The sequence below is a fragment of the Physella acuta genome, unplaced genomic scaffold, assembly GCF_028476545.2.
Source record: "Physella acuta isolate Inbredline_101_S28 unplaced genomic scaffold, ASM2847654v3 ptg001031l, whole genome shotgun sequence".
NCBI lineage: Eukaryota > Metazoa > Mollusca > Gastropoda > Physidae > Physella > Physella acuta.
Window position 1 is genome coordinate 62,501 of NW_026732548.1, and position 131,960 is coordinate 194,460.

Here is a 131,960-nt window from a genome sequence, read left to right on the forward strand (position 1 = left end):
ATATATATATATATATAGTACATGTGCGTAATCCTTAAGAATTTCTTGCAGATGCTTTTTTAGACACTACGACGACCTTCACATCGTTCATTACATTCAAGTTGGGGTAATTAATTTACAAGATTTTCATTTTTAATTTAAATAATACATTAAAGTCGCTCTGCACAAATATGGCCAGTCCCGTTCAGGTGATAAGGTGTTGAGAGGGAGGGGGGTATAACCAACTCACAATGAACATTGCGTCAATTTTTATATGGCTGTAACAATATCTAAACATACATATACATATATACCATTGAGAAATAGATTTAAGTAGTTACAGTAGTTCTAACCCCTGCTTGAACGTTAGTGACAGCCACGCTTCTAGGAGAGACAACTCCAAAATCAAACAACTGCTGCCTTGTAGTTTGTTCTTAGGTCGCAAAGGCTATGGAAACAAATAAAAAAGAAAAGCAGGCTGAAATCGGAGTCAACTGCCTGTATGGCGATTACCACGTTGACATATAACATTTGAAACAACAATTACACCAACAGAGAAAAACAGAGAAAACGTTTAGGAACTAAGAAACAAACTACTTATTTGAAAGGACAATTAATTTTTGAATTTACACCAACAGAGAAGACATTTGGTCTACACTGCTGTGTGTCTTGTTGGTGTTTTTTGGACAAAAACTCTGCGGCAGTAAGTCTTCTTAGTGGCGTCACTAGGTAGGGTGTCACCCGGTGCGGCACCTCACGGTGTCACCCTCCCCACCAAAGGAAAAAAAATAGGATATATATATATATATATATATATATATATATATATATATATATATATATATATTTATATATGTCTACATAGGCCTATATATAATTTTAATTGGTGTCACGTCACCCCGCCCCCCCCCCCCCCCTACCATCTTTACCAAAGGGCGTGAATTTATGCACTTATAATTCGAGAGGAAAAGAGCAACAATTTCATAGTTAATTATTAGATACGGTGTCAGATATTTTAAAACTCTAATTAATCATTCATTGAACTTGCAAAAAGCAAGTTTCTTCTATATATTTTGCAATTTTTTTGTCTTGGTGTCTCCCCCCCCCCCCTCCCCACTTAAACTGTGTTCCCCGTTGCGGTCCGCTCCCTCCGCCACCACCTCGCGACGCCTCTGAGTATTCTTTTTGTTAAGAAAATGTGTTTTAATATAGTTTTCTAATGTTCATTAAATTATTCAAAACCAGCCAGCTGACTTTATTAGTGTTAGTAAAATAAGGATCGATTCTTATATGGTCAATATATATATATATATATATATATATATATATATATATATATATATATATATATATATATATATATATATATATATATAAATGATTTTGGACCTTTAGAAATCCACAAAAAGGTGGGTTTTTTTTCAAGATGGCTGCCGTTGCCATGGTCGGCTACATGACCTGTGTGTGGTCTAAGCGGTAGAGCCCACAGCTGCTTACCCTAAGGTCTCGAGTTCAAATGTGGGTTCAAGTCAGTAGAACGTCCCTGAGTCCACCCAACTCTGATGGTACCTAACTCACGTTAGGGAAAGTAAACGGCTGGGCAAAGTGCTGACTACATTTATCCCTTTATATGTTGAGGTCAAGAAACATTTACCTTACATTGCATTTAAAACTATTTAAAAATTGTATGCTGCAGTATATTTTTTTTCCATCGTTGAAACAGAAGTCTGGGATTTGTTGTTCGCCAAAAAGAAGCCTATTGTAGATCAACAGGACACGGTGATTGTATCCAAAAGGACTCTGCTGGAATTATTGGAAAACAATACCAAACGTAAGGTTTTCACGTATAGATATGCATGTAGTTACATTGTTATATATTAGCGGTAGTATAAATAACTGTTATCATTATTTTTTTTTTGCAGTGGTTGGCTTCATTCTGGAGCATCATTTCTGTGACGAAATCCAGGCTGTTAAAAAAAGGAGAGACCAATCGCACAAGCTCGACATTGCTGTAAAGCCTTAATGGTCAGTGATTGTTGTGGTCAATTTGATAGTCATAGTCGTATGGTAGAGTTTACGACTGATAATCCAAAAATCTGGAGTTCGCATACTAAGATCAAGTGTAGGGTGTCCGTGACTCCACCCAGCTATGTGGGTACCTGACTCCACCCAGGTAGGTGGGTACCTGACTCCACCCAACTAGGTGGGTACCTGACTCCACTAGCTAGGTGGGTACCTGACTCCACTAGCTAGGTGGGTACCTGACTCCACCCAGCTAGGTGGGTACCTGACTCCACCCAACTAGGTGGGTACCTGACTCCACCCAACTAGGTGGGTACCTGACTCCACTAGCTAGGTGGGTACCTGACTCCACTCAGCTAAGTGGGTACCTGACTCCACTAGCTAGGTGGGTACCTGACTCCACTAGCTAGGTGGGAACTGACTCCACTAGCTAGGTAGGTACCTGACTCCACTAGCTAGGTGGGAACTGACTCCACTAGCTAGGTAGGTACCTTACTCCAACCAGCTAGGTGGGTACCTGACTCCACCCAGCTAAGTGGTACCTGACTCCACCCAGCTAAGTGGTACCTGACTCCACTAGCTAGGTGGGTACCTGACTCCACTAGCTAGGTGGGTACCTGACTCCACTCAGCTAAGTGGGTACCTGACTCCACCCAGCTAAATGGTACCTGACTCCACTAGCTAGGTGGGTACCTGACTCCACTAGCTAGGTGGGTACCTGACTCCACTAGCTAGGTGGGTACCTGACTCCACTAGCTAGGTGGGTACCTGACTGCACTAGCTAGGTGGGTACCTGACTCCACTAGCTAGGTGGGTACCTGACTCCACTCAGCTAAGTGGGTACCTGACTCCACCCAGCTAAGTGGTACCTGACTCCACTAGCTAGGTGGGTACCTGACTCCACTAGCTAGGTGGGTACCTGACTCCACTAGCTAGGTGGGTACCTGACTCCACTAGCTAGGTGGGTACCTGACTCCACTAGCTAGGTGGGTACCTGACTCCACTCAGCTAAGTGGGTACCTGACTCCACCCAGCTTAGTGGTACCTGACTCCACTAGCTAGGTGGGTACCTGACTCCACTAGCTAGGTGGGTACCTGACTCCACTAGCTAAGTGGGTACCTGACTCCACTAGCTAGGTGGGTACCTGACTCCACCCAGCTAGGTGGGTACCTGACTCCACTAGCTAGGTGGGTACCTGACTCCACTAGCTAGGTGGGTACCTGACTCCACTAGCTAGGTAGGTACCTTACTCCAACCAGCAAGGTGGGTACCTGACTCCACCCAGCTAGGTGGGTACCTGACTCCACCAGACTAGGTGGGTACCTCTCCACCCAGCTAGGTGGGTACCTGACTCTAGTCCACCCAGCTATGTATTTACCTGACTCCACTAGCTAGGTGGGTTCCTGACTCCACCCAACTAGGTGGGTACATCTCCACCCAGCTATGTAGGTACCTGACTCCACTAGCTAGGTGGGTACCTGACTCCACTCAGCTAAGTGGGTACCTGAATCCACTAGCTAGGTGGGTACCTGACTCCACTAGCTAGGTGGGTACCTGACTCCACTAGCTAGGTGGGTACCTGACTCCACTAGCTAGGTGGGTACCTGACTCCACTAGCTAGGTGGGTACCTGACTCCACTAGCTAGGTGGGTGCCTGCCTCCACTAGCTAGGTGGGTACCTGACTCCACTAGCTAGGTGGGTCCAGGTGCTAGCTTTCGTCTGATCCATTCCCTCGCAAATCTTTCCAGCTTGGTTTAACCTGCCAAGAGTTTATACTCCCGCTGGTATAGCTCTGGGGGTCATGCCAGGAGTTTACACTCCCGCTGGTATAGCTCTGGGGGTCATGCCAGGAGTTTACACTCCCGCTGGTATAGCTCTGGGGGTCATTTAGTTTACACTCCCGCTGGTATAGCTCTGGGGGTCATGCCAGGAGTTTACACTCCCGCTGGTATAGCTCTGGGGGTCATGCCAGGAGTTTACACTCCCGCTGGTTTAGCTCTGGGTGTCATGCCAAGAGTTTACACTCCCGCTGGTATAGCTCTGGGGGTCATGCCAAGAGTTTACACTCCCGCTGGTATAGCTCTGGGGGTCATTTAGTTTACACTCCCGCTGGTATAGCTCTGGGGGTCATGCCAGGAGTTTACACTCCCGCTGGTATAGCTCTGGGGGTCATGCCAGGAGTTTACACTCCAGCTGGTATAGCTCTGGGGGTCATGGAGTTTACACTCCCGCTGGTATAGCTCTGGGGGTCATGCCAAGAGTTTACACTCCCGCTGGTTTAGCTCTGGGGGTCATGCCAAGAGTTTACAGTCCCGCTGGTATAGCTCTGGGGGTCATGCCAAGAGTTTACACTCCCGCTGGTATAGCTCTGGGGGTCATGGAGTTTATACTCCCGCTGGTATAGCTCTGGGGGTCATGCCAAGAGTTTACACTCCCGCTGGTATAGCTCTGGGGGTCATGCCAGGAGTTTACACTCCCGCTGGTATAGCTCTGGGGGTCATGGAGTTTATACTCCCGCTGGTATAGCTCTGGGGGTCATGGAGTTTATACTCCCGCTGGTATAGCTCTGGGGGTCATGCCAGGAGTTGACACTCCCGCTGGTATAGCTCTGGGGGTCATGCCAAGAGTTTACACTCCCGCTGGTATAGCTCTGGGGGTCATGTCAGGAGTTTACACCCCCCCCCTGGTATAGCTCTGGGGGTCATGCCAGGAGTTTACACTCCCGCTGGTATAGCTCTGGGGGTCATGCCAAGAGTTTACACTCCCGCTGGTTTAGCTCTGGGGGTCATGCCAAGAGTTTACAGTCCCGCTGGTATAGCTCTGGGAGTCATGGAGTTTACACTCCCGCTGGTATAGCTCTGGGGGTCATGGAGTTTATACTCCCGCTGGTATAGCTCTGGGGGTCATGCCAAGAGTTTACACTCCCGCTGGTATAGCTCTGGGGGTCATGTCAGGAGTTTACACCACCCTGGTATAGCTCTGGGGGTCATGCCAGGAGTTTACACTCCCCCTGGTATAGCTCTGGGGGTCATGCCAGGAGTTTACACTCCCCCTGGTATAGCTCTGGGGGTCATGCCAAGAGTTTACACTCCCTCTGGTATAGCTCTGGGGGTCATGTCAGGAGTTTACACCCCCCCCTGGCATAGCTCTGGGGGTCATGCCAAGAGTTTACACTCCCGCTGGTATAGCTCTGGGGGTCATGTCAGGAGTTTACACCCCCCCCTGGCATAGCTCTGGGGGTCATGCCAAGAGTTGACACTCCCGCTGGTATTGCCCTGGGGGTCATGTCAGGAGTTTACACTCCCGCTGGTATAGCTCTGGGGGTCATTTAGTTTATACTCCCGCTGGTATAGCTCTGGGGGTCATGCCAAGAGTTTACACTCCCTCTGGTATAGCTCTGGGGGTCATGGAGTTTACACTCCCGCTGGTATAGCTCTGGGGGTCATGCCAGGAGTTTACACTCCCGCTGGTATAGCTCTGGGAGTCATGCCAAGAGTTTACAGTACCGCTGGTATAGCTCTGGGGGTCATGGAGTTTATACTCCCGCTGGTATAGCTCTGGGGGTCATGCCAAGAGTTTACAGTCCCGCTGGTATAGCTCTGGGGGTCATGCCAAGAGTTTACACTGCCGCTGGTATAGCTCTGGGGGTCATGCCAGGAGTTTACACTCCAGCTGGTATAGCTCTGGGGGTCATGGAGTTTACACTCCCGCTGGTATAGCTCTGAGGGTCATTTAGTTTACACTCCCGCTGGTATAGCTCTGGGGGTCATTTAGTTTATACTCCCGCTGGTATAGCTCTGGGGGTCATGCCAAGAGTTTACACTCCCGCTGGTATAGCTCTGATGGTCATGCCAAGAGTTTATACTCCCGCTGGTATAGCTCTGGGGGTCATGCCAAGAGTTTACACTGCCGCTGGTATAGCTCTGGGGGTCATGCCAGGAGTTTACACTCCAGCTGGTATAGCTCTGGGGGTCATGGAGTTTACACTCCCGCTGGTATAGCTCTGAGGGTCATTTAGTTTACACTCCCGCTGGTATAGCTCTGGGGGTCATTTAGTTTATACTCCCGCTGGTATAGCTCTGGGGGTCATGCCAAGAGTTTACACTCCCGCTGGTATAGCTCTGGGGGTCATGCCAAGAGTTTACACAGCCGCTGGTATAGCTCTGGGGGTCATGCCAAGAGTTTACACTCCCGCTGGTATAGCTCTGGGGGTCATGCCAAGAGTTTACACTCCCTCTGGTATAGCTCTGGGGGTCATGGAGTTTACACTCCCGCTGGTATAGCTCTGGGGGTCATGCCAGGAGTTTACACTCCCGCTGGTATAGCTCTGGGAGTCATGCCAAGAGTTTACAGTACCGCTGGTATAGCTCTGGGGGTCATGGAGTTTATACTCCCGCTGGTATAGCTCTGGGGGTCATGCCAAGAGTTTACAGTCCCGCTGGTATAGCTCTGGGGGTCATGCCAAGAGTTTACACTGCCGCTGGTATAGCTCTGGGGGTCATGCCAGGAGTTTACACTCCAGCTGGTATAGCTCTGGGGGTCATGGAGTTTACACTCCCGCTGGTATAGCTCTGAGGGTCATTTAGTTTACACTCCCGCTGGTATAGCTCTGGGGGTCATTTAGTTTATACTCCCGCTGGTATAGCTCTGGGGGTCATGCCAAGAGTTTACACTCCCGCTGGTATAGCTCTGATGGTCATGCCAAGAGTTTATACTCCCGCTGGTATAGCTCTGGGGGTCATGCCAAGAGTTTACACTGCCGCTGGTATAGCTCTGGGGGTCATGCCAGGAGTTTACACTCCAGCTGGTATAGCTCTGGGGGTCATGGAGTTTACACTCCCGCTGGTATAGCTCTGAGGGTCATTTAGTTTACACTCCCGCTGGTATAGCTCTGGGGGTCATTTAGTTTATACTCCCGCTGGTATAGCTCTGGGGGTCATGCCAAGAGTTTACACTCCCGCTGGTATAGCTCTGGGGGTCATGCCAAGAGTTTACACAGCCGCTGGTATAGCTCTGGGGGTCATGCCAAGAGTTTACACTCCCGCTGGTATAGCTCTGGGGGTCATGCCAAGAGTTTACAGTCCCGCTGGTATAGCTCTGGGGGTCATGGAGTTTATACTCCCGCTGGTATAGCTCTGGGGGTCATGCCAAGAGTTTACACTCCCGCTGGTATAGCTCTGGGGGTCATGCCAGGAGTTTACACTCCCCCTGGTATAGCTCTGGGGGTCATGCCAAGAGTTTACACTCCCGCCGGTATAGCTCTGGGGGTCATGCCAAGAGTTTACACTCCCGCTGGTATAGCTCTGGGGGTCATTTAGTTTATACTCCCGCTGGTATAGCTCTGGGGGTCATGACAAGAGTTTACACTCCCGCTGGTATAGCTCTGAGGGTCATTTAGTTTACACTCCCACTGGTTTAGCTCTGGGGGTCATGGAGTTTATACTCCCGCTGGTTTAGCTCTGGGGGTCATGGAGTTTATACTCCCGCTGGTATAGCTCTGGGGGTCATGCCAAGAGTTTACACTCCCGCTGGTATAGCTCTGGGGGTCATTCCAAGAGTTTACACTCCCGCTGGTATAGCTCTGGGGGTCATGTCAGGAGTTTACACTCCCGCTGGTATAGCTCTAGGGGTCATGACAAGAGTTTACAGTCCCGCTGGTATAGCTCTAGGGGTCATGCCAAGAGTTTACACTCCCGCTGGTATAGCTCTGGGGGTCATGTCACGAGTTTACACTCCCGCTGGTATAGCTCTGGGGGTCATGCCAGGAGTTTACACTCCCGCTGGTATAGCTCTGGGAGTCATGGAGTTTACACTCCCCCTGGTATAGCTCTGGGGGTCATGCCAGGAGTTTACACTCCCGCTGGTATAGCTCTGGGGGTCATGCCAAGAGTTTACACTCCCGCTGGTATAGCTCTGGGGGTCATGACAAGAGTTTACACTCCCGCTGGTATAGCTCTGGGGGTTATGTCAGGAGTTTACACCCCCCCCCTGGCATAGCTCTGGGGGTCATGTCAGGAGTTGACACTCCCGCTGGTATAGCTCTGGGGGTCATGTCAGGAGTTTACACACCCGCTGGTATAGCTCTGGGGGTCATTTAGTTTATACTCCCGCTGGTATAGCTCTGGGGGTCATGACAAGAGTTTACACTCCCGCTGGTATAGCTCTGGGGGTCATGCCAAGAGTTTACACTCCCGCTGGTATAGCTCTGGGGGTCATGCCAGGAGTTTACACTCCCGCTGGTTTAGCTCTGGGGGTCATGGAGTTTATACTCCCGCTGGTATAGCTCTGGGGGTCATGCCAAGAGTTTACACTGCCGCTGGTATAGCTCTGGGGGTCATGCCAAGAGTTTACACTGCCGCTGGTATAGCTCTGGGGGTCATTGAGTTTACACTCCCGCTGGTATAGCTCTGGGGGTCATGGAGTTTACACTCCCGCTGGTATAGCTCTGGGGGTCATGGAGTTTACACTCCCGCTGGTATAGCTCTGGGGGTCATGGAGTTTACACTCCCGCTGGTATAGCTCTGGGGGTCATGGAGTTTACACTCCCGCTGGTATAGCTCTGGGGGTCATGGAGTTTACACTCCCGCTGGTATAGCTCTGGGGGTCATGGAGTTTACACTCCCGCTGGTATAGCTCTGGGGGTCACGCCAAGAGTTTACACTCCCTCTGGTATAGCTCTGGGGGGGCGGACACTAGTAAAAGTGTATGTTTAATATATAAAATCCATCTGGTTCGAAGAGATGTCTGGAAGAAACTCTGCCCCCCCCCCCCGAAAATATAAAGTGCCTCTCCCCCCCCCCCCCCCCGAGAAAAAAGTCTGGTAGAAACACTGCATCCAACCCATCTCAACTTACGGGTTTTGATATTAGCAAATGCCCAGTTGAAAAAATAAACCGGGAGTGATCTCCCCTAAACTTTCTCGAATATTCTTATATAACTTGGAATGTAGACATGATTTTTAATTACTTAAACTTTTAAAAATAGAATAGAATCTCATAGAAAAAAACATTGCGCACCAAACAAACGCCGAAACAAAATGTGCATAATAGTGCGCAATATTATTAGTACTTAAAAAAATTACATTAGTTTTTTGAGAAATCGGAAGTAGCGTAAATTACTACTTCCGGTCAACGGAAATTACTCAAAATTTAACAGAAGGTAGAGAATTAGATCTTTTACTTACATGTGAAATTTCATTTATCTATCTTAAATAGTACTCAAGTTATAGGCTTTTGAAAAATTCAAAGTAGAAAAAGTACCACTTCCGGTTGTCGGAAATCGCTCAAAAGTTGATAAGGATCTACGATTTTGATATAATACTTATATATGAAATTTCATCAACCTAGCTGTAACGGTACTCAAGTTATCGTGTTTACACACAGACACACAGACACACACACACACACACACACAGACATACGGACAAGATTGCAAAATTATGTTTTTCCGTATCAGTGAGGTGTAAAACGTCGAGATTTGTAAAAATCTCGATTTTTTTTTTTGCACGATTACAATACTTTCTCTATACTACGTAGGCCTATATACGAGAAAGTAAAAAAGAAGGGGAAAAAAATTCTAGTGATAAAAGTTTGTTAAAAGTTTGTAATAAAAGTTTGTAATAAACGTTTGTAACAAATGCTTGTAACAAAGTTTGTAATAAAAGTTTGTAATAAAGCTGTTAATAAAAACAATGTAACCATGTAATAAAACTTTAAAACCGTGTATTACATGAGTTTTAAATTCCCTCTTGTGTGGGCTATCGAATTCTAAAGATGCGCATTTTACTGCCAAGGGAAATTCCCAAAATTACCGCAACAAAACTCAGAACTGTTTGTCCGTTCAGCAAAATCAGTAGCTCTATAATCCACATACGATTGTTTCTATAACATACATCTGGTAACATTTTCAAAATTATCTGCACATAATTACAAGATAAATTTAGGACATTTTTAAAATTAACACGGTAAAAACTATAAGAACTTTAGAGATCTAGAGCTTAGAATTTTTATCTAGTTAAATGACAATTAAAGATGATAGATTCTAGGTATAGGCTGCGTGTGTATAGTGTATACAGTTCAGTTTGGGCTTGCACTGTTTTTTAGATAAATCTAGTCTAAATAAATATAGTTACATACTATCTCAAAAAAGAGCACTAGACATTTTTTTTTTTTAATTTTACACAATTTATTTACAATTCATTGATTATGATTGAGATGATTTATGAAAAGTGAAACACGACAAACATCTTTTACTCAGCCCATCATTGCATGCACTGGGCATATGTACAGACGTAATACAGTCGCATTCCTTCCTCAGCTTTTGTGCTGTGAGATTGGAAGAAAAAATGCTTCTCTGTTAACACATTTAGGACATGGATGATCCTCTGTTCTATGTAAAGTTGTGTCAGCTGTAACATCTCCAACAATCTGAGTTAATTCATCAACTTCATGCATAATTTTATTAACATAAATACATCTGTTGTCAGTTCCTGCAAGCATATAGTTCTAGTTTCTTTGTCTTCTTTTGGATATAACATGTTGTTGCATTCCTTGCAGAAACGAATACCAACAAAGCCAGGTCCTTCTGTGTGTTCCTCAAAAATATCCATAGCAATAGATTTATATCTAACGATTATCTAGATCTAGAGTCTACAACTTTATTCGATAAAAATAATCTAGGGCATCCAGATGTAGAATCTAAATTATTCTACATTTAGATCTACTACGAAGTTTTGTTGAATAAGCGGGCTGGATATCGTATAATGTTTTCAGCTGGTTTCAATTTTAGAGTTATGGTCAGGTATTAAATAATACGAGCCGGCCCGCGGCATAACATACGCCGCTATTTGGTTGTTGTTTTTTCTACTTTTCAGTCATTCACAATTTGTGAATTCGACAGTACCAACGCTGACACTGAAAATATTTCTTTAAAACACTATAAGTAGCTCGTTAAGGACCATACCCCCCCTTCCTCCCCCCCCCCCCCCCCCCAACGTTTAAAATCGTTTCAAACTAAATTATCTGCCCCTAATAGCCTTCACTAAACCCGACTCCACGAAGGTAAACATAGCGTGAACCACAGCTCACTAAGACCATGTAGGGGTGGGGATGGTAGGTAGCGCGTTTACAGCTTGTTCTCCAGCGTCTCCCAGAAGAGAATTATATATATAGATCGATAGATAAAGACTAAACTTGAAATCATGAATAGTTCTGGGTTTTTCATGGCGGCCTATACAAAATGTTTTATTTCTTATTTAGAGTAAACTTTTAATTTGTATTACTATTTACAGCATTACATATTGTATAATACTTCTTGAATAATACATCTTGAATGATACATCTTCTATAATACATCTTGTATAATACACTTGCTTCTTTAGATAAATACTACAATGTTAGTTCTGTCATTTTTAAGCACGAATATCTTTGAATGTGATTATTTGAATCGTATTTTTAAATTACTTCGTTTTACATACAGCAGAATGTAGAATTTGTAGTCATGGGCAGTTTTTCTTCCAGACTTTTTTCTCCGGGGGGGGGGGCACTTGAAATTTTCGGGGGGGGGGGGGGCAGATACTGTTAAAAGTATATATTTTCTATATACATTCCATTTCGTTTAGTGGGGGGCTCTGTCCCCCGAAGAGATGCCTGAAAGAAACTCTGGTCATGGGAGAGGAAATTCAAGCAGTTCACCATCGTTATCTATTCTTGTTATGCCCAGACACATGCGGCAGATGAAGTAGAGTTTAACAGAGTAGGTTAAGATGTTTTTTTGCTGTGTGTTTTGTGCCTATAACTATTTATGTATATTTGGTTTCATCCACAGAGGCACTGCGTTCATTCTCAAGCTGTCGTTTATTTATTCTGTTCATCATGCAACCTGTTATGTACGTGATTTGGTTTTTGGTTGGTGTTCTGTTGTCCTTTCTAATGGATAGACGGAAAAAGAAAACTGGCCGTAACAGAGCATGTAAGCAAATGTTTGTACATCCTTGCACGTTGTATTACAGACAGGGCGTAGGCAAGGGGAGGGGGGTTGGGGGGAGGGGGTTAAACCCCTCCCATGGACCACTACCCTATATATGATTTTATACATAAGGAAAATGTTTGAACCACACTTTCTGGCTGCGCCACTGATTACAGCCCATGCATATAGTAAAGTAGCAAAGTGTAGCGTGAATTAGCGTTGGTTTACAAAGGCTTGTGTGATGTTTCCGGTACCCGGAGCGAACTATCAACTTGCTTCCCCCCCCCCCCCCTCTCCCTTCCCCCAATTTATAAACAATTCTTTCCGTTTGCTCAAAGCCCCCTTTCCCCCTTCTACCCCGCTCGTTTTAGGAAGGTCGTGGGAGTTTGTTACCAGTCACTGTTCCTTAAGTTTTTTTTTAGTTTGGTGGCACACGATTGATATAGAAAACTTCAATTTTTAAAGCTAAGTAAGAGTATATTTTCCAACTTCGAATGTGTACACTCCCGTAAAGCAGTTCTTAATCTTAATTTTTTTCTAACCTGTTTTGTGACCCCTAGGGTCTGCACCAGGGGTGGGGTGGGGGTGGGGTTGCCATCCCAACCGCCCTTCCCTAGCTACGCCTCTAGTAAGTTATTTCCTAGCCTAACCTATATATTTTGGTTCTATCTTCTAGCTAAGTTTCAAACGAATAGGTCTGTTAGAAATCTAAACACGTATACTGATTCGATTTATTTTTGAGGATTATAACAAAAGGAAGGTAGACGCGCACATTCTGGCTAAATACAATAAAAATTCAAATTGTTTTTAATTTTTTTTCAATAATTTGTATAGACCATATAGCCGACCTCAGTTTCTCTAGTTAGATCTTTGTAATTTTAAATCTAAGCAACGTTCGTCGCCGATGCAGTTTCGTCTCTTCTGTATTTCTGTATTTAGCTTTATTCTGTTTTTATGTGTCTTTCTGAAATAGAAACGGGGGAATAAGACTTAATGAAACAAACTAGATGCTTTCAAAGGGACGGCGTGACCTAGCGGTAGAGAGTCTCGCGTTCGAATCCGGGTTCAAATCAGTAGAACGTCTCTGAGTCAACCCAGTTCTGAAGGGTACCTAACATACGTTCGTGAAACAAAGGCGGCTGGGCATAGTGCTGACCACACCTATCCCGAGGTCTTTGAATCAGATAAACTCTACCTCATGTCCACATGTGTCTTGAGGATTAACCAGATTAAGAAGAGAATTTTTATAATTTAAAATGCTGCTATAATTTTAAATTACATGTTTTTATTTTAAAGACCAACACACTTGTATTGTTTACTATGATTTATTTTATCACTATTTAAGACCCCATTTGCGCCATTATAGTTCTTCACATAAGCGTGTTGCGAGGTCCTCAGTGCCTATTTAGTGTTTGTTTTATTTAATAGTGTTATAAATTTTATTTATCCCTTTGAAATAAAAACAAGGTTGAAAATATTAGATAATTTTATAATTTTAAAGTTTGCTATAATAATAAATCGGGTTTTACTTTTAATTTGTTATTTAAAAGCCCAACAGAGCTGCATTGTTTTCTAATTATGTATTTTATCACAACTATTGGTCAGCAGCAAAAGAAAATTAAAAATATTTAATAAAGTAAATTTAATTGGGTTAGATTTACAATACGTTACAGTTGGATTATTTTAATTCTTAAAGCAGAGTTAGGTCAGTTTAAATGGGTATGGTACTAAGTTTAGATTGAGATTGGTTAAGTGTTTTTACATTTCGAAAGGATTACAAATATTCTTAGCTAATAATGTTCCGTAAAGTATGTAAGGAATTATTTTTATTTCTAACAAGTAGGTCTTTACTATTTTGTGTATTTTGCAATATGCGTTAGCTATTTACGTAAATGTGGGTATTAGTTTAGGTTACGGTAGATTAGCTTAAGCGCTGGATTAAGTGTTAGAGTAGATCAAACAAACTATTAGTAAAGTGATATAAATTAATTAACGCATTTAGCTTAGGTTAAATGAAAAGTTTGCATTTGGTGATTTGTATCAGCTGTGTGAGGTGCGTGACAGGACAGTGGGATAAGAACGGTTCTAAGGTTAACCTTAATAATCTGTTACTTACTCGCGGTTTCTCTACCCCCCCCTCCAAGTACATGCATATGCTCACGAACGTGTATGCGTATACCTGGACGTGTACGTGTACGTGTACGTGTACGTGTACGTGTACGTGTACGTGTACGTGTACGTGTACGTGTACGTGTACGTGTACGTGTACGTGTACGTGTACGTGTACGTGTACGTGTACGTGTACGTGTACGTGTACGTGTACGTGTACGTGTACGGAGACGCAGACGCAGACGCAGACGCAGACGTAGACGTAGACGTAGACGTAGACGTAGACGTAGACGTAGACGTAGACGTAGACGTAGACGTAGACGTAGACGTAGACGTAGACGTAGACCTAGACCTAGACGTAGACCTAGACGTAGACCTAGACGTAGACCTAGACGTAGACGTAAACACAGACACAGACACAGACATCAAAGACAGACAATATATATATAATTTACATATATATAAATATATCATTTACAATTACATTACAATATATAACTCCACCCTTTTTTCTTTGCCAGTTAGGGGTTTCATGAGACGTCTGGGGCTTGTACCTAATCAGCCCCCTGTCCCACCACAGCCCGTACGTCGTAGATCTTTTCAGCGACAGCTGTTTGTTAATGGTTAACTTGTAACCATGAAACTGTTTTTAAAAAACCCTGACAGTTTTGATAAGTAGTTTTCTTTATTTGCACTGTGGGTTATTTGTTATATAAGTTAGCCTATTTGGTGTAAAAATAGTTCAAATAATTCAGCATGTTTTTATTATAGTGTTTTGTTATTTTAAAATATTTTTAAATCATAGGCTAATACATGATTAATTTTTTTTATATACTAACGTACTGGATCCTGTATTTTCGAGGAACTTTGACTGTGGTATATTAATATTCATATTTTTCTTCCATTATTCAAACTAATCAATTTTTTTACAAATTAGTTATTTTCTTTTAGAAGATGTTCTATTAAAAAAAGAGTTTATATATTTTGACCACAGTGTTTTCAGCTTTATTCTTTATTTGTCAGTTGTTGTTTTTATCACTGGTGTAAAACAAGGAAGACAGCAGGAACGAGAAAAGTTCCATCTTAGCAAGGGATTCCCCAAGACAAATTCTGCGACCAATAGAAAACGGCATGAGCTCTTCTCTCTTCACCAAATTTCCTTGCTCGTCTGGAAATCTCTCAGGATATAAATTCCCAAGATCTCCCCAGAATGAAGTCGAGGTCAGTGTTTCTTCCAGACTTTTTTCTATGGAGGGGGGGGGGCACTTGCTATTTTCGGGGGGGGGGGTCAACATTTTCCGGGGGGGGGGGGGGGGCAATGGTAAAAGTATATATTTTCTATATAAATCTATATTAAGCCCCCCCCCCCCACCCCCCCGAAGAGATGTCTGGAAGAAGCTTTGGTCAAGATTATCTGGGTTCCTTATGAAATATTAAAGGCCACGAGAACTGTGCCTTTGCTACACAAATGTGGGACAGGGCTAGCCATTTCCTGAGTCTCCACAGTGTTCTAGTGATTTAGCTAGCCTACTGAAAGTGATACAGCTAGCCTACTGAAAGTGATACAGCTAGCCTACTGAAAGTGATTAAGCTAGCCTACTGAAAGTTATTTTAGCTAGCCTACTGAAAGTGATTTAGCTAGCCTACTGAAAGTGATTAAGCTAGCCTACTGAAAGTTATTTTAGCTAGCCTACTGAAAATGATTAAGCTAGCCTACTGAAAGTTATTTTAGCTAGCCTACTGAAAGTGATTAAGCTAGCCTACTGAAAGTTATTTTAGCTAGCCTAATGAAAGTGATTTAGCTAGCCTACTGAAAGTTATTTTAGCTAGCCTACTGAAAGTGATTTTAGCTAGCCTACTGAAAGTGATTTAGCTAGCCAACTGAAAGTTATTTTAGCTAGCCTACTGAAAGTTATTTTAGCTAGCCTACTGAAAGTTATTTTAGCTAGCCTACTGAAAGTTATTTTAGCTAGTCTACTGAAAGTTATTTTAGCTAGCCTACTGAAAGTTATTTTAGCTAGCCTACTGAAAGTGAATTAGCTAGGAAACTGAAAGTGAATTAGCTAGGAAACTGAAAGTGAATTAGCTAGGAAACTAAATGTTATTTTAGCTAGCCTACTGAAAGTTATTTTAGCTAGACTACTGAAAGTTATTTTAGCTAGCCTACTGAAAGTGATACAGCTAGCTTACTGAATGTGATTTAGCTAGCCTACTGAAAGTGATTAAGCTAGCCTACTGAAAGTTATTTTAGCTAGCCAACTGAAAGTTATTTTAGCTAGCCTACTGAAAGTTATTTTAGCTAGACTACTGAAAGTTATTTTAGCTAGTGCACTGAAAGTTATTTTAGCTAGCCAACTGAAAGTTATTTTAGCTAGCCTACTGAAAGTTATTTTAGCTAGACTACTGAAAGTTATTTTAGCTAGCCTACTGAAAGTTATTTAGCTAGCCTACTGAAAGTGATTTAGCTAGCCTACTGAAAGTGATTTAGCTAGCCTACTGAAAGTTATTTTAGCTAGCTTACTGAAAGTGATTAAGCTAGCCTACTGAAAGTGATTTTAGCTAGCCTACTGAAAGTAATTTAGCAAGCCTACTGAAAGTTTTTTTAGCTAGCCTACTGAAAGTGATTTAGCTAGCCTACTGAAAGTGATTTAGCTAGCCTACTGAAAGTTATTTTAGCTAGCCTACTGAAAGTTATTTTAGCTAGACTACTGAAAGTTATTTTAGCTAGCCTACTGAAAGTTATTTAACTAGCCTACTGAAAGTGATTTAGCTAGCCTACTGAAAGTGATTTAGCTAGCCTACTGAAAGTTATTTTAGCTAGCCTACTGAAAGTGATTAAGCTAGCCTACTGAAAGTGATTTTAGCTAGCCTACTGAAAGTAATTTAGCAAGCCTACTGAAAGTTATTTTAGCTAGCCTACTGAAAGTGATTTAGCTAGCCTACTGAAAGTGATTAAGCTAGCCTACTGAAAGTTATTTTAGCTAGCCTACTGAAAGTGATTAAGCTAGCCTACTGAAAGTTATTTTAGCTAGCCTACTGAAAGTGATTAAGCTAGCCTACTGAAAGTTATTTTAGCTAGCCTACTGAAAGTGATTTAGCTAGCCTACTGAAAGTTATTTTAGCTAGCCTACTGAAAGTTATTTTAGCTAGCCTACTGAAAGTTATTTTAGCTAGCCTACTGAAAGTTATTTTAGCTAGTCTACTGAAAGTTATTTTAGCTAGCCTACTGAAAGTTATTTTAGCTAGCCTACTGAAAGTGATTTAGCTAGCCTACTGAAAGTGATTAAGCTAGCCTACTGAAAGTTATTTTAGCTAGCCTACTGAAAGTTAATTAGCATGGAAACTGAAAGTGAATTAGCTAGGAAACTAAAAGTTATTTTAGCTAGCCTACTGAAAGTTATTTTAGCTAGACTACTGAAAGTTATTTTAGCTAGCCTACTGAAAGTGATACAGCTAGCTTACTGAATGTGATTTAGCTAGCCTACTGAAAGTGATTAAGCTAGCCTACTGAAAGTTATTTTAGCTAGCCAACTGAAAGTTATTTTAGCTAGCCTACTGAAAGTTATTTTATCTAGACTACTGAAAGTTATTTTAGCTAGCCCACTGAAAGTTATTTTAGCTAGCCAACTGAAAGTTATTTTAGCTAGCCTACTGAAAGTTATTTTAGCTAGACTACTGAAAGTTATTTTAGCTAGCCTACTGAAAGTTATTTAGCTAGCCTACTGAAAGTGATTTAGCTAGCCTACTGAAAGTGATTTAGCTAGCCTACTGAAAGTTATTTTAGCTAGCCTACTGAAAGTGATTAAGCTAGCCTACTGAAAGTGATTTTAGCTAGCCTACTGAAAGTAATTTAGCAAGCCTACTAAAAGTTATTTTAGCTAGCCTACTGAAAGTGATTTAGCTAGCCTACTGAAAGTGATTTAGCTAGCCTACTGAAAGTGATTTTAGCTAGCCTACTGAAAGTGATTTAGCTAGCCTACTGAAAGTTATTTTAGCTAGCCTACTGAAAGTGATTAAGCTAGCCTACTGAAAGTGATTTTAGCTAGCCTACTGAAAGTAATTTAGCAAGCCTACTGAAAGTTATTTTAGCTAGCCTACTGAAAGTGATTTAGCTAGCCTACTGAAAGTGATTTAGCTAGCCTACTGAAAGTGATTTTAGCTAGCCTACTGAAAGTGATTTAGCTAGCCTACTGAAAGTGATTTAGCTAGCCTACTGAAAGTGATTTAGCTAGCCTACTGAAAGTGATTTAGCTAGCCTACTGAAAGTGATTTAGCTAGCCTACTGAAAGTGATTTAGCTAAAATTATCTTTAAAATTGATCTTAATACCTAATTTTAGCGAAGTTTTAAGATTTTGGAAAGATCTTATTTTTTTAAAGCAAAATTTTAATTGTGTGGGGTGTGGTTTAAGGTTTAAGTGATTTTAAAATGATCTTATTTTAGTGTTACTTATGAGGGTGGGTTGGAACATTTTAGGGAAAGAAGATGGACATCAAATTTGGACGACATGTATATGATGTATGTCTTTGTCTACTTCTACGTCATATAAATTATATCACTATATATATAATAACTACAGCCCTTTTTGTATAAATCAGATGGATAAATAAGTCAGGTTGTATAAATCAGGTTGTATAAATCAGATTGTATAAATCAGGTTGTATAAATCAGGTTGTATAAATCAGCCAGGTTGTAAAAATAAGTCAGGTTGTATAAATACGTCAGGTTGTTGTTTTATTTTCTGCTTATCAGCAATTCATAATTTGTGAATCCAACACTACACCCTCCAGCCCCCCCCCCCCCTCTCTTCCTCTATATCGCTACCATCCCCCATCCCCCACCCCCTTACATGGTCTGGTGAGCTGTGGTTCACGCTGTTTACATTTTACAATCATAGAGACGGGTTTGGTGACGGCTATTAGGGGCAGATAATTTAGTTTAAAACGATTTTAAACTTAGAGGAGGTAACTAAGAGAAGGCTGCTTTCACGTGGGGGGGGGGGGGGGAGGAGGGGGGTTTAGTGTTTTTAAGCAAATATTTTCAGTGGTAGCATTGGTACTGTCGAATTCACAAATTATGAATTACTGAAAAGTAGAAAATAAAACAACTAAATAGCGGCGTATGATACGCAGCGGGTCGGCTCGTTATTATTATTAGTAATAGTAGTAGTTGTAGTAGTAGTAGTAGTAGTAGTAGATGTAGTAGTAGTAGTAGTAGTAATAGTAGTAGTAGTAGTAGTAGTAGTAGTAGTAGTAGTAGTAGTAGTAGTAGTAGTCAAACAAGATTTAATACACACTTTAAAGCTAGAAGATAAAATAATTTGTCTTAAGTTATAAAAGAAGCACACCAGACATCTATATATGTAAAGTAAAGTGGTCAGGTGCCCGATAGGGCACTTCCCGACGCCGCAGGTGCGTCAAATTTGGCACGATGGTGCCTGGGGCAATAGAACACGAGGGCCGGCGACGGTTAGTCGAAAAGTCCACGGATAGGGGGTCAAAACTGACCTCGACTGACCGGCGCCTAATATGAGCTATATTACGAAAAAAACTTTTGCCTTGAAATTTTGTGAGGTGGTAGGAGAACGACTTGGGGTGTCACAAAAAACTCGCTATGTCCGGGAAAAATCGGGAAACGGGTCAAAACTGACAAGTCGTATTTCCCTATATAATCTTTGTATTTTATGGGAAAAACACAGGGTCATTTCAACGCAGATTTTAGGATACTTAAACTCAGTATATCCGGCTAATTTTTTGCATGCTCCTAGGTAAATGGCTTGACCATTAGGGAAAACTGTCGGTTTGACTCAAAGCCTTCGACGAGGGCTAAAACGTTACCGTGACTGAAAATCTCCTTATTTGAGCTATATAACGAAAGAATTTCTTGCCGAACGACTCCCCTTGATATTTTGTGAAGTGGTAGGAGAACACCTAGGGGTGTCACAAAAAACTTGCCATGTCCGGGAAAAATCTGGAAATGGGTCAAAACTGACCAGTCGTATTTCCCTAAAAAAATCTTTGTATTTTATGGGAAAAACAGGGTAATTTCAACATAAATTTTAGGATACTCAACCTCTATTTATCTGGCCATTTTTTTTGCATGCACCTCTATAGATGACTAGGCCGTATGGAAAAACTGTTGGTCAGACTCAAAGCACTCGACGAGGGCTAAAAAGTGACCGCGAGTGAAATTCTCAATATATAAGATATCTATAAATAAATTGAAGAACGATCTCCCTAATATTTTGTGAGGTCGTAGACCGACCCCCGGAGGATAACAAAAAAAAATATTCCTGTCGAAAAAAACCCTTAGGGTCGTTAGATTTGTCCACATGACGTATTTTCTTATAAACAATTGTTTGTGAAAAAGTAAACAAAGACATACTTTATTCGTTCAATTTTCAAGGGAAGTAACTTTTTAAAAATAATTATTTTTCAAACAATTGTATACTACAGGGGTCGGCAACCTTCTGAAGCGGAAGAGCCAAAAGTTACAATTTTCAAAATTTCCCTGGTTTTAAAGAGCCACTAACATTTTTTTATTTCAAATATTTTTTTTTATTAAGATTATTAGTATTTGTTCAAGGAGCTGGAGAGCCACATCTTGATATCAAAAGAGCCGCATGCGGCTCGCGAGCCGCAGGTTGCCGACCCCTGGTATACTATTTTAAACATAAACAGAAAATGACAAAGTATAGCATTTGTATCAGTAAAAAAATAAGTTGTTAATTAAGGAACGTATCCTAATTTTAAAAGTCAATGTAATATAAATTATGAGATATACTGTTCATGGAACCTCAGTAGTTCTAATTTATTTTTAATCATAGATTGCGAACTTATCATTATTTTCTCTGAAAACGGACTTTAAACAACAAACAACAACAACATTTCTATAAAATCAGCATTACTGTTTAAATTTAAGCACTCCACACCTCAGCCGTCACTAAATAATTAAGTTTTCAAATTCTCAACTGTTATTGAAAACCTAAGCGAAGCTAGACATTATGCCTAGTTTCAAATATATTTGTCCGCACGATATTTATATCCTTGTATTTGCATCTTTAAGCAACAACAAAAGAATTAACCCAAGGGAAACAATTTACAACAAAATCGCTAAATTTATATATGGAAATATATTTCAAATTTTTACTATTGATTATAATATTTTTTATATGTTTTTAAAATAAATTTTAGTTCACATTAGGATAATAAAAGTATTTATTTATTGTGTTTAGTTTAAATATTTAGTTGCAGGTTTAAATAATACTAGAAACACATTAGCTTAATTTCAGGTGTATATTGTTTAGAATCTGTAACTTGTCTTTTAAAACTGTGCTGTGCTTTTGGTTTTTTGGAAAAATTTTGGATCCTTCAACTTAAAGGACAATTAACTAGTAACGTGATTAGGCAGGGAATAGTAAAGAATATAGCAAACATAAAAAATGTACATAAGGCTATTCTTGTTTACGTCCCTGAACGCAAGGATTACCTCCCCGAAAAACACCGAACGCCTCTACAGTCAGTAGTCTCCCGTCCGTGACGTAGTACTGGCATTCTGGTGAGGACATGGTGAGGACACGGCGAGGACTTGGTGAGGACATGGTGAGGACATGGGGAGGACATGGTGAGGATATGGGGAGGACATGGTGAGGATATGGATAGGACATGGTGAGGACATGGTGAGGATATGGTGAGGACATGGCAAGGACATGGGGAGGACATGGTGAGGACATGGGGAGGACATGGTGAGGATATGGGGAGGACATGGGGAGGACATGGGGAGGACATGGTGAGGATATGGATAGGACATGGAAAGGACATGCATAGGACATGAATAGGACATGGTGAGGACATGGCATGGACATGGGGAGGACACGGGGAGGACATGGGAAGGACATGGGAAGGACATGGGGAGGACATGGGAGGACAGATCAATACAATCAAAAATGTTGTCCTTCCTATGTTGTCACGTGATAACCACAATCGTAGTCGCCACATTCAAGTCCCTCTTGACTAGTCCAGAAGTCTGACTCCAGCTGCCGAAGTCCTTTGGTCGAAACACGCCGCCGGCAGGATCAAAGGACTACAACCCCACTCTAGTGTTTTCTAATTAGATCACAATGGCTCTTGTGTCGTGTTTGCAGACGTCATTGACACCTCGAGCAGACAGACCAACTTCCGGTGACGAGAACATAAGATGTCGGCGTCCACTTGATGTCTGAACCTCTGGACAATGCCACGCCCACTACTACGGTCAACCTTGGGTTGTTCGACCATGTTCAAAGCTTAGGATTTACGAAATCTATTTTTAGTTCAAGTTTTACTACAGGATATAAATAAACTACGCCAATGATACAGTCGTACAGGGGCGGCGCTAGGGTGTGACAGGGGGCGGCACAGCTTGGGGCGGTATTTAAAATAAACCTAAAACAATCAAGTTACCAGCCCCATTATATTTGATCCCATAAGTCGCGTCAGCTGTTGTCGCTAAGAGATGTGTTGCTGATCAATTGATCGAATGTCTCTTGTGATCAGTCAAGTTTAATGTGAGGGCAGCGTGGGAGACACTGTGTGGGAGACATTGTGTGGAGAGCCATTGTGTGGGAGCCACGATGTAGGAGCCACTGTGTGGGAGTCACTGTGTGGGAGCCATTGTGTGGGAGAAACTATGTGGGAGCCACTATGTGGGAGCCTCTATGTGGGAGCCATTGTGTGGGAGTCACTATGTGGGAGCCATTGTGTGTGAGCTACTGTGTGGGAGCCTCTATTTTGGAGCCACTGTGTGGGAGACACTGTGTGTGTGTGTGTCGAACCACACAATTTGGGAGGGAGGAAGGGGGTTGGGGGTTGGATGCTGAGAATCTTTAGGGATCATAAAATCCAATAATGAATAGAATAAAAACGTGTTTTCGAAGCATAATTTCCTAGTACTTTGCTATGATAGTGTTTCACGTACCGTTTTTTTCTATAGTTATAGTCCTACATAATACATACAATGGGCACTCTTAAGTATTTTTGAAAGGCCTTTTAAAGCGACTTTATTCAGCCATACATAATTGGTTTCTAAAAATAAATCTGAAACTTTATTTGCTAAAGTCTTATTGACATCTAAAGCAGAAATTGTTGATAGGGTTTGAAAATAATTATCACAGAAGTGACAGATATCCAATCCAAGGGAGCTCAGGTGATGCTGCTGATTTATTTTTTAAATCTTGAGTTAATTCCCTTCAACAACAAAATATTAGTTGTGGAAATAGGTAGTTCGATACTGCTGTGTGTTGGGATAGAGTGTAAGGCCACTAAGGTTGTGTAAGAGAAAAATGGAGAGGGTGGTGTTTGGGTGTGTGTGGGACAGATGTGTGTGGAGACAGATGTGTGTGGGGTAGCCACAAATATTTATTCTGGCGGGTCTGTGACGATGGAAGAATGAAAAACCCAACAAAATCATCATAATTTCTTTAATTATATCATAATGTTTTGAGATTTTATTAATTTACCTGAAACATACAAAAAAAAGCTCTTACTCTTAGAAATCTACACTGGTATATTAAAAAAAACAACTTTAAAGAATGTTTCGCCCGTGGTACTATATATATATATATATATATATATATATATATATACATATATATATATATATATATATATATATATATATATATATATATATATATATATATATATATATATATATATATATAATCATTAGGAAACATTTGTTAGTTTTAAAGAATAAATATTTTAGTTTCTTTAATTATTTATATAATCATAAACAATTTTGAAATATGGATGCAAAGCATTCGTGTCAATTTGAGCAGATAAGTATTGTTTCTGATAGTGCAAAAAAAAATATTTTAATTTATAGAAAAATAAAAAAAAAGGTAAAGAAAGAGGGAGACGAATATGTAAATATGGTGAGGGCAATGAGGAATACAGGTGACGTAATCACATGCAGATGACGCCACTGAATGACGTCAGTACATTACAACATCAATGACGTAGACACAGAGATTATTTTAACACCGAGTGACGTATAAAAATGCAAATATTATAAAAAAGGTCACTCTTTTGTACAAAGTAAACAAAGTATTCAAAAAGAAAACATCCTTGATTTTTCGTACAGAAAAATAGAATGTAACACAGAAAGAAACATATTTGGTAATGATGGGTACATAACACATACAATAACGTGTGACATTATACATACACACACATATTAATATATATATATATATATATATATATATATATATATATATATATATATATATATATATATATATGTATATATATGTATACATATATATATATATATATATATATATATATATATATATATATATATATATATATATATATATATATATATATATATATATATATATATATATATATATATATATATATATATATATATATATACGTATATAATAGACATAAACTGAGCGCTAGCTGGGGTAACACCCCTCCAGTTTATTAACTTTGTATCAAGGCAACACCCTTCCCTCGTGTTACGCCATTCCTTTGACAGAATCCCTCCCCTTCTCCCCCCCCCCCCCCCGCCCCGAAGTAGCAAGACGTCACTATGACGACCGTACATTACGCGAGGTCTGTTTGGGTTACCTTTACCAAGTAACACGTCTATCGATACCCTCTATCTATCTTTACATACCCTAACAAATTCACCCTTTCGAAACTTGGTTTAGATACATATTTTTTTTTTAGATTAGAAATGTGTTTTTAATTTTCTTCATTACTAACTCGTTACTTTTCTTTACAATTAAGTATAAAAAATTTTTTTAAATACAATTTTTTTGACTTACACCCTTTTTTCGACCAAAGCATGTTATCAAGATTAAGAAAGTCAATTTGTCAATGAATCAGAACGAAATTATCAATGAAGAATACAAAAAATGTAATCATCTTAACAAAAGCATGCGTCACAACTGTTATTAAATAACACATCTTTCAACAAATACAATAGCTACTCTCATTGTGACGTCATCTATATGAAAATAATCCCCAAAATATGACGTCATTTTTACCATATCCGATCACAGTTGTAACTTAATCTCGAACAATATGACACCCGACAAACATCTTACATTACGTCATATTCGTTATGTCATAGTTTTTGTTAAAATTACAGACCGTTTGTGACGTCATACCTTCATACATAACATATATAGTTATTTAAAAACACTGTACATAAAAAAGACATCGATATTTTGACATTATACATGCACGTATTGAATTCAACAGAACGGACACATTGTTTCATTTTAAAACACAAACTTCACGCATTGTTTATTTAAAACACATTTAACCATTTTTTCAAACAAAAACACCAACTCCAAAAAAAAAAAAAAAAAACAACGAAAGAATTGAAAAACGTAGAGTTATATAGCATTTTAGGTTCAAACATATTCGAAAAACACCATCATGTAACACCATCTGGTAACACCATCTGGTAACACCATCTGGTAACACCATCTGGTAACATCATCTGGTAACACCACCTGGTAACACCACTTGGTATCACCATCTATTGAAGTTCTTGTCTTATCCATTTGATAGTTTTATATGGAGAAAATGGTTGATGCCATATGCTCCATAAGGCGTAACCAGGACTAAGCAAAGTCCGAAAGTTCTGGAAACTTAACCACTTAACCGGACTTTCTTAACCTTTCCCAAGATACGCAATCCAGTTTCTTAACATCTCAAAAAATCAGCCAGCAAGATTATCCTTCCATGTTTTTAAAATAATTAGAAATAATTGTTGAGGCTAAATTCTCCTCATGAAGTAATGAGTAATCTGTCAAGTCTGAAAGTTTTAGAAATTAGTCCACTTGACCAGATTTTAACTTTTCCAAGTTAGGTAATCCAGTATTTTAATCACGCCAAATCTAAACCAACACGTTTATTTCCACCAATTTTTAAAACTATTAGATCTATTTATAGTTTCTTTGCTTCTCATTTACAATGTTATCTCGCTTGCAATAGTCTTTTTTTCTTACATTTCAACAGTAGGTTTGAACCTCTCAGTACGAAATAGATATCATTACGTATGTTTATGTATGTAGGTCTATGAATGGATGATTCCAAATTTTCAAGCATTCACTTTTTACTAGAAAAAAAAAAGTTTTTTTTCCTAATCTTTTTATTTACTTTCCACACAAAAATGAATTCCACAAGCCTCGTTTTGGTTCACACAAGATAAAACAAAATAGAAGGCAGAACTTTATAGACTCTTTGTTTATCAATCACAACGCTCATCCAATCACAGTCGCCGTAACAGATTTTTCAAATTTGAATCAACCAATCACCAAAGAGAACACTTGTGTACTGGGTTCATTTTGGATCCTAGCGGGCACCCGTAGGCTTGAGAAAATTCTTTAGAGTTTGAAAGTGGCCCGAACACACGGATGGGGCCCAGGCTGTGGGCCGAGGTTCGAATCTTTCTCAGAGCCTCCTCGTCCCTCATCAGACCGCACCATATCTGTGGGAGGAATCAACACATTGTAAACACGCATTCAAATATAATGGTTGAATGTATGGAGTAGTTATAAACACATTGTAACCACGCATCCTAATATATAAATCCCCACGTTCGCACATCTCTCTCTCTCTCTCTCTCTCTCTGTCTGTCCGCAAAAAATTTTCGCCGGACATCACGTCAGAATCGGCAGCGATATATCGAGAACTTTTTACGGACTTTTGTTGAAAATAATATGTTAGATGTTTTAAATGTATAACCACAATTTTATTTAAAGAAGAAAAATAAAAAATAAAGGCGTATTCGAATGTAGAGAAACAGTATTATTTATGCAACCGGAAAAGCATTAATACATGTGAAAAAGAACGCATAAAACTGTGACGTCACTATTGCTTATACATAACTAATGACGTCATCTGCCGTGTTTCGAATAAAAAGAAATGAACTATTTCATTCAAATTTGATTTTGATCTACGTACACTATGAAATGTATACAATACAATTTATCCGGCCTAAACTCATAAAATTTAGTTTATGTATTTGGATTCTAGATCTAGATATTCTAGATCTAGACTAAATCTAAATCTAAATCTACGCAATAACTAGATCTAGACGTAGACGCTAAGATCTAGATTTAGACTCTAACCTCTCTAAAATCAATTCCAAAAATAAATTTCTATATTAGGACTAAACTATTTCAAGACTTATTTATTTTATACAAAATCTTTGTTTGGAACTGGCTAATTTGGGATAAAAAAATTAATTTGAAAGAATATGCATATTCGTGTAAGTTAAGATTTTAAAATACGTATTTCATTCTCCGTATTTTATAAGGTGCCTAAATAGCGGAGATGTTAGTGTACATTAAACCACGCAGGTGGTGCGGGTTCGAGACACACCAAGTCAACTTGGTTAATGAATTTTTTTTATTATGCTCGGGCTAAACTTAAAAAAAAAATTCTTTTAGGAATCTAGATCTAGATTGTCGGGTGTCCGATAGGGCACTTCCCGGAGCCGCAGGCGCTTCAAATTTGGCAGGATCTTGCCTTGGGGCGACAGAACACGGGGGCCGGTTGGCCGAAAAGTCTCCGACGAGGGGGTCAAAACTGACCTCGACTGACCGGTACCTTATATGAGCTATAAATCGAAAAAAAATGTCCACGGAGGAACCTCTTCATAACTCTTGAGGTCGTAGACCGACCAGCGGGCGAATTAATTAAGCATTCAAATTCTCAATGTTTTCGAAAGCCTAAGCGAAGCTGGGCAGCATGCCTAGTACAAATATAATGGTTGAATGTGTGGAGTAGTTATCAACACATTGTAAACACGCATACAAATATAATGGTTGAATGTATGGGGTAGTTATCAATACATTGTAAACACGCTTACAAATATAATGGTTGAATGTATGGAGTAGTTATCAACTAATTGTAAACATGCATACAAATATAATTGTTGAATGTATGGAGTAGTTATCAACAAATTGTAAACACGCATACAAGTACAATGTATGGAGTAGTTATCAACAAATTGTAAACATGCTCACAAATATAATGGTTGAATGTATGGAGTAGTTATCAATACATTGAAAACACGCATACAAATATAATTGTTGAATGTATGGAGTATCTATCAACACATTGTAAACACGCATACAAATATAATGGTTGAATGTATGTAGTAGCTATCAAAACATTGTAAACACGCATACAAATATAATGGTTGAATGTATGGGGTAGTTATCAACTAATTATAAACACGCATACAAATATAATGGTTGAATGTGTGGAGTAGTTATCAACACATTGTAAACACGCATACAAATATAATGGTTGAATGTATGGAGTAGTTATCAATACATTGTAAACACGCATACAAATATAATGGTTGAATGTATGGAGTAGTTATCAACACATTGTAAACACGCATACAAATATAATGGTTGAATGTGTGGAGTAGTTATCAACACATTGTAAACACGCATACAAATATAATGGTTGAATGTATGGAGTAGATATCAACACATTGTAAACACGCATACAAATATAATGGTTGAATGTATGGAGTAGTTATCAACAAATTGTAAACACGCATACAAATATAATGGTTGAATGTATGGAGTAGTTATCAACAAATTGTAAACACGCATTCAAAAATAATGGTTGAATGTATGGAGTAGTTATCAACAAATTGTAAACACGCATACAAATATAATGGTTGAATGTATGGAGTAGCTATCAACAAATTGTAAACACGCATACAAATATAATGGTTGAATATATGGAGTAGTTATCAACAAATTGCAAACACGCATACAAATATAATGGTTGAATGTATGGAGTAGTTATCAACAAATTGTAAACACGCATATAAATATAATGGTTGAATGTATGGAGTAGTTATCAACTAATTGTAAACATGCATACAAATATAATTGTTGAATGTATGGAGTAGTTAACAAATTGTAAACACGCATACAAGTACAATGTATGGAGTAGTTATCAACAAATTGTAAACATGCTCACAAATATAATGGTTGAATGTATGGAGTAGTTATCAATACATTGAAAACACGCATACAAATATAATTGTTGAATGTATGGAGTATCTATCAACACATTGTAAACACGCATACAAATATAATGGTTGAATGTATGTAGTAGCTATCAAAACATTGTAAACACGCATACAAATATAATGGTTGAATGTATGGGGTAGTTATCAACTAATTATAAACACGCATACAAATATAATGGTTGAATGTGTGGAGTAGTTATCAACACATTGTAAACACGCATACAAATATAATGGTTGAATGTATGGAGTAGTTATCAATACATTGTAAACACGCATACAAATATAATGGTTGAATGTATGGAGTAGTTATCAACACATTGTAAACACGCATACAAATATAATGGTTGAATGTGTGGAGTAGTTATCAACACATTGTAAACACGCATACAAATATAATGGTTGAATGTATGGAGTAGATATCAACACATTGTAAACACGCATACAAATATAATGGTTGAATGTATGGAGTAGTTATCAACAAATTGTAAACACGCATACAAATATAATGGTTGAATGTATGGAGTAGTTATCAACAAATTGTAAACACGCATTCAAAAATAATGGTTGAATGTATGGAGTAGTTATCAACAAATTGTAAACACGCATACAAATATAATGGTTGAATGTATGGAGTAGCTATCAACAAATTGTAAACACGCATACAAATATAATGGTTGAATATATGGAGTAGTTATCAACAAATTGCAAACACGCATACAAATATAATGGTTGAATGTATGGAGTAGTTATCAACAAATTGTAAACACGCATATAAATATAATGGTTGAATGTATGGAGTAGTTATCAACAAATTGTAAACACGCATTCAAAAATAATGGTTGAATGTATGGAGTAGTTATCAACAAATTGTAAACACGCATACAAATATAATGGTTGAATGTATGGAGTAGCTATCAACAAATTGTAAACACGCATACAAATATAATGGTTGAATGTATGGAGTAGTTATCAACAAATTGTAAACACACATTCAAAAATAATGGTTGAATGTATGGAGTAGTTATCAACAAATTGTAAACACGCATACAAGTACAATGTATGGAGTAGTTATCAACAAATTGTAAACATGCTCACAAATACAATATTTGGAGTAGTTATCAACAAACTGTAAACACGCATACAAATACAATGTATGTAGTAGTTATCAAACAAAGTGTTTCTTCCAGACTCCACGGGCGGGGGGGGGGGGCACTTGAAATTTTCGGGGGTGGGGGTGGGAGGGCGGTAGCATTTCTTCGGGAGGGGGGGGGCATACAAATACAATGTATGGATTAGTTATCAACAAAGTTGTAAAACTGCTTACAAATACAATGTATGGATTAGTTATCGACAAATTGTAAACACGCATACAAATATAATGGTTGAATATTAAATATAGAGGTTATCACAATACAATTGTTTAATACACGTTGTACTTATCACAAATGTATAAGCATACATACACATATTATGGTTTAATATGTGGACTACTTGTTTAATATGCGTAGTAGTTATCACCAATTATGTATAAACGGATATAGAAAAATAAAGGTGTGACATTATCAACCAGTTGAGTTTAATCCCCTATCGTTACATATCTGACAACACTCCAGGTTAAAACAAACTCTTCAACTATCCCCCTCCACCCCACCCATCAATTGCACGTGTTAAAATACCCATGCCAGTTACTCCCATCAATTACCCCCCCCCCCCAACCTCGGCAGTTACTAACTGTCAATACTTCACCCACGTCACCTAACCACGTCAACTATGCCCCTACAACTACAACTACCCCCCATCCCCCCGCCGTCAATTCAACCCCCCCCCCTCCTCATCCCAATTCAAATTATTGTCAGTTTATTCAATGTGGATATGTGAAAAAGGGGCTGTAACGTTCAATCCAATCATCAACTTCATTTAAAGGAAATATAATCTCGTAAACAGTGCCAGAATGATTCAAAGACTGCCGTAAACAGTGCCAGACTGATTCAAAGACTGCCGCAAACAGTGCCACACTGATTCAAAGACTCTCGCAAGCAGTGCCAGAATGATTCAAAGACTCTCGCTAACAGTGCCAGAGTGATTCAAAGACTCCAGCAAACAGTGCCAGACTGATTCAAAGACTTCCGCAAACAGTGCCAGAGTGATTCAAAGACTCCCGCAAACAGTGCCAGAGTGATTCAAAGAGTGAGCTCTCACCTGAGCAAAGTTCAGGAAAAATAACTGGTTGTGGCTCAAACCGATGCCAGGTAGCGCTGGTTCCTCTCCATTTTTCTCCACCCATTTCCTGTACGCCTGGAGAAATCAGACATATGTGGTACTAGTATGGGGTGCAAGTAATGGATAGGTATATGTATTAATTGTATGCGATATTTATATAAAGTGCTTGTGTGTGGTACTTGTATAGGGTACTTATATGGGTACTTGTATGAAGTACCTATACGTGGTACTTGTATGGGCACTTGTAATTGTACTTGTAAGGAAAATTTGTATGTAGTACTGTATGGTGTACTTCTATGGGTTATGTGTATAGGCTGCATGTAGGCCTATGGGAACAAGGTACGTATATGTGGTACTTGCATTGTGTATCTGTATTGTTTACTAGTCAGTGGCGTCGCTAGGTCGAGTGTCACCCGGTGCGGCACTTCGTGGTGTCGCCCCCCCCCCCCCCAAGAACCAAAGTATATATATATATATATATATATATATATATATATATATATATATATATATATATATATATATATATATATATATATATATATATATATATATATATATATATATATATATATATCTGTGTGTGTGTATATCGGCCTACATAAGCCTATAATTTAAATATATGCTTACGTGTTTGCTTATAAGCTTTAATCACTGCAAACTTAATAGTAACGATGTTTTTGGATATTATTTTAATGATATGGTAAGATATAGTCACAATATAGTGGTTTCACCCGGTGCGGCCCGAACCACCCGCCCCGCCCTCGCTACGCCTCTGTTACTAGTGTGGATACGTCTATGTGGTATTTGTATGGGGTACTTGTATGGGTTTTTTGCATGTAGTAGCTTACTTGTATGGGGTACAGTATAGGATACTTGTTAGGGGGTTATTTTTTGGGCACTTGTAATTGGAGGGGACATCTGTAGGTAGTACTTGTATGGGGTACTTTTATGTACATCAAAAGGCGACTCCATAATGCTATTAAGTATATCTTTTTTGTTCGTATAGGTGTCAGGGTTTGCAAAAGGATTAAAGGCTGCCTAAATAATAATGAATAAATGTAACAAATCGATCTAAGATAAACTAACTTAAACTTCAATAATGCACCACAAGTTAAGGTAAGAACTTAATGTAATAAGTTAAATATTTTTAAAAATAAAGAATTCACTGGACAAATAGTAGTCTTTCTAGAATGTAGTAAAATTCAGAAAAAGAAACTGAAAAAAGGGAACTAACCCTATATGACTGTTTCAATCCTCCATTATCTGCGATATTCTCCCCTTGACTGATCTTTCCGCTCATCTGTAAGCAAGAAGCAACAAACATAACGACTCATCAACAATGATAATTAAATGATTTTTGATAAGACTAATAATAATAAAGAGCTGACCCGCGACGTAGTATACGCCGCCATCTTGTTGTTTAATTTTCTGCTTATCAGCAAGTCATAAATTGTGAATCCAACACTACACCCTCCAGCCCCCCCTCCCGCACCCCTCCCCCCCCCCTCCTGCCCAGTGAAAACAGTCGTTTCCAAAAAATTGTTACCTCCCCTTCGTTTTAAATGGTTTAATACTAAACTATCTGCCCCTAATAGCCGTCACTAACCCGGCTCTACGATTGTAAACATTCGGGGTGAACCACAGCTCACCAGACCATGTGGGGGTGGTGGCTACGCTGCGTGATGTTTTCTATCGTCTCCATGAAGAGAATTATATAGATAATAATAATAATAATAATAATAATAATAATAATAATAATAATAATAATAATAATAATAATAATAATTATTATTATTATTATTATTATTATTATTATTATTATTACTATTATTATTATTGTTATTATTATTATTAATAGTAGTAGTAGTAGTAGTAGTAGTAGTAGTAGTAGTAGTAGTAGTAGTAGTAGTAGTAGTAGTAGTAGTAGATTTAGTAGTATTAAAACACAAGCTTTAATACACACTTCATAGCAAGAAGATAAAATAATTTGTCTTAAGTTATAATAGAAGCACACCAGACATTTTCATTTGTCAGCACGACATTATTATATCCTTTTATTTGCATCATTAAGCAACAACAAAATAATTAACCCAAGGGAAATAATTTACAAGAAAATTGCTAAATTTATATATGGACATATATTTCAAATCTTGACTGATGATTATAATATTTTTTATACGCTTTCAAAATAAATTGTAGCTCTAATTACGAAAATAAACTTATTTATTTATTGTGTTTCGGTTAAATATTTAGTTGCAGGTTTAAATAATACTAAAACATGTTAGCTTAATTTCAAGTGTATATCGCTTAAAATCTGTAACTTGTCTTTCCTAACTATTCTATATTTAACGATCCTTTTACAAAAATTTTGGATCCTTCAACTTGAAGGACAATTAATTAGTAACAAGATTATGCAGGAAAGGGTAAACAATATAGCAAACATAAAACTGCACATAAGCCTATTCTTATTTTCGTCTCTGAACGCAAGGATTACCTCCCCGAAAAACACATCACACCTCTACAGCCAGTAGTCTTCCGCCCGTGACGTAGCACACTACGTTAGTACTACGTAACAGCTCGCTATACGGTATACGGCCGCATTGTATATGTCACACTAAACGTGACCATGCGGCCATAATAAGTACACTAATTAGTCGCTAGAAATAAGGAGGGTTCGGCGAATGCGCGTATGAAGCTGGGGGGGGGGGGGGGGTTCGGTACCCACAAAACAGGTTAAGAACCACGGCACTGGAGAAAACGTGAGAGCGTGTGATAGTAATGATTAAGTAAGAGAAAAGTGATTCTGTAAAGAAATATGTGATTCTTTTTAGAGAAACGTGATTCTGTAGAGAAAAAAATGTGATTCTTTGGAGGGAATTGTGATTTTTTTAAATAAAAGAAAAACATTATTCTTAGAAAATAGACGTAATTTTTTTAGAAAGAAATGTGATTTTGTAGAACAAATATATTTTCCTTTACTCTCTCTATTGTGTCACTTTTATAAGACGTCAAAGAGAGCGAAAATTGAGGAAGAATTTTGAGCAAATAGACGTGACAGAGAAACGTGATACAGAGGAGAGAGAAACGTGATCATGCATACAGGGATAAGTGAAACAGTATAGAGAGAAACGTGAGAGAATACAGAGAGCTACGTGACACTGCACATAGAGCTACATGACACTGTACAGAGAGCCACGTTAACAGTGTACATAGAGCAAAGAGGCAGTGTACAGAGAGCAACGTTAACAGTGTACATAGAGCAAAGAGGCAGTGTACAGAGAGCAACGTTAGCAGTGTACATAGAGTAACGTGACAGTGCACAAGAGAGCAACGTGACAGTGTACAGAGAGCAACGTGACACTGTACAGAGAGCAACGTCACAGTCTACAGAGAGAACGTGACAGTTTACAGAGTGCAACGTAGCAGCGTACATAGAACAACGTGACACTGTACAGAGAGCTTTGAGATACTATACAGAGAGCTTCGAGACACTGTTCAGAGAGCCATGTGACAGTGTACATAGAGCGACGTGACACTATACAGAGAGTCACGTGACAGTGAATAAAGATGACCGTGTAACTCACGTATTCATTGATCTGCTCCAGCTTAAAGTTGGAGTACTGGTCTATGAAACACTGGGCCCGTTGTCTAAAGGCATCGATAGTTCTGTTGTCCCACCATTGTTTGATGTTGCCGTTTTTGTCGTACTGGCGTCCTGAGGACATAGTGAGGACATGGAGAGGATATGGGGAGGACATGGAGAGGACATGGTGAGGACATGGTGAGGACATTGTGAGGACATAGTGAGGACATAGTGAGGACATGGGGAGGACATGGTGAGGACATGGTGAGGATACGGGGAGGACATGGGGAGGACATATGGAGGACATGGGGATTACATGGTGACAATACGGGGAAGACATGGGGAGGACATATGGAGGACATGGGGAGGACATGTTGAGGACATGGTGAGGACCTGGTAAGAACTTAGTAAGGACAATAAGGATAGAGTGGGGGGGGCGTTGTGAGGACATATTAAGGACACAGTTAGGACTCAGTGAGGACGTAATAAGGACATAGGACAGTGACTTCAGTCCCTTCTAGGACACAAGTTTAAGACACATTTCATGAATATATTGGGTCTTCGTGAATATAATACGATTTATATATAGGTAGGACATATATTGAGCATATATTGACACATAAACAGCACACACAATTTAAAAAACCGCATTGATGACACTTTAAGAGCACAGCGTTGACACGTTAAAGACACACGATTAACATATGAATAAGCTCCGTACATTCGCATTACTAGAGGGACATAATTACACAACCACTGACACAAATTGTAACCTTCAACTGAATGTCAAAGGTCCATAACCCACTAGCCTTCTAGTTCTTTTACTTACGACAATTAACACGCACACACATACACACAGGCGCGCACACACTCTCACATACAATAATTGGCTCCTTTAAGGTTTTTTGTGATCTTGTCTCTGTGTTAAAAAACTAATGTTGATGGGCTAATTATCGTATTGTATAGTATCTAAAGGTCTAGAGTTACCCTACTTTATGTGGTAGTATAGTAAACAACAGGGAAGGGAGGGAACTACCGTTTTTATATAGCAAAAACAAAAACAAAATGAGTTGTCTCATCCTGTAACACAGTTGTAAACTTAAGAAGTAGAACTTGCGGTTTTGTCCCTTGTTTAGTTTATACTTAAACAAGGGAGACTAGTCTTACCCTTGTCATCAAATCCGTGAGTGATTTCATGCCCAATCACAACGCCAATACCCCCGTAGTTCAGAGATCTGCAGAAGTTAGGTGGTTATAATAATAATTTTTTTTTTAATAAATTATGTAACTATTTCAAACAAAAACTATTTAGAAACCGCATATTAATTTATTTGTAAAATCATAGTTGTCAATTCTTCAAAATCTACCCTGAAAAAATTACAAAAAGATTCTTTGAAATTAAAATTACTAACCCTTGAAATAAAACAAAATTCACTCTTGTAGATATATAAAAATGCACTCTTGTATAAACAAAATAAATATATCTAAAATTTTAAAAACTTAATCTCTACAATTCAAGAGTCGCATCCCTTGAATGATAAAATTAAGTCCCCTGAAGGAATTGTAAACTTACTTTGGAAAGGTCGCACTGTAGAAGGAAGGCTGAAGAATCCCCGCTGGGAAAACTATTGTAGAAATTAAACATTAAAAATATTAATTCGATGTAATTTTAGTTATGTAAGAGAAAAAAACAGGTGTAAAAAGAATAACCTGTTATCCATAAAATATGTTTCTTTAGAAAAACGTACACTTATAATCTGAACAAATGCTGGGTACTTATATTAGCTGAGTTGACTCAGGGACATCATTCGGTGTAAAAAAAATTGGGACGCCAGTCAATAAAGTTAGGTACAAGATTAAAAAATCAGTATTGTTTATGCCACCATAACCTATTGTTTGGTGCCCGCTAACCCAAATCTAAACCATTGAAAACTAAATTTTTAACACAACCTAAACAAATGCTATGTGTTAACCTTAATCTTAACATGGCTTGAACACCAGCCGCTAAGTGCCCTTAACACTTATCTAAACATGATATAACCAGCTAGTTATGTGCCAGCTCTTTACCCTAATCTTAACACGAAATAACCAACCCTAAAACCAGAGGCGTAGCGAGGGGGGGGGGGGTGCGGACCGCACCGGGTGACACCATTTAGGGGGGTGACACCAAGGCAAATTATAAAATATATAGAGGAAAAAATTGAGGGGGGGTGCAAATCGAAAATTCGAAAGTTTGTCCCCGGGACTGGTCGCTACACCTCTGTGGGGGTGACACCATTAAGTGCCGCACCGGGTGACACCCGACCTCGCTACGCCACTGCCTAAAACAACCCTAATCTTAACACGAAATAACCAACCCTAAAACAACCCTAATCTTAACACGAAATAACCAACCCTAAAACAACCCTAATGTTCATACAATCTGACCAGTAGCTATGTGCCCACTTAAGCTAATCTTAACATGATATGAAATGTTATTGTGGAGCCACTAACGCTAATCTTCATGATATAATCAGCAATCTATGTACCGACTGCTTACCCTAACCCTAACACGACACACCCAGTTGTTTGGTGCCCACTTACCGTAACCCTAACATGACCCAACAATCAGTTATGTGCCCACTTCTAACCCTAATCCAAACATGGTATAACCATTAGTTATGTGCCCACTTCTAACCCTAATCTAAACATGGTATAACCATAAGTTATGTGCCTAATTTTAACCCTAATCTAAACATGGTATAACCATTAGTTATGTGCCCACTTCTAACCCTAATCTAAACATGGTATAACCATTAGTTATGTGCCCACTTCTAACCCTAATCTGAACATGGTATAACCATTAGTTATGTGCCCACTTCTAACCCTAATCCAAACATGGTATAACCATTAGTTATGTGCCTTATTTTAACCCTAATCCAAACATGGTATAACCATTAGTTATGTGCCCACTTCTAACCCTAATCCAAACATGGTATAACCATTAGTTATGTGCCCACTTCTAACCCTAATCCAAACATGGTATAACCATTAGTTATGTGCCTTATTTTAACCCTAATCCAAACATGGTATAACCATTAGTTATGTGCCCACTTCTAACCCTAATCTAAACATGGTATAACCATTAGTTATGTGCCCACTTCTAACCCTAATCTGAACATGGTATAACCATTAGTTATGTGCCCACTTCTAACCCTAATCCAAACATGGTATAACCATTAGTTATGTGCCTTATTTTAACCCTAATCTAAACATGGTATAACCATTAGTTATGTGCCTAATTTTAACCCTAATCTAAACATGGTATAACCATTAGTTATGTGCCCAATTTTAACCCTAATCTAAACATGGTATAACAATTAGTTATGTGCACACTTCTAACCCTAATCTAAACATGTTATAACCATTAGTTATGTGCCCAATTTTAACCCTAATCTAAACATGGTATAACAAGTTGTTGAGTGACCCCTAACACTAATCTAAACATGGTATAACAAGTTGTTGAGTGACCCCTAACACTAATCTAAACATGGTATAACAAGTTGTTGAGTGACCCCTAAAACTAATCTAAACATGTCATAACAAGTAGGTGAATGCCCACTAACCCTAATCTAAACAATAACATGACTTAACCAGTAGTCCCGTACACGCTTAGCCTACTCTAAACTACACAACAAACTGTCGCCTGTACACTTACGTATATCGTTAGCACCCTAATCTAAACTACACAACAAACTGTCGCATGTACACTTACTTATGTCGTTAGCACCCTAATCTAAACTATACAACAAACTGTCGCCTGTACACTTACTTATGTCGTTAGCACCCTAATCTAAACTACACAACAAACTGTCGCCTGTACACTTACGTATATCGTTAGCACCCTAATCTAAACTACACAACAGTCGCCTGTACACTTACGTATATCGTTAGCACCCTAATCTAAACTACACAACAAACAGTCGCCTGTACACTTACGTATATCGTTAGCACCCTAATCTAAACTACACAACAAACTGTCGCCTGTACACTTACGTATATCGTTAGCACCCTAATCTAAACTACACAACAAACTGTCGCATGTACACTTACTTATGTCGTTAGCACCCTAATCTAAACTACACAACAAACAGTCGCCTGTACACTTACTTATGTCGTTAGCACCCTAATCTAAACTACACAACAAACTGTCGCCTGTACACTTACGTATATCGTTAGCACCCTAATCTAAACTACACAACAGTCGCCTGTACACTTACGAAAATCGTTAGCACCCTAATCTAAACTACACAACAAACTGTCGCCTGTACACTTACGTATGTCGTAAGCACCCTAATCTAAACTACACAACAAACAGTCGCCTGTACACTTACGTATGTCGTTAGCACCCTAATCTAAACTACACAACAGTCGCCTGTACACTTACGTAAATCGTTAGCACCCTAATCTAAACTACACAACAAACAGTCGCCTGTACACTTACGTAAATCGTTAGCACCCTAATCTAAACTACACAACAAACAGTCGCCTGTACACTTACCTATATCGTTAGCACCCTAATCTAAACTACACAACAAACTGTCGCCTGTACACTTACGTATGTCGTTAGCACCCTAATCTAAACTACACAACAAACTGTCGCCTGAACACATACGTATATCGTTAGCACCCTAATCTAAACTACACAACAAACAGTCGCCTGTACACTTACGTAAATCGTTAGCACCCTAATCTAAACTACACAACAAACAGTCGCCTGTACACTTACGTAAATCGTTAGCACCCTAATCTAAACTACACAACAAACAGTCGCCTGTACACTTACGTAAATCGTTAGCACCCTAATCTAAACTACACAACAAACAGTCGCCTGTACACTTACATAAATCGTTAGCACCCTAATCTAAACTACACAACAAACAGTCGCCTGTACACTTACGTAAATCGTTAGCACCCTAATCTAAACTACACAACAAACAGTCGCCTGTACACTTACGTATATCGTTAGCACCCTAATCTAAACTACACAACAAACAGTCGCCTGTACACTTACGTATATCGTTAGCACCCTAATCTAAACTACACAACAAACTGTCGCCTGTACACTTACGTATGTCGTTAGCACCCTAATCTAAACTACACAACAAACTGTCGCCTGAACACATACGTATATCGTTAGCACCCTAATCTAAACTACACAACAAACAGTCGCCTGTACACTTACGTAAATCGTTAGCACCCTAATCTAAACTACACAACAAACAGTCGCCTGTACACTTACGTAAATCGTTAGCACCCTAATCTAAACTACACAACAAACAGTCGCCTGTACACTTACGTAAATCGTTAGCACCCTAATCTAAACTACACAACAAACAGTCGCCTGTACACTTACGTATATCGTTAGCACCCTAATCTAAACTACACAACAAACTGTCGCCTGTACACTTACGTATGTCGTTAGCACCCTAATCTAAACTACACAACAAACTGTCGCCTGAACACATACGTATATCGTTAGCACCCTAATCTAAACTACACAACAAACAGTCGCCTGTACACTTACGTAAATCGTTAGCACCCTAATCTAAACTACACAACAAACAGTCGCCTGTACACTTACGTAAATCGTTAGCACCCTAATCTAAACTACACAACAAACAGTCGCCTGTACACTTACGTAAATCGTTAGCATCCTAATCTAAACTACACAACAAACAGTCGCCTGTACACTTACGTAAATCGTTAGCACCCTAATCTAAACTACACAACAAACAGTCGCCTGTACACTTACGTAAATCGTTAGCACCCTAATCTAAACTACACAACAAACAGTCGCCTGTACACTTACGTAAATCGTTAGCACCCTAATCTAAACTACACAACAAACAGTCGCCTATACACTTACGTAAATCGTTAGCACCCTAATCTAAACTACACAACAAACAGTCGCCTGTACACTTACGTATATCGTTAGCACCCTAATCTAAACTACACAACAAACAGTCGCCTGTACACTTACGTATATCGTTAGCACCCTACTCTAAACTACACAACAAACAGTCGCCTGTACACTTACGTATATCGTTAGCACCCTACTCTAAACTACACAACAAACAGTCGCCTATACACTTACGTATATCGTTAGCACCCTAATCTAAACTACACAACAAACAGTCGCCTGTACACTTACGTATATCGTTAGCACCCTACTCTAAACTACACAACAAACAGTCGCCTGTACACTTACGTATATCGTTAGCACCTTACTCTAAACTACACAACAAACAGTCGCCTGTACACTTACGTATATCGTTAGCACCTTACTCTAAACTACACAACAAACAGTCGCCTATACACTTACGTATATCGTTAGCACCCTACTCTAAACTACACAACAAACAGTCGCCTATACACTTACGTATATCGTTAGCACCCTAATCTAAACTACACAACAAACAGTCGCCTGTACACTTACGTATATCGTTAGCACCCTACTCTAAACTACACAACAAACAGTCGCCTGTACACTTACGTATATCGTTAGCACCCTACTCTAAACTACACAACAAACAGTCGCCTGTACACTTACGTATATCGTTAGCACCCTACTCTAAACTACACAACAAACAGTCGCCTATACACTTACGTATATCGTTAGCATTTGGGCTGTAGAAGGCATTGACCACCACTGGATCCTGCTCCCAGCTAAAGAAAGAAAAATTTTAAAAAAATACATTAAATACCTCCACAACTTCAGTGTTTCTTTCAGGCATCAGTAATATAGGTCACTTCCCCCCCCCCCCCTCCAAGATCACGACTTCCGCCCCTCCCAACGAACGAAATAGAATTTATGTAGAAAATATATACTTTTAACAAGTGTCCTCACCCCCCCCCCCTGCCTCTCGGAATATTAGTCCGCCCTTCCCCACCGCATTTTTAAAGTGCCCCCCTCCCCCGGATAAAAAAAAGTCTGAAACAAACACTTCACATCTTAACATATCACAACAGTTGTGGTATCATATTAGTATCATATTAGTAAATAACAGTGACTGACGTAACATCTTTGTTCGGGCTTGAGTTCAGAGGAAATCCATGAGGGGTACCTCAACACAACACTGACCACACAATACCTTACCTCCTCCTTCAACTGTTTCCCCCCTGTTTCCCCCCCCCCCCTGTTTCTATGACCTCGGCATATGAAGGGATAACATAATCAGTACTATGCCAGGACGCTTTTACTTTCCTTTACAAGAATAAGGTACCCATCAGAGCTGGGTGGACTCATTAACGTACTACGGCTTTGAGCCGAGTATCCGAACTCGAGCCTTTGGGTTTAGCAGGCAAACACTCTACAACTCCACCACACCGTCCCAAATATAGAAATGATAAATTTGTAATTGGAAGACATTTTAACACTTCTATCTACTATTTTATTCACTAAGCAGCCATGAAATGTAGCCTTCCCCCCCCCCCTCCCCCCCCCCCCCAAAAAAAAAAACACAACTTTCCTACAACTGTAATTTAGACACGAGAATCGGTTCCAAACGCATGCGCAAAGACACTAGTGTCGACTTCCGGTACAGACCACTCACCAAGGTTACCCCAGCGGTTGTTAACACTGTACTCTCCCCCCTTCCCTCCCCCCAGACACAAAACAAACACTCCACTGCCCCATGATCACGTGATACCCGTCTAGACAAACGCGTGCTCAATCAATAGCCTCCAAACCAGCGAGAACTATATTTTTTGTTGTCACAAACTTTCGGGAAAATCAATGAGGTATTTTTAGAATAGGATTTACCCGTTCATACTCCATAGTTAAATTGACCTACTGGATTAGTATTTTGTTTTGTTGTATCCACATCAAGATCAGCGTTCAAACCTACCCGGGAAGAGTGTGGATTGTTTCCCCTTATGCAGTTACAGCTGCTTAAACCTTTAGTCTAAACTCGATCCTTTAACCTTACTATATCCCAAATCCAGATTTTAAACTTTTATCGAACCCTATTCGGGGCTTTTGGCTGTCGGCCTTTTGTCTTGTCGGCCTTTAGGATGTTGGCCTTTTGTCCTACACCACAAAACCCCAGCGTTTCTTTCAGGGATGTCTCGGAGAGACGGGGGGGGGGGGCGCTCAAGGCAGCGCTACTTCCACCCCCGAAATATTTTTTTTTAAATATAGAAAATGTATTTTAACCCGTTTCCGCTGCCTCCCCCGAAAATCTAGTGCGACTTCACCCACTTCCCCCCCCCCCCCCCTAGCCTGGATTAATTCTCCCCCACCTTGAAAAAAATGTCTAAATCAAACCCAGCATAAATACTCATAACTAGATTTTTTTTGGAACTCATTTCATCTATTCATGTTGAACTCACCCAGCTTAATTAACTTAACTTTAGTCAAGGATCCGCTTCAGTATCACGCCTAGAGGCCAACCAAATTTAAGAGGTACCTGAATTGGGGAAAGAAAAGGCGGTGGGCTTAATACTGACCACACTATCGCTGAGGCCGAAGAAACATCTCTCCTACCAACCGCTTCGCCGGAAAGGGTAACTTACTTATACTAATCATATCCTAATGTTTAACAAGAGATATATTTACTCAGATACATTGTTTTTTATATAGAAAACATTTACAACTGATTGGCTTCTAAAAGAAGACTATCATAACCAACTATATTCACCAACACACTGGAAATATCAGCCAGAAAAAAGTATCGTTCCCACCCTGAGGTGATGGAACACTACCAGACCCCAAAAGACCGTCCATTTCGACCAAACACCCCACCCTCCCCACCTAAGAAAATGACCGTCCATTACAACACCCCCCCCCCCCCCCCACCACCACCTCAAAAAGAAAAGACCGTCCATACTACCACTAATGATACAAAAACTAAGGGAGAGTATAACATTTTTTTTTTACAATGTAACGAACCAAGGCTGAGATCGCTGTCTCGAATATCCACGCCATCTTATGATATTTTGAGTACTAATTACATCATTATATCCCCTTTTTTATCCAGAATTACCGCCCTTGACAGAAATATAGTTCACGTAATAGAATTTTTTTGTGGGACGTGTTTTGGTTTTGTGTACTGTCCTGGCGATAGACAGTTCAGTATAAGACTCTATAGATGAATCAATATGAGTCTTATCTTATGGATATTACATTTTTTAGCGCAATTTCCATTCTGGAGAATTGCGTTTATTAACCCGTCATTTCTGGATGTATGAATGGATGGATGTGTGTCCGCAGCTTTAAGTCGTATCTCCTCCTCAACGAAGCAATATCGAGGACTAGTTCCAAAAGCAATTATGTTAAGCAAGTTACGGGGATGAACATAGGCCATAAAAATTCCGGGTTTCTTTCATGGATTTCCCGGAAAAGCCAAAACACTTCGAAAAAAGCAGTTTTTGGCCCATATCTCGGCAACCAGACCACTTAGCGACTTGAAACATGTACCAGTCGATTTCTGCCATAATTTAGAACAATATTGCCGAAGAAAGTTTTCAAAAATATCCTTTCGTTCGGTCACAAAAAAATTTTTGAATTAATTAAAATTTGGACCGAATTAGTAGGCATGTTTATCCAACCACACCACACGCGTCATCACGTTCAATAGCTGCGCCATCACGTCCAATGGCTGCGTCATCACGTTCAGTAGCTAGGCGCGCAATGGTTTTTAGTCATGTAACTCTATTGTAAATAAAACTTGTAAAATACTGAATTTTTTTTTAATAAAAAACGTTTTAATAACTAACCAATGGTTTTACTAACCCTGCTCTTGATTTACGCTACGACAGAGCTATTTTTAGATAACATAAGGAAATTGCGCTAAAATTGTCACTAGACTTTTTAATTACCTTGTTTTTATCAGAGGGGACAGTACACTATCTTGGTTCACAGAAAACTGCACAACTAAAAACTGCGCAAACAGATAAATGCGCAAACAAAAAAATGCGCAAATATACAAACTAATTATATTAATACACTTTAATTTTGTTTTATTTTTTGTGTAAAAGTGTTTTATTGTGCTACATTGTACATGTGGCTATTCTTTGTTAATGTCTAAATATGCTGGATTTCAGAAAACAAAAAAAAATGTCCTTGCGCACTATTACTGCACCTCACATGTTATAAAAATAGACAGGGATACTAAAGCCCGCAAATGGGATGGATAGGGCAAATCCTGAGAAGAATAGAGGATAACATCGCAAGCAAAGCAATAGATTTGAATCCCTAGAGGAAGAAGGAAGAAGGCCGGCCAAGGAAATCCTGGAGGAACAGTAGAAGATGAGGCAAAGGCTGCCGGGCTTACATGGGAGCACATATAGAGAGCCGCTCAAAACCGAGTCCAATGGAAAAGTAAGGCTGCAGCCTATTGCTCTTCAATGGCCTCAAAGGAATAAATGAAGTATCACTATATTGAGATTAGGATCATCAATATTAACCTATTATATAAATACATTAAAAACAAATTTTTTCGTTTTTCCGCAACTCCTTTTAAACTCTCCTATTACTACTATTCTTAATTCTGACGAGTAGCCTACTTGTAGCCGAAACTTTAAAAGCGGCGCCAAACCAAACACTGATGACACAGAACCTTCTTCCATCTCAGCCGCACCACCTGACGTGTACCAGCCAATCACCGGCGGCGCCCCCTGACGGCGTTAAATGGAACTCACCAAGCAGACACCAGAGTGAAAAGTTCAAAGGTCAATCAACACATTCAGTCCATGACCTAGTTACCATAGTTACGGCGCTCTCGTAAGTTGGACATTAATAAGGCCACATTTTTTTCCCAGTTGGACATTAACAAGGCCGAAATTCTTAGTATATATATATATATATATATATATATATATATATATATATATATATATATATATATATATATATATATATATATATATATAAGTTCTTGCGATCTCAACATTTAGAAAAAAAAATATTTCTTTTTCAAACCAGCTCCACCACATTCTCCAATCTTCAATTCTAAATTCGCTATTTGTCAGTAAGACATTTTAACAAGGTCTAACCTAACCTTGACCACTAATCTGAACCTAACCACCAACCTAACCCTAACCACCTACCTAACCCTAACCATCCAACTAACCACCCACCTAACCCTAAGCACCCACCTAACCCTAACCACTCACCTAATACAACCAGAACCACCCACCCACCCAACCGTAATCACCCACCTACTTAAGCAACCACCTAACCCTAAGCAACTACCTAACTCTAACCACCTAACCACCTACCTAACCCTAACCACCCACCTAACCCTAACCATCTACCTAACCCTAACCACCTAACCACCCACCTAACCCTAACCCTAACCACCAACCTAACCCTAACCACCCACCTAACCAGTACTCACTTGGTTTTGTTAACCGGTTCACGTAACTTAGACATCAACTTCCGGGCCGAGAATTCTATAATGTGCTTGACGTTGTGGACGTAATCTTCTGTTAACTTCAGCTGGTGATAAAATTAGTGGAATCGATTACTGCTTGATTCTTGGTCAGTATCGTCACATGGTGACAAAATAAGTGGAATCGATTACTGTCTGTGTCTTGGTCAGTATCGTCACGTGGTGACAAAATAAGTGGAATCGATTACTGTCTGTGTCTTGGTCAGTATCGCCACGTGGTAATAGAATAAGTAGTATCGATAACAGGTTTTGTTTTAGTCAGTATCGTCACGTGATGAAAAATAGTAGTATCGATTACTGGTTGTATATTTGCCAGTATCGTGACATGGTGATAAAATAAGTGGAATCGATTACTGGTTGTGTCTTGGTCAGTATCGTCACGTGGTAATAGAATTAGTAGTACCGATAACTGGTTTTGTTTTAGTCAGTATCGTAACGTGGTGAAAAATTAGTAGTATCGATTACTGGTTGTATCTTGGTCAGTATCGTGACATGGTGATAAAATAAGTGGAATCGATTACTGGTTGTGTCTTGGACAGTATCGTCACATGGTGATAAAATAAGTTGTACCGATTACTGGTTTTGTTTTAGTCAGAATCGATGACTTCGTCAAAAACAGTAGTATAGATTACTGGTTGTCATTGTCAGTATCGTCAAGTGGTGATAAATAAAGTAGTATCGATTACTGGATGTGTCTTTGTAAAAGTGAGTAACTTGGTGAACAGCTCATATATAAACTAGTATTAACAGTAACCTTCACTCTATATATAAGCTTATATCTAACCTTTTTATATACTTGTATATTCAGATATTGAATATAACTAATAACATAATTCATTTAAAATTAAAACAGGATAAAAATAAGCTTTATAATGAAGTGTTACTAATTACCACAATTACAAATGAATATGTGTGCATGACAAGGATGTAATGACCACCCCCCCCCCCTTGCATACCTTTTACTTCACCCTCCCGACTCTCATTTTATCTCGCCATACCCTCCCCACCCCCCCCCCCCCCACCCCCTTCCCCACTACCAACTTACCGATTCGTATTTCGAGTCCAATTGCTTGCTGTCCGTCAAAATATCCGGATATCCAATCCTCTCCTTCATGGCATTTGCCTGTAATATTTAAAGAATATTTCACGTTATTTTTTTAATTCAACCTAGCTCAAAAGATTCTAAAAGCTAATTATAAAAAACCGTATGTATGTATGGGTTTGTTTCACAATGAGTAGCTAGTTAGACACTGAATTATATTATTGAATGTGTTCTTAAATCAGTTCTTGAAAGTGTTCTTGCATGTGTTCTTAAATGTGTTCTTGAATATGTTCTTGAAAATGTTCTTGAATGTGTTCTTAAATGTGTTCTTGAATGCTTTGTTAAATGTGTTCTTCAATGTGTTCTTAAATGTGTTCTTGAATGTGTTCTTAAATGTATTCTTGAATATGTTCTTGAAAGTGTTCTTTCACGCACATTAATGTAATGTGTCTAATAAATATAAACAGAAAAGCAAGACATATTTGAAATGACAGTTTTAAAAATAAGTAATTTGTGTTAGAATTCTTGTTAAGATTAGAGTAAAAGTGTGTTAAGTCTGTAGGTTTAATCCTACCTAAGTACACCAAGAATGTCAAAGAGTGTCTTAAGAAGGCTATGGCGGGCCTTATATAAACACGCAGAAAACAAAAACAAAGCCATTTAGGGATTGTTACGAAAAGCGTGAGCTAAAATTACACGCCGGCCAAACAACAACATGACACCGTAAATGGCTGAAACGAGATGACGTCATCAGCTGACCCACTAATTATTCCATAATGCTCGGTGCTTTGATAAAAAAAAATCTTTAAAAAAGCCCGTCATCCTATAATTTATCTAACCCGGAAACAGTGAAGTCTAGACGGCCTAATTAGGAGTGATGGAACATCTTAGTTTGAGAAGTTCATGCCATACCCTGCTATGTTGATGCTCAGGGGTTTGGTATTTAATGTGTAGTTCACAGCAGATTAACCCAACATAAGTGTATGACAAGGAAAAAATAAAATCACTATTTGTGTACTTTAGTTTTTTGTTTCTTTCTAGCATAAAGAGTATGTTTGGAACTTTTAAAAACGTGCAAAAATTCGAAATCTATATTTTAACAAATATCGATATTTTACTCCTCCATGAGTTCAAAATAATTCTAAAACGAAATCCTTTAAAATAATCATCCTTTAAATACACTGAAAAAAACCTTGCTGTCTTTACTGAAAGCTTAGGCCTGAAATTATTTAGCCGTGAAAATAAAGTTCATCAAGATGGTAAGCTGATCTGCTAATTATCTCAAGCATATCAATAGTTATCGAAAACAGATTGATCATGTTAATAATTATTTTTTTTTAAGTTTAGGGGAGATCACTCCCGCTTTACTTATCAAGTTCTTTCTGCTCATACATTCAATGATTTGTTCTATTGTAGAGGCCATACTCATACATTCAATGATTTGTTCTATTGTATTGGCCATGCTCAGGTTCTTGAAGGCAAACCTGCGTTGTCATGCATAAATTTTGACAGGCTTATCCATAAAATTCACAAGAAGGCGATCTATAGACTTGGATACATCTATCACAGTAGTGGAAAAGATGTGGCTTTTCTGCTTTTTTTTTTTTTTTTTTTTTTTTTTTTTTTACAGAAATCCACACTCCAAATTTAAACTATTTTTTCATCTTTAAAGAACTTTTATATAAACGTTTTTTTCCCCCGCCTCAGACATGTAATTAACAGCGTCAGTTTGCCGTGTCATGTTCGCTTTGGTATTACAGTTTTCAGCATCGGCTTGTGAGGACTGATACAGATTTACAATAGTAATATTTCTTTCTTGCTTGTAGCCTACTTTCATTTATTTAAGATGGTTTACGTATACATAGATCTAATACAAAACGTCTAAATAAAAAAAAATTTAAAAAATTAAAAATTAAAAAATAAAAAAAAAACCAACCAGAAAATGCAAATGTGTAATTAAATGATGATTCAAAGGATTTTTTTCCTCGGCGTGGTTAGTGAGTGGAATTTTTTTTTTTAAATGATTAAATTATTGTCAATTACTCGTTTCTTTTAAAAATAGATTAGAATTTCATTTACGCTTTTTATATTTTAAATACATCAAAAATACAAACTCATTTATTTATTGTTATGAGTAATTTGGTTTTTTTTAATGTTACTGTTTAATCTTTTACCAAATGTTAACTTTACTAGAGATATTTTATTTTCAAACAAAAAGTTATGTACTATTTTGGAAATTTTAATAAATTTTATATATGTTATCGCCCTTCACTAAAAATTACAAATGGGACGTAATAAACGCATATTTATACACTCGGGCTGTCTATGTACTGTGTGGAATACTTCTCATTGAGGAGTTACGAGACTTGCCACATTTTACAAATTAACAAACAAAAAAAAACCCATTAATTATAAATTAAATAAATGCATATATAAAGCTCTCAGTGTTGCACTCTGTTCTGTGTATGTAGGCTATATGAGTGTGCGCGCGTGCAGAGTTTCTTCCAGGCATCTCTCTTTTTACCGCCCCCATCCCCTTCGAACGAAATGAAATTTATATAATTTATATAGAAAATATATACTTTTAACAGTGTCCGCCTCCCGAAGAAAGTCTACCGCCCCCCCCCCCCCCCCCCCGAAAATTTCAAGTGCCCCCCCCCCCCCCGGAAAAAAAAGTCTGGAAAAAACACTGCGCGCGTGTGTGTATGCGTGTGCGTGTATGTGTGTGAGAAAGCAGGCTAAAATCGGTCCATATAGCATTAAACATGCTAATACATAATACTCAATTGTGTTGAAGGAAATCCCGCACATCATCTACTAGTAAGAGCGAAGAAGAAGAAGAGAAGAAAAAGAGAAGAAGCCTCAATTCATCAGCTGCACACCTTCTTATCACATCCACCAGTCCACCTCTGTTTTTATTATTATTCATGACCGTCCAGAGGCGTAGCGACCCTTCCCGGCGCCCGGGGACAAACTATTCGATTTGCACCCCCCCCCCTCAAACGTTTGATTTGCACCCCCCTCAACCTTTCAATTTATTTCTCCAACCCATTTTGGCGTCCCCTAAGGTCGGCACCCGGGGACATATGTCCCCGTCACCCCTTTAGAGGGGTTACTATGTAAAAACCTCTCTCACACACACGCACGCAAACACAAACACAAAGTCAGCATGTTAGTTCTAATTATAGAAATGACCTCTGACCTTTTCTTTGGCGAACTCTTTGGTCTTCTCGTCCATCCAATCGTTTTCTTCCAGTAGGTCGTTGAAAGCTTCGCGGATGTTGTGGATCATCTCTAGGGCCTGTGGGTTTAAATATACGGCTTTAGCTGGGTTAGAGGGGAGGGTGGGGTGGGAGTGGGAGATGGGTGGGAGTGGTGGGGTGGTAGTGGATGGGTAGTAGTGGATGGGTGGTAGTGGATGGGTGGTAGTGGAGGGGTGGTAGTGGAGGGGTGGTAGTTGATGGGTGGTAGTGGAGGGGTGGTAGTGGATGGGTGGTAGTGGAGGGGTGGTAGTGGGAGATGGGTGGTAGTGAGATATGGGTGGTAGTGGCTAAGTGGTAGGGAATGTGGTAAGAATCATATTAATTTTTCCCGTTGGTACCCAAGACACACGGGGCAGACGAAGGGGATTGTGTGGTCAGCCCTATGCCCAGCCGCCTTGTTTTCCGCAAGTGCCCATCAGAGCAAGCAAGAACTGACCCTGACCTTGCTACTAGACACAAACAAGAACTGACCCTGACCTTGCTACTAGAACTGACCCTGACCTTGCTACTAGACACAAACAAGAACTGACCCTGACCTTGCTACTAGAACTGACCCTGACCTTGCTACTAGACACAAACAAGAACTGACCCTGACCTTGCTACTAGAACTGACCCTGACCTTGCTACTAGACACAAACAAGAACTGACCCTGACCTTGCTACTAGACACAAACAAGAACTGACCCTAACCTTGCTACTAGAACTGACACTGACCTTGCTACTAGACACAAACAAGAACTGACCCTGACCTTGCTACTGTACACAAACAAGCACTGACCGTGTCTTTGCTCTCCTTCTTGAAGTTGTCCCTGATAAACATGGCACCAACAATCATCCCAAGTTTCTCATTGGCTGACTCGACACATTTCTTCCACCTCACCTGGTCCTTCTTCACGCCCTGAGAACATTTGGTCGACAAAATATCATCATAATGGCAAAAAATCATCAGCAAGGCAAAATATCATTCATTCGACAAAATATCATCATATTGACAAAATATCATTAGTAAGACAAAATATCATCATAATGACAAAATAGCATAAGTACGACTAAATATCATCATAATGGAAAAAATATCATCAGTACGACAAAATATCAGTACGACAAAATGTCATCAGTACGACAAAATGTCATCAGTACGACAAAATAAGTACGACAAAATATCATTCGTACTACACAATAGCATGAATGCGACAAAAAATATTGCCACTACCAAAGAATATCATCAATACTGCAAAATCAGCACAACAGAATATCATCAATCCGACAAAGTAACATCATTACGGCAAAATACGACACATTTCCATCCGTACAACGAAATATCAATACGACAATAAATTTTTAACACCCCACCTGTATAACAAGCTTATAACTGACCTGTATAACAAGCTAATACCTGACCTGTATAACAAACTTATAACTCACCTGTATAACAAGCTTATAACTCACCTGTATAACAAGCTTATAACTCACCTGTATAACAAGCTTATAACTCACCTGTATAACAAGCTTATAACTCACCTGTATAACAAGCTTATAACTCACCTGTATAACAAGCTAATAACTGACCTGTATAACAAGCTTATACTCACCTGTATAACAAGCTTATAACTCACCTGTATAACAAGCTAATAACTGACCTGTATAACAAGCTTATAACTCACCTGTATAACAAGCTTATAACTCACCTGTATAACAAGCTTATATCTCACCTGTATAACAAGCTTATAACTCACCTGTATAGCAAGCTTATAACTCACCTGTATAACAAGCTTATAACTCACCTGTATAACAAGCTTATATCTCACCTGTATAACAAGCTTATAACTCACCTGTATAACAAGCTTATAACTCACCTGTATAACAAGCTTATAACTCACCTGTATAACAAGCTAATAACTGACCTGTATAACAAGCTTATACTCACCTGTGTAACAAGCTTATAACTCACCTGTATAACAAGCTTATAACTCACCTGTATAACAAGCTTATATCTCACCTGTATAACTAGCAATAACTCACCTGTATAACAAGCTTATAACTCACCTGTATAACAAGCTTATAACTCACCTGTATAACTAGCTATAACTCACCTGTATAACAAGCTTATAACTCACCTGTATAACAAGCTTATAACTCACCTGTATAACAAGCTTATAACTCACCTGTATAACAAGCTTATATCTCACCTGTATAACAAGCTTATAACTCACCTGTATAGCAAGCTTATAACTCACCTGTATAACAAGCTTATAACTCACCTGTATAACTAGCAATAACTCACCTGTATAAAAATCTTAAAACTCACCTGTATAACAAGCTTATAACTCACCTGTATAACAAGCTTATAACTCACCTGTATAACAAGCTAATAACTGACCTGTATAACAAGCTTATACTCACCTGTATAACAAGCTTATAACTCACCTGTATAACTAGCAATAACTCACCTGTATAAAAATCTTAAAACTCACCTGTATAACAAGCTTATAACTCACCTGTATAACAAGCTAATAACTCACCTGTATAACAAGCTTATAACTCACCTGTATAACAAGCTTATAATCGTTGCTGGCTTTTAGAATTGGCTCCGAGAACTCAGGCGCTAAGTTCATGATGACGCGCCATACCAGGTAATTAGCGACAGTCCTGGGAGATCGAATACACGTCATTATTTATTACGTCACTTTGGTTTATCATCATGGTGGGGTTTAGTATTAGTCGTGACGGGGTTTAGGTATGATCGTGTCAGGGTTTTGTCATGGCTTATGAGGGGTTTTACAATACTACGAGCTGACCCGCGACGTAGCATACGCCGCTATCTAGTTGTTTTATTTTCTACTTATCAACAATTCATAATTTGTGAATTCGACACTACCCCGACCCCCTGTCTTCCCCCCACCCCCACCCTTATCAGTAAAAGCAGCCGTTTACAGACGACAATGAAAATATCAAGCAGAACTTATTATCTCCCCTAGTTTCAAATCGTTTAAATACTAAATTATCTGCACCTAATAGCCGTCACTTATTCGAACCGGCTCTACTATAGTAAACATTCGGGGTAAACCATAGCTCACCTGAAATGTGGGGGTAAGAGTGGTGGCTAAACTGCGTAGTGTTTTCTATGGTCCCCATGAAGATAATTATATAATTATATAGATTGTGGGGGTTTAGTTGAGGTCGTGTCGGGGTTAATCATCGTCGTGTAGGGGTTTTAGTACTGTCGTGTCGGGGTTTTAGTACTATCGTGTCGGGGTTTTAGTACTGTCGTGTCGGGGTTTTGTCATTGTCGTGTCGGGGTTTTAGTACTGTCGTTTCGGGGTTTTGTCATTGTCGTGTCGGGGTTTTAGTACTGTCGTGTCGGGGTTTTGTCATTGTCGTGTCGGGGTTTTAGTACTGTCGTGTCGGGGTTTCAGTACTGTCGTGTCGGGGTTTTAGTACTGTCGTGTCGGGGTTTTGTCATTGTCGTGTCGGGGTTTTAGTACTGTCGTTTCGGGGTTTTAGTACTGACGTGTCCGGGTTTTAGTACTGTCGTGTCGAGGTTTTAGTACTGTCGTGTCGGGGTTTTAGTACTGTCGTGTCGGGGTTTTAGTTCTGTCGTGTCGGGGTTTTAGTAATGTCGTGTCGGGGTTTTGTCATCGTCGTGTCGGGGTTTTAGTACTGTCGTGTCGGAGTTTTGTCATCGTCGTGTCGGGGTTTTTAGTACTGTCGAGGTTTTGTCATCGTCGTGTCGGGGTTTTAGTATTGTCGTGTCGGGGTTTTGTCATGATCAAGGTGGGGTTTTGTTACGGTCGTGTCGGGGTTCTGTTATGGTGACGTGAGTGGTTTAATTATGGTCGTGGAGGGTTTTTGTCACCTATACCAGGGGTCGGCAACCTTTTGAAGCGGAAGAGCCAAAAGTTACAATTTTCAAAATTTCCCTGGTTTTAAAGAGCCACTTACATTTTTTATTTCAAATATTTTATTTTTTATTAAGATTATTAGTATTTGTTCAAGGAACTGGAGAGCCGCGTCTTGTTATCAAAAGAGCCGCTTGCGGCTCGCGAGCCGCAGGTTCCCGACCACTGACCTATACCCATGTCTGAACACAGTGGCACAATGCGGATAGACGTACCTGACATCCGTCTCCTGTACGACCTTGAGAGCGTCCTGGAAGTAGGTGGTGGCGAATACGACCAGCGGTTCCTCCTCTGTGATGGGGTCAGGGATCAGGTGGGTCAGGTAGGTCATCAGGTCAAACTGTAAAGTTACGCGTAAGTTACGGGTCAATTTGTGGTAATATTTTTTTTAATGCCAATTAAAAGAATTTTTTTCTTTAAACAGAAATTATTCAATGGAAAACGGGGGGAAAAGGGAATTTGATCGCGCTATTTTTACGAGGGCCTAATGTCGAAACATTTTGTTTTCCCCTCATCTGTGTTTGTTTTAGTAAGACTTAAGCGTTGCCTACGTTTCATAATATTGACTACTCCACATCTTAATCAAGGCTATCTACAATATTTAGACAATCACTCAAATGATTAAAAACATATGTACGTAAATTCGCAAATACGAAACTTCACGGTAATAATTATCCTTCTTCTTTTTCATTCTTAATTCTAGTGTTGGAAGGGATTCCCTATAGCACAGTTAAGTATTATGTGCCAACTTGTTATGCGTTATATAGCCCGTTGGCTCAGATTTCAGGCTACTTTTCCTTTTTAGATTTGCTTCCACAGCCCTTGTCCAACCAAGATCAAACTACAAGGCAGCAGTTGTTTGATTTTAGAGTTGTCTCTCCTAAAAGAGTTGCTGTCGCCTTCAAGGTTAACTGTAGGGTTGTGTTTTTTTTTCTAACAAGTACTTCAAAGTGTAAAAAAATTGATACCCCCCCAGTGGCGTAGCGAGGTCGGGTGTCACCCGGTGCGGCACTTAATGGTGTCACCCCCCCCCCCCCAGAGGCATAGAGACCCTTCCCAGGGACAAACTTTCAAATTTTCGATTTGCACCCCCCCCCCCCCCTCAAACTTTCGATTTGCACCCCCCCCTCGAGTTTTTCTCTATATATTTTGCTATTTTTTGCCTTGGTGTCACCCCCCTAAATGGTGTCACCCGGTGCGGTCCGCACCCCCCGCCCCCCCCCCCCCTCGCTACGCCCCGGTCCCCCCCCCCCTACCACCCAAAGGATGCGAGACTTGTAAATCTACGTCACTATCTTACCATTTATTTTCACACCGCGTTCAAGAACTGTCCTAACTCCACCTACTATTAGGCGTTAACTTCCCCCCACCCCCAGGCTCAATATAATGAAGCGGCCCGCCTCACCCTACCATTAGGCGTCAACTGCCCCTCCCCCTCCCTCCTAACGACTCCCTGCCTTGGTATAATGAAGCGAGCCGCCTCACCCCACGGGGTCAGTCACGTGATCAAGGGGCCAGTAACTCGCGGGGTTTATTTATCTAGCCGCGTCTTTAAGTACCCGGCGAGACCGGCGCTTTGACCACGCTATCCGGCACTCCATAACCTACGCCGTCCCGGCATGCCGTCTACTACTTCCGTTTCTCGTCCTCACTCTTTCAACTAAACGCTTACACGCCTCCATTATCGATCCACTAATACTACCCCTCCCCCCTCCCTCCTTCCTACATAACGTACACAATGCCGACACAATCATTCATTACGTCGCTGATCTAGTATGTAATTTCATTTTTAACGTGACAAAGACATAATATTGAAAAAAAAATGTAATGATTTTTTTTTAGGTTTTAAATTTTTTTTGGATCGGACAGTTTGGAAATTGAGGTAGATTACGGCGCTGCTTTGATGTGTATATATTATATATTTATATATATATATATATATATATATATATATATATATATATATATATATATATATATATATATATATATATATATATATATATATATATATATGGCGGACGTTTTCCTGAAAGACACTTGCCCGAATGCCGTTTGCCCGAAGGCCGATTTCCCGAATGGACACTTGCCCGAATGCGACACTTGCCCTAATGGGACAAATGCCCGAATGCGACAAATGCCCGAATGGACACTTGCCCGAATGCGACAAATGCCCGAAAGCTGTTTGCCCGAAAAATGTTAATATTAGATAAGAAATAATTTCACCAAATAGACATTCTTAAATAATTCAAGCTTGAAATTTCGATAATAAACATATATATATATATATATATATATATATATATATATATATATATATATATATATATATATATATATATATATATATGTGTGTGTGTGTGTGTTTGTGTGTGTGTGTGTGTGTGTGGAGAGAGAGAGAAGCACACCCACACCATGACAAATGTCAGCAGACAAAATCATCACACAACATCCAACACACTATACACATAAATCTTACACATCAACAAACACACACGTTATCATACACACTTGCTAGCAACAACACACACCACACACACACACCACACAAACAAACAGGTAAAAGTAGATCTAAAACCCACATACACCAGGCATTAGTTTCTGGAAGTCCCTTATGGTCTTCTTGTCGTAGAGAGCTCCAGTGTCGTGTCGCTCCTCATTGGGTCGTGACGCCTTCAAACACAAACAACACATACTTTAACATTTAAACTTTAAAACTTAAACCATCTAGGATTTTAATGGGATCAAAATTTGCAATGTTAAAACAGAATTACAGCAACTTTTTTGTTTCAAAGCGTACATGTTTTTCCTAAAGTTTATGATAGTTTAAATGTATGTATGTGCTAATGGAACAGAGCTAGAAGAGGTCGAAGACTTTAAGTACCTCGCCAGCTATATATCAGCAAATGGCAGCATCAAGAAAGAAATAGCCACTCGAATAGCAATGGCAGTACAAGCTTTCAACAGACTCGCTAAGACCTTGAAATCATCCTCACTGCAGCAGAGAACTAAAATAAGGATCTACAAGTCTATTGTACGCTCTGTACTCCTCTATGCTGCAGAATCATAGAAACTAAACAAGAAAGGAGAGAGCCGCCTAAGAGGCTTTGAAAGAAGATTCATCCAACTATTCTCAGGATGAAGTAGGACGACAAAATCTCGAACAAGGAAATACGACGAAGGACAGCCTTTAACAACATTGTCTTAGAAGTACGAATGCGGAGATGGCGATGACTAAAGGTAGACGATTTAAAACTATTGGTCTAACTAAACCTAGAGGCACACGTTGAAAAACAATTGGTCTGTTAGTCCTCAGTGTAGCACAAGATCACATAATTTAAAAAAAAAAAAACTAACGTTTGCTAGTTTAGTCTCAAACTCCAGAATAGCCTCCACCTTTTGTGTCAAGTCTGGTCCTTTCCCGCCTAGAAACTCAATCACTTTTTTCATAAAACGGCTGGGGAAAAAAAGAAGAAATTTACAACATAAGATCACACATTTACGAACTTTAAAACTTCTTTATAATTTAAGTATAAACGATTAACTACTGAACAGCTTATTGTGTTCCAGGTATGACTTTCACCGAAATATTACATAATAAAGAATGTCCGTTCTTGAAAATGTTTATGTCATATCTCATTTACTACCTATGCTTCTATGAAACTTCGTCACGTAAGAGAGACTCTCGTAAATATAAGACGTTTGTTTTTAGGGGAGTTAGCGAGAAAGGCTGTTGTCTCACTAGGCTAAATCGAAAGCTAATTATTTTTAATTCAAAAGATAGTCTACTCGTTTAAAATATGCGATTGACTCCACCCCGCAACCACCCCCCCCCCCCCCGCGCCCCCCACACACACCATTTTTACGAACTAAACCGAAACAATGAACCAACCAAAATATTGTTTAGTTTATTAGTTTAGACCAGTGGTTCTTAACCTGGATTCAACAGAACCCCAGGGGTTTCGGTGAGTCAGTCTCAGGGGTTAGGCAGCAATCGAGACCGACACCCGACTCCTGTGACTCACGATCTCATTTTGTCAGTGCGGACGATAGAACTATTAACAAGTGTTCGGTCAATGCGCATATAAAACTGTTGGGGTTCGGTACCTCCAAAAAGGTTAAAGATCATTGGTTTAGAGGTTATTTCCGCTTTGAGACCAGAACATTAACTATATTTGATCAGTGTTAGGCATTTTACAGATTGTTAAAAATAAACTGTTAAAATAATTAGTTAAAACGTGCTAAAATAATTTGCTAAAAATATTACAAATAATTCGCTTAAATAATTCAATAAAATAATCAGTTAAAATAATTAGTTTTAAAAATTTGTTTTAGTAATATATTAGATAATTTGACAAAAAATAGTTCTTTATAATATTTTGCTAAACCTTTAACACCACAACTTTAAAATTAAGCTTTAGAACTATAGAAATAGTTTAAGAAACAAAATATATACATTTAACCTCCCTAACTTTTTAAGTTAAAATAAAAAATCTAAAAAAATAATTCCAGGTAGATATTTGAAAAACAAAGGTACAAAGGCTAATCATATCAAACTTTAAACATTGTCAAAAATTTTATTCTATACACATTCTTTGATCAAGAAATATTATTTCTTTGATTTGGCGAACAACATCTTAAAATGTGTTACGTTGCTTTGACGGTGCAGTCATCAAAGAGATGGATTGGAATTTTTTTTTTTAATCTGAAGGATTTTCTCGCTTTGAGCACTGAGATTATTTATAAAAAGAAAACTTTAAAACGCGCACTCGTAAGAAAACACAAACATTTGACAAAAAGAAACAAAATACGATCACCCCAACTTATCTAAAATGAATTTTTTTTTAAATATAGTTTTTTTTTCAGAAAAAAATAAAAAACCTAAACAAGAAATAAAATCCAATTTCACACAATTTTTTTTTTTATTATTTAGTGGGTTTTTTTTATAACTAAACAAAAATTTAAATAAAGGTAGATAACAGAACCCTACCTGTAGGCTAGTTTATGCTCACTGTGGTTAGGTAATAGATAATATTCTTTGCTAGGCATTCCGAAGTTTCCCTGATCAAGCTGAAAAAATTCAAACAAAAGATTCATGCTCTAAACCACTAGTTGATGTACAAATATATATTGGCTTCTTAGTTCTTATTTCTAGTGGTAGAAGGGATTTCCTCCAGCACAATTACGTTTCAAGTTTCATCTAGTTATGCACCATATAGACCGTTGGCTCAGATTTCAGCCTGCTTTTCTACCTGGATTTGCTTCCATAGTCTTTGACACTTTGTTTAACCAAGGCAGCATATTTTTTTTATTTTAGAGAGTTCTCTCCTAGATGAGTTGCTGCCCCTAGCTAATGTGTCTTGTCTGTTCGGGGTCTGAACTCGGGACTATTGAAGTATACTTTGAGTAATTTAAGTGTAATCACATATATATGACCAATCTATCTTATACTATCTATACTTGACCAATCTATCTTATACACCAACCTGTTTTATATTGACCTATAAACCAACCTGTATTATATTGACCTATATAGCAACGTGTATTATATTGAACTATATACCAACCTGTATTATATTGAACTATATACCAACCTGTATTATATTGACCTATATAGCAACGTGTATTATATTGAACTATATACCCACCTGTATTATATTGACCTATATACCAACCTGTATTATATTGAACTATATACCAACCTGTATTATATTGACCTATACACCAACCTGTATTATATTGACCTATATAGCAATGTGTATTATATTGACCTATATACCCACCTGTATTTTATTGACCTATATACCAACATGTATTATATTGACCTATATACCAACCTGTATTATATTGACCTATATACCAACCTGTATTATATTGACCTATATACCAACATGTATTATATTGACCTATATACCAACCTGTATTATATTGACCTATATACCAACCTGTATTGTATTGACCTATATACCAACATGTATTATATTGACCTATATACCAACATGTATTATATTGACCTATATACCAACCTGTATTATATTGATCTATATACCAACCTGTAATATGTTGACCTATATACCAACCTGTATTATATTGACCTATATACCAACCTGTATTATATTGACCTATATACCAACCTGTATTATATTGACCAATATACCAACCTGTATTATATTGACCTATATACCAACCTATCTTATATTGACCTATATACCTACCTGTATTATATTGACCTATATACCCACCTGTATTATATTGACCTATATACCCACCTGTATTATATTGACCTATATACCAACCTGTATTATATTGACCTATATACCAACCTGTATTATATTGACCTATATACCAACCTGTATTATATTGACCGACGAGTTCTTGTCATCTGCCCCTACGGCACTCAACAAAAAGGCCGCCATACTTCCGGTATCCATCAGTCGGACTTTGGCCAACGTTCTGGCCAGGTTGAAACCCTCGCTTGACCAGCGGTCATCCAGAATCGGCCAGCCACCAAGTTCGTTAATTAGGTCGTCCACAATTTTCCTGCCGTCCACTGCGCTAATTGCTGAATAACAGATTTAAAGTTTTTAAAAGTTAAGTTCAGAAAATATAAACAGAAACAAATTTGAGTAAGTAAATACCCTTTCAAGGTCCATTGGGTAGGTGGAGTAGAGTTCACCTGTTTCAGTGACCTGGGCATATGAAGGGATAGCGTGGTCAGCACTATGCCCAGCCGCCTTTACTTTCCCTAACGTGAGTTAGGTACCCATCAAAGTTCAGTGGACTCAGGGACATCGTACACTATCAAACCCGGGATCCGAACTCAAGATATTCGGGTCAGAAGTCAAATGCTCTATTGTTCGACCACACCATTCTGGTTAACGGGACAGAACAAAAGTTTTAAGAATAATTTTTTTATAGACCTTGAGCAGAACGAGGGAAAAAAACGATTTCTGAATTTAAAAAGTATTTTGGGTAAATCGAAAAAAATTAAACACAAAAGCTGGACAAGAATAAGTGAAACAAACTTTAAAAATAAATATCTATTAAAAAAAATTAATTCATTTTTATCATATTTAAAAATTAGCAGAAAAAACTGTCAACATAAGGATATGCAAAAGGAAACCAACACAAAGATGAAATACTGACCTACTAGCTAGCCAAAACAAAGATGACCTACAGGCTATAAGCTAACCAATACCAAGATGACCTACTGACCTACTAACTACTAGCTAACGAAGACAAAGATGACCTAATGACCTACTGGCTACTAGCTAGCGAAGACAAAGATGACCTACTGCCTACAAGCTAGCCAACACAAAGATGACCTACCCTACTAGCTACAAGCTAACCAATACAAAGATGACCTACGGACTTACTGAAGTTGATGCAGGACCTATAGAAGAGTTTAGCCTTCATCGTGGCGTCGCTGTCCTCGGGTCTCTTATGGTCCTCTAGCAGAGCTGAAACAAATCAAATAAATAAAGAGCAATATTTTTTTTACATATATGAGGTAGAACAAAATCTGTTTCACCCTCCTAGATAGAGGGGAGAGGGGGATAGAAAGAAGAGATATGTGGGGTGGGGGGAGCTGTCTTTGCTGGGGGAAAACACATACAAACACTCAACTACCGATTTGAACCTTTAACCCAAATAAAAACTGACTTGCTAATTCACGCAAATGTTTTCTCATGGATTTATTCAAACACTACCCGAAACATTTATACCATAAGCATGCTTTTGAACCAGACGGTGGTGCAGGTGAAGTAGCGCGCACCTGTTTCTATGGCCTCGGCTTGTGAAAAGACAGTGTGGCCAGCATCTATGCCGAGCATCTTTTACTTTCTCTAAGATAAATCAGGCGCTAATCAGAGCTTAGAGGTGTTATATGGACAAGAACCAGGGATTCGAACTCGAGACTCTTGGGTTAGCAGTCGTATGCTCTACTAACCGATCACGCCGTTCAAAAACTTATACAAACAATGCCACAAAAAAAAAACAACAACTGGACGTCTCACGTCTCACATATAAATATCCATGTATATGTATTTATACACACACACACACACACACACATATATATATATATATATATATATATATATATATATATATATATATATATATATATATATATATATATATGTGAGTATATTATATATATATATGAGTATATTATATATATATGAGTATATTATATATATATGAGTATATTATATATATTATATATATATAGGCCTATACATCAGGTATATTCCCACACGTTTTAATAGCCTTCAACTTTAAATTAAGCGACCACGCCCTCCCCGACCCCCACCAGAACAAAGACATCGGACGGCTCGTGTTAACGAGAGCGCAGGTGGGCGGGGTCTAAGTAGTGATAGGCTCATTTATAACAGTGATGAATTATCTCGCACTGTATCATCAATAAATGCTTAATCAAGGGAGGTAATTAAATGAAAGGTTCTTAAATGAATATAAAACAAAGTACATTTTGTAAAAAGTATAAATTGATGTTCATTTTCCTTCAAAAAGTTTTTTAATTTAAACCAAACAGATATTAATTTGTTCATTAATATTGTTTGAGGTTAACAATTTTCAAAGTTATAAATTAAAATTATGATAAGTGTTGACTTTCATAACTGTTAGATTATTTCATTAATATTTTAAAACTCAAATACGACTGGTAGCTTGATGTTTTACTAGCAGTAAACTTCTCCGTTACTTTTGATTTTGTTAACGAGGATCTAAATTTATTTTGTCAAATTAGCTGGTTGTTAAAAGAAATAAACGCATGCCTGAAAGTGGAATTTACAAATATAATATAGAGATCTATTAAAAAATCAGTTGTATAAAGTTAAAAAATGCAGAAATTGTAAAAAAAAATTAATAAATTTGAGAATACCTTTAAGTTACTTAATACATTTCTATAGTAAACTTTACAATATTTTAATTATTTTTTGCATTAAATATATATACCGTGTCATTACTTTTTAAAAGAATTGCGTCTGTTACTGCTAACATTAATACTATTAAAAATATTACTTTACTGTGCATGTGCACACATTTTTGGCACTAAATAGACCACCAAATACACCATCACTTACAATACACTGCTAAGATACCACCACATATAACACAGCACTAAACACACCACTTTCAACAAACTTCTAAACACAACACCAAACACACAATCAAACACAACATCTAACACACCACCTAACACACCACCAAACACACCACTTTTAAAAAACTACTAAACACAAAACCAAACAGAACACCAAACACACCACCAAACTCATCACCAATTTCAACACACCACAAAAGACCACCACTTTCTACAAGTCACCAACACACTACCAACACACAACTAACACACTACCACATTCAACTCACCACCTCTATCAACACACCAACAACATTTCACCACTATCAACACACCACCAACACACCAACAATACACCACCACATCCACCAGACTACCACCTACCCCTCATGATAATCAGTAGCTCGTCATACAACTTCTCGAAAGTTCCAAACGTCGCCTTGTCCTCGGGAATGACGTATTTCTTATTCCACATCCCGCAGGCATACTGGTAAAAGTCCTCACACGGCTGGGCAGTGAAGTCCATCCCGGACATAATCTGGGCAGCTGGGGGCAGATGGGCACTTGCGTTAAGTGAGGGCATAAATGACGTCAAAATTGTAAGGGAGAGGGTGTATGATATTTTCTACACGATGTTCACATAATGTGTAGTTACTTCTGTTATGGTTGGATAATGAGCGAGGCATATTGCAAAACTTCTTCTCCTTCTTCTTCGTTCTTAATTTTAGTGTTGGAAGGTATCCGCCTCCAACACAATTAAGGATACGTGTCAACTGGAGGCAGAGGCGTAGCGACTCTTCCTGGCGCCCGGGGCCAACCTTTCGATTTGCACCCCCCTTAAACTTTCGATTACATTTTCCAACTCATTTTGGCGCCCCCTAAGATCGGCGCCCGGGGACATATGTCCCCCCTGCTCCCCCCATCTATTTTGCTCTACTTTACGTGTGTTAGGTACTCATTAGAGCTGGGTGGATTCAGAGACTCAGAGACGTCCTTTCGACACTCAAGTCCCGGATTCGAACTCGTGACTTTCAATCACGCCCGTCTCAAACAAAAAAAATAAAAACTTGCAAAATATTCGCTATTACAACAATGATTTGAATCACTTGATTCGTTTGTTTCAAGGGAGGGGGGCATGCTAGTCTAGAAAATTGTGACGGTTGTCAATGGTTACTGTACCTGTAGTGACACACTCCTTTGTCATACACACGTTACTTGTTGAGTTTCCTGAAGAAATAGAATCGAAAAAATTGTTTACAGTAATGTTTGTTTTAAATTGTAATTTTGCTGGATGCAAAATGTGTTAAGATACCTGCAACCAGTGGGGGAGGGGCTGTTGGGGGGAGGAACCACCCACCACAGGTGCGAGTATTTGCAAATATATATATATATATATATATATATATATATATATATATATATATATATATATATATATATATATATATATATATATAATTGATTGTGTGTGACTGTGAGAGAAAGAGAGAGAGAGTGTCTAAAAACGGAGTCCCATCATCAGTAATACCATTTTTTACGATGACGTAAGTTTGGCTAATCAATACGACACACGTCGTGAACTCTCCTTCACCTAGCCATAAATAAAGATCAAACACATCGTGGTGTAGATAATGATATAACAGCGAGAGTCACAACTCCGCAGATATCCCATGGAGCCAATATCTTAGCTGTTCCATCAACTGAACCTCCCTAACTAAAGTTACGACAACAAAGACAATCCATGGTATAAAAGAAGCCTCAGTAAAATGTGGTGAGGGGGGGGGGGAGTGTTGGGACTTACGTCTAAGCATTTCCATCAAATGAACATACCTAGCGAAACCCACCACAACGAAGACGACCCATGATACAAAACAAGCCTCAGTAAATGGTGGGAGGGTGGCACTTACATCTAAGCTGTTCCATCAAATGAACGTCCCAATGAAACCCACCACAAAGAAGACAACCCATGATACAAAAGAAGCCTCAGTAAAAGATGGGAGGGTGGCACTTACGTCTAAGCTGTTCCATCAAATGAACGTAGAAGGCGACGGGGGGGGGGGGGCTGTTGGAACTTACGTCTAAGCTGTTCCATTAAATGATGAACGTAGAAGGTGACGGGGGGGGGGGGAACTGTTGGCACTTACGTCTAAGCTGTTCCATCAAATGATGAACGTAGAAGGTGACGGGGGGGGGGGGGGGGAACTGTTGGCACTTACGTCTAAGCTGTTCCATCAAATGATGAACGTAGAAGGTGACGGGGGGGGGGGGAACTGTTGGCACTTACGTCTAAGCTGTTCCATCAAATGAACGTCCCTGGCAAAAGCCACGACGACGAAGACGACACAGAGGACGAACAAGAAGCCACTGAGGAGCAGAAGATACAATTCTTTTCTCGACCAGCGCCGTAGACAATTTCTCTTGGACTTTTGGTTCTCATTTTTTGGGAAAAACATCACCTGCAAACAGAGATGTTAAAAACATCATTTGAAAACATAGATTTAAAAAACAACCCCTGAAAAAAGAGATTTAAAAACATTACCTTAAACTTTAAAAGAAAAAAAACATCACCTAAAAAGTGAATTTAAAAATATCCCCTAAAAAAGTGGATTATAAATATATCACCTGAAAAAAAACGAAATAAATAATATCACCTGGAAGAGAAAAATAAATAAATAACAAAACCCGAAGACAGAAAATAAAATAAACATCACTTAAAACTTCACCTACAAATAAAAGAAATCAGAAACAGATAAATCAAAAAGATTACCTAATCTTAACCCTAATCATGACAGCATTAGGAGCTATTAAAAATTGCACACCAAATAGTACTTCTCTTTGGTAGAAACTGGCCTACTTTAATACTTTACATCACTGTACATCTATATAGGGGAATATTTACGTTAAAAATCTTCTAGATCTAGATTTAGGAATCTGTTTGATTGACGTGGCTCTACTGACGTATCACAGACCTATTTTAGTGTGTCAGTGTTATGTGGCACATGCCCTGATATCTGATCCACGCAGGTTGGTGTCGCTCATTTGATGGTGTCACACATTTGATGGTGTCACACATTTGATGGTGTCACACAGTTAAAGGCCACACATTCAAGGTCACACATTCAAGCTGTCATTCGTTCAAGGTCACACTTTAAGGTATCACTCATTCAAGGTCACATGCAGATCTTTTCCTCAGGGTCCACCGAGATATTTTCATGGGGGCCCACCGATATATTTTCATGGGGGCCCACCGAGATATTTTCATGGGGGCGCACCGAGATATTTTCCTGGGGTCCCACCGAGATATTTTCATTGGGGCCCACCGATATATTTTCATGGGGGCCCACCGAGATATTTTCATGGGGGCCCACCGAGGTATTTACCTGAGGGCCCACCGAGATATTTCCTGAGAGGCCCACCGAGATATTTTCATTGGGGCCCACCGAGATATTTTCATGGGGGCCCACCGAGGTATTTACCTGAGGGCCCACCGAGATATTTCCTGAGAGGCCCACCGAGATATTTTCATTGGGGCCCACCGAGATATTTTCATTGGGGCCCACCGAGATATTTTCATTGGGGCCCACCGAGATATTTTCATGGGGGCCCACCGAGATATTTTCATTGGGGCCCACCGAGATATTTTCATTGGGGCCCACCGAGATATTTTCATTGGGGCCCACCGAGATATTTTCATTGGGGCCCACCGAGATATTTTCATTGGGGCCCACCGAGATATTTTCATGGGGGCCCACCGAGATATTTTCATTGGGGCCCACCGAGATATTTTCCTGGGGGGCCCACCGAGATATTTTTCTGGGGGCCCATTGAGATATTTCCTGAGAGAACCACTGAGATATTTTTTTATTGGGGCCCACCGAGATATTTTCTTGGGGGCCCACCGACATATCTTCCAGGAGCCAACCTAACCCAACACACCAAACAAACAAAAAATAGTCAAACCATTATTCAACACAAATCAAGCAACTTAAATAGCCTACTCTCCGCTTAAGTGGAATCCCCTGGGAAAGCGGAAGAGAGGGCAGTCCTGGAGGCGGAGTCTTCTTGAAGAACTAAAACCAACAGGGATGTCTTATAAGACAGCAAAATTAATAGCCGGAGATCGGATTAAATGGAAGGAAATGGTGGAGCCCCTATGTTCCTTAAGGAGCGAAAAGGACTAAGTCAAGTAATAATCTCCCCTGTTAAATATAATACTACATTTATTCAGATCTATAAATAGCACAATTGAATTCCCGAAATGGTACAAACTCAATTCCACCATTCAAGAATTCTACCCGAGCGTACTGTTCAATGAAAGCTACATAAAGCCCGTCAAGCTATGAAAGGGTGGCGCTTTAAACATGTTTAAATATTTTTTACGCTGCTCTTCGCTGTACGATCTCATAAAAATACGTCAATAAACGATGATTACCTTTTTTATTGTCACCCCCCCCCCCCTCTCAATTTTAAGGGCGTCGCCGGCTCAAGTAATGCCCATTTGCACAGACTAAAGCAAGATTTCTCACATCTTTGCTGCACCACCAGTGGATATCCACAAGGTTGGTTTTTCACCTTATCCGCCGATGCGCAGCACCACCATGTTATTAATGTGGGGGGGGGGGGGGTGTAACCGTTCTCATACCTGGGTACCGAACTTTTAACTTAGGGGGTGAGGCGCTAGACTACGTTATCCCTTAATACAGCCATTATCAGCAATTAAAAAATTTAAACCGTTAGACTATGCCAGCCACCTGTGCTATGCAATGAGAGTTGTTTATTTTCGACACTGACAACCTTGAGGTTCAATCATCGCCTCCAATAGCACCAACATTCTATCGACTACTACAATACTAATATATTTTCATGTAAAGTAACTACTTATGTAGTGGATACTATTACATATGTAGTAGATAATACTACATATGTAGTAGTATCTACTACATATGTAGTAGATACTACTACATATGTAGTAGATAATACTACATATGTGGTAGTTACTACTACGCACCATAGATACAACAACATCCGCTACTCCGCATTCCGTCCTCGGCGATTACAAAACACTAACAACTACCGCAATGATTACAACAACTAAAGTGACACCTACAAGAACAAAAAACAACAGCCAACTACCACATATATATTTACAACGACAGTAGTTATATCTACACGAACGCCAACAACAAAACAACAGCATCCACTACCAAAGCTACATCTACAAAAACTGCTGTAACGCCTATACCAGCAACAACAACAACAAAACAACAGCATCAACTACCACAGCAACACTTACACAAACAGCAGTTATACCTACTACACCACCGTCGACAACAACAACAAAAAAAACAACATCAACAATTACAGCTACACCTACACAGCCTGCAGTTACACCAATACCTCCACCACCACCACCACCACCACAGACAACAACAACAACAACAACGACAAAACAACAACAAATGCTACCCTACAACGTTTGCAGACACATATACAATGACAATAACAAAAAAAAACAATAACAACTACTACAATCATGCTAACAACACCTCACATCAACTGCATCAACATCAACATCAACACCCACAACAGAAACAACAACAGCAACATCTACCACACAAACAACGATTTCAAATAAACCTACAACAGCTACAACTATCTCAACTACGCTTACAACAATTAACACCACTGCATCAACGCCCGCAACAATAAAAACCAACAACAAACAACAGCAACACCTGTCCACCTACGCATACAACAACTTCTTCAACCAACAAAATTTTCATTCATTGCACACATTCCTACACTCGTCCAAAACGAAATCAATGCGATTCAAACGAATGCCTCGCCTATTAAAAGATTTAAAATCCTACTCGATATTATGTCAAAGTTCAGGTATACGATTCAAAGCAAATATCTAGCCTATAAAAAGATTTAAAATCCTACTCGATATTATGTCAAAGTTCAGGTATGGGACCGCTAAACAGCAGGTGGAATCCATTTCTCTAAACAGACGTCTGCGTCTGATTTAAATGGCACTCTATCTGCTGGTGAAACAGGTCTTCGGACACGTGACCTTAATGAGAATTTAATGCCAGATTATAAATAAATGCTTGGAGCAATTTTTTAAACTCGTATCTGGTTTACAAATATGCATGGAATTCAAAACGTTAAAAATAACAGCACTGCGAACATAGTTGTTCCGTTTTTAAAGTTCTGAATTTGTATCAACTGTTTCGGTTTTTTTGTTTATATATTGTCAAATCAGTTTCTTTTTTGTATCAATGTCTAGGTAGATTTAAATATTTCTAGTGGCATGATTAAAAATTAAATAACTATGTTAGCTAGATTTAATGCTTTTTTTTTGTAGTCACTGTTATTTTTTTGTTTTTAAATTAAACGTGTGGTTCAGCAATTTCTATCGACAGTATTTGGATTGCGAGGGGGACGAGCAGGCAGCATTGTGCCCAAATTTTGATGAGCAGCATAATGATGTACTCTAGGCAAAACAAAGAGGAGATTCATTGTTCTGTCATTGTCACTAAAGACCTAATTATTTTCAGATTTTAGGCGAATAAAAGAATTTACAGATGATGTCCCTAAATAGCTTCCACACAGCGGCCCAGCGTAATGTTCATTAAATTAATATCCTCATTAAAACTTTATCTGGCCCTATTTACTTTTCATTTTAAAACTAAAAAAGCATTAATAAATAAAAGTTTCATATTTTGTAAATGTACATGCAAGAATTTAAGAACAGCTGATTGTACCAAAACATCGTTCATCACTTGATCTGAAGGAATAATTTTATAGCACGGTCTTAATCTTGAAGAGAGAAGACGCTGCCAGCATTACAAGAGTATGATTATTGTTGTTAATGGTATCATTGACTGGCCGGTGGGGGGGGGGGGGGCGGGGCGGGGAGAAGGGGGTAGGGGTTCTTGTTAGTGCCAGAGAATGGGATAGTGGGGCGGGCAACCAGAAATTTGAGGGTGGGTAATGAATACGTATCCAGTTAATCGGCGGAAACTTCTAGAAGCGGGAGGTTCTTCAAATCAAAGTAGATCATGACACACACACGTGAACACACACACACACACACACACATATATACATATATATATATATATATATATATATATATATATATATATATATATATATATATATATATATATATATATATATATATATATATATATATATATATAAATTTAGGCTATCAAAGAGAGGATATCAGTAAGTGTAAATAGGTCAATCAATCGTCCTTTAACCATTATGGGGGTTGTTGGGCACCGACCGCAGTTGATAATACACTTTCCACACAACAATAACGTTCACCAGCATTCAATACAATATAGCTTGTGAGATCATTTTTATTCAGCAATTGTCAATGTTTCTTTTCGACTTTTTTTTTCTATGGGGTGAGGGGGGGGGGAAGACTTGAATCTAAACTTTCGCGGGAGGGGGAGGGAGGTTTTAGAGAGCTCAAGGTTATAGAACAAAATTCCAATTTGCATTTTTACAGATATTTTATTTCCAATTAAATCCTGCAACTCATTTTTAATGCAGCGATTTATTTCAAATCTTAAAAAAAAAACAAAAAAAAAAACGTGATAGCGAAATGTATTAAAAATATTCGAATCAGAGCAAAACTTTTATTTAGCTACAAACATTGGAGATAGCTTGATCTAATAGTAGACCTCTCTTTTGCTAGCCTGAAAGTACAGTGCCGAGCTCGAGACTTTCCGGTTACTTGTACGCTCTACCACCCGACCACACTGTCACATGAGCAGCCACTTGACCGCATAGAAAAGAGACAGAGAGAATAAGAGAAAGTAGAGAAAGAAAATGTTTACACTCATTTTCTTCTTTCCAATACACTAAAAATCATCCTACTCTTGAAATCCTACTAACAAACTTATAATCTCCAAACAAATAATTTAATCATCACTCGTGGCTTTAAATAAATATCACGTGACCAGTACTCACCTCCGCGGGGTCAGATGGCGTTTCCGGTTCATCCAAGCTTGACGCCGTCGTCGTGTTGGTAGCCGTCGAGCCCTTGTGCGAGGGCGCCATTTTGTTTTTCGCACCGTGGTGAGCTCCGCCGTTCATGATGAAGGTATCCGTCTGGTGTTGTCGTGGTAGGTACTTGGCCAGGACGTTCCCTGGCATGTTTTACCCGCCGGCTTGCCAGGTAGGATTTATCTGGCCAAACCAAGCCGCGTCAACCAAATTTAAATTTATTTATTTTTTTATTTTTTTTTAAATCGTCCCACGCAAAATCAATGAATAAAAAAATAAATTCCTGAACTATATAAAATGTAAATTAGTTAAGACGCGTCTTGAATAGAAGCTACGCGCTTTACAAACTTGTAAAAAAAAATCTGGAACTATTTGTAAAAAAAAAACAGATTCAGCGATGGCCCGTGTGTGTACACCTCACGTCTGCGACAGTCGTCTGATTTAATGGCACGGCATACCTGGTCATGACGCCGTTACGGTGCCAAGCTATTCCGCTGGTTGTGTGTGTGTGTGTGTGTTTGTCACACGGAATTCACATTCAAGCGAGATTTATAAACAGCTGGATAATCCGCAGGGGAGATAATCCAAAAAAGGGCAGTAAATCCGAAATAAAGGAATAATTTCACAGTGGAGGTAATCCAAGCTTCACGTAATTTTAAAGGGGAGATAATCCAGTACGTGTTGGTACAGATCTTTACCCTGTGTGAAAAAAACAAAATAAAAATAAATTATTATTTACATTTTTAAATTTAGTAGCTTTTTTTTTCACGCGGTCTGCAACTTATATTTGAAAATTTAAAATGGTGTGATAGGCTAATTCAGTTGTCAAATATTTTCAAAATATTTTCGAAATATTTCCAAAATATTTTCTAAATAGTTATTTCAAATTAAATCAATATCATCTTCAACATTTAGCATTGCTTAAAACGGTTTAAAAAAGAACTACACTACGTAATCATAGTATCTCATACAAATGTCTTTGCAAAACAATCTAGCCCCATCAACATGTCTTTACATAAATTGTCTGCCACATACACATACAATGGATGGTAGAGCTCACGGCTGCTAACCCGAGATTCTCGAGTTCGGATCCCGGGCTCAAATCTACACAACGTCCCCGAGTCCACCCAGCTCTAATGAGTACCTGGCTTATGTTAGGGAAGCCAAAATAGCCGAGGGGATCAATAAAACAGATAAACTCTACTTCATCTAGATGAGTATGAGTCCATATACACGTTGACTATTCGTGTACCATGAGACCACACTATCCCTTCATACGCCGAGGTCCCTGAATCAGATGAACTCTGCTTCATCTGCCCTATGTGCCTTGGGCACGAACTGAAAGTTTATCATTCAAGCACGCAAGTGTACCCTTCTCCTTTTGTGTCACACTACATAAAAACGTATTCAATGATTGCATACAGGTGTGTGTGTGTGTACGCAAATATCCATGTGTGTATTTTAAATTAATTAATAAATAATATTTGGAAGCGTTTCGAGTGTGTATATGTGTTTGTATGCTTGCATGTGTGTGTTCAAGTGCGTGTGTGTGTGTATGCTTGTGTGTGTATGTGGTTGTTGTTAACAATATAGCTGTCAAAACAATCGATATATCAAAATATGGCAGGCATTTAATTAAGACGAGAAAAAATGTACAAAGGAAAAGCGTTTAATTTTTTGTTTTTTTTTTATATTTTAAACTATGATGGGCTATTTTTTCAAAGTCTTGTACAGAAATATATTACCAAATTATAAAATACCTTGTTATAATCAATTGAAAAATTAAAAAAAAAAAAACATTTTTCACTGTTTTTAGCAGCTCAATTTTTAAGATTGTATTTTAAATTTTTAAATATAGTTTTTAAAAATTGAACAAACACAAAATCTTGAAACAAATTGAGAACCGTTGATTTCCTTTTGAAATGACAGTTTGATATGTCCTTTTATTCAGCCTAGAACCCAGCAGTGGCAGTGGTATTGAACAAACTCGTTTTCTTCGCATCGATTACCGCCCAATATACTCTAAGTCTTGTTCTAGAATATCGTCGAATCATCGATTACAATAGTACTTGTACTTGAAGAGATATATCCGAACGTTGCAGACACACGCTTTGTCAATATTGTTGTTTCAGTAACAAGACCTGCTCTCAACACGTTAGCTTATAATTATATCCATTCAAAGGAAGCTTCAATTTGTCTGTTTTGTAGTCCATGCGTATGTGTGTGTCACTTTGTGTTCGATGTGTGTATGTGTGTATATATATGTATTTGTTTGTGTATATGTTTCATTATCTATGTGTCTATGTGTGTGTGTATATATGTGTGAATGTGTGTGTATGTTTCATCGTCGATGTGTATGTGTCTATGCGTGTGTGTGTGTCTGTTGTGTATTGTGTGTTTGGTTTGTGTGTTTCATCGTCCATGTGTATGTGTGTCTATGTGTGTTAGAGTGTCAGCTGTGTATTGTGTGTGTGATTGTGCGTGTGTTTTATTCATCACCGATGTGTTTGTGTGATTATGCGTGTGTGTCTGTTGTGTGTGTGGTGTGTGGGTGTATGTGTGTCTTTGTGTTTGGTGTATTTGTGTGTATGTGTGTATGTGTGTCTATGTGTGTATGCCACTTAAGGCAAATAATAGTTCAATGTGTGTGTATCTATGTGTGTGTATGTGTATGTGTGTGTCTATGTGTGAGTGTGTCTATATGTGTGTGTGTGCCACTCATGCGGTGTAAACAATAGTCCAACGTTGTGTTTCAGTGGCCAGTGGTCAGTTGTCACTTTTCGGGGTCAGAGGTCACGCCCCTCTCGTGTATAGTCTACACAAGTGAACGATAAACTACGCTGTATTTTGTAGCACTAATTTGATTAGATACAGGCAGTGTTTCTTTCAGATTTTTTTTCAGGGGAAGAGGGGCACTGGTAAAAGTATATATTTTCTATTTAAAGTATATTTCGTTAGATGACGGTATACCCACCCCCCCCCCCCCCCCCCCCCCACCCTCAAGAAACGCCTGGAAGAAACTCTGGATATACGGTAGGACAAGCGACGTAAAAAAAAAGAAACATCTACAAGTTGAAATACGAACCCAATATTTCAGATTCTAAAGAGATACAAGGTCAGAGTTTTTCTTCTACTTTATATAAATATGCATTATAGTTATAGAAATCACGGCAAACGTGGATTTTGGTATGTTAATGTGATGTTGTTAAGCCGTGCTACATAATTTTCAATGTGTAGCCTACTGTAGACTAAACCAAAAAAAAAATTTTTTTTACCAGTTTCATTGAAGGTAGAGAAAGAATCCTATTATTCAAGCCTGTTGAAATATTGCTTCTAAGAACTTGCACGCGGAAAAAAATTGCCATTGCAAGATTCAAACTTCGACCTCCCCCCCCCCCCCCATTTTAAACCTACAAACATCACCCCCTAAAAAACATCAGCCTCCTTCAATCACCCCCTCCCCCTGATTGATCCCAATCCAACACAATCCAACACAATCCAACACAATCCAACACAATCCAACACAATCCAACACAATCCAACACAATCCAACACAATCCTACACAATCCAACACAATCCAACACAATCCAACACAATCCAACACAATCCAACACAATCCAACACAATCCAACACAATCCAACACAATCCAACACAATCCAACACAATCCAACACAATCCAACACAATCCCACTAAACCTGCCCGAAACCCCAGCGCTAAATTTATCTCCACGGCCACACTTCTAAGACATCTCAACTCCAAATCTCGTCTAACACCGTGGCGCCCCACGAGATTTGGGGCCCGCTTGTAATTTAACATTAATATTCCACACTCTAGTTCGCAAGGTCCCCAGCTGGACCCAGGTGTCGCGAGAACTGAGCGCACTCACGTTTGGGAGATACACAACAGCACCGAGATCTCGCGAGAACTGAGCGGACCCAGGCTTTGAATATCCACAACCCGATCGAGATCTCGCGAGAACTGGGTAGACCCAGGCTTGGGTGATACACAACTGGACCGAAGTCTCGCGAGAACTGGGCCAACTCAGGCTTGGGTGATACACAATCGGACCGAAGTCTCGCGAGAACAGACCGGATACCCCGCGACAAATTTCCAAACTTTTTTTATCCTATCTTGGTCAATATTTTTCTCGTCGTTTTTCCGGTGCCGAATTTTATCTGATTTTCCCGCTCTTATATAAAAACAAAAGTTTAAACAAAAGATGATATAGGGAGAAAAGAATTGACTGGATCGCAAGATATTTTCTTCATTCCATCTTGAATGAAACATGAGTTGTAAGCTATAACTTGACCTAGTAAATTGTGACTGGATTAGTCAATGTAAAGTGACTTATATGGACATGTATAACTTGAGCTAGTATTTTGTGACTGGGTCAGTCAATGTAAAGTGACTTATATGGACATATATAACTTGAGCTAGTATTTATGTGACAGACTTATTGCGCCTAAATAGGCTTCCGTGGGTACTCACGAGTTTATCTGTTGATAACATGGGTAAGAGAAATAAAAATTGAGCAAAGTTCCCTTTTTGAAACTGACGTTTCATGGCGCAAGTGAAGTAGAGTTCACCTGTTTCTTGAAGTAGAGTTCATCTGTTTCTTTGACCTCGGTAATATGAAGATAGTGGGGTCAATATTATGTCCAGTCGGCTTTTATTTTCCCTACGTTCTAATGATTTGAACTCGGATTCGAATTCTAGTCTTTCACGTTAACAGTCTAGCGCTCTACCTCAAGGCCACCCCTCCCCATAGCTAAGAGAAATACTTGATGCTAAAATTTGTTTAGGTTCGCTAATGAGTATAGAGAAAGCTAGCATTCAAAAACAAGGCATAAAAATAGTCATCTAAGTTTCCCCTTCTCAATGTACAGACAATATTTTACTAAAACACCCCACACGCAAGAATCTCTCTCTTACACACACACACACATACTCCCACACCTTCTCACACTTTAGCTTTATCCCTTCTGTATCTTCCCACACAAAACCCACAGAAACTCACACTTCCCAACCTCCTTTCCCTAACCAAACCCACACAAACTCGCACTTAGCCCCCCCCCCCCCCTCTCCCAACCCTCTGTCTCTAACCAGCGAACCCCGACCCTTCCCCCCCCCCCCACACACACACACTACATGGGGAAGCAATAAAGATTCGAAAAAAGCCGATTACTATTGACCAGTTTAAAGACAAAGCCGATTACGTTTAGACCTAAAGGATTGTCCTAAATCGGGTATCGATACTATACCCTAAGGAAACCCACTAACGCTAACCAACACAGACTAAAACATAACCAACACTAAACCCTAACCAAACTTAGGGAATTGAAATACACTCAGTGGTTAAGTTTTGATTAATTAATAAAATCACTAGACAAAAAATCAACTGTAAGTAATGAACTATTCATAGATCTCAGGACAAAATATCTCAAATATTTTAGGACAAATAATCTCACGGACAAAATATCTCAGATAAAATATCCCAGATAATATAAAAAAAAGGATATTTTGTCCTGAAAAACAACTGGTCTATTATATAATAGGATAAAATTACACAGGTCACGATAAAAGACGTGTATCAGAAGTATCTATATACTTCTTTGATTGATTCAGAGCTTGTAAGTCATGACGAGATCAATTATTATATTAATGAATATATCGATGATTAAATCGACGATTGGGACTTATATTGATAATTATATTAATAATTACATTAATGATATCTTGTCAATAATTACGATAAGAAATATAGCAATGATTATTATTTCAATTGTTACACTAGGATGACATATTTATAGGATTATGCAGGATTACATAGTATAATATAAATAATTATATTAATGAATATGTCAATGCTTATACTATAGATTCCACCAGCGATGGTTTACCATTGGTATTCTAGTAATGCGAGGAAGATTGCGTGATGTAAATGTGAACACATCGATTCTAGTTCACAAAGCGGCTTGCTATAGCTCAAGCAAAAAATAAATTGGTACTTGCGGCTTTCAATTTACAATTTAATTACTTTTTTTATCTTGACCGTTCACTTCAAATTAGAAAACATTTTTTTAAAGAACACAAAAAAGGTAAAAAAAAAAAGTTTAAGAAATGTTTTAATTGAAAGCTGAAAAACAAAACTTTTGAATTTTCTTTCTCACAATAGTGTATTTTATCCAAACATCTGTCTGTGGTTTAATTAAGGTCTTTTAATTATAAAATGAACACGTTGTGTTAAATGAGAAAACTAATTTAAAATTCTTACGAAAGTCGGAATTTCCTGTATTTGGTTGAAACTACGATGTCTCCAATAAAAGCACAAGAAGCCACGATAGATAAAAACTGTGGAATCATCTTCCAAAAAAGAAAAAAAAACAACTAAAAAGCCACGAAATAATAATAATAATTTTGTTTTCAGTTAAAAATCTCGGGAAAAAAATGAAGAAATATTTGCTTCTTTTGAAAACAATCAAGATAATTTGGGGAAAATTAGAGATTTTTCTCGAAACAGTTATATTTCTAGTATCCGACACCGTTTTATGGGCATTGCAAACTTAAATCGTATATAACTTTGTTATAGTAAAAATCTTGATTGTATGAGGGAGTTTGAGCTTTACGCAGGTGTAGAGCTAGGCGAAGGAGTTATAAATACAATGTGTTATAACGTTGTTATTTTAATGTTACATAGGTGACGGATCCTGGTAGTTAGTTTGTTAGAGAAGATCGTTTTTGTGGGGTGGGATTGTAGGATGAAAATGTGGGGGAGGAGTATGGTAAGGGAGTGAGATGGGGGAGTGGGGTGGGAGAGTGGGGTATAGGAGTGGTGGAAAAGTAGGAAGAGAGGGAGTTGAGAGTGTGATGGTTGTGTGTGGTGGGGGTGTGTGGTGGGGGTGTGTGGTGGGGGGGGGCGTGGTGGGGGTGTGGTGGGGTTGTGTGGTGGTGGGTGGGGGCGTGGCGGGGGGTGTGGTCGGAGTGTGTGGTGTTGGGGGTGTGTGGTTGGAGTGTGTGGTGTTGGGGGTGTGTGGTTGGAGTGTGTGGTGTTGGGGGTGTGTGGTTGGAGTGTGTGGTGTTGGGGGGTGTGGTTGGAGTGTGAGGTATGAAAGAGTAGGCGCAAACAGTGGGGTGGCTGAGTGAGCTGAGACAGTGGCATGAGAGAGAGCGGATGGAGAGTGTGATGGTGGGGTTGTGTGGTGGGGTTATGTGGTAGGGGTGTGGTGGGGATGTGGTGGGGGTATGTGATGGGGGTGTGGGTGGGGTGAGGGGTGGGGGAGACTAGGATGAAGTTGTATTGGGAAATAAACAAACTGCATTGTATCACTTCGAAGTGTGGGACAGACAATAGCTATACCGAGTTCGAGGAAGTTTTCGTTATGAAAAGCTACTATGTGGATCCTGTCGACTATGATGTGCAAGGGGGGGGGGGGGCGAGTAGACGGGCAGGATATCTCTACGTCGGATGTAAGTGAATCACTTTGGTAACATAAAACCATCTCCCACGTTTGGATGTAAGTGAATCCCTTTGGTAACATAAAACCATCTCCCACTTAAATTAAAAGTATTTATAAAAAGCATTAAATCTCTTAGACCTTGAGAAAAGCATTGAAGCTCCAGAGCTTAAGAGAAACGTCGAAGCTCCAGGAGTTTAAAGCGATGGGTAATTTTATATACAGACAACTTGTCATTAGAGCATCAATTTAGTTCCGCCATCACACGTCTATTTTTAAACTCCACGTGATTAACGACAGCCAATCAAATGATTTTTTTCTTCCCTCTCACGCTTTTTGAGAAGATTGTCTTAGGGTAGATATGGAACGAAATTACACACGTACATGTACCCGATACACATATAAACACATACATATACATTCACACCTACACATACATACACACATTTACATAAACACCAATATATGCATTTACATTTACAAACCTACATAGACACATAAGCACTCTCGTACACATACACATACATACACACACCAACTCATGCAGACATATACGCGCATATACAAGTACTCTTTTTTACACCCTTACTCACATAAACACACATACATACTTATTTACATGCACACTATAAACACGCATCTTATATCCATACTCGTACATACACTCAAACACAAACATACATACACATACATACATACATATATACAGTCATTCCTTGTGTATATGTGGATGTGAATCGGTGCCTGCATTTAATTACGTATGGATGCATTATGTATATATGTCTGTCAATGTGTACCCAAGTCAACCTTTCTAAAAGAAGATCAGATTCAGTCAACTTGACTGACAGGACTGTGGTTCTACTTGACTGGAGCCAATGACGGAAGTCATCTCTCCACTAAAGACAGATAAATGAACTGACCGACAGACAGACAGACGGACGGACAGACAGGCAGACGGTCGGACGGACAGACAGGCAGACGTATTGCATGGGTCACCCAAATTACGTCAGCCAGACGACAAAAGTCATTTCACGTTCGGATAATCGTAATCGAGATATGTTTATAAACCATAATCGAACCCCTCTCAAAGTATCATTGCTATATCTATATTACACTTTCGTTGAGGTGGGTGCGTGTGTGTGTGTGTGGGGGGGGGGGGGGGTTACGAATCTAAGCAAGCAGGATAGTCTCAAAATTGTACTTCCTAAAACTTGTCACAGTAACTTCCTTTGTCAAGTTGTGGTCGGCACATGGGAGCTAGAGTTCAAGTTTCTACCTAGCTAAACAAAACAAAAATAAATAAATTAAAGGTTCAAATGATTTCAGCTGTTGTTCGTGATTAGGCTTTAGGTTTAATTAAATTTTAACTTTTTTGGAGTCAGGGAGAAAGTAAAAGTTTGGATTAAGATTTGTGTTAAGAAGGGCTAATTAGGTCAGACTAAAATTGCAAAATATTACAAATTGAAATAAACTACGTATACATAGTAACTAATGTTAAGCTTACGGTTAAGGTTAGGGTTAGAATAAAGGTTAAGAGTTAGAGTTAGTACAAAGATAAGTAGAATTTAACGCACATGTTTGAATGAATAATTCAACTATACTGCCACACAATTACATGGGTACGGCTAACCACTTGGCACCCAAAAAACTACACTGGCACTTTATTCATAGCCACCAAACACGCCCGTCATTAAACGTACCAATATGAGGTCAGTAACACAATATCCCCCCCCCCACCCCATCACCCCCGCCCCGGGTCCAGACTTCTACCAGGACCAGACACATTTACATACCCTAGTGGTCAAGATGAGGGTTTTTACCAGTCCGTCTGAACCTTTAACCTTCTCCTGCCAAATCAAGACGGACAGCTTTGATTTTTTTTTTGGGGGGGAGGGGGGTAGGATTTACTTGAAGTGCATTAGAATATAGAGAAACCTGACCAAGCATACTGTAAAGTATTCTCAAAGATCTGGGGGATATACAGCGTTAGGTATAGAACCTTTTGTGAATGTGATTCGGATTTGTTGAATCTTCGTTCATTGTTAAATGAACAAAGTATTTTACTTAACACTTTAATGTCCATATGGGCAGGTGAAGTAGAGTTCATCTGTTTCTTTGACTTCGTCATATGAAAAAAAGGATGTTTGGTCAGCATAGTTACCAACCGTCTTTACAATCCCCTACGCGAGTCAGGCACGTATCATAGTCTGGGTGGAGTCTAGCCCGGGGTTCGAACTCGAGACTTTCGGGTTAGTAAGTCGTACGCTCTGTCATCCGACCATGACGTACCATAGCCAACCCGCTCCTGAAACCAACCAGCCGTAACGTCGATCCAGCTGTGAGCAGAAATGAAATCATCCAAACAATATCCATCTCTTGCATGCACTTTTACACCGTATATAGAAACACGAGGAATCTACTTCACCTATTGCGAGTTTGGACAGTTCTTATTACGTATTAGGACTGTGTTTTTTTTCTTTACCCAACTATAACAGAGTTTCTTCTAGGCATCTCTTCGGGGGGGGGGGGGGCAGAGCCGGAGCCGCACCACACACCCCCCCCCCCTCCCCACCCCACCCCGAAACATAAAATGCATATAGAAAATATATACTTTTACCAGTGTCGTCGTCGTCGTCGTCGTCGTCCCACTCCCCACCGGAAATTTTAGTCCGCCACCCAAAAATTTCAAGTGCCCCGCCCCTTGAAGAAAAAAGTCTAAAGGAAACACTGCAATATAACATTATTTCATTTTATTTTTTAAATACAGCCTTTCTTTACCAAAATATCATTTAATAATTTAGTCTTTTATATCTCTCTATAATATATTTTATTTAAAAACGGTCCGTTTCTCCCTACCTATATAATTTTTTTTTATTTAAAAACTGTCTTTCGTACTTCCCTCTAATATATTGTATTTTTAAAAATTTGTCTTTTCTACCTCAATGTAATTTCTTTTATTTAAAATTAGCGGATGATGTATGTCTGTTCTTTTAGAAAAAGATTTAAAAAATCAACTATTGAGCCCAACACAATGAAAACGGCCCCACTAATACATTGACCGTTATTTCAAGTAGATTCTCTGTCACAAGACGGAAAACAACGGGATCTTGGGTAATTTGCCAAAACGAGACTTGCTAATCCGTCTGCTACGGAACTTCCGCAAATAAATCTGAGCATTGTTTGATTACACAGGAAGGCGGAGTGATTTTTCTGAGGGAAAAGTGGTTCAAGGACTTTTTTATTGGACCGAAATTCAACTTTTATAAAAATATTTCCTGGAAGACTGTTTTAACTAAAATACTGGGTTTTTTAAAAAGAGGTTAAATTATAATATAAGAACAATAAATGGTCTGGGTGGGCCCCGCGCGCTTGCTGCCCCGAAGGTCACGAGTTTGGAACCCGAGCTCGGGACCTTTGGTCATCCCCTGACCGGAGCAACCCCAAACCAGGTGATGCGATGAACTGGAGTTGGGGGGGGGGGGGGATATTTGGCTAAAACTCATGTTTTTAGCGGCTGGTAACCTGGGTGAGAGAAATGCTCGATACTTAACCCTGCTCCAATCTGATTGCTTAATGAACAAGAATTTGAGGCTGTTATAAACGTATGCGATCGAGAGAGAAGGAGAGAGAGAGATGGAGAGAATGAGAGAGAGATGGACTGGGAGAGACGGATGAGGAGAGACAGAGAAAGAGACGAAGAGAGAGAGAGAGAGAAACGGAGAAACGCAGGGGGGTGAGACGGAGAAGGAGAGACGGATAGAGAGAGAAAAAGAGAGAGAGAGAGAAAGAGACGGAGGGGAGAGAGAATTTGTCCATATCGCAGATAGCTTAACTCTCAAGAATAAACCCACGCAGAAGTTCTTTTATTGCAAGTTTCCGTGTTTCAGGGTGGTCGAGCAGTAGAGCGGACGGTATCTAACCTCAGTCTTGGGTATGGCTCCTGCGGTAGTGTCTTTAGGGCGTCCATGATATCATCCCAACTTTGATGGGAACCTGACTAATATCTACAACAGCAACGGCTGCTGAACATAATGTGGACCAAACATTTTGCAATGTCGAACTCAGCTATAGAAATACGTGAAGTATATATATATATATATATATATATATATATATATATATATATATATATATATATATATATATATATATATATATATATATAATTTGGAAAATAATTTTTATAATTTGGAAAATAAAGGATAGTCTAAACGGTTCTCTTTTGAAAGGGACATACAAAATACACAACAAACAATATTAGTATATTATTCTAAATTGTCAAGATACGCCATTGAACTTTGTAAATATTTACACCAGCGCACGCCGATTTCCCCCATCTCAAAGTGCACTCTAAACACCACATCTTCGAAAGAGCACCAAACTACATATTTTAAAGTACGCATTAATTAACCGATTTAGAAAATGCGCCTCAAACGCAACATCACACATTACGCATCAAATACCACATTTATAAAATGCGCACTAAACACCGCATCTAAACCGCACCTTTCAACACGAGAAATCCACCGCGCGCCTTAAAACTTCACCAGATCCTATCATCAATTTCTCTGCCTCGCGATAAAAATCGGTGCAGGTTACGCATATGGCGAGTTCAATCTAAAACCGGATGTACGATTTTTCAAACCACGACTGCGCATGCGTCCTGTCAGGCAAGAGAACGCCTTCATCTGGGATTTGGTGACGTAGATGTAGATCTATCAATCAAACAGAAGGGAGGCAATTTGTATGCCCGGACCGACAAGATGATGTCTTTTAATTCGGTGTATATTAAAGGGGGAAAATGTGTATGCCCTGTTCGAAAGGCTGGTACGTTTTCTCTCCCATTAGAAAACTTGTTTCATAAACTGAACAGTCTATCATAGAACAATGGACAGTGGTTGAAAACTTAAGAAACATTTATATTTTAGATTTAGTAGCGTAGCAAGTAAATACAGATGTAAACTGTATGATGGGGATTACATGTAAGAGTATTTACTTGTCTTCTTTACTAAATACTATCGTCCTTTGTCTGACTACTGCCATTTAAAGCTTTAACAATAAGTATATATATATATATATATATATATATATATATATATATATATATATATATATATATATATATATATATACATATATACATATATATATATACATATATACATATATATATATATACATATATATATATATATATATATATATATATATATATATATATATATATACTTATTGTTATATATATATATATATATATATATATATATATATATATATATATATATATATATATATATATATATCACCAAAAGTTATGATCCGGTTTTAAGAATGCGACTGATTAAACATAAATATAATAATACCCTACTTTTTTAATAATACCTTTCCTATTTCTTATAAAATAGTAATCCTGCTATCAAGCCCCACATATACCTTTCAACATCAAGTAACATTTGTACATATTTTATTTTTACACATTTTTTTCCTGATGTTTAATTTTATTTGATTTTTTAAATGTAATACTATAAAATTTCGATCAAACTACTTGGTTGTATTTGTTTTCTACCGATATTTCTTCCACCATTTCTTCTCTCGTCACTGCCTGATTGGTCAGTTATTCGTGACACGGCTGAGACCGGAAATGGCCGCCCGTGCTGAAAAAGCAGACGTCAGCACAGCCAAGTGTCAGACCGGAAGTCGCGAGTAGTGGCTCGATGTCCCATGTCGGTTTCGTTAGGGCTGAAACCGGAGTGGCGAGATTTTCTGCGTGGCCGAGTTTGTTTGGGATACTGTGGCTAAATAGCAAGAAATAGCAAGAAAAATAAAGACTATGTGGCCAAATTACGAGAAAACCTTCGACACTGTGGCCAAATGACAAGAAAACTTACTACACTGTGCCCCCCCCCCCCGAACGAAATGACATTTATGTAATTTATATAGAAAATATATACTTTTAACAGTGTCCGCCCCCCCCCCCCCCCCCGAAGAAAGTCTACCGCCCCCCCCCACCCCCCCCGAAAATTTCAAGTGCCCCCCCCGGAGAAAAAAGTCTGGAAGAAACACTGGTTGCAAAGAAAACTTACTACACTGTGGACAAATGGAAAGAAAAATTCGCGGTATCCAACACATCTAATTAGGTGAATAAATTGAAATCCAATAAATATTTATTAGGCCAGCCAGTTTCACGTTTAATTCAATTTCCTTGAGAGTTCAGTAGTTTTAAAAACAACCCAGATCAAGTCTACACGTTACATAGAACCAACATCAGACTACCTAGTTCAACCTACAACTACTAGTCAGCTGATATAAAAAAATATCTCGGTAAATAGACTGGCTAAAAAAATATCCAAAACAAAAATTCTAAAAAAAACTGTCTTGTCTTTAAATTTCAGCAGTACCATAAAGCAAGTTACATAACCACGATTTCTAGAACCAAAAATTCTAGAACTTCAAGTTCCAGAACCATAAGTTCTAGAATAAAATGTTCTAAATCCTCAAGTTCCATATTCTCAAGTACTAGATGTTCCAGAACAATAAGTTCCAGAACAATAATTTCCAGAACGTATAGCTCAAGAACCAAGTTTTAGATCCACACGTTTTATAAACAACAACATAGCTTTCAGATAATGACTTCTTGAACAATGTTCCAGACTTTACCTAATTATTCCCATGCATATTGAAACAAGATAAACTACGACCAAGAAATAAAAAAAAAATAAAAAAAAAGCAATCAAAACAATTACACGTAATTTGCTTTAGGTATTTCGATGTTAAAAAACAAATGTCCTTAAAAAAGAACTTCGAAGCAAATCAGGCGCCTGTAGTGTGTCTTTTATATTTCCGTCCACATAATTATACATGAAAAATTGATTCGAACTCTCAGACATTGTTTAAAAGCGCCGAACTGGGTTTTAATTTTTTTTCTTGCAGTTTGATTAGGCAAGATTTTTACAGGTTTTGTAAGTAGAAAATAGAAAAAGAGATGGTTGGCAGATATATGGTTACTTGTAAAGTGGTATATTATTATATAACTGAACTGACTGAAATACGAGGAATAGTAAGTCAAAGAATAAAAAGAAAGATTTTCTTTTTCGATAATCAAAACCAGCCCACCGCTTGCCCATCCAACCGTTCATCCTTTTATCCTTTTATCAGTTCTACCATCCATCCATCCATCCATCCATCCATCCATCCATCCATCCATCCATCCATCCATCCATCCATCCATCCATCCATCCATCCATCCATCCATCCATCCATCCATCCATCCATCCATCCATCCATCCATCCATCCATCCATCCATCCATCCATCCATCCATCCATCCATCCATCCATCCATCCATTCATCCATCCATCCATCCATCCATCCATCCATCCATCCATCCATCCATCCATCCATCCATCCATCCATCCATCCATCCATCCATCCATCCGTCCGTCCGTCCGTCCATCCGTCCGTCCGTCCGTCCGTCCGTCCATCCATCCATCCATCCATCCATCCATCCATCCATCCATCCATCCATCCATCCATCCATCCATCCATCCATATATCCATCCATCCATCCACCCATCTATCTATCCATCCATCCATCCATCCATCCATCCATCCATCCATCCATCCATCCATCCATTGATCCACCTATCGAACATTTAGAACCAGCTTGTCCATACACACACACACACACACACACACCAAATAACAAAAATCCTTGACCTTTGAATGCCCTTACTCCCATCTCCTCCCTTCCTTTATTCAAATATATGCAAATCCCTCTTAAACCCTCTCTCCCTCTCACCCTACTAATCCCTCTTGAGCTTATTCCAATTGTTTCTCTTCGATATCCCCACCCCCAACACCACAACACACCGCAATAAATCGAGTACATTATTTCCCTCTACACAACACACAAATATTTACACACCTCTATACCCCTTTACACAACACACCAATATTTACACATCTCTATACCCCCTCTACACAACACACCGATATTTACACACCTCTATACCCCCTCTACACAACACACCGATATTTACACACCTCTATACCCCCTCTACACAACACACCAATATTTACACTTCTCTATACATCTCTACACAACACACCAATATTTACACACCTCTATACCCCTCTACACAACACACTAATATGTCCACACCTCTACACCCCCTCTACACAACACACCAATATATACACACCTCTATACCCCTCTACACAACACACCAATATTTACAGACTTCTTTACCCCCTCAACCCAACACACCAATATTTACACACCTCTATACCCCCTCTACACAACACACCAATATTTACACACCTCGCAGTGACGCCTTTATCCAACACGACAAGCCACAAGCTTGCTCTTATTCCCCGAGCAATTTCTCTAGTTACAAATAATAAACCAAACCGTCAGGGGCGAGCATCAATTCATTCCGAGTAATTTAATCATAGCCTCCCCTTTGAATCTGTCCCTCTTTTTTTTTTCTTCTAAACAGCGTTGGGCAAATCTAGAGACAGAACCAAAATATGAGCAAGTTGGAGGGAAAAAAAATGCCCTCGTCGTGAATTGATTTTTCCCGTGGATTTTCTTCCCTAAATTATTTGCATCTGTAGGATTAAGACAAGCCTAACTCTTTTTGATCCCGCAATCCGTGAAGAAATTCTTGTACTCGGGTTTAATTTCGTTTCGTTTATTTTTTTATTTTTTTCAAATGAAGTGAACGCTTCCAGAAAATCCAACTTTTGATCTTTCCGTCAAGCATGTCTCTTCCAGTTATAACAAAGACTTTCAATGTAACAAGTTGTGTGTTGTTTTTTATTATTTGTTAAATTTTTTTTTTCTAAAGCCACTTAACAAATCCCTTCTTTTGCGCAATCACAAGCCAGACAACATTATAGCTGAAACTAGTTTAACACTCGTTATGTTGTACTTATAATATGATATAATATCGTAATATAATAACATAATATGCAGCTTTTAAATTGACAACGAACAAGCCATTTCTTTCAACTTAAAGCACAGCTTTAAACTTCTTTAAAAATTAAACCACATCTTTATACATAAACCACATATTTATACATAAACCACTTATCTATACATAAACCACATATTTATACATAAACCATTTATCTATACAAAAACCACATATTTATACATATACCACTTATCTATACGTAAACTACTTCTTTATACATAAACCACATATTTATACATAGCCAGATCTTCACATATATACAACCAACATTTTAGTAGATAAACCAGATCATTATACATAAACCACATATTTAAACATTTACCATAACTTTAAACATAGCCACATCTTCACATATTTTACAACCCACATCATTATACATAAATCATATTTTCAATCTCAACTACATTATACATCAGCCACATCCGTATACATAAACTGCATCTTTAAAAATCAACCACCTCCGTATACATAAACCATATCATTATGCATTAACCACATATTTATACATTTACCACAACTGTATACATAGCCACATCTTCACATATTTTACAACCAACATCATTATACATAAACCACATTTTCTATCGCAAGCACATTATACATCACCCACAACCTTATACATAAACTGCATCTTCAAACATCAACCACCTATCTATATACAAACCACATTTTTCATCATAAAATCTCATGAAAGTTCTAACTCAAAAAATTTCTCAAGCGACCTTAGCTTTTGCATTAAAAAAATAGATAACAATTTATGTTAATTTTATAATTTGATAGCTTGTTATCATAACGTTTTTGTAATTGTTTAATTAGATAATTACCTGCTGTTAATTTCTGGCATTAGCTAATCCTACCTACACGCAAAGCACTTTCTAATTGGTGTTGATTAATTAATTAGACACTTATTCCATCGTCTTGCAGCTGAGTTAGGCTAATATTAAAACAGTTACAAGATTAGGCTGACAACTAATTAAAACAATTGATTAACATGTGTTTAGAACATTAAACTAAAAGGGCTGGCCACAGTAAATAAAAACATTCACGCACAACGTAGACAAGGATTAAGTATTACATATCCAATACTAACTTATATGCTCTCGCATACTCTGCAGTTTTTTTATCTCATATGTATATATGCATATATATATGAATATATATATATATATATATATATATATATATATATATATATATATATATATATATATATATATATATATATATATTTGAATCTTCATTTTTCTCTTTTCCCTCTATATTTCTCTCTCTCTCTCTCTCTCTCTCTCACTCTGTATTTTTCTCTCCTCCTCTGTTTCTCTATTTCTCTCTCTTCCTATTTTTTTTATCTTTGTCATTCTGTCTTCTTTTCACTTCCTTTCTTTCTCTTTCCATCTCTCACTTACCCGCTCTTCTATTCCAATTTCCTCCTCTTTTTCCTTTCCTTTCTCCCTCCTACTCTCTTTTTTAACCCCCCCCCCCCTCCCCCGTCTCTCTCTCTATGTGTGTGTGTGTCGTTCTCCCTCCTCTATTCATACAATTTTCAGTCAAATAGCTAGAACACGGATAATAAACCACCATAGTCTAAAGTCTAAGCCTTCAAGCAGTGATATAATTAGTTCTCTCGCTTAGACACTGTAAGTATAAACCTCAGGGGCGATCACTCTAAGTGCCTTGAGTTTGTTTACATTTAAGTGAACACGACAAGACGTCAATAGGAGCTAGCGATACAAATATCACAGTATGCTGACATTGAACCTGATAACAAAAATGCCATCTTTTTGTTGCAGCTACAAGATTAGTAAACACCGCGTCTTCTAAACACAATAGACACTCATGCCTTTAGTCCATATGTTTTAATATGTTTAGACAATATATTCTGCTCTTTAGCCCTTATATTTCACTTAGTTTTAGTCACAAAATAATACTAATGTTGTCTTTATGTTTAAGAATGTAGCCTAATATTTTGCTAATGTAACTCTTTTATTTAAGAATACAAGTTTCAGTCGTTTTCAATCTAAATCTATAATGGGCCACGTTCGCACCTCTCTCTCTCTCTCTCTGTCTGTCCGCAAAATATTTTCGCCGGACATCACGTCAGAAAGGGCAGCGATATATGAAGAACTTTATACGGACTTTTGTTGAAAATAATATGTTAGATGTTTTAAATGTATAACCACAATGTTATTTAAAGAAGAAAAATAAAAAATAAAGGCGTATTCGAATGTAGAGAAACAGTATTATTTATGCAACCGGAAAAGTGTTTAAATTTGGGACAAGAACGCAATTAACAATGACGTCGCTTATTGTTTACACCAGGGGTCTCCAAACTACGGCCCGCGGGCCGGATGCGGCCCGCGAAGTCCTCTCATCCGGCCCGCGGAGATCTTTTTGTCCAAGAAAAAATCGTTTGTTGGTAATGGCTGAGGAAGTTTGCCCAGAAAAATCAAAGACATGCCTGGAAGAAACTGGCCCCGAACTGAAATTTGATAGCTAATGCGGCCCTCGGACTGAAAAGTTTGGAGACCCCTGGTTTACACTAAAAAAAGAGCACGAAACTGATGACGTCATCTACCGAGTTTAGAATTTTAAAAAATGAACTATTTCATTCAAATATGATTTAGAGCTATGTACGCTATGAAATGTATACAATACGATTTTCTCGGCCTAAACTTTAAAAAATTATTTTATCTATTTGGATTCTAGATCTAGAGATGTAGACCCTACCTAGATCTAGAATCTATTCAAATAATACATTTCTATACTAAAGTATTTCAGGCCTTAATTACTTTATTGAAATCTTTGTTTATCTATGCAATTTGCTAATCTCTATAATATATAAAGCTAAGTTGTCGGGTGCCCGAGAGGGCACTTCCCGGCGCCGCAGGCGCTTCAAATTAAATTTGACAGGATCTTGCCTTGGGGCGACAGAACACGGGGGCCGGTTGGCCGAAAAGTCTACGATGAGGGGGTCAAAACTGACCTCGACTGACCGGCGCCTTATATGGGCGAATTAATTAAGCATTCAAATTCTCAATGTTTTCGAAAGCCTAAGCGAAGCTGGGCAGCATGCCTAGTAAAATTAAATTCTGCTCTAAAAAATGTATTTCTTAATTCGGTACTAACAACTTTTTAGCTATCTATTTAACTATTTACTCCATGATTTTCCTAATGTAGCCTTAATATTAATTTTTTAAGCCCCAGTATATTGTTGGTGGAGCCTTTTTATTCAATTTATTAGCCACAATATTTTGCTAAAGTAAAAAAAAAAAGTTTCCCTTTCAAACCTGACGGTCTATGGGGCAAGTAAAGTAGAGTTCACTTGTTTCTGTGACCTCGGCATATGAAGAGATAGTGTGGTCAGCACTATGCCCAGCCGCCTTTACATTCCCTAACTTGAGTTAGGTACCCATCAGAGTTGGGTGGACTCAGGGACGGTCTTCTGACTTGAACCCGGATTCGATCTCGAGAATTACGGGTTAGCAGTCCAGCTCTCTACCGCTAGCCCCTTTTATTCAATTTATTAGCCACAATATTTTGCTAATGTAGCCTCTTTTATTCAATTTATTAGCCACAATATTTTGCTAATGTAGCCTCTTTTATTCAATTTATTAGCCACAATATTTTGCTAATGTAGCCTCTTTTATTCAATTTATTAGCCACAATATTTTGCTAAAGTAAAAAAAAAAAGTTTCCCTTTCAAACCTGACGGTCTATGGGGCAAGTAAAGTAGAGTTCACTTGTTTCTGTGACCTCGGCATATGAAGAGATAGTGTGGTCAGCACTATGCCCAGCCGCCTTTACATTCCCTAACTTGAGTTAGGTACCCATCAGAGTTGGGTGGACTCAGGGACGGTCTTCTGACTTGAACCCGGATTCGATCTCGAGAATTACGGGTTAGCAGTCCAGCTCTCTACCGCTAGCCCCTTTTATTCAATTTATTAGCCACAATATTTTGCTAATGTAGCCTCTTTTATTCAATTTATTAGCCACAATATTTTGCTAATGTAGCCTCTTTTATTCAATTTATTAGCCACAATATTTTGCTAATGTAGCCTATTTTATTCAATTTATTAGCCACAATATTTTGCTAATGTAGCCTCTTTTATTCAATTTATTAGCCACAATATTTAGCTAATGTAGCCCCTTTTATTCAATTTATTAGCCACAATATTTTGCTAATGTAGTTCCTTTTTTCCTCCGACACTAAGATTTACAAACCTTTTTTTTTTGTATCCCCAGTATCTCCGCTAGTTGTAACTGCTCCGAACCCTTATACAAGTGTAGATCACGTGATTTTACAATATGATCATCTCGCGCAGATCTTTCTTATTTGTTTTAACTTCTAGCGTAGACCAGGTGTGTTTTATAATAAAATTTTAGCTATGATGGATCAGGTGTGTTAAAAATAAAGTATCTGGAGTGGATAGAGATTTTTTTTTTCGAATTTCAAAAATCTAATTTTTTTTTCAAGTTTTATAAAGCGTTCTACATTTTCTCTGCTACGCTGTTTTGTATTAAAATATTTTGGCGATATATTAGATTAAAACAAAAAAACCCACGAAAATTTCGACACGATATGGTATTATATTTACAAGAAAAACGTCCGTGAAAGCCATCTCAGATAACGTATGTTTTTTTTTTACATCTTTAAATAGATTACGATGTCACGTGATCTAAGGTTGGGGTTCAGGTGTTTTATCAAGATCAAAGAAGCGGCGCTCAATGAACCAGAACCAGGTAACCAGGTCGTCAAAGACTTGCATGCACACGGTGGAGCTCATCTACAGCTCATCTAAACTTTACATAAAGTTTACCTAAACCTTAGCTAAAGCTAACCTAAACATTACCTAAACTTTACATAAAGTTTACCTAAACCTTAGCTAAAGCTAACCTAAACATTACCTAAACTTTACATAAAGTTTACCTAAACCTTAGCTAAAGCTAACCTAAACATTACCTAAACTTTACATAAAGTTTATCTAAACCTTAGCTAAAGCTAACCTAAACATTACCTAAACTTTACATAAAGTTTACCTAAACCTTAGCTAAAGCTAACCTAAACATTACCTAAACTTTACATAAAGTTTATCTAAACCTTAGCTAAAGCTAACCTAACCATTACCTAAACTTTACATAAAGTTTACCTAACCCTTACCTAACCGTTGCCTAAACTTTACCTAAAATTTACATACATTTTACCTAAACCTTAGCTAAAGCTAACCTAAACATTACCGAAACTTTACCTAAGTTTAACCTTAAACCTACCCCAAGCTAACCTAAACTTTACTTAAAATTACCTAAAATCTAACCTTAACCCTACCAAAAGCTAACCTAAACATTACCTAAACTTTACCTAAGCCTTTCTAAACCATACCAAAAGCATACCTAAAGCTTACCTATACTCGACTTTTTGCTTAACAAAACCTTACTTAATGTTTACCTAAACCTTGCCCAAAGCTAAACTAAACCTTAACTAAACTGTACCCAAACCTTACCTAAACCTAACTAAAAAGTATCTAAAACTTACATATCACTTACCTTTTACTCGACTATAGTTTAACAACTTCTTAGCTACAGCTAACCTATATCAGCATTTACAAGTTAAGTTTCTTATTTCAAAGATAATCTATTTAAAATGTTACGTTACGTTAAAAATATTTTTGTGGAAGTTAAAGTCACATCCATAGTTGGCCAAAATACTTTTTAATGTAGGCCATAGTGATCAAGAAATTGCTTAGTGGCAATAGAGATATAAAAAAAGAAATTGCTTAGTGGCAATTTAGATAAAAAAAGAAATTGCTTAGTGGCAATTTAGATAAAAAAAGAAATTGCTTAGTGGCAATTTAGATAAAAAAAGAAATTGCTTAGTGGCAATTTAGATAAAAAAAAGAAATTGCTTAGTGGCAATTTAGATAAAAAAAGAAATTGCTTAGTGGCAATTTAGATAAAAAAAGAAATTGCTTAGTGGCAATTTAGATAAAAAAAAGAAATTGCTTAGTGGCAATTTAGATAAAAAAAAAGAAATTGCTTAGTGGCAATTTAGATAAAAAAGAAATTGCTTAGTGGCAATTTAGAAAAAAAAAAGAAATTGCTTAGTGGCAATAGAGATAAAATAAACCGGGAGTGATCTCCCCTAAACTTTCTCGAATATTCTTATATAAAATAACAGGGGATAGGAACTCGGGCTGTAGACATGATTTTTAATCCATTTTAAATACTTAAAGTTTTAAAAATAGAATAAAATCTCGTAGACAAATTAATTGCACACCAAGTAAACGCCAAATAAAAAAGCGCATAATAGTGCGCAATATTATTAGTACTTTTAAAATTTACATTAGTTTTTTGAGAAATCGGAAGTAGCGTAAATTACTACTTCCAGTCAACGGAAATTACTCAAAATTTAATAGAAGGTAGAAAATTAGATCTTTTACTTACATGTGAAATTTCATTTATCTATCTTAAATAGTACTCAAGTTATAGGCTTTTGAAAAATTCAAAGTAGGAAAAGTACCACTTCCGGTTATCGGAAATCGCTCAAAAGTTGATACGGATCTACGATTTTGATAAAATACTTATATATGAAATTTCATCAACCTAGCTGTAACGGTACTCAAGTTATCGTGTTTACACACGGACAGACAGACAGACAGACACACAGACAGACACACAGACATACGGACAAGATTGCAAAATTATGTTTTTCCGTATCAGTGAGATGTAAAACGTCGAGATTTGTAAAATTCTCGATTTTTTTTATTTTTTTTGCACGATTACAAGACTTTCTCTATACTTCGTATATACGAGAAAGTAAAAAGAAATTGCTTAGTGGCAATTGAGATAAAAAAAAAGAAATTGCTTAGTGGCAATTGAGATAAAAAAAAGAAATTGCTTAGTGGCAATTGAGATACAAAAAAGAAATTGCTTAGTGGCAATAGAGATTAAGAAATATGCATTATACACCCCATGCCGTCTGTTTGATTCAACTTCCTTAGTGAAAGAGGGTATCATATGAGTGCGTACGTTCGTGTATATGTGTAACTGTTATAATGGTTATAGTCTGATGTCTGATATAAAAGTCTTCTATAACCAACTTACAAGATTATCGATCTTAATGACTCGGTGTCAAAAATTCTAAAAAAAAATATTCCGGTAGCAAGTGAAAAGTTTTTTTTAAAAAATCAAAATAAAGTTATTTCCCTTGGGCAAATGAAACCAACACAGTTTGAAGTAGGCGCATTATTTCTTTCTTGCACGTTTTGTTACTTTTTATGTACCAGACATCTTGATAAATCTAAAATAAGGCTGTGGGGGGGGGGGGGGGGGTATTTGATCCAAAGGGAAAGACGAGTCTAAAGGCAGTATAAGACAAGGGAGGTAATGATTGGCTTAACTTATAACATGAAGCAAATGGGAGACAATATATAAAACAATGTTAGTTTAGGGGAGGTAACAAATGTATTAAAATTAACATGTACTCTATGTTTCTGTCAAATATGCACATTTTACTGAAAAGTTCTTAAGGTTAACTACAAGAAATTTTAAAAATTCGCCTTTCCAATTTACCCCCCAAATAACTCGAATTAAACAATACATTCCAATCTCAATTATTCAAGGAATAATGACATTCTCTCTGGAACAGGCGCGCATTACATTCCAGAAAAATTAATTTGCCAGCTCAGCACTTTTTTTCCCCCACCAAATTCACTGGGGCGTGTAAAATCTTCGTGTGTCTCGTTAATTCAGGCACCGCCAAATGCGACAGTGATCGATGGGTGATTGCAGTGATTATCACGTGACAAGGGAGCAGCGTCAGCCATCTTGGAGGTAAACGCTGCCAATGAGAGTTCCGGTGGCGTCGCGGAATTCTGGGATATCGATGTCCAATACATGCGTGGGAGTGGATCTGGCAAGTCTTCGTGCGTGTACGTCCCGAATCTTGTCAACGAACGTCCGTAAATATACGTCCCAAATCTTGTCAACGAACGTCCGTAAATATACGTCCCAAATCTTGTCAACAGACGTCCGTAAATATACGTCCCAAATCTTGACCACAAACATCCGTAAATATACGTCCCAAATCTTGACAAAAAACGTCCGTAAATATACGTCCCAAATCTTGTCAACGAACGTCCGTAAATATACGTCCCAAATCTTGTCATCAAACTTCCGTAAATATACGTCCCAAATCTTGTGAACAAACGTACATAAATATACGTCCCAAATCTTGACAAAAAACGTCCGTAAATATACGTCCCAAATCTTGCCAACAAATGTCCGTAAATATACGTCCCAAATCTTGACAAAAAGCGTCCGTAAATATACGTCCCAAATCTTGCCAACAAACCTCCGTAAATATACGTCCCAAATCTTGACATCAAACGTCCGTAAATATAGGTCCCAATTATTGATGTAGATAACCGTCCTAACTTACGTAAACATCCACCGTTAATTAGTGCTGCTCACCTAGGGCCTCATTAAACAAGTAATTATACGTTCTAACGAATGTAAACATTAGTCCTATTTAGACCTAGCTGTCTATTGTGGTGGTGAAGTATAGTTTATGTTTCTTGACCTCGGCAAATGTCAAATTGTGTTTTCTAACCTGGCGGTCCATGAGGCAAGTGAAGTAGAGTTCACCTGTTTCTATGACCTTGGAATATGAAGGGATGGTGTGGTCAGGATTATGACAAGCCGTCTATACTTTCCCTAAAATAAGCCAGGTACCTATCAAAGTAAGGCCCAACCAAGATCCGAACTCGATACTTTCGGGTTAGCAGCCTAATGTTCTACCATTCTACCATTCGACCACGAATATATTATAATGTCGGCTTAAAGAAATGTCTGCCTTTTATTGTGCCCTTTATTTAATCTTGTCCTACTCGCAACATAGTATATTAACTAACTCCTCATTATCCCGTATGCTGCAATGGCGTGAGCTATGTTTTAAGTGATAACAAAGCAATTCGCCGATCGATTTCGAACTAACTATCTGTTCTTATTTTCTGAAGTGTACACAATATATTTTTTTTTTATATTTGATTTAATGTCATATTTTTGCTGGTATAAAAATGCTGACGTTTTCTGAAAGATATTGTTATAACGTTGATCGCTTAAACAATAAAATGATCATGTAGGCTTCTCTCCCCTTTTTAGCCTCACACATTTATCTCCCCTCATCACTTTACCATTCTGATGTTGAAGCTAGGTCACCCTTTATTATTGCTATGTCGCTGCTACTGCATTAAGGACCCATAATTTAATTATTTCGCAATTTTAATATCCCCCCCCCCTGTATCAAATTAACTTCAGGCTGGACTGCAAACATCATTAACGTAGTTTGAATTTTACTTACAATTTATCTCCCCTTAAAACAATATTAAATAATGAAGGCGTTTAAACTCCTTATAACAGAACTCTCTTAATGTTGATTTAACAAACAATTTTTTTTTTGGGTTAGACAAACGCATCGATGTTTGATAGATAAATAGCTGTGAGAGGGATTCCACTCCCAAACTCGATTCCAATACAACTCCATAACGAGAAAATAAGGGCAATAACTCCACAGGAATCGCTGATCTCGTTTCGTTCTTCTCTTATGGAACACTTTTAAATGACACGCCCACTCAAGTACACGTTGTTCCCAATCTAGACGAGGCTTGACGAGGTTAGAATATACATGCACGCAATACGACATCCTCTGTATACCACGGCTAGACTTAACTATAACTAACGCAATAAAACGAAGACTGAACTACAGTCATACCTCAGTTGTAAAGTAAGGTCAAGTAACCTTTCGTACTCTCAAGTAATTTTTCGTACTGTCAAGTAACCTTTCGTACCTGAGAGTCCATGGGGCAGGTGAAGCAGAGTTTACCTTCTTCAGTGATCTCGACCTTTGAAGGGATAATGTGACCAGCAATATATCCCGCCGCCTTTTCTTTCACTAACAGGAGTTGGGTACCCATCAGAGCTGCGTGGGCTCAGTGGACGTTCTACTGATACAAACCCGGGATTTGAACTTGAGACTTTCGGGTTAGCAGTCGTATGCTCTACCATCCGACCACGCCTTCAAACCAACCCTCATGGTTCGCGGTTAATAAAATCAAGAATCGGTCGCGATAAGCGAAAAATGGCGAAGTAGTGTTACACTCTATACGTGCATTTTTATATGTAAGTATATTATCAATAAGTGTATATGAACCCGTATATAATTGTGTATGTTATCATTAGAACATTAAAGAATAATTATAAACTTGTTATATTAATAGTATAAATAACCCCCTTAATGATGTATAAATAAAATAAATTTGATACGTGCCTAAGTGTGTGTGTGTTTGCGTGCGTATGTTTGTGTGCGCGCGCGTGTGTGTGTATATGTGTGTATGTGTGTATGTATGTGTGTGGGGAGGGGTGTATGTAGCATACTTAGATGTAACTAAAGTGTACATAATGTAAATATGTTTTAGAACTCTTTTATTCTTGTAACAACCTAACCTCTATCTCACGTACGTAACTCACATCTAACGTTAGCTTCCCTTTCCTTGATTTTTTAAAATGTCGATGAAACACCTGTGTAGGGCGATGAGGGTGAAGACGATGAAGATGATTATCTACACAGGTTAATGCGAGCTATACTGCTCCTCAGATGACGTCATTTCGTCAGATTTTAAATGAGCAGACACTCCCCGCCTTCTGCTGGCGAGTGGGAAACTTGCACGCGATAATTCTACAATTTTGAATTTTACTGAGGCCACGAAAAAAGAAACGCGACGTAGCAAGGGATTACTCTATGCTTCTTCCCCAGCAACAAGGATCCTACATAAAAACCTAACATTCTTGCATACCTCGTCGCAAAGTCACAATCTTTCATGTATACAAAAATCCTTCCACAACTCACATTGTTATATACCCGTACCCATACCAAGTGCAAAAATTCACTTCAAAACAATGTTGATTTATTTAACCATTTTGTTTTGAGAGTAGTGAACAAAAAAATCAATGTTGCTGTATCTAACACGTCCGTTTCGAGAGTACATCTCTGTCGCAGAGAGTCACGCGGGCGGCTTTGTTTGAACGCCTGGGTAAGATCTGTCAAACAAATTATAGACCTCCCCCTCCCCCTCACGTATAGTTAGCCCCATGCAAGAAGTTGCTGATAAACTGCAATAATTGCAGACTGAACAGCGCCCCCACCCCCGGGGGTTGTGTGACTAGAAATTTCGACGCTGTCGCGAGGACGACAATTTTCAAACGCCTACGCCATTGATGATCGAGTAGGTAGTCTATAAATAGATGGGAAGGCGTGGGCGGCGTCGGTCAAATTACCAGTTTCCGCTGCAATGGCTGCTTGACACTTTAAATGTTGGTTGAGGCGGAGGTGTGGCATCTACTTGTGTGCGTGTTATCGATTAATGTGTAGTAATATTAAAGGAATCAGTGATATATTTATCGATCTTGATTAATGGTGTAGCATTAGGAATGGTGTTTGATAGCCTAATTTATGTGAACAGGTTGACCTAAGGAAACTACCTGAGGTAATTTCAGGTAACTTATTGTAAACTCAGGTAGCCTAAGTAACCATAGGTAACCTCAGATAAGCTAAGGTAACCGCTGGTAACATAAAGCAAACTTAGGTAAACTAAGGTATCCGAAATGTGGTTATGCGAAATCTGTGAACCACGTTTTTACTCAGGTAACCGAAAGTAACCTAAGGTAGCCTCAGGTAATATAAGGTAACCTAGAGTAACCTAAGTAATCTAAGTTAACCAAAGGTAACCTCAGAGCACCTAAGGTAACCTCAGGTAATAATGTTTTTAAAAAGGTTGGAATTTTAAAACTAGAAGGCGATATTTTGTTTTTGCTAACGAGGGGGACGGAGCTGGTCTGCTAACCCGTAAGTCTCGAGTTCGAATCCGGGTTCAAGTCAGTAGACCGTCCCTGAGTCCACCCAACTCTGATGGGTACCTAACTCACGTTAAGGAAAGTAAAGGCGGCTGGGCATAGTGCTGACCACACTATCTCTTAATATGTCGAGGTCACAGAAACAAGTGAACTCTACTTCACTTGCCACTATAGTGGGGAACATGGTAGGGAAGGAGCAAGGTAGGGAATAAGAAAGAACAAGGTTCGGAGCAAGGTAGGGAACCTGTTGGGGAACAAAGTGTGGAACAAGGTAGGGAACAAGGGAAATAAGCCTGTTAAAGTATAAATCCAGACACAGAGTTGTGAAAAAAGAAAAGACTAACATATTTATCATATTTATATAATAAAATAAACATTCCACACAGTAAATAAGATCAATTAAAAACATCAGAGCATCCCATTCTGGGTCAGAAAGATAATATGGACGTGAAAAAAAAACAACTTCTACACCTCCCGTTCCTAAGCTTATGAAATTTTACAACAATTTTTATCCCACCTATTTCATAACAACACTTTAAACAAGTGGTTAACTGCAGATAAAAATCATCCCACAGACATGTAAACAAATAAACAAAAAATTATTTTTAAAATGGGTTGCTCGTTAAAAAGTTAATTGACAGGTGCTGTTCGATTTGATCTCCCACTTAGTGTAACGAAAACAAAAACAAGTTTCGTTTTACACAAACTCCTTTTTTTGTGTTCAGCAAGACTGCGGTGGGTGGTATGAATAGGCATCATTAAACGTTCAGCCCGTGTTATTGTTATATGCGAAATGTTTACCAACATGATCACGTGACTTGAAATGTCGGTGAAACAAAAGGTCGACATATACTCGAGCTCGGGACTTTTCGGTTTAAGCTCACAGTTGCTGAACCCATAGTCCCAAGTTCAGACCCCCGGGCAGATGAAGCTAGGGTACCCGGGTACAGCAAATTTTATAGAGATAACTCCAAAGTCAAACAACTGCTGCTTTGTAGTTGTTCTTGAATGGTCAAAAGCTATGGAAGCAAATCAAAAAAGAAAAGCAGGCTGAAATCGGAGTCAATACGGCGCATAAAATGTTGACTCGTAATACTTTATTGTGTTGGATATATTCTCTATAATTACAATTTAAAACGAATAATTAGCAGACCAATTAAGTCAAATTGATTGTCACGATGCATTGTCTTCATGTCTTGACCCACGTACCAACTACGAACCGTATCTGTCAGTTAGAAATGCCTGCAATTTCACAAGGGCGTTTCGATATAGACAGACTGAAGACTGACGACAGAGGAAGCAAGTTAAATAAAAGCTTGTAAAAAGACAGAAAATTTTTCACCCCGAAATATAGTTGTATACACAATGTTAGAAAACATTTTACGCGATGCATGGGACAAAAGTGTTGTTATAAAAAGTTAGGCTAGGCGTGACACTAGGTATTTAAGTAGCTGTCACGTGTCGCCATGTTTTAAATGGTGATCAGAAATAAGCTCAACGGAAGAAAGCGTAACAAACTATTGCGCAACTGAAAACTACGCAAATAAAATGCGCATAGGAATAGTTTTTCAACTCCATAATTTTAAGACTTTAGCAAAAAACTGACCACATGTTAATTCTAGCACAAAAAAAGACCAAAATAAAATTGTATAGGTATTGATTTTGTATTTGCGCACTTGTCTATTTACGCAACTTTCTGCTGCGCGTTTTTCCGTTACGCTTTTTTTTTCCTGGAACCATAAAGAACAACTGTATTTCTTAAAAGACATACAAAGGTAAAAATGTCAAACTGTATTGTTACTAACCCACAATCTATATTACTTAAGTAGTAACCTAACAGACACAAATAAGGAAGTTGAAGTAGAGTTGAGCTGTATTTGACTAGCGTATCGTGTGGCTACTAACATCTCTAACCAGCTTTATGTTCCTCTATGGTATTCATGTACACTTAAGAGGTGGCCGTACGTCAGTCTAGAACAGAACACATACTATCAAAGAACGATAATCTAACCCAGACGTGAGGCAGACCCACGGTCCCGACCCCCCCCCCCCCCTCCGATATTTCGACATCTACCAGCCCGGGGCTGTCAATCGAATTAATGTCGTCTGCCCTGTTAGGACACATGGGCTTGTGAAAGGGAAACAACACCAACAGTGCTACAACAAAGGGAAACAACACCAACAATGCTACAACAAAGGGAAACAACAACAACAGTGCTACAACAAAGGGAAACAGCACCAACAGTGCTACAACAAGGGAAACAACAACTACCGTGCTACAACAAAGGGAAACAACACCAACAGTGCAATATATATATATATATATATATATATATATATATATATATATATATATATATATATATATATATATATATATATATATATATATATATAAAGCCATAACAATTGAAATAACGTAATATCAGGGGCTGAGATTTTTTTCTGTTATCTTAAGTCTCTTATGTAAAAAAAAAAAAACAAAAAAAAAATTCGATGCATAGGTTTGAAGTCTATTAAAAATATTCACGTCATTTGTTAGAGATAGAAGTGGTCAGAGGTAGGCTTATATTTTTCTAACAGGCGCCATGTTGTACATCCGTCTGTCAGATGAGTGGGCGGGGCTGTAACTACTCACCCAGGAGAGTGACAGGTAGACAGACAACAACAGCAAACGATAGTTCTCAAGATAACATGCAGCGGGTTTTTTTATTTCTGCATCTTAGGTTGTCTGGTCTGCGTGATGTGTGTGCGTGTGTGTGTTTGTGTGTGCGCGTGTGTGTGTGCGTGCGTGTGTGTGAGTGTGTGTGAAGATCGTGGTTTTAATGGGAAGGGTGGGTAGAGTTTATGTTGTGTTAGTTAAAATTATATTTCAATTTCTTTTTCTTTTAATGTATGTTGATAAAATAAAGACGATAGCCCTAATATGCCATCCCCTCTTTCCCCTACTCTGCATAACAACACCTTGTGTGCTATTCCCCCCCCCCTTTTCACTTTCTACATACCCAGTTACATGCCACCCCTCCCCCCATTAACCAACAACGCTTTCACATCTTTTCATGTGTCCCCCAATGCTTTAGCTGATATCTTTACGTCCTCCTTCAGTAATTGACACCTCACAGTTAAACCTTATTACTTGAGGATCTTCAACTTGTAAATATAAAGTACTGTAACTGTAAGTAAGCATATCTCTTTCTTGTGAAAGATTGTGGGCGTTTTGCGTGAAGGATTTTAGCTTATCTACAACTTTATTCAAAGATAATCATACAAACGACGGATTGTGTTTTTTTTTCTTTGGTAGATAATACTGCATTCTGTACAAATATTACTATTTCTTTAATTAACATTAATTTTTTTTGTTTAAAACATTGAACTTAGGGAATATCAGGATGTCTACGGTGATTATCCATGTGAAAGCAATGAAATTTAAAATCTGTCTCAAGTCTTGAAAATATATATATGAAATTTATTAACCCCTTTATAATTTTGGATACATTCAAAGTATAATTTACAAAATTGATATTCATAAATTGTTAGATCAAACATAGTTTTTGCTATTATACCTGGTTTTAAAACGTAACAAAAAATAATTTTGTTTTAGCTTTCGGATGCTCAAAAAAAAATTTAATTAATACTTTTAACAAAATAATATTTTTTTTCATAAGTTGTTTCCCTTTCTCAAAAAACTTAAACAGCTAACACCTCCAGTTTTCAACAAAAATGTTAACACATCGTCGAGTTGTGAAAACGAAAAAAAAAAACCGGGAGTGATCTCCCCTAAACTTTCTCGAATATTCTTATATAAAACAATAGGGGATGGGAACTCGGGCTATAGACATGATTTTTAATCCATTTTAAATATTTAAAGTTTTTAAAATAGAATAAAATCTCGTAGAAAAAAGAATTGCACACCAAGTGAACGCCAAATAAAATGTGCATAATAGTGCGCAATATTAATAGTACTTTATAAATTTACATGCGTTTTTTGAGAGATCGGAAATAGCGTAAATTACTACTTCCGGTCAGCGGAATTAACTTAAAATTTTAAAGAAGGTAGAGAATTAGATCTTTTACTTACATGTGAAATTTCATTTATCTATCTGAAATAGTACTCAAGTTATTGGCTTTTGAAAAATTCAAAGTAGAAAAAGTACCACTTCCGGTTATCGGAAATCGCTTAAAAGTTAATACGGATCTACGCTTTTTTATAAAATACTTACATATGAAATTTCATCAACCTAGCTGTAACGGTACTCAAGTTATCGTGTTTACAGACACACACACACACTTACACACACACAGACGTACGGACGAGATTGCAAGATTATGTTTTTCCGACTCAGGGAGCCCTAAAACATCGAGATTTGCAAAAATCTCGTTTTTATTTTTTTGCACGATTACAAGACTTTCTCTATACTTCGTATACTAGCCATTACAGCAGTCCATCAGACTGTGGGTGGGGTCGGGGTCAGGGGTGGAGGGGGGGGGTGGGCATGATGGCTTGAGAGGGTATAAAAACTACATTCAGCTTTCCACTTAAATACATCACTATCTCGCTTGTATACATTTTTACTGCACTATGGTTTTAAAACCCGCGGTAATTTTATCTAACCATTCTTATTGCCAAATTAAGTCCCCCATAAACGCAACAGGTGTTTTTTGTGTTACGTCATGGACCAGGTGGATTTTTTTTATGCCTGGGGTCAGATGGTTTTATTTCCTTCTCGTCAGTGTTTCTTCTAGACTTTTTTGCTCCAGTGGAGGGGGGGGGGGTCTACATTTTCCGGGGGGGGGGGGGGGGAGGGGGTGGACACTAGTAAAAATATGTTTACTATATAAATTCCATCTATCTTGTTCGGGCGAGGTGGGGGGGGGGGGGGGCGGTAGAGAAGCCTGGAAGAAACGTTGCTTATCGTCAGTGTTTCTTCCAGACTTTTTTCTCCGGTGGGGGGGGGGGCTTACTATTTTCGGGGGGTCTACATTTTCCGGGGGGTGGGGTGGGGGGGGGGGTTGGACACTAGTAAAAATATATGTTTACTATATAAATTCCATCTATCTTGTTCGGGCGAGGGGGGGGGGGGGCGGTAGAGAAGCCTGGAAGAAACGTTGCTTATCGTCAGTGTTTCTTCCAGACTTTTTTCTCCGGTGGGGGGGGGCTTACTATTTTCGGGGGGGGGGGGGGTCTACATTTTCCGGGGGGGGGGGGAGGTTGGACACTAGTAAAAATATATGTTTACTATATAAATTCCATCTATCTCGTTTGGGCGGGTGGGTGGGGGGGGGGGGTTGAGATGCCTAGATGAAACTCTGTTTCTCGTACAGGCCCTACGGGGCATAGAAGTATTTTGTAATCCTGTAACAGAAACACGTCATCTAAAAAATATTTCGACGTTTTTTTTTTTACTTTTCAACGGTTTATGTAATCGTGTCTGTGTGTGTGTGTGCCTATGTGTCAGGGTGTGTGTCTATGTGACAGTGTGTGTATGTCTGTCTATTTGTTTGTGTGTGTATCTACGTGTATGTGTGTGTATGTCTGCCTTTGTGTATGTATGTGTGTATATATGCCTATGTATCATTATGTGTATGTCTGCCTATTTGCCTGTGTATTGATCCATCCCACTCCCACTCCATGTAAAGCTTTACTTTCTCCATCCAATTCACACTCTCGAAAAACTAGAATTTCTCTATTCCACAGCTATTTCACTCCTGTCAAAAAATGTACTTATCCTAGACAAAACTTTACTTGTCCTATTCTAGACTAAATTTTACTTATACTAGACAAAAATTTACTTATCCTAGACAAAACATTACTTATCCTAGACAAAATTGTACTTATCCTAGACAAAACTTTACTTGTCCTATTCTAGACTAAATTTTACTTATAATAGACAAAAATTTGCTTATCCTAGACAAAAATTTACTTGTCCTAGACAGTGGCGTAGCGAGGTCGGGTGTCACCCGGTGCGGCACTTAATGGTGTCACCCCCCCCCCCCCAGAGGCATAGAGACCCTTCCCAGGGACAAACTTTAAAATTTTCGATTTGCACCCCCCCCCCCCCTCAAACTTTCGATTTGCACCCCCCCCCCCCCTCAAGTTTTCGATTTGCACCCCCCCCCCCCCTCAAACTTTCGATTTGCACCCCCCCTCGAGTTTTTCTCTATATATTTTGCTATTTTTGGCCTTGGTGTCACCCCCCTAAATGGTGTCACCCGGTGCGGTCCGCACCCCCCGCCCCCCCCCCCCTCGCTACGCCCCTGGTCCTAGACAAAACATTACTTATCCTAGACAAAACTTTGCTTGTCCTATTCTAAACTAAATTTTACTTATTCTAGCCAAAGCTTTGCTTGTCCTATTCTAGACTAAATTTTACTTATCCTAGACAAAAATTTACTCATCCTAAACAAAACTTTGCTTGTCCTATTCTAGACTAAATTTTACTTATCCTAGACAAAGCTTTGCTTGTCCTATTCTAGACTAAATTTTACTTATCCTAGACAAAAATTTACTCATCCTAAACAAAGCTTTGCTTGTCCTATTCTAGACTAAATTTTACTTATCCTAGACAAAGCTTTGCTTGTCCTCTTCTAGACTAAATTTTACTTATCCTAGACAAAGCTTTGCTTGTCCTATTCTAAACTAAATTTTACTGATCCTATTCTAGACAAAACTTTACTTGTCCTATTCTAGACTAAATTTTACTGATCCTAGACAAAACTTTACTTGTCCTATTCTAGACTAAATTTTACTGATCCTAGACAAAACTTTGCTTGTCCTATTCTATACTAACTTTTATTTTCTCCACTCCACTCTAGATAAACCTGTTCCACTCCTCCACTCAGCGAAAGTAAAAAAAAATCTCTCAATTCAAAAACAACAGCCAACATTTTCTATACAATCCATCCTCCTATCCGATCCCTGGAGCTCTACGTCTCATAGAGGGCAGTGATCTGCTTGACCACCTTCTTCCTCTCAGACATGTCCGGTGTCTTCTTAACTCAAGCTGTGGTAGGTGTGTATCTGCATCAGATATCCAGATCTTAGATATATCTTTCAGGTGTGTATCTGCATCAGATATCCAGAGCTTAGGTCTATTTTAGGTGTGTATCTGCATCAGATATCCAGAGCTTAGGTCTATTTTAGGTGTGTATCTGCATCAGATATCCAGAGCTTAGGTCTATCTTTTAGGTGTGTATCTGCATCAGATATCCAGAGCTTAGGTCTATCTTTTATGTGTGTATCTGTATCAGATGTAATCCAATCGCCTATGGGACTTAACTCCTGATTTGTCCTTGTGGTTTACTTATTAGCCCCCCCCCCCTTCTCCTGAATGAATAACCGTACTAATCTGAAAAGCCTAATCTGCCCCAAGCCTCTCCAAGAATTGTTACACCCAGTTAAGACCAGTTAAGAGAACGCCAAGGTTTTCAGTACATACTGTTTCTAATTTTGAAAAATCAAGGGAGATAACATAATTGACTTTCACTAAAAATAATAATAATCAATCTTTTGAGTTTTTAAAAGATTAAAAAATGTACATTTTAATAAATTTTAAATATCGTATTTCTGTTTTTAAATTACTAATCTAACTTTTTTATTAAAATGCATTATTCACATTATGTTTTTAATATAGTTAAAAGTTAAAAGGCGTTGTTATATTTCAAATATATTCTGAAGACATAAGATAATCTACAAGTTTCTCTATTGATGTGCTAGTCGAAAGCTTTATTACAGTCACATATCCTACAAAATTCCAGTTTAGACGTTTTTTTATTAGATCTATGTATAAGTAAACCATCTTAAATTAATGAAAGTAGGCTACAAGTAAGAAAGAAATATTACTATTGTAAATCTGTATCAGTCCTCACAAGCCGATGATGAAAACTGTAATATCAAAGCGAACACGCAACTGACGCTATAAATTACGTGTCTGAGGCGAAAGAAAAAAAAAGTCCTACAAAATTCCACAATGTAAAGACAGAAATCACTTACACTCTACCTCTACCCCCTCCCTCTCATTCAAGTGTGCATTTTTTACCCCCATGACCCCTCCCTTCACTTGATTTCCAATATTTTTCACTAGCGCTGAATTATTATTTTTTTTAATCATCAGCATTGTACATATTGTTAAAACAAACATCACATTGACTTTGATATATCTTAACTTGTAGAAATATGTCAGTTTTAATTACTGTTTGAAATTATGCCAATGATGTTGATGTAGATGCTACATTCAACTGTATTATTAACAAGCTATAGTTAAACATCGTAATATTAAGTCGGAAATGATTAAAGCTTGTACACATATACATATATATATATATATATATATTGATAAAATCCTAATCAAATATTATAATATTAAAATAAGAAAATGTCAGTGGCTCTTTAAAAACCGGGAAATTTGGTAAATTGTAACTTTTGGCTCTTCCGCCTCAAAAGGTTGCCGACCCCTGGACTAAACCCTTGCAATGAAAAAAAAAACAAATAATAAGGAGAATATCTGAAATTCGGCTTTACTAACATCACAGGAAATGAACTAGAGAAAAACAATGCCTACTGTGCAAAGTTGTTCTTAGTCATGAAACCTTCAAAACTTAAACATCATTTTGAGACGAGTCATTCGGAACACACCAAAAAGATATGGAGATCTTTCGGCGTCATGAAGCTAGTTACAAACGTCAGAGACTTAATAGGACACAAAGTTTTCTTCAAGGGAACACAGCATTAGTGCAAGCATCAAATGAAGTCGCAATAGAAATTGCCAAGGAAAAACAACGCAATGGGAGAAAATCTCATCAACCCCTGCATGTTGAAGATGGTGAAATTAATTCTTGGGTATTACAGTGCAGTAAAGATGCAACAAATATCTCTGTCTAATAATACAATTCAGCAGCATATAGTAGACACGACCGTAGATGTTAAATAACAAATTTTGAATGAAATCAAGCTTTCACCTTTGTGTGCTTTTCAAGTTGATAAATCAACAGACGTGAGATCGTATTCGCATTTGCTTTTCTTTGTGAAATATATTCATTCAGATGATAGCAAAGAAGAGTTGATATTTTGTGAAGATATCATGGAGAAAATAAATAAGTTTTTTAAATTGGATGGGAAAATCTCTGTGGGGCTAGTACGGATGCTGCGCCATCTATGTTCTTGTCATGATCGGGGTTAAAGGAAAAATTAAAAGATTTAGCTCCCTAAACAAGGGGATTCTACTGCATGATTCACCGGTATGCCCTCGCCAGCAAAACTGCCTCCATACTCCCGATTCTCCATACTTCTCATACTCCTAATTTCTCCACCCTCCTCATTAACTCATCTCCCTATCTCCACTCTCTTCTCCAAACATCACATTCTCCCCCCTCCCCAATCTACATCCTCACCATTCCCTATACCCAGCATTCTCCATTCCCCACACCCTACATTTTTCTCCCTCTTCCAACTTGACGCCCCTCCCCACCCTAACCACGTCCATCCCCAACATAACCACGCCCCTCCCTACCCTAACCACGCCCATCCACACCCTGACACGCCCCTCTCCCACCCTAACCATGACCCCTCCCAACTCTAACCACACCTCTCCCCTTACTAACCACGCCCCTCCCCGACCCTATCCACCCCCATCCCCACCCTAACCACACCCGTATCCTCTCCACACACGACATTGGCGACTTTGAATTAAAAGATTTTTTTTTTAAAGTTTTCTTTGAAATAAAAAAAAACACATTGAAATGCCATTGATTCGTGTTTTGTTTTCGCCAAATTCAAATTTGCGGCACGTTTTGCCAGATAAAATTTCACCCCCTGGCTGTGACGCTGTTTGTTTTTGTTTTCTCACCGACAGGGGACGCTACTGGCGTGTGGTCATGCGGAGTTGTCGTTCGTTTTCTCTCATTACTACTTGCCTTGAGAGTTTCGTTTTCTGTTGTTGTCCTATTACATGGTTGGCATTGTCAGCTTTGGCTAGTTGTCTTATTTTGTACATGAGAGTTTCGTTTTCAGCTGTTGCTAGTGTATGTTATTTTCCTGAGATTGAGTAGTATCTTTCGTTAACTGAGATTGAATGTTATCTTTTCTTTTCCATTTCATTAAGTGTTACCTTTAGTTTTCTGTAATTGCGTGCTACCTTTAGTTTTCTGTAGTTGCGTGCTACCTTTCAATTCCTGTAGTTCTGGCTGCTTCAAACTACTATGCGAGTTGAAGATGGGGGACGTCTTTAAACAACATAACACTCATAAGGAGGGAGGGGGGTTCGAAATTTTGTGATGATGTAGTACATGGAGGTGGAAGACTCAGTGTTTCTTTCAGACTTTTTCTCGGGGGGGGGGGGTCACATGATATTTTCCGAGGGGAATAGGGGCAATCACTGGTAAAGTATATTTTCTATATTAATTCCATTTCTTTGTGTGTGTGTTGGGGGGGGGGGTGATAGACTTCCATCGTGGGAGGGGGGACTCTATCCCCCTGTTCCCCCAACCCCCACCCCATTCGATGAGATTCCTAGTGGGGGGGGGCAATCAATGGTAAAGTATATTTTTTCTATACAAATTCCATTTCGTCCAGGGGGGATAGATTTTCTTAGGAGGTGGGTGTCTCCCACCTAAGAGATCCCTGGAAGTAACACGTAGGGGGGGGGAGTAAATGTCCGAAAGTGTAACGACACATTTTTGCATTTTAAAAGAAACGAATATGTTTAAACTGAATTTATTTCATCCGTTAATTAATTTCTTTAAATGATTTTTTTCGTGAAATTATAATAGAAATGTAATTTCTAACTCAGTAAATATTTTAGAAAGAAATGGATGGGTTAAACAACAAAAACTGCAAATTTATTACATCGAAATTCATCATTAACTCAGACATATAATGTATATTTTGTATATACATGTAAACTGATATATGGTAATATAACTGACTCTTCTGGGCAACGCTTTCAGCCCTGAATGGCCAAATAATAAATAATTTAAAAAAAAAATAATAAACAACATAAGTATTTAACGGGCAGTGGTTCTTCCAGACTTCATTCTCCGGGGAGGGGGGGAGGTAAGAAGAATAAAATTTCCGGGTGGGGGTAGTACTGGTAAAAGTATATAATGTCTATATCAATTCTATTTTGTTCCGAGGAAGGTAGACATCCCCCCCCCCCCCCAAGTGATGCCTGAAAGAATTTATGAGAACACGTTAAATGGCTGTCTGAGAAAACTCACATTGTCATCTTGTGCTTGAAGTTAATCTTGTTATAAAACCTATTCACCTCTGTACACTTTATATTCAAAATTTACAATCACGTGTTAATTTTACGTCATTGCGAAATAAATATTTTTAAAAACGTCGGTTTAAATGAAAAGAAAAAAGAAATAATCTTATGACATAGATTGAGTGGAAAATAATGCAGTGATCTTTATCTGAGGTCTAGTCCACAGAATTGAATTTCTACAGCGCACTCAACGACACGATTTGTTCTTTTCAGCCTTCTTCACTCCGTCATTGTATTAGATCTGGCTGTCAATTTTTTTTTAAATTGTTTCTCTAAGTTTCATTGTATAATCAATCTTTAGAAGGATTTCGCTTTAGGTTTCGTAAAATTATCTTTACAATTGTGCTGTAGTTTTGATACATTTAGTAAATAATTTGTACTAGTTATGGGTAGCTTTATTGTTCTGTACTTTTAATACATTTAGTTAATAACTTGTAATGATTATGAGTAGCTTTATTGTGCTGTAGTTTTAATACATTTAGTAAATAACTTGTAATAATTATGGGTAGCTTTGTTCAGGTAGCATGGGACGGCGTGGTAGAGCGCTAGGCTGCTAACCCGAAAGTCTCGAGTTCGAATCCGGGTCCAAGTCAGTAGAACGTCCATGAGTCCACCCTTCTCTGATGGGTCCCTAACTCACGTTAGGGAAAGTAAAGGCAGCTGGGCAAAGTGCTGACTACACATTCCCTTCATATGACAAGGCCAAGACACATGAGCTCTACTTCATCTGCCCAGTGGATCGCTAGTTCAAAAGAGGATTCTTTACTCAGGTAGCTGTACACTTATCAACATCATCCTTACCATCCAATATCGTATCAACATCGCCGTCCCCATTCCATTAAGTTATCAACATCATCCTTACCAATCTAATATCTTATCAACATCATCCTTACCAATCTAAAATCTTATCAACATCATCCTTACTAATCCAATATCTTATCAACATCATCCTTACTAATCCAATAGCTTATCAACATTATCCTTACTAATCCAATATCTTATCAACATCATCCTTACCATTCCATTATGTTATCAACATCGACGTCCCCATTCCATTATGTTATCGTTTGTCGAGTAACACCGATTACGATACTTCAATAACGATTAAGGTTATGTTTTGGGTAAAATAATTTTTATTATGGGTAATGCTAGGATTCGGTCATCAAACCTAGAATTAAAGTTTGGGGCTTGACTTGGGTTAGGGTTGCAGTATCGTTATCGACGATACTAATCAAAAAAGTATTTAAATAAAGCTAAAAGTCGAGTACTCAATTTAGTTCCATCGTGTTAAGGGATGCTACTTTACAAGTTGCATCTCTCGGGGCAAAGGTCAAGGTTCATCTGATGCCGAGACACGTAAGAACCGACAGAGTTATAATGACGCCAATCTATACCGTCACAAAACAACGCCGTACTGACCAAAATAGTGACCTCATTATCCACTAACAGGTGACGTAATGACCATCATCAGACGCCCTCGTTTATTTCAACCAATCAGACAACAGAACGTGTTTGATGACATCAGTCATTAAAGATGGTTACCTTTATTTATTTATTTTTAGCTACGTCATTTAATATATGAATATTTTTTTTTCCATGACACGGTATGCATGTACATTTAGATATGTTTTTTACCATGACGATGAGAACGCTAATGTACCCCATTAACAAAACACGCATGCGTTTAGCACTCACCCTACCAAGATCAGAAGCCTAATCCATCATCCAATCCAGAGCTCAATCTCTGGGATTAAAGTAATCTTTAGAGCTAATCCTTGCTACAATAGTTATTTTCTTTCTTCACTACAAAGAGCAAGCCTTCTCAGTATAGTTTGAGACTGATACGGGGCAGTTGAAGTAGATTTTAACATATTGTGTAACAGTATATGTAATAATAAGTTGTTAAGACCACTCATTCTGAGATACTCATTATAGCAGAGTGATATATATATATATATATATATATATATATATATATATATATATATATATATATATATATATATATATATATATATATATATATATATATATATATATATATATATATATATATATATATATATATATATATATATATATATATATATATATATATATATGCGTGCGTGTGTGTGTGTGTCTTTGTGTCTGTGTCTTCGTGTGCGTGTTTGTATATATGTTTGTATGTGGTATATATGTGAGTGTGTGCGTTCGTGCGTGTGTGTAAGTAAGTGTGTGTGGGGGGGATGTGGGTGGGGGGTAGGGTGTGTGTGGTAGGTTGTTCGAAAATCGAGACATTTCGTTTCCGTACCCAATGTGTTTGAGATAAAAAAGAAACTTAACCCACACACGCTGTTAACAACCCCCCACACACACACTGACACACACACACCAACACACTCTAACAACAACACCACACACCGACAAACACACAGACACACACACCAACACACGCTAACAACACTAAACACACCGACACACACACATACAGACACACACACACACCAACACACGCTAACAACACCACACACACACCGAAACACACAGACACCAACACACGCTAGCAACACCACACACACACACCGACACACACACACACCAGCACACGCTAACAACACCGCACACACACCGACACACACACCACCACACTAACAACACCACACCACCAGTTTTAAACCGCTCATTAAAAAAAACCTCACCCCCCCCCCCCCCCAACCCACCCACCCCCACCACCCGCTTCCTACAGAGTTTAACAGCGATTTAATAGCTTGATACGCCACGGGAACTACCAGTATCCCGACGTTTATTCGATCATTACAGCCTGCCATCGGCCTGTTCTGCCACCATTTTAGCACCGTTTGAACGCCGTTTTAACGCCTTTTAAACGCCGTTTTAACGCCTTTTAAACGCCGTTTTAACACTATTCTAACACCAGGTAGACGACGCCTTGTTGTAAACAGCGTTGATCCCCCCCCCCCCGTGGACTGACGTCATCATAGTATACACACATACACGCTCTCAGACACACGCACAAGTACTCTCTATATCACTCTCTCACTCACGCATACCATGACAAGCATACACACTCACACACCACACTCAAACACACATTCTCTCTTCACGACTCTCTCTCACCCTCACATCCACACACCCTCTCTCTCTCTTTCTCATACACACACTCACACCCTTTTTACTTCCTCGCACACACACACACATACTTCCACACACATATTGTCGCACACACACACTATATCCCTTTCTCTCTCTCTCCCTCCCTCACATACACATACATTGTATTTCTCACCCTTACTTTCTCTCTCTCTCTATCTCTCTCACACACACACACATATATATATATATGTATGTATATATATATATATATATATATATATATATATATATATATATATATATATATATATATATATATATATGTATATATATATATATATATATATATATATATATATATATATATATGTATATGTATATATATATATATATATATATATATATATATATGTATATATATATATATATATATATATATATATATATATATATATATATATATATATATGCATATGTATTTGCATATGTATATGGGTCGCACAGCGATGCCTATATATATTCATTTAACGTGGGTTTGTTGTTCACCCTTTTAAACACCTCTCACCACATCAACACAAACACGAAGAAAAATAAAAATAAAAATTGTTTGGTTAACAATTCAGGCGTGACTATCACAAAACACAGCCCCACTAAGTCACTTAATCTTACTTTTTATAGATCGTGTGTATTTTTAAGGGCAGGGAGCGTTGCGGTGTAGTTTTTTTTTCAATCAGAAATACTTTACAATTCAACGGAAAAAATACACAATTTAAAGTTTCAAAAACAAAATATTAATAATGAACATTTTACAAACTAAAGCGAAATAATTATGGGTTCAAGATTTTTTTCTAAAATGGGACACAACCGATTTAATTAAAAGGGGAAATAATAAAAGATTTAATGAGAAAAACTTTTTTTTTCACCGGAATACTGTTTTGCAGCCAGAAAAAAAAAAAATTGTAAACAAAATCGTTCAGCATCTTATAGCCCTGTACAACTGAGGACATGTATAAGTCACAATGAAAATAACTGGATAATCTGTGGGATAGTATATAGTACGTGGACACAATATTTAATTAAACTATAATTTTTTTTTTTCGCACGGAAGAGCCTTCATAACTGATCAGTGGATTAACCCGTCAAATGTTACACATAGAATTTAGCCTTCTATCGCTTAAACAATAAACCAGGAAAAAACACAATCTGTGTCAAACAAGTATGTTTTTATGTGAGTGTGACTACTCTACTAGTTGTACAAAGGGTGAGAGCACACATTATGTGAACTGTACATTTTTTAACCAGCCCATGCTTCCATTGTGTACATAAGTTACGACTTTATTTTTTTAATAAAAAAAATTATTTAAAAAAACTAGCAATTTATAATTGAAAGGATTATAGAAAAAACTAAAAACACTTATTTCGATGCGTATATTGTGTATGAATCGTACTTTCATACACACCACAAGCGTTGCTATACTCTCCTGACTTAACCACAAACATTACACTACACACACCACATGACCACATCAACATCAAACTACACACACTATAACATCACACACCAACATCAAACTACACACACTATAACACCACACACCAACATCAAACTAAACACACTATAACACCACACATCAACATCAAACTAAACACACTATAACACCACACACCAACATCAAACTACACACACTATAACACCACACACCAACATCAAACTACACACACTATAACACCACACATCAACATCAAACTACACACCACAAGGCCACACATCAACATAAAACTACACACACTATAACACCACATACCGACATCAATTTACACACACCACAAGACCACACACCAACATCAAAATACACACACTATAACACCACACACCAACATCAAACTAAACACACTATAACACCACACACCAACATCAAACTACACACCACAAGGCCACACATCAACATAAAACTACACACACTATAACACCACATACCGACATCAAGTTACACACACCACAAGACCACACACCAACATCAAACTACACACACTATAACACCACACACCAACATCAAACTACACACACTATAACACCACACACCAACATCAAACTACACACCACAAGGCCACATCAACATAAAACTACACACACTATAACACCACATACCGACATCAATTTACACACACCACAAGACCACACACCAACATCAAAATACACACACTATAACACCACACACCAACATCAAACTACACACACTATAACACCACACACCAACATCAAACTAAACACACTATAACACCACACACCAACATCAAACTACACACCACAAGGCCACACATCAACATAAAACAACACACACTATAACACCACATACCGACATCAATTTACACACACCACAAGACCACACACCAACATCAAAATACACACACTATAACACCACACACCAACATCAAACTACACACACTATAACACCACACACCAACATCAAACTAAACACACTATAACACCACACACCAACATCAAACTACACACACTATAACACCACACACCAACATCAAACTACACACACCACAAGACCACACATCAAACTACACACACTATAAAACCTCTCCTCTTACCAAAGACGCCTACTCACCAATCTAACACTCCCTCTCACTAAACTAAGACAAACCTAACTCTCCCCCACACTACCCTCACCCCCCACCCTCACACTACCCACAGACCACTACCTCGCTGCGTGAGTAACATTTCGGCATTGACTGACTGACCCCTATAATTTGGCCTTGACCTTACCCAGACAACGATCTCTTGGGCAGTGAGTTATGTTCTTGTTATGTAACCTACCTGCTTATACATTATCTCAGCTACAATTGATCCGCTTCTAAATACAATCTGATAGCTATAGAAGTGTAAGTTAATGCAGATTTCTTGAGCTTTGATAAAAAATGTCATAATAGTTTATGTCAGAGGCGTAACGAGGAGGGGGGGGGGCGGGGTGCGGACCGCACCGGGTGACACCATTTAGGGGGGGGGGGGGTGACACCAAGGCAAAAAAATAGCAAAATATATAGAGAAAAACTTGAGGGGGGTTTCAAATCGAAAGTTTGAAGGGGGGTGCAAATCGAAAGTTTGATGGGTTGGGAGTGCAAATCGAAAATTTGAACGGTTGTCCCCGGGAAGGGTCGCTACGCCTTTGTGGGGGGTGGGGGTTACACCATTAAGTGCCGCACCGGGTGACACCCGACCTCGCTACGCCACTGGTTTATGTAAACGTATGTGTGTTAAATTTAAAAGGTGTGTCGGTTTTTATCAATTCTTAACTAGAAGAGGATTAGTGTTTTAGAAAATAAATGTAAATATAATTCTTCAAAATAAACGAAGTTATGTTGTTTTTTTTTAAGCCAGTTTAAATCTTGCAAATCAGTGTCGTATGTTGTCATAGACCGACTGCCTTGACCTACGCTAGTTCAAAACTCTTCACTTCCATCCGTTAATCTTGTCCAGCGGTTTGAACGTGTTCCCTGCTTCACTAAGCCTGTAAGATCTACTTGTAGGTCCAGCGTGGTGGATTATCTACGTCGGCAGTGGTGCTTACTCTAATCCCGCTATGTACGGTGGTCTACTTTTGCTTGGCGGTGTTAATCCCTCGATAGGGTTAACTTAATCCTGGTGGCTATCAACTGGGACAGCAATAAAACTCCACCATGGGGGGCATAAGGCAGCAACAAAACTCCACCATGGGGGCATAAGGCAGCAACAAAACTCCACTATGGGGGCATAAGGCAGCAACAAAACTCCACTATGAGAGGCATAAGGCAGCAACAATACTACACTATTGGGGCATAAGGCAGCATCAAAACTCCACCATGGGGGGCATAAGGCAGCAACAAAACTCCACCATGGGGGCATAAGGCAGCAACAAAACTCCACTATGGGGGGGGGGCATAAGGCAGCAACAAAACTCCACCATATGGGGCATAAGGCAGCAACAAAACTACACCATGGGGGGCATAAGGCAGCAACAAAACTCCACTATGGGGGGGGGGCATAAGGCAGCAACAAAACTCCACCATATGGGGCATAAGGCAGCAACAAAACTCCACCATGGGGGCATAAGGCAGCAACAAAACTCCACTATGGGGGCATAAGGCAGCAACAAAACTCCACTATGGGGGCATAAGGCAGCAACAAAACTCCACTATGAGAGGCATAAGGCAGCAACAATACTACACTATTGGGGCATAAGGCAGCATCAAAACTCCACCATGGGGGGCATAAGGCAGCAACAAAACTCCACCATGGGGGCATAAGGCAGCAACAAAACTCCACTATGGGGGGGGGGCATAAGGCAGCAACAAAACTCCACCATATGGGGCATAAGGCAGCAACAAAACTACACCATGGGGGGCATAAGGCAGCAACAAAACTACACCATGGGGGGCATAAGGCAGCAACAAAACTCCACTATGGGGGCATAAGGCAGCAACAAAACTCCACTATGGGGGCATAAGGCAGCAACAAAACTCCACCATGGGGGCATAAGGCAGCAACAAAACTCCACTATGGGAGACATAATGCACCAACAAAACTACACCATATGGGGCATAAGGCAGCAACAAAACTCCACTATGGGGGGGGGCATAAGGCAGCAACAAAACTCCACCATATGGGGCATAAGGCAGCAACAAAACTCCATTATGGGGGGCATAAGGCAGCAACAAAACTCCACTATGAGAGGCATAAGGCAGCAACAATACTACACTATTGGGGCATAAGGCAGCAACAAAACTACACCATGGGGGCATAAGGCAGCAACAAAACTCCACTATGGGGGGGGGGCATAAGGCAGCAACAAAACTACACCATGGGGGCATAAGGCAGCAACAAAACTCCACTATGGGGGCATAAGGCAGCAACAAAACTCCACCATGGGGGCATAAGGCACCAACAAAACTCTACTATGGGGGCATAAGGCAGCAACAAAACTACACCATGGGGGGCATAAGGCAGCAACAAAACTCCACTATGGGGGCATAAGGCACCAACAAAACTCCACTATGGGGGCATAAGGCAGCAACAAAACTACACCATGGGGGGCATAAGGCAGCAACAAAACTACACCATGGGGGGCATAAGGCAGCAACAAAACTACACCATGGGGGCATAAGGCAGCAACAAAACTCCACTATGGGGGCATAAGACACCAACAAAACTCCACTATGGGGGCATAAGGCAGCAACAAAACTACACCATGGGGGGCATAAGGCAGCAACAAAACTCCACCATGGGGGCATAAGGCAGCAACAAAACTCCACCATGGGGGCATAAGGCAGCAACAAAACTCCACTATGGGGGCATAAGGCAGCAACAAAACTCCACCATGGGGGCATAAGGCAGCAACAAAACTCCACCATGGGGGCATAAGGCAGCAACAAAACTCCACTATGGGAGCATAAGGCAGCAACAAAACTACACCATGGGGGGCATAAGGCAGCAACAAAACTCCACTATGGGGGCATAAGGCAGCAACAAAACTCCACTATGGGGGCATAAGGCAGCAACAAAACTCCACCATGGGGGCATAAGGCAGCAACAAAACTCCACCATGGGGGCATAAGGCAGCAACAAAACTCCACCATGGGGGCATAAGGCAGCAACAAAACTCCACTATGGGGGCATAAGGCAGCAACAAAACTACACCATGGGGGGCATAAGGCAGCAACAAAACTCCACTATGTGGGCATAAGGCAGCAACAAAACTCCACCATGGGGGCATAAGGCAGCAACAAAACTCCACCATGGGGGCATAAGGCAGCAACAAAACTCCACCATGGGGGCATAAGGCAGCAATAAAACCCCACCATGCATTCCTGTAGGGCATAAGGCAGCAACAAAACTCCACCATGGGGGCATAAGGCACCAACAAAACTACACCATGGGGGGCATAAGGCAGCAACAAAACTACACCATGGGGGGCATAAGGCAGCAACAAATCTCCATTGTGGGGGCATAAGGCAGCAACAAAACTCCACTATGGGGGGCATAAGGCAGCAACAAAACTCCATTATGGGGGCATAAGGCAGCAACAAAACTCCACTATGGGGGGGCATATGGCAGCAACAAAACTCCACTATGGGGGGCATATGGCAGCAACAAAACTACACCATGGGGGCATAAGGCAGCAACAAAACTCCACTATGGGGGGCATATGGCAGCAATAAAACTCCACCATGGGGGCATAAGGCAGCAACAAAACTCCACCATGGGGGCATAAGGCAGCAATAAAACTCCACCATGGGGGCATAAGGCAGCAACAAAACTCCACCATGGGGGCATAAGGCAGCAACAAAACTCCACCATGGGGGCATAAGGCAGCAACAAAACTCCACCATGGGGGCATAAGGCAGCATTAAAACTCCACCATGGGGGCATAAGGCAGCAATAAAACTCCACCATGGGGGCATAAGGCAGCAACAAAACTCCACCATGGGGGCATAAGGCAGCAACAAAACTCCACCATGGGGGCATAAGGCAGCAATAAAACTCCACCATGGGGGCATAAGGCAGCAACAAAACTCCACCATGGGGGCATAAGGCAGCAACAAAACTCCACCATGGGGGCATTAGGCAGCAACAAAACTCCACCATGGGGGCATAAGGCAGCAATAAAACTCCACCATGGGGGCATAAGGCAGCAACAAAACTCCACCATGGGGGCATAAGGCAGCAACAAAACTCCACCATGGGGGCATAAGGCAGCAACAAAACTCCACCATGGGGGCATAAGGCAGCAACAAAACTCCACCATGGGGGCATAAGGCAGCAATAAAACCCCACCATGCATTCCTGTAGGGCATAAGGCAGCAACAATTGCAACAACAAAGATTGTATGGGGTCAAGATAGTCGGGTAGGTAAAGCTCATGGTTTCTAAACCGAAAAGTCCCGTGTTCGAAACCATGGACAGATAAGCCTCAATAAACTGAGGATAGCAACCCATCCAAAATCAAACAACTGCTTCCTTGCAGTTTGTTCTTTACTAGACAAAGGCTATGGAAGCAAATCCAAAAAGAAAAGCAGGCTGAAATCAAAGCCGCACATTGCATAACATGTTGACACGTAATACTTAATTATGTTGAAGCAAATCACGCCCAACATTATAATTAAGAACAAAGAGAAAGTAAAATTTTATAAAGACACATAAAATAAAAAGCTTACTCGAGCAGGAATAATTCAAACAAATGCAATTATTCATCTGCATGCATTGATTAACTTCATTTTTTTCAACACAGCAATCAAGTCCCGAGATAGATGCGGGCGAAAATATTTATAAATAATTTCACCGACAATATTCTTTTATTTCAAGGAACAATGTAACAGCGCGTTTTTTAAACTAATTCATTGGAATTAAATGAACGTATATTAGGAAACTTTTTTGAGGAGGTGGAGAATAGCATTTGAAGTAGAGAATAGCTTTTGAAGTAGAGAATAACATTTGAAGTAGAGAATGGCATTTGAAGTAGAGAATAGCATTTGAAGTAGAGAATAGCATTTGAAGTAGAGAATAGCATTTGAAGTAGAGAATAGCATTTGAAGTAGAGAATAGCATTTGAAGTAGAGTAAGTAGAGAATAGAATTTGAAGTAGAGAATAGCATTTGAAGTAGAGAATAGCATTTGAAGTAGAGAGTAGCATTTGAAGTAGAGAATAGAGTTTGAAGTAGAGAATAGCATTTGAAGTAGAGAATAGCATTTGAAGTAGAGAATAGCATTTGAAGTAGAGAATAGCATTTGAAGTAGAGAATAGCATTTGAAGTAGAGAATAGCATTTGAAGTAGAGAATAGCATTTGAAGTAGAGAATAGCATTTGAAGTAGAGAATAGCATTTGAAGTAGAGAATAGCATATGAAGTAGAGAATAGCATTTGAAGTAGAGAATAGCATATGAAGTAGAGAATAGCATTTGAAGTAGAGAATAGCATTTGAAGTAGAGAATAGCATTTGAAGTAGAGAATAGCATTTGCAGTAGAGAATAGCATTTGAAGTAGAGAATAGCATTTGAAGTAGAGAATAGCATTTGAAGTAGAGAATAGCATTTGAAGTAGAGAATAGCATTTGAAGTAGAGAATAGCATTTGAAGTAGAGAATAGCATTTGAAGTAGAGAATAGCATTTGAAGTAGAGAATAGCATTTGGAGTAGAGAATAGAATTTGGAGACGTTGATGGGGGGTGGGGGAGGAGTGGGGGGGAGCAGGTTCACCTGACGACAACCCCAGGGTCTTCTGACGTCACTGGTACCAGAAGTGTTTGACCCTTCATACCGTGCCGGACTGACAAGCTTAGGCCGGTCGTTTGCCGGTTCGCCGGGATTTAGCCGGTCGATTGCAGGTCCGCAAGGATTTAGCCGGTCGTTTGCCGGTCCGCCTGAATTAAACCGGTTGTCGGCCGGTCCGTCTTGCTTAAACCGGTTGTCTACCGGTCCGCCTGTCTTAAGCCGGTCACACCCGTATAACAGCGATGATACCGCGACATACAACACATTGTTTCTTTGTTTCTTCCAGACATTTTCCTACTGCGAGGGGGGAGGGGGGCACTTGATATTTTCATGGGGGAGGGGGGGAACGGACTACATTTTCCGGGAAGGACGGACACTGGTAAAAGTATAGGTTCTCTATATAAATTGCATTTTGTTCGGGGGTGGGGGGTTAAGGGGCCTGTAGACTTTCTTCAGGGGGGGGGGCAGGGTTAGTCGCCCCCACCACTCTCCCGGAAGAGATGCCTGGAAGAAACTCTGAACTCAAAGGACTGCTGTAAGTGGCAAGTTTTCCTCTCTCTCGGCACTACAAACATCCCAGCCTTAGTGAAACCCCGCCTACATTAAACTCCGCCTACATTAAACCCCGCCTACATTAAACTCCACCTACATTAAACACCGCATACCTTAAACTCCGCCCACATTAAACTCCGCCCATATTAAACTCCGCCTACAATAAACTCCGCCCACATTAAACTCCGCCTACATTAAACTCCGCCTACATTAAACTCCGCCTACATGGAAACCCCACCTACAAGAAACCCCGCGCCCATAAAACTGATCTCTAATTGCTGAGCAATATATAATTATAATCTACATTTTAAAAATTACAGCACATTTTTTAAATTAGCTTTCAAAATTGTGCATCATTGCAATTTTTTTTTTCTATTTTTACATATTTTTAGCGGTTTATTAAAACTGTAAAGAAAATGATATCGATTTCAATTATTTTCGTTCAGATCGTGACTTGAACTTTCCAACAAGGTAACAAAATACAACACCTCAAGTTAACTACGATCAGGTTTTCTTTTTAAAAAATGCGAAAATTGTTTTACGTTAGCTTCCTGTACAGGCAGTGGCGTAGCTGTAGGTAGTAAAGTTGGGGTGGGGGGTAGGGGGGTAAAAGCTAGCACACCCTGGGCGATAAGAATTAGTTGGTACGCTACAATTTTCGACAGCAATTTTTTTTTAATAGTTCTTGGCTACAAGGTACTCTTCTATCAATTTTACGACCAGTCGTTTCGTTAGCCGTTTTCAGTGATTTTATTCATCAAAACAGTTTTCATTAAAAAACATGGATCTGTGTGCGTATTCAAAAGTGATATATATATATATATATATATATATATATATATATATATATATATATATATATATATATATATATATATTCTCTATGTCTACCCTATCAGAGTATTCCCTTCTGAATGTTTATAAAGATCTATTCCACGAGGCCAGTGCTTCTTAACCTGGGTTCAATAGAACCCCAGGGTTCGGTGAATTATCACGGGGTTTTTAAAATATGAAAATCATATTTTAATTGTTTTGATATTTGAACATAGTGATATTGATACACGTTTCATTTTGTGAACCAGTAAAATGTATACCTACGTTTTGAAGTCGAAAAAAACCCAGATTTTTTCATATTAAGAAGGGTTCGGTGAATGCGCATGTGAAGCTGGTGGTGGGTTAGGTACCTCCAGTGGCGTAGCTAGGATTTTCGGGCCCCTATTTGCCTTGGGCCCCTATGCCTTGCTTACGCTAGCCTTACGGTAGCTACGCCACTGGGTACCTCTAAAAATGTTACGAATCACTGATCTAGCCTACAGCATATTAATACCTTCGGTAAGACTATGTGTTGTGTGAGTTCTCAGCTAAAGGCTTCTCAAAATATACAACTTTATATCCAGGAATTCGGAAAAAAACGCTTTTTAAATTGAATTTCAACTACAAAAATCACTATATAATAGAATTATGCATTAAGAATTTTTTTTTCACCAAGACCTCTCCACACACACCAACCCCACCACCACACGCCACGCATACCCTATTTATTTTCTATATCTCTTGTAAACGAGGGTGAACTGGCTGATAAAATACTCACAAAAGAATGACTGTAATGCAACATTAAATAATGTCGTCCCGCCCCCCTCCCACTTATTATATGACACGTTGAGCCTTATACCCATATCAATCTGGGTTAACACTTTAATACGTGATCGCTAAATTGAAGGGAAAAAATTTAACATTTAACAACAGATGGAAGGGGGACATGGTTCTAGGCTATATTTCATTCAATTTCATATTTTGGATTCCTACGAAGACCTGTGTTCGAAACATTGCGCTATCTTTTTTCTTTAGTTTTACAATTTCGCATAATTAACAGTTTTAATCATCATCTCACAACGCCTATTTGTGCGCAGGACATCTACAAATGAGCGCCATTTTGTCCTGTCTCTTGCTATAACCTCTGCCTGTTGGAATGTTAGGCCTTTGTCCTTCAACACTTTCTCCATTGATATTCTCCAAGTTTCTTTTGGCCGCAATGATTGTCTCTTGGCCTGTGGTATAATTTCAATGCAGAACACCGGCAGACCGCCGGTAGGATATAAACTTACGTCTCGACCCCAGCCTTAACAGCAAATCTTACCAGAGGGTTTTTTTCAGGTTGGGAGGGGGGAGGGGAATGGTCGATGCCCCCTTTCCCTCCAAAGCTTGTCTAGCCTCCCACCCCTACCCCCCACCAAAAAAATAGAATTTATATAGAAAATATATACTTTTAACAGAGTCCACCCCAAGAAAATTTAGTCCGCCCTCCCCCCCCCCACCTCAGAAAATTTTAAGTACCTCCTCCCTCGAAGAAAAATATCTGAAAGAAACACTAAACCTAACCTTAACTCTGACCTTGCAATATACCCTTAACACTTCAAGTTTCCCCCAAAACCCCTCTCCTCCGGCATATACTATTTTAAAAACTCCCCTTTCTTGTTTATTTTCTTCTCCAATCAATAAAGAATAGAGCTATAACCCCCTCCACCCCTCCCTAAACCCGACACCCAACCACCCCTCCCCACCCCCGACTGCCATCTCTCTTTAGCGTATACAACCTTATATTCTCTTACCACAAACGTATCATTCCCCACAAAAGGGAGAAAACTCTAGGCGCCCTGTGTCTCATTAGATTCTTGAATTACAGCAGACGGAACATTTTTCAAAAAGCTGAAAGTTTTTTTGTTGTTTTTTTTTTTTTTTGTTGCCGATATTGTTACACTGCACCAGACCAGTAAAATCAAGGAGTGTTTACAAAAAAATGTGAAGGGTGTAAATATTTCACTTTCAAGGTTGGTGTAAATTGACAACAACACAAAAAACATTGATGATAAAGAGATATTTTAAAATGTCTCGTATATTCGTATGCAACAGAAAGAGTTAGAATGTCGCTTTCAGTGTATTCAGGCTATAGAAATAGCAGCCAAATTTATGTTAATAAAAACGCTGTTTTTTTTTTAGAAAACACATAGACGCAAAATGGTCTTAGCAAGCATGTGCTGCTTCATAAAATTTTCATGAAATTCTGAGTGTTTTTTAGAAACCGAAAATAAAATAATGTACCATTTTCCGTTTAACGGAAATCGCTCAAAACTCGACAGAAGCTTAAGTATAGGCTCCAATTCTTATCTATGAAATTGTATCCACCAACCTCAATATTGATTATAATGTTTCATGTTCGTGCCCAAGACACATGGGGTAGATGAAGTAGAGTTTATTTGTTTCAATGACCGGGGATAATGTTCTTAAAGTTTCCCGTAAGTGAGTTAGGTACATATCACAGTTAAGTGTACTCGGGGATGTCTAAACGTTTTAAGCGCGGGATGCAAACTCGAGACTTTCCGATAAACAGTTGTTAGCTCTACCATTCGCCCACCTCGTCCTTGATTGCAAAGTTCTCTTTTCGACCCTGACGGTACATGAGACAAATGAAGTAGACTTATGTGACCTCGGCATATGAAACGATAGAATGTTCAGCACTATGCCCAGCCGCCTTTACTTTCCTTAACGTAAGTTAGGTACCCATCAGAGCTGGGTGGACTCAGGGACGTTCTACTGACTTGTACTCGGATTATAACCCGCCCTTATTAATGTAGTTCATATATGTTGTGAGTTGTTTAGGATAAAGCTTCAAAACAAATAATTCGACTATTTAAGAATATGTCACGAATATATCGGAGGGGTGAGGTGAGGTGGGGGTGGGGGGGGGGGAGTCTGTTAGGATTATCTCAAAAAGTTCAAGATTGAAGAAATACAAGCAGGACGAAATCCACACTTAGTTCGGTGCTTCTGTTCTAATTTTAAACTTAGTTGGAACATTAACTAAAATAGATTATGCGAGCCGACCCGCGGCATATCATATGCCGCTATTTAGTTGATTTATTTTCTACTTTTCAGTAATTCATAATTTGTGAAATCGACAGTACCAATGCTGCTATTGAAAATATTTGCTTGAAAACACTATCAGTAGGTCGTTAAAAACGATACTACCCCCACCCTCCTTTCCCCCAACCCCTACCACCCCCCTCCTTTCCCCCAACCCCTACCCTACACCTTAGTTACCTCCCCTAAGTTTAAAACCGTTTCAAACTAAATTATCTGCCCCTAATAGCCGTCACTAAACCCGGCTCTACGAATGTAAACATTTAGCGTGAACCACAGCTCACCAGACCATGTAGGGGTGGGGTAGTAGGGAGCGCGCTTACAGCGCTTAGGTGTAACATAGAATGCTATCCCTAACTTTATCCATATTTCTAGATGTAACACTGTCTGAAATAGTTTTGGAACCACTGCCGAAGCTCTGACATAACCCTCGGCAAACATTGACCGACGCACCTTCTTTAATTTCAATGATTTATCGCCCTTTACTTGAACCTAATCGATAGCAAAAGCAAGGGCAAGTTTAGATGTGATTCATGTAACTAGACTTGTAAGGGGAGAGAAGTCTTGGATAGTCTAGTGGTCCGTTTTCATGACGTCATGGTTTGATTTACTGAAAATGTGATAGCTGAGTTTAAGGTGGGGTAGGGTAGAGGTGGGTATGTGAGGTGGGGATTAGGTGGGGTGGTAAGGCGTGGGTGGATTAAGTGGGGTCGTAGTGCATAAAATTTAAAACCACTATGTCGCCTCGATGTGAAGGAAGGGAGAGGAGGGGGGGGGGGGGTTTGAGTGAAATTAGAATACTCGTACTAAACCTGACAACAGTCGCCTCTATTCGAACAGACTTAGCGACTTCATTGTCATTCTGTTTTACAATGACGTGTTCGCTTCATTAGCAGTGTCGCCCTTTTACGTCTACAGAAACAGATTGGCTCTTTTCGTTTCTTCGTGAATAGTGGCTCTTTAAAATTCTGTATTGGTAATGTTCCCTCTTCAACTTGTAGATTAGTACTGTTTGCCCTTTTTAACTTCTAAATTGCCCACGTATCACCGTTTTACTATAGCCACAGTGCCCTTTTTACTTCTACTATGGCGACAATGCCCTTTTTATTTCTACTATGGCGACAGTGGCATTTTTACTTCTACTATAGCGACAGTGCCCTTTTTATTTCTACTATGGCGACAGTGCCCTTTTCACTTCTACTATGGCGACAGTGCCCATTTACTTCTACTATGGCGACAGTGCCCATTTACTTCTACTATGGCGACTTTGCCCTTTTTAGTCTACTACGGCGACAGTGCCCTTTTTACTTCTACCACGGCGACAGTGCCCTTTTTACTTCTACCATGGCGACAGTGCCCTTTTTACTTCTACTAAAGCCACAGTGCCCTCTTGACATTGCCCCATTTCCCAGTTCACCCATAAGTTTGAAATAAAACAAAAATTATTAATTTTTTTTTCTTCATGTAGTGGGTATGACGAATATCTTAACATTAGAACTTCAATACGTTAACTTATAGATCTAGTAACTTGAAATATCGATAAAATAAGGGGTAAGACAGCATTGGGTCGGGGTGTATTTTAAACTTGGGTGGGAGAAGTGGGGAGGTGTCGACTTAAAACAGACTAATTAGTTTATACTAATTAGCAGACTAATTAGTTTATACTAATTAGTCCCATAATTTCTAACCCTCCAGCCCCCAGCAATGTGTAAACTTGGACAAACTATATCACCCGATTTTTTAAACCTAAAATTTTAATTTAAAATATGAGCATAAAAACGGAATTACCTTCACGCCGTCCAAAAGTCCTGCCGAAATAAATGTAGGAATAGTCACAACTTTACCGAGGGGAAAATGTGACAACTACGTTCTTTAATTAACACACAATTGATTCACTTTTATACAATCCAATTTTTTTTTTTTCAAAAATAAATTGCTCTAAACTTTTTTTTTAAATCTACAACACACAAATTCGTTCAGTTTGACTATGGCGTTGTACCAAAATTTTTCTATCCACCAGAGAAATCTGTGAGTTGGTAGTTGAGTCAATACTCGATTGAAATTCAGCGCGTAGTTCTGGGGTTGTAGACCCAACACTGGGACGGAGGGGCGGTGAGGCTGGCGGACTGATCCACGGGCTTGCTGTATTGAGCTGGAACTCTCCGCCGTTGCCCCACTTCTCATGGACATAGACCCGGGGGGAGGGGTACGATATTGGGGTGGGGATGAGTGTATCAATTTATCAAGTTTTATTTCTTTTTGAATCAATTTAATGTTTTTCTTTGGCCAAAACACTTGCACCGGTGAAGTGGTTTGGGGAAGCGTAATTCGAACACTTCATATTTCAACGATGTTCTTTTAGGCCTATGTTAAAAGGATTCATCACATTGTAGATAGTCTAGTAGAATTGTTCACAAGTAGTTGCATGATTCTTGTATATCACACTGTAAGGTAGTACTCGTTTCCTACCTATCCCCCTGATATGTCTATATATATATATATATATATATATATATATATATATATATATATATATATATATATATATATATATATATATATATATATATATGTATGTATATGATGTATTTATATATGTATATATATATATATATATATATATATATATATATATATATATATATATATATATATATATATATATATATATATATATATATATATATATATATATATATATATATATATATCACAAGAGTTCTTTACTCATAAAGGCACCGCTTAATAATACATCCTATTACTGTATACTGATCATACACAAAATCTTCACAACACCCCCTCCCCCCTTAAAATTGGAGGGTGGGGGTAAGGCACACGACAGTAATCGAAACAGCTCTTACTTCTAACAGTCGTTATCATCTATCCATCAGAGAGTTTGTGTAACCCGACTTTAAGACGTTCGAATTCGATTTCAGTTGAGCGATCCCACTTGCACTCATTAGAACAGATTAATATTTATTACAAGTGTAAATCTGTCCTATAACACGTGATAATCTATTTTGTAACACGTGATAATCTGTTTTGTAACACGTGTAAATCTGTTTTGTAACACGTGTAAATCTGTTTTGTAATACGTGTAAATCTGTTTTGTAACACGTGTAAATCTCATTGTGTGCTGGTTATAAAAACGTCATAGACATTATACATTTAGTTGCACTAGAACGCAGTCACCCTTATAACTTCCCCACCCCTCACTGCCACTCTCACACAATCATTATCCATAACACTTTCCTACCCCCATGACCATCCATAACACTTATCCAACCCCCACCCCCATCACCATTTTAACCACTCTCCAACCTCCATTACCATCCCTAACACCCTCCCACCCTCATCCCCATCCTTACCATCCCTATCACTTTCCCACCCACCCCATCATCATCCATACTACTCCCCCCCCCCATCACCATTCATACCACTCTTAACCCCCATCACCATTTCAACTACTCTCCAACCCCCATTACAATCCCTAAATTCCTCCCACCATCCCCATCCTTACCACTCTCCCACCATCACCACCCTACACTCCTCTACTAACGCTACCCTACCGCTCCATCAACCCCCACCCCCAAATCAACCCCACCCCCCACCCCAAATCTACCCTACCCCCCACCCTTAAATCAACCCCCACCCCTTCCAACCCCTACCCCTAGCCCCAGCCACTCGATCGTGTCATTAACTTAATTAACACGTGGAGCTGACATTTTTTCCCCAACAAAAAACTCCAAACACAATCACCTGAATATCTCGCCATTAATTCATGTCATCAGGAAAAAAAGTTTTTTAAAGTGAAACCGGAACCAACAAATGACCCAGGTTGTTATTTTTTTAAATCCCAGGAAATAAATGAGAATAAATTTAATTTACAAATTTGATTTACCTCGCGTTCTTTGACGATTTTCTTTTTAATTAAATTGCAAATTAAATTACTTTGATTGTATACGCACAACAAACTTACTCTAGGTATTGTATATATACAGGCCTATATATATATATATATAAATATATATATATATATATATATATATATATATATATATATATATATATATATATATATATATATAATGAAAACTGTTATAAACTACAATCTAAAATGTATTCACCAATCAATTGAGATGGACTTACTGTAATTGAGCACGGCTCTAATGTATTACATTTTCTTGGCTGACCACATTAGAGTCACCAACGGCTCGCCACATTCAGAGATTACTGTGGACTGGACAGGTTTAGAGATTACTGTGGACTGGACAGGTTTAGAGATTACTGTGGACTGGACAGGTTTAGAGATTACTGTGGACTGGACAGGTTTAGAGATTACTGTGGACTGGACAGGTTTAGAGATTACTGTGGACTGGACAGGTTTAGAGATTACTGTGGACTGGACAGGTTTAGAGATTACTGTGGACTGGACAGGTTTAGAGATTACTGTGAAGTAACGGAGACTTGACAAGATGACCACAAGAGGGCCGCCGATGGGCGGAAGTGGATGCGCGGGTGATTGAGTGTTAAACAGGGTCAAGGTCACTCGGTGAGCGAGAGACGTTAAGCGCGGGGGGGGGGGGGGGGTGTAATCTAATTTGAGGACGACACCGGTCACGTGAGAGCCGTGTCACGGGAGTGACAAGTGTGTCACCACGTCGTGATTAAGTGTGTCACCACCTACTTGATTGTTAAGTGTGTCACCACGTTGTGATTAAGTGTGTCACCACGTTGTGATTAAGTGTGTCACCACCTACTTGATTGTTAAGTGGGTCACCACCTACTTGATTGTTAAGTGGGGTCACCACGTACTTGATTGCC

At 38.8% G+C, this 131,960-nt stretch overlaps 2 protein-coding genes across 3 annotated transcripts in view; one reads left to right on the forward strand and one right to left on the reverse strand.

Moving 5' to 3' along the window:
• Window positions 1–14,973, forward strand: part of LOC131954805 (uncharacterized) — a 23,703-nt gene extending 8,730 nt beyond the window's left edge. The window contains exons 2-6 of the mRNA XM_059318598.1: window positions 52–106; window positions 618–682; window positions 1,703–1,810; window positions 1,902–2,004; window positions 14,600–14,973. Coding sequence (XP_059174581.1) covers window positions 52–106; window positions 618–682; window positions 1,703–1,810; window positions 1,902–2,002 — 329 coding nt within the window. The 3' untranslated portion in view covers window positions 2,003–2,004; window positions 14,600–14,973. The remainder of the gene's footprint in view (window positions 1–51; window positions 107–617; window positions 683–1,702; window positions 1,811–1,901; window positions 2,005–14,599) is intronic.
• Window positions 14,974–25,458: 10,485 nt separating this feature from the next.
• On the reverse strand, window positions 25,459–72,114 carry LOC131954807 (neprilysin-1-like). Of its 2 annotated transcripts, XM_059318599.1 has the most exons (22): window positions 71,686–72,114; window positions 65,981–66,152; window positions 64,876–64,923; window positions 64,081–64,242; window positions 61,970–62,053; window positions 60,944–61,155; window positions 59,584–59,663; window positions 57,951–58,050; window positions 57,180–57,266; window positions 54,809–54,933; window positions 53,241–53,343; window positions 51,473–51,592; window positions 50,635–50,733; window positions 47,436–47,513; window positions 46,337–46,437; window positions 41,605–41,663; window positions 36,529–36,580; window positions 36,123–36,190; window positions 34,957–35,087; window positions 32,607–32,672; window positions 31,349–31,444; window positions 25,459–26,575 (listed from the first exon to the last, which is right to left on the reverse strand). In XM_059318599.1, the coding sequence occupies exons 1-22, from the start codon at window positions 71,869–71,871 to the stop codon at window positions 26,399–26,401; spliced, it is 2,406 nt and encodes an 801-aa protein (XP_059174582.1). In that variant the 5' UTR covers window positions 71,872–72,114; the 3' UTR covers window positions 25,459–26,398. The 2 variants fall into 2 exon arrangements, with proteins under 2 accessions (XP_059174582.1, XP_059174583.1); XM_059318600.1 differs by lacking the exons at window positions 65,981–66,152; window positions 71,686–72,114 and adding an exon at window positions 65,709–65,729.
• Window positions 72,115–131,960: the final 59,846 nt, after the last annotated feature.

Coding starts and splice junctions, on each gene's coding strand:
- LOC131954807 (XM_059318599.1), bottom strand. CDS start 71,871: ATGCCAGGGAACGTCCTGGCCAAGTACCTACCACGACAACACCAGACG. Junction 64,924..65,980: donor TTTGATGGAACAGCTTAGAC/GTAAGTGCCAAC, acceptor CTATTTCTTCAG/GAAACTCAACAAGTAACGTG. Junction 62,054..64,080: donor GCTACTGATTATCATGAGGG/GTAGGTGGTAGT, acceptor GATTTGTTTCAG/CTCTGCTAGAGGACCATAAG.